We start from the raw sequence: 143,290 nt of genomic DNA, 5'->3' as shown, positions 1-143,290 counted from the left end.
GCTAGTAAAATCTAAATGCATAACCCCATTAAAAATAGTCTCTTGTTACATATTTGAAACCATCCAGCTCATCATTGCAATCATGAAACCTGAGTCAAACAAATATTACTGTATATTAGCATCTCCTAGTGTCTAGAAATAACAAGTGAATCTATAATGCTATTCTCATATGTTGTGCCTTGGGGAAAAATGATCTCCATATTCATAACTGCTTATGATCATGGCCATCAAAAGCAGCTTTCCAAATGAAGAAGAAGGTGTGACCTGTATTCAATGAAACAAACTGGTGACAGCTGTTAAGATCCTTGCAGATTTAAGGTGCACCAGTACAAGTCTTCTTGATATTGATAATTAACAAGCTTCAAGACTGTCTATTAGTAAATCTTCTTACTGTACATTGAAGTGTCAAACTAATCGCATCCGTGGCTCTTTCTATAGATCATAGGTTTCAAACACAAAGCCCGGGGGTCAGATACAGCCCACCACATCATTTTATGTGGCCCACAAAGACAAATTGTGCATCCACTTCATGTGTCAATACTAAAACTACAAATCGTTTTTTTTCCCAATTTTTATTACCATTCATCTTTTTAAAATATTTGAACAATTTTTACTCGTCTCTGATTCCAAAACTAGTAATTCATCAGTTTGTTGTGTAGCCTATACTGTATAAGGAAGATGCTGACAATCATAATGGCCCTCCGAAAAAAACAATGACTACGATACGGCCCGCAATAAAAATTTGTTTGACAGCCCTGCTGTAGATCTTTCCTACATCAGGAAGTTAATGTACAATGCTTCTAGGACATTTGGATTCAGTACTTTACCCAAACCATTTTTATTATTGTTGCTTACATGTAGTATGTACAATATTTTTGGGCTAAAAATCATTAAGAGTAAACTCCCCCTTTAAAATTAATGCGACATGCCAGATCTGCCCTCCAGGACTTGAATTTGTTACCTGGACTGCAAGTCACCCATGGAACTGCGCAGAATGCACGCCTTCTTGTCTCTTACAGGATGTGGGACATCCTGTCTAGCTGCTGCAAAGAAAGGCCGCCGGCTTCAAAGGCAGGAAAACTGCGTAGGAAGTGGAGAATTCGGCAGAACCTAGGCCGAGAATCAGCCCAATGGCCTTTTCAGCTCTCTCCTTTTCATTTACTTGAAGCAAAATAATACAATGATTTAAACATTGCCAGTAGTGCTCCAGCACTTTTTTTTTTTTTATTATTACCATCATCTTACAAACAAGGACAACTGATGAGCCTTTGCAAATCTTGACTTTGAAAATATGTGCAGTTGGCAAGGGGTGACGCACCCTGCTCCAGTGGCGTCTGAGTCATGTTCCAGCCAGTGCTCAGTGTGCCAAGAACAAGTGGGCTACGCACACACACACGCACACACACAGACACACACGATGTGGAGGAAAACTGTCAATAATAAGGATGAAATAAATGAAGTTCGGCGCAATTCCCTTAATTCCCAAGAAATAAAACACACGTACTTGTGGCTTTGAAAGTGTTCCAACGTTTTACACTTGTCGTGCAGGCTCACTCACATGTAAGGCACATGTTGCGAGAAGCAGAGGCGCATTCACATAATTATCACTTAAAAGACGAGCTGTCTTCACTGTACAGCTCACCGCGCATGTGTTTAGCATTAGCAGTCCTGTGCCCCACATTTGAATAGACATCCTATGATCATTAAAAAAGCCTGAAAGGGAGCCTCGGGCATACGAAAGTCTATTTATGATAGCAGAAAAGAGCACAAGATAATTGGCACATTGCATGTTAGGACAAAAGGTGTAGTGAAAGCAGTCAAGCAGATTCAATTTGGAACTTTTTTCCTGCCTAAACCAGCGACTGTCACAGGTGATATCATTTTTGATACTAAGGACACAAATCCCTCTGTTACAGATGGGCAATTTGGAAAAATCGTTTTCTATCATTTTTGGATTTGCTGTGAACCGATCATATTGAAAAACTTGATCTTTTTAAGCAGAAATAAAATGCAGAAAAGTTGAAGGAATACATTTTTGTCTTGTGGTTATTCAACGATACCTGGAAAAAACGACTTGTTTTCTGCTTATCATTTTGTGCACTTTATTTAAGAAAAAAGATCCAGACATTGACATGGTGTGAGGAAAAGGTAGAATTTTATATCATCCAACAATCTGGTTATGTCATAGCAATTCAATAATTGAAAGGAAAATGTCACAAAAAGGGTAATTGGCAATTCGATGCAGCTACCTTTATAATTCTAAAGTATCCGTGCCAGTATGGATATCAGCGACACTAAGTTGGTTCTGTATTTGGGTAGACACGTACTTTGAGTCTCTTTTCTGGAAGCATTTTTATTTACACCCTGTTATTAACATTTCTGCATAATGAGTGCATTCCAATACTGCACACCCCAATGATAATCCTAAAATGTGTTGCATTTAACAGTTGCCTTTGATTAGCTGGAATTGATGTTGTCATTTGTATGACATCTTTGGGCTGATTTTGTCTGTCTGAAGAGAATTTTATGACTTAATATGAAATGAAGAGTTCTGATTCAGAGAAATAATCACACGTGTTGAGAGCCACCAATGTTGCCTGTGGTGCCACAGACAAACTTGTCTGATTCTTTGTTTGCTCTATGGCTGTGAGCGATGGACTATTTGTTGGAATAACCAAATGCTCCCCTCGCCAGAAAGTCCTCATAGATCCTGCCTGTCGGGGTGTCAACATGCCCCGCAAGAATGTGCTGAGCTGCACCCTGGCCAAGTGTCTGTGTGCGCATGACTTGTGTCTATGTTTATTTGTGAGAGTGTGTAGATGTGTGTGAGGGGAGCTTAGGGTGAGTCAGCGGGAACAGCATGTTTATGTGAAGAGAAGTCGGCGATGTGAGACGAGGCTCTCAAGTTGTGGACGTTGTTTGCTGCTGAAGGCAGCCAGCTGCCGATTAACAGTCTAACCAGTGCACTTACTTGAAAAAGGACTACCTCTACATTGTAGACCAAGCATGGAAATTGGGAGCTGTGGGTGGAGAAATTCTAGTTTGTTTTTGAGCAAGGCCTCAACCCCTTAACATGCCTTGGGCAAGACTGACTGCACTGCACTTCCTCTTCTTTATTGTGTGCTTGTCCAATTTCTCGATCAACTGTGCATATGACTTCAGGGCGACAGCAGGGCATGACATTAACACCCACGCAGTGCAGATAAATTTTAGCCGCGAAAGGTCACACCTCAACTTTAGCCATTTTGGCGGGTGCAACAGATCAACCTTTATCCACCATTTGTATGGATTACTCTCTATAAATGTGGTCCATTGATTGGTTGGTGAAATTAAGAAGTAGTACCACTATTAATTATCCCAAAAATTCTGGCTCTTGAAAATACAGGGTGTCTGGAGTAGAATTAGCCACAGTGGCTGGTGAGCAAAGAAAAAAATTAATGCCAAGCCTAAATTGATGGCATCAATAGATTTTTTAAAAAATGAAATCAATTTCGCTGCAAAAAGTACACTCAAGCATTATAATGCAGTCTCTTTGCTACACTATATGTGAATTATGCTATTATCACAATGGATGTTTGATACTACTGTTTTTCAGACGAGTAATCACTCTGTGTTCTCATTGATACAGAGTACCAATAACCCTCAACCTTTCACGTATAAAATTTCATTAACTGCAATGAGAAAAAAATAGCGAACAAAGCCCTTTTGTTCTATTGCAGCTGATGACTCACCCACCGATGTGTCAATCTGCCGCAGTATAGTGCCAACTACTGCCGAGGAGTACTTGATGTATTTTTATTTTATTTTTTAAAATCACCTTACGTATCGGTGACTGGTATTGGCCGCATCCACGAGCACTAGATACCTTAAAAAAAGGCCAATATTTCCTGATATACCGAGCATCAGTACTTGCCCATTCTTAATCATTACTATAACTTATTATCTAAAACTACACCTGCTTTCTCTGTACTATTCTTGACTTCTCTCAAACTTGAGAAGAGGACTTGATCCTTACCAGTCATTTCAATGTTTATACATTGTCTGTGATGGGAGCGTTGACCTCCCCAAAGATTGCCACCATGTCGGTTAAAGATATTTGTCATTTACTTTGACCCGTTTCAGGACAAATCCACTCACAAGGCTATCATAATTCTTGAGGGTCAGCGACTCATTATGTTATCGTGGTGCCGTAGAAAGATTTTTGATTTTGGGTGCTTTAAGAAAAAGACAACAAAAAACTGTGGTGGTATTAAACACAGAATCAACATGATCATTCGATATTTTTTTCTCATTTTATAATGTACACATCTCCCTCTTGATTTTCTGGAGTGGAAGTGGAATTCCTCATCTCCATCTTTTCTGGGCAGCTGTTGCATCGCAGCAGTGGTTCATGTCTGTTGGGGAAGCCTCAACAGGCTGGATGGGTCCACACACAGAGGGAAAGAGAAGTGTCATGGCCAGCTTACAATACAATCACCCAACGGCCCACAGGGATCATTCACTGTCCAAGTTGGTAGGGGATCAGAGCCGGGATCTGTGTGTGCCTTTGCACGTGTGTGCATACATGCATGCGTGCCCTTTGTGTGTTGTGTGTGTGTGTGTGTGTGTGTGTGTTCGTGTGTGCGTGCACATGTGTGCATATGTGAGGAGTCCCAACCTGTTTTCTTATAAAAGCTTTGTTAGCGTACATATGGACTCATAAAGTGCTCAAAATGCTTTCATTCAGGCGGGTTTGTAATAGGAGGAAATACACTAACTGCTGTAAAAGATGCAACTCCACACAAAGACTGATTCACAAGCCTGGGAACATGTGTGCAACACATGCTGAAGCTTGAACACAGCAAGAGCTTAAGACTGGATAGACTGCTCAGACCAGGCTGCAAACAACTGCAAACACACACACACACACACACACACACACACACGCACACACGAAACTCCATTTCCTCTACCACAGGAAGTTAATACATATTAATATTGCTTGCTGTTCAAGGTAAAACCTTTTGTCGTGTGATATCCTGTGGAGTGCTAGTGTGTGGAAGTATCTTGGAACACCCACAGTGCTCAGAGAGCTGATTAGAGCTAATAGCCTATGAAGAGCCCAACAGCTGGAACTGACTTGCTGCCATTCAAACGCACACACGCTCACGTGCACACATGCACATATGCACACACATGCGCATTGGTTTCTACGATACTGAAATGAGCTCCCTCCACACCAGGCCTGTCATTCCCCTGGACCTCATCTCTTGGCAGGAACCGAAGAGCTGATATGAGCTTGCCTGACCTCAGACTGCTGACTGCTTTATTTCGGTGCTGGGGTTTCCCTGCTTTGCTGGCTTAGCCAGGGAATCTTATGGATGCGTACAGCCAAATTTCTGCGACGAAAGGGAGGCAACATACAGTCCTGCATAGACATAGCATCGTAAATCCTGAAAAGCATGTGCTGTGATCACAGTGATCCTTATCCGTCTATAAATAAACGTGTCGTAAAAAGAATGCAAAGATGTCAGGTAGGTGAATTTGTGAGGACATCTTCAACATTCGTCATGGTTGAATGACAGAAAACAGTATTTAAGTTTTTTGCAAGTAGACTACAGACTGCTATAGACACCTCCCCATGGTTAAATATGTTAGGCCATATAAAAGTACACTCTAAACACTGAATAACTGTTTATATAATAGCGCAACAGCTTATCTTTTACATTGCATCACATCATACCACACTGTAAAATATGACGAGGCATCAACACATAAACTATGGCAAATACCACTGCATTGCAACTTGTGTGAATTTTGTATTGTCTGGAGTATACAGTAGTGTGCGGTGGACTAGAGATAACAGCACAGCACACGTCATCATTAAAGATGTCTCCAATGACAATTTTGAGTCTACTATGACAGATGTCTGCCATAATACCAAGACAGCCATGTGAGGACACAGCATGGTGCCTCAGGCCTTCCAGACGGCTAAAAAGAAGAGTTGGAGAGGAAATATAAATAGTAGCAGGCAGGCTAATTGTTAGCTAATGTGGTAACTATACAGTATTTTGTGAGCCCAAGATTTTTTAAGCAGATCAGGGAAGGGGAAAAAAAAAAAATATTCATCACACCCCCCACCCCAGGAGAATCACCAAGAGACATCTGATAATCAGGCCTTTGGCTTTTGATGCCTTTTATCTCAGTTTTCATCCTTTACATTCCTTCTGTCTCCTCTACTTAAGTTTTCAGTCACCTTTCCTGTCTGGTCTTTCTTTACAATGCCTCATTCTGACAGGAAGCACAACCTCCTCAATGTTTGGGCCCATCCGTGAGGTGTTTATTGTGCTCGCTACAGGGTTTAAGCACCAAAGACAATGACAAGGACATCAGAGTCAGTGAAGGTTCACACGGGGAGGGATAGGAAACAAAGCAGGAACAGACTAGTCTAGATATTTGTTCAATGTGAGGATGCCGACATTCAATGTGAGCACTGCACAGAAAGGAAGAGTTGGGGGATTGGGCTTTCCTTTGACTTGTTCCTCTGATTAAGCTCTCTGCAGCTAGTGCAAATTGGATGTACTGTGGTAGCTGCCTAAATTATGCTGACATAACAGCGTTTAATAAATCTGTCTTGATATAGTGTGAAATTCCATGTTATCTCTGCTTGCCCATTGCTCTCTATTTCAGAAATTTTCAGATAAACACTGATCGTGATCCTGTAAGCACATTCATGTGTAATTTGGATTGCCCCTGTGCCCCACAAACTAACAATATTGTAAGAGACTTTCAGAAAGCTATCATTTGTATCCAAACTGCAGTGGAGAAAATTGGCACCCTCCTCGACAGTGGAGATAAACCGCAGGCAGGAGAAACCGGAGAAGGAATTTGTAATTTGTGGCATCCTAGCTAGAAAACTGCATGCTGTGTTGGAATTGGGCCAAGTAATTAAAACTAAGTAACCTGCAACTTCTCCAGATAGCCACTGATACAGACAATGTTGCGGGGGGGGACTCAGGCCAAACCAAAGTGTAGGCACTGTTTTAGCAATTCCCTAAAACAGTGCAACTGAGCTCTACATAGTTCTCTATCTTTGTTCTTTGTACCAGTTCTATGCAGTGATCTTCAATCGTGTATAATCTTTTTGGAAGCAAAATTCTAAATCCACCACAAAGACTTTTGGAGCATGCCTGGTGGTGCTGCTGGTGGGGGTGGTGAACTTACTTTGGCTAAATTTAAGGACCAAGCTGCCCTGGTTGTTAACACTCACCTTTATTTCAATAGCATGATAGTGGATGATATTCATAGCTTCACAAGGTGAATGAAGTCATCATTATAGTAACATCCACTACCAACAAAACACCAGCAAAGCTAAAAGCAGAGAAGGTGAGAGAATTAATATAAATCTTAAATTTGTGTCAAACACACAGTTTGAACTTCAATTAACCTTAATCAAGAACATATGGAAGGTTGTAAATTGATTCACACTGCACCAAAAAGTAAGAAAAAGAACTGTCTGTAATAGTTTATAAACCAAATCAAATGTTACTGGCTCAATCATTTAAAGTTAATTCCCATGGTTTGTGGTATTTTCAAATACCAAAAGCTGGGCCCCAAAGGTGGCCTATACGAAAGTGTAACCACATTCAGCCTGTGCCAAGAAATTATCTTATTAGGAAAAGAAAAGAGCTTCATTCGTGGTATGGGTAACTAAGTGCAGTAAAGAGTGGAGCGTGCAGACCACCGCCAAGTTTGAACTGTCAAACAAAAGCACCAGACATTTCAACAGCTTTCCGCAGGGCTTGCCATTAACGTTTTACATTATTGACTCATATAGTCACTAAAAATACAAATAAATTCCCCTAATATAAAGAGAAATTTTTGGGGATTTTTGTTTTTTTTTAGCTGCAGTTTGGTAGTTAGAAGGCTGCTTCCTTGTTCATGATGATGGGAGTCTACCATTGTTAATAAATGTGGTTGGTTGACAGTAGAAAAATGAAATAATTTCCTCAAAGATTTTCTTTTTCCTGTGTTTGATAATCAGTTAGCTTTGTTAATGGGGAATGACCGAATACAGTAAAAATTCTACATAATCAAGACTATCATTTGCATTATTACGTCTGTGATGTGCCTGACAGGTAAGCATAACATCGGTAAAATCAAAGCGCAAGTGCAGTCGCAGAATAAAAGGCAGTGGGGTTGTTTACGAGTCGAGTCGTGAACATAATATCGCTAGTCTTTGAGGAGCTGCATTTGTATTGCTCCTTGTCAGAGCCAAAATAGGACAAGCCATGCGTGACAAATCCTGTATATGTACAGTATATGATGGAAGACCACAAGGGTTGAGCTGCACGGGGGATGAAGGGGAAGAAAATGTCAGGCATGTCATCCAGCAGGCTCTGTGACACTAATCAGGCAAATCTCCTTGAAGTGCAGAACTTGAGATGGAACCCCAGAATGTCTGGAAGGAGTTGACAGCAGGGGAACGAGTAAGGTGAGACAAGGTACGGTATAACATCTGAAAAAGTTTGGAGAAACTATTTTAGATAAAGATACTGAATATTGTCAAACGATTAGCCTGTGTGAGTGGGACATCACATTCTGTGCCTGGGAAAAAAAAGAAGACAAAGGATGGTGAGCTGCTGTTTGTGAACGTGCGTCCACAAGGCAGAGCCCAGCTGTCCTGCCACTCTTCAAGCCCTGTCAGTTTTGGCCCAGGGGCAGAGGAATGCTTTCTTGTTTCTGCTCGAGAACCCCAATGGAGACACTAAAGCATGCCTCAAATCTGTTAGGTCATATGGTTCCTATAAGCGTGCGCTAATTAATGGCCATGAGGAAATGAGAGGCTTGAAACAAAAAAGGAAAATGCAGGAAGAGAGGATGTGACGCTCCTCTGACTATTTTGGTTTTCATGTCGATTCACAATAATAACAAAAATCCTTTGTTCCGTTAAAAATATCATTTACAATTTCACCATGATTTCATCACGGACAGGTTGCTGTATTTGCTTTCTGACTGGAAAAGCAAACGAGGGTGAGTTTCCCCTGTGTTTACTTTAACATGAGGACAAAATATTTCTGTGTACCACTTATGACAGTAATTTTCTCAATCCCAGGAACATGCGTGGGAATGATTAAAGGAAAAACGTTCACCGTGGTGGTCACAGTTAATCTGGCAATCAGTAAAAGGAAAATGCCCCAATTTTTTTCTGACTGCATGGATATTTGATTGCACCTGGGCTCATCCTGTTCACTTTAAAAATATGCTGTAGAATGTAACCTTTGCTTGTAAGGTCGATCATCTTCTTGAGGAATTAAAATACCCAACAAGGAACAATCTGAGATTCTCCCAATTCCTATATTAAATTAGCATTTTACTCTGAGAGACTATTTAATCAGCTAGTGAGCATCAGGTAGCAAAGATAAAGTCTCCTTCTGTGGCTCTCATTGCTCATGCACAATCGAGCCTTCAACATCTGTTTCGAACCTGCTGGAATCGATGTTTGCACAGCTGCCTGTTTTCTCAATCGCTCTCCAGTTCTCAGACACCCACTAGAGGGGAATAACATCACAGAAGCTTCCAGGTAGCCCAGCTTCTTCTTCTTAGTGCAAGTCGAGTAATCGAGCCCCTCCATGACCACCGCCTGACTCGTCCAGCGGATGTCCGTTCTCATGGTTGAACCGGACAAACCTTGTTGACAGAGGAAGCCGAGGGTGTTCTCACTGGGAGCTCAGTCAATGTTTTTTAAATATAAAAGCGTCTCATATTCATAGAAAAGAAATGACATGACTACTTAAATCTGCAGGAGGGAATATTAGGCGCCGATGTTAACACTAAAACGCGTGGAAATGGGATTACGGGACGTGAGTGGGAATATTTCATTTGCCTGCATAATCTAATAAAATCTAAAACAAGAGCTGAGTCAAAATTTAAGTGTAATGTTACTCTCCACCCCCAGAGAGTACAAAATAATGTACTATACCATGGGACTTTTTACATCACTCATTAGTCATTATACTAAATAAACTCCAAATTTTAATCAGAATGGCTTTATGCATCCCGAAACATATTTTTAACACTCAGTAAAATAAACACTTTTTTTTTTTAGCAGGTCAAGTTTCTATTATTATTATTATTTTTATTATTATTAAATGACAAAATGAGTGTAGATTCAGAATCAACGCAACAAAATATCCATATCGCTTGTCCCCACAGGGATCGTTGGAGCCTATCCCAACAGTCATCAGGCAGTAGACAGGGAACACCCTGAACCAGTTGCCAGGGCACACAGACACAAACAACCAACCACACTGGCACTCACACCTATGGGCAATTTGGAGTGCTCAATCGGCCTACCATACATGTTTTTGGAACGTGGGAGGAAACAGGAGTGGCCGGAGATAACCCACGCAGGCACGGGGAGAACATGCAAACTCCAGGAGGTAGAATCGGACCTGCATCCTCTGAACTGTGAGGCGGACGTGCTAACCAGTGCCCGCAATAAAATAATAATCCAGAAATGTTTAAATTTTATGCGGTTTTGAGCTTTCCTAAAATCATCATAGTGAATAGCAATAGATATTTCAATAATTCAGTGATATGTTTCTGAGCTACTTGCACTAAAACTTCCAAATTCCATTGCTGAGCTACATTGTGAGCTTACTCGTAAATGTTCAATTGTGGAAAAAAAACACAAAAACGTGAAGCACAATACCCTCTTGTCTCCACCACTTTTACACCTGCTGTTGTCGCAATCGCTTAGAGTGAGTGAACACGCCGTTGTGCCAAATGTTTGGGATCTTAGTAAATCCACCCCTATGTCTAAATTAATTCTTTAACTTTGGGGTATTTGAACAAAAGTGTACCACAGTCATCTTGTTATTAAGACACCTGAGAATCATTTCAAATTGTTGAGGGTTTTTGACATTTAGCTATTGAGCATCAAATTATTTTAACAAGAGATTTAAAGAAAATATAGTCAGAGGACTTTTTTCAATCATTTGGTCATTTACCAAGTGAACATCATCATTCATCTCACTGATTCAGTTCGTGCATAATAAGTGTCACCAACAAAGCAATAATGGCGGAAGACAGTGCTGTAATAGCATTTGTGCATCTCTAGGAAAGATTTACTGCAGCGCTTCTGCAGCCAGTGAAGGCACATTACTTACCAAAGTCTTCATTGAAATGTCACACATATCACAGCAGGAGGACATGCAGCTGGCGCGCATGTGTGTAGTATTTCTTTACAAGTACAGGACTGGCATATGCACGCTAAAGTGTTTTCAGGTCAGTGTGAAAGATGAAGGCTCGTCATCTGTACATATGTTGAACTTTTTCCAGTTGTCACGGTTACCGTAAAGGTTAAGTATGAAGGCTACACGAGCAGTATATTTGAGACTGCCAAAGTACAATGTAGGAGTGATGGAAGTGTACGGTTTGGGATTGAAAACACAGATGAAATACCGAGCATACTAGAAACTCCCAGAGGGTGATAGGGGACAATTGGACTGACAAATTTTATTTTGCTTCATCCCTTTTAAAAACCTCCAAACATCCATCATTCTACAGTTACTCAACGACTGAACAGTTGAATGTTAGTGGAGGAGCCGAGATATATGTAAGCACATTTGGATGAATTTCTCTCTATCTCCTGATAACAACTCTGGGATGTGTAAACACACTGTCTTCTAGAGCTTTTTTTTTTCCAGCATAAAAATTATTGAAGTATAACTGTGTCCAGTATACCTGTTGAAAAGTGAAAGAATCATGGTTCTTTTTTTTCGTAAGCGGTAGGTTGCAATGTTTTTTTATTCACTCATACTTCTGAGAAAACTGCTCACCTTGTTTGCATGGCTCACAAGAAACCACATGCCCTCTCTCCATATTCACACCCACACCATCACCCAGTCAGAGTTTGCAATCCCATTCAATAACAATACAGTATATTTTTGGATGGTGCCACTGGTCTCCTAGTTGGTGTAGATCCAATATATTTATAGACGGCCTCTATTTAGAATTCACTCTTACATTTGACATGGCATGTTCTTCTCTTTGGCTCTGTACGTGTCAAGACTCCCCATTAGCCAGCAACAGCAAGTTGGCAGCTGCTTCTTTGCTTTGGCTGCGAGCACAGAAGCGCATGTGTTTGGGAAGAAGGCGGCGGCAATGACAAGGAAGGGTGTGGTAATGAACGTCCAAAATTCAGGCTGGGCCCGGAGTTAAGTTTAGCCCAGCTGAGCCGGCAACTCCTGGGGAAAAGTGGAGGCCAGGCAACAAAGGTGGCAGAGTGTTGTCAACCAATCTGTCACCAGCAGCGATATGTCACACTACCATATCGCTGTCTCATTTTTCTTTGCTGTTTATAAATGGACAATGTGACGAATATGCACCCTACTAGCCCGTCTAGACACACTGGAAAAGAGGGAACTCTTTCAGATGCCACAGATCATCACGTCCACGAAACCGGTATTTGAAAGACAAATGTGAAATACATACATCAGAACTAAAAATGCATTTATGTATTGTTCAGCAGGCCACCTATTTGTAGCTTATTCATTTAATGCCAAAACACATTGAGGCCCTCTATTCTTGCATCCTGAAACATGCAGTATATCTAAGGGGAAGGTTTACCTCCTGCTTGGGATGGATAATTGAGTATCACGGGAACAACTTTTTTATGGTTGTAACTTGTCACAACTGCTTCTAAACTTGCATTATTTAAATCACAGGCTGCAGGGAAAGTTGAATATTGCGCATACTGCATTACACCATCACTGAGTGGAAACTGAAAGGGAAAGTTCAGATATTAATTCCCAATTAAGGGTTTAAAAGAAAGAAAAATGACAATTGTGATCCTTCTAGCATTTAATCTGTGTGCCTGATCCTTTATCTCTTCCCACTGGTGCATTCACTTCATCCATTTGAGACCCACTTGAATTATTACAGCCAAATACTGTATGACTCTATTCTGCTACATGCGAACAAAAGCTAACAGAGACACATTATAGAAATTATGGAAAAACAGGAAAAGGTTACTGTGCAATTTAAATGCCCCTTTCCGATGTATGTTTTTGTAGAATCCTTTGTTGCGTGCAAAAAAATTTGGATAAAGTCAAGTGTGTAATAAAATCAATTAAATTCTTGCAGCACCACAGTACATTGGCGGGTACTTGCAAGTATTTACTGTAAGTATGTTGCAAACTACTACCTGCTAGTCAAAAAAGGGGGAATGTCTTTTTTTTTTATGGTGACGACGACTGGGTTCTCTGATGAAAGACATTAGTTTTCAACATGAATAGTAACAGCAGGGGGGTTTATAAAGTGTGAGCTTCTTTCTTTCTCTGTTTTCTTTTTAAGCCCTTTCCATCACCCTCTTATCTCTCTCACTGGTCTGACAGCTTCAGCGCATGGCTTCTCTCTTTGTAGGTTGAGTTTGAAATCCAACACTGGCACCAGGAGTCACCTTCCAAGCATGGCTCCAAATGCCCACCACCATCTCAATGGCCTGCCATCACAAGATTGTCACACCTACAGACAGAACTACTGCACTGGGTCGGGCCCAACGTGTGGTCCTTACATAATGTAGCGGGTTCTTGGAGGGCAACGGACGGAGCAGCAGTGGCGGCACATGATCAAAACACATATGTGTCTGTTTGTGCTGGAGCCAGACTCTTAAGGTGGGCCCACCGTGACCTACCATAAACCTCTCACCGGTCCTCTTCTGAGGATTCTGTTTCAGTAAAGTCATGCTACGGATTCCCAATATACACACACAGTGGCACATGAGAAGTGCGTGATGAAGAGAAAAGGCATGATTGCAATGAGTGATTCTGGAAAAGGAGATGCAAAAAGACACAAATAGAGAGATGAGGTGGCTGTGAAGACAGCACGAGTTGGTTTGGCCATTCACGGTTGTTGTTGTTGCTGTCAGACAGGTGATTGATGGTCAACGGTGGGGGCTGTTTCTGCCGCAATGTTAGCTCGTGGGTTGAAAGGGTGTGCTGACTTAGTGGGTCAACATGAATGATACAGAACCTGAGTCCTGCTCAGACCACCAACAGCGGCCTGTCAAAATGGGGACCAACAATGGATCTTTGCCAGTAACCATCCACCTTATCTCCACTCATAAGAACCGCAGATTCATTTGGTTGTCTGCTACAGGATTTAACAACTGTCAAATCGCAATGTAACGTAACAAATATGGTAAATAAAGATTTGCATTGTCCACGGTCTCTTGGACATTTTCTTCTTTCAGGTAGGAATTAATGAGAGACATCCCGTATATTGCTGTACCTTTTTGTATCTTTCCATCTTTATACTCTTCCATTCATTCACAATAGTAAAAAGCTGCAGTTACGTTTTATTTGCATGCTTGCTGCCCAATTTGGTGGAAATGAGTGTGAGAACTGAATGTTTGTTGAAACTCACTGTGGTTAACAGTGCAGTGTTAAACTCTGTTTATCATCCACAGTTAACAGATGATAATGGCAATTGTGTTTCACACTATGCTGTTGTTCACAATCCAAACTTTAAACATGCATTGATTTAGCAACAGCTTTTTCATCAGTTCAGAACACTGAAAATGGCATTAATGGAACATGGTATTTTTATTTCTCATCGTTTTTTACAAGCCATGTGAGTGGGAATTGCGACAGCATATATCACCCCTTGGCCTCTAAATGACTTGACATGCTTGTTTTCAACTAAAACTGTCATCACTTTAAGGAAAATTCCATTTGATTACAACTGAGCCTTTCAGCCATAAATTAAATTGCGTGTTATTGTACATAGCGGAATAACTGCTCAGGTGGGAACTTGCCTCGCTACAGGGCACAACCTGGCAAGCAGGCCAGAAGGCAAAAAATACAGCAACTTATTCTTTTAACCTGCTGTATATATATATTTAACACTTAACAAGTATATATATGGTCCCTTAATGCATTCTTAGTCACTTTCTGCACGTGATACTAACCACACAACTTTTAAAGAGAGGCGGACAAGGGAATTGTTTGTAGGCTACAGTACTCCCCCTCCAAAGGTTTTAAACTATTGAGGCCTTTGTATTTGCGCTAGACCAAATGAATATACGCTTGCTATCAAAATATGAAAATGAGAAGGGATTAGCATTTCCATATGTTGTTTCCAGGTACTTAATGGCACACAAGATAAGTCCTGCTGTTGGAGACAATGTGAACAAAAGCATGGGAACGTGTGACTCGCAAGTGTTTTGTTGCCCAAATGTATCTTACTACATAAACTAAATATTAAAACAGCACTGAATGTCTGCATATCACCTACATAAATTAAGATGGAGCTCCTGTCAAGATTTGGGATTATAATGTTTCATTCAGAAAAGTACCTAAACAATAATCCGTATAAATGTCAATGACTTTTACCTTTAATTATACTTTTCATAGATTTGGACAATCTAATCTTGCGAACTCCTGTATAAAGTGCTAATTTGTATTGGGCAGAACAATGCTTCCTGGGGGAAGTTATGATCAACCTCCCCTATGATGTCAAGTTGGTGGTCTTTAGACAGCAAAGGTCATTTCAGACCAGAGGTGAACTCCCAAAGCTTGTTTTCCTGCCAATTGAGTAGAAGCACCTGTGGTTAAAGCCAAACTGTGGCGGGGTTTTGACTTTCTGAAACTGAATTTGACACCACTGTTCAACAGCAACACAATTCCATTAGAATGTGGTGCGCAACTGAAGGAACAGTCCACATTGTTGCAAAAATATTTAAAAAATATATGCAAGATTCTACTAATGCATCATCAATCAGTGTGCAATTGTCATCAGTATGTCAACGTTATGTCTACATTTAAGTGACCGAAAAAAATCAACTTATGCACTTTGGGGGAGCGAGCATAGGCGCACCACTACTGTTGAAATGTAATGCTTTTGAAATCTCTATTCCTCAATAACCTGACACTTAGCCAAGCCACCCAGAATCAAGCTAAGAGCATTTACAGACAGTGATGCAGCAGCATCTACAACTTCATTTACACATGATCTCTGATGCTGCAACCTGTCTGGTCCTGACGGTGCCACTATCACAACAAGGGCTGAACTCACACTACTTACTGCCTGATGTAAACTCACACACATCACATTCATTTTGGTAATAGACCTCTGTGCAGGAGCCAGCTTCCTTGAACCAGCATGGAGTTATAAAAAGAGCAGAGTGCATGCAAAAGGGCACCCCCTGTCTCTTTCTTGGAGTTTGAGCCTGTGCTGGCCGCCTTCAGCTCTCACTTGCATTCACACTTCCACTATAATTCTACCTCAAGTTAATCACATTGGCTATTGCTTTTTGCTTTTAGCAGGGCCTAGGAAGTTTTGATTGCATCTGGATTTGGAAGACAGCAAATGGGACAGTTGTGCTTCTAGGATATTATACCTGGGTGGCCAAGAGGAACTTCAGTTTCGGAGAGGAGGTTAGAATTCTTGACCTTTCTTGACAATTTAAGTCAAAGGTGTACATACACCAATCCAACGTCAACCAAATGTGACTAACGCCTACCCACCTTTGCCTCCACACCACCACAAAAACCCTTCATTGAACCAACCAAACATTGCATAAAACTACTTGGAAGTCAAGTGTAACAACCTGACCACAGACAAAAACAAACCAAGCCGAGTTCTAAATGTGTTCATTTCGGTAGCGGCACAGAGGTCAAAGCGTGACAGAGCGACTGGGTTGGGTGTTGAGGTGTTGAAACTGCCCACTGAGTCAAAATGTCAGCTGTATACAGAAAATACTGTAGCAGCGGTCTGGCCATGCCTTCAACTACTGCTCACTGTGGACAAATCAAAACCAAGCTAATGTGTGTTTCCTCTTCAGCACCTTGTGCACCATGTTGACACATTTAGTCCATTTCCATTGTAAAGCAGTGAAAGGAAGCAGTCTGAATGAAATGCCACATTCTTAAAAAAATCTCATGGGAAGATCTCACAAGGCCGACATTGTTCCTTCAGCCTGCTAAAAATGCACATGGAGACTTTGGGAGGGGATACCGTAGCTCTGTCAGACTACTGATAGATAACATCTTGGGAAAACAACGTCACCCTTTCGTACATTCAAAATCAGCGTTCTACAATCCACAGTTCCTTTTTTTACGGTGCACTAATTAGTACTGTTAGTGTGTTTTTTTTTTTTTTTACATTATCCATAGACAAGAAGGGTGCGACAACACAAAGCAGAGGTTGTTTAGCATCTTAATTCTTAGGCACCCCTCAGCACTAAATAAGAAACACAACGATCCAGTGGAAAGAAACCAGGGGTGACGGTTTGTTTAGCATCAACTCCACAAGAATTTGTCACGCCGTATTTGCGCTACAGTGTGCTTTCATGTTAAGACAGAAGTACAAAGCAGTCATGTATTTGTTAATGACTGATTGATTTTAACGACATGTATGTAACACTGATAAATATTGTACAAAATCACTCTGTTTCTTGATCTGACCTGTAACAATAACTTCAGACAATTAAAGCACAAATCCAGTGAGTCACTCTGCAGTCATCAATCTCGAGCGCTTAGGTGTCTGCAATGCACTGCAGCATTTCAGGCCATCGTGTGGAAACCTGCACTACAGGGCTAATGAGCAGAGAACCAGCACTGCATTTTCTACGGTCTGCTGGTGATGGAGCTCCCACAAAAATCTCACAAATTAAAAGCAGCCTCTGAGAGTCAAAATAGCCTCCAGCTCTCACTGCTTGATGAAGTCTTTTGGAGTTGGCAGTCTTTAATCTGACACTTGCAGTTAAAGCAAAACCCACCGGATAATGTGGCATGAGAAGATTGCACTTAAATGTTGCAGGTAGAAAGTGATTATTTTGCAGGCATGGCTCAAGTGCTGTATGGTTTGGATTTTTTTTCCCCCAGATACTAATGCAGCCAGTGATTTTGCAGTCGAGATCTTGATCACCGACAGTGAAAAAAAATTCTAAGCATTATGAAAAAGGAAAAACAGCATTCACACCGAGCATTTTGATCACTTACACTATACATATTCAATAGTGTTTGGACTATCATAGTATATTGTCATATATTATATATGATTTCCAACCTCTTTATGTTTCGGCACCCCTATAAAAGTTTTATCAATGTTGATTTCAAATTGAAGATGTTGTTTTATTTAACTTATACTATACACTGTGCTGTCAAATATAAGTTTTAATTGTGTATAATACAAAATTCAAATTTCTATCAGTAATTGCCGGCGTGGTCAGAATGTCTGCCTCACAGTGAAAAGGTTTGATTGCTGCATATGTTCCCCATAGGCTTTTTATAGGGCACTTTGGTTTCTTACCACATTCCAAGAACATGCATGTTCATTTCAAAACCCCAATTTCAATAAAAGTGTGTAAACCGTAAATTAAAACAGAATACAATGATTTGCAAATCATTTCACCCTATATTCAAGTGTTCAAACTGAGACTGAAAATTTTGTTTTATTGTTTGTTTGTTTTTTTTCTTTTTTATATATTCACTAATTTGGGAATCGAGGCCTGCAACACATTCCAAACACCCAGAACAGGGCCATGTGTGCATCACGTTTCCTTTTAACAACACTCATTAAGACGGTAACTCGGGACACCAGTTTTTTAAGCTTTGCAGGAGCAATTCTTTTCCATCTTTGCTTGATATAAAACTTCAGTTGCTTGACAGAATAAAGTGATATATGTTTCACACAATGTTAATTTTCCATGCCGTGCCACCTCATGGATCAAAGGTCACGGGCATTTGTTGTTGGTTTTCGACCTTAGCGCTGTTATGCAAAGATATCTCTAGATTCTTAGGGAACCTTTGATCATTTTAAGGAGCATAGAATATGAAATCCCTAAATTCCTTGCAATTATATGTTGAGAAACATTGTTCTCTAACTGTGATGCTATTCACTCACACAGTTTTTCGTGAGGTTGTCCCATCCTCCTTTGTGAAGAGCTGAGCCTGAGTGGGGATGCTCACATGTTTCCAATTAACCTGTTCACCTGTGGAATTTTTTAGCATTTCTCAACCTTCCAAGAGTTTGTAACTCAAGTCACTGTACCCTGTGAAGACAGTAAAGCTTTGTACTCCAAGTATGATGATATGAGAATGTTTTTCATAGCATAGTTTTGGTCTGGTATGTTTATCACATACCAGAGACAATGGAACAGTTTGGATCCATTAGAATACTTGAAATATCTAAGGTCATGTTGCCTTTTGTTGAAGAGGAAGTGAGAGGAGACACACACACAGGAAACCAAAAACAAACAGACATCTGCTGGCCCTCACATGGAATTCACAAGAGAGGCAGAAGAAGACCAAAGACATATTGTCCTGGGTCACCTCGACAGAAAAATTCCTGGAACCATATATAGAGGTGATTAGAAACAATAACTAAATATTAGTTTAGTGATTTATGAAGGAAAAACGGAGATGGCTTGTAAAGATATGGAGACGTATTTGAATTTTGAATGTCGCATTCAATTTTGAGAAAACAAATTGTGTTCACTTATTAAACACACTGTCATCTTACGGCTATCTCATATGTACAAATAAAGCTAGCCAGACCAAACTCCATAGTCAATTACCAGATAAATTCCCTGATCTTTCCTTATAGAATAGAGTGCTTACCAGTGGCCCCGCAGGGTGTGACATGTCCCTAGGCCAGTGGTTCTTAACCTTGTCGGAGGTACCGAACCCCACCAGTTTCATATGCGCATTCACCGAACCCCTCTTTAGTGAGAAATGAAATACGTTTTTTTCCAAGCCATAGATATGTTGTTTTTACTGGTGCACAAAATAAAGCGTGCATGAACATCACCTTGTTCAAAGCACAAAACCAACACAATGCATGAACTCACAACGAATTACATACATACTTGCAAATCAGTGTGACTTCTGCTGTTGCTTTTGAGAGATGACTTCTGACATGCGTCATCACAAACTTACAAGAAAAGTCATGTGTGTCTGGACCTCCATGGGGAAGGCTCTGCTGAACCCCTGAGACCGACTCACCAAACCCCTAGGGTTCTATCGAACCCAGGTTAAGAACCACTACCCTAGGCAATCCAGGTCACTAGAGTTTGCCCCCATCCAGAGGATGATGGAGCAAACACAGAAACCACATCAAAGCGACCCAGTCAGGCCGCAGCGTCCCTCTGTTCCAGTTTGTTATTCTCCTGCAAAGGTTAATTACAGTTTTCCTTCAAAGAACTGCCTGGGCCATCTGCTAGAAGTTTGAGACTTGAACTTGGGAGATTCCTGTCAGGCCAAAGTAAAACATAAACAGACCAATCAATCATTGCAGTGCTAAATTACACATCCCCCGCTGTGGTTTGTGGGGGGTAATTGCAAGTTAATGTCTCACTATGAAAATGGCACCTGACTGTGAAACAGAGACTCTACAATGCACTCTGTTGCATGATTCGTGTGATGAGGTGACGTGGGGGCATGCCACCATGCAGTCGCCACTCTCCTCAAACTATATATACTAAGGCGGAGGGAATATGCAAAGACGATGAGAATACACAAATTCAAAGGTCTGTGTGGCGCAGGAAAAACTTTCAAGGGGTACTGGTGTCTCTGGAAACTGATTTGTGCTATCAATAGTCAGCTATTTGTGTTTGTGCAACTCAATCCAAACTCTATGACTGTTTACCAATGAAGCAGTCTTGTTAACGCCCCCCTAAAGCTACTACATGTAAAAAATGAAAAATATCCACTGCACAGAGCTGGCTCAGATAGCACTTGATTCAAAACTCATTTCTGAGAAATATGGTCTAAGAATATACGATATATGTTGAATCAAAAGGGAAACCTTGGTTTATTCTTTCCCACACTGTGATCAATGAAAAAACGCAAAAAACACAAAGTACTTCCTTCCTGGTGTGGCCTGGAGTGCCACGCCCCCTGCACACAGAATGTATGAAGACGGCTGGAGACGCTCAGTCAATTGCAATGTGTACAACTGCATTGCATCACATCGGTTTTGAATTTAGATGGGTTACAAATACCAAAAATTAGCAGCATCACTCATTGTAATGCAATGCTATTTTGAGTGGCACTCCTCGACCGGTATATATGTTGGTGAGAAAGTCGCGCTGCATAATGCCTAGAGGTGTTTGGTTACCATATTTAGCAAAACGAGAGGGACAGAATTTACAGTACATTTTTGGCTACCCTTTCTAGTGCCAAGTACAACCACAACAAGAATAGAACTGAGTAGAATTCTTACAGATGAGTATAGCAAATACCTCCGCCGAGGCCAAAAATCGTAAATGAATCCTTGACTGTGGAGTAATTTTCCTGAACTCCAGATTTTAACCATAGCGAAATGTTGCTGAGTGTTTGCTTCTGCATTTATTGTTATGAATGAAATATGATGAGATGCATCACACAATCTGTCTGCCTGCGCCTCGATCAAATCCACCAAAATGACGCTGCTCTGCCTGCACCAAAATTTAGACCTACTTTAATATAATCTGTATGTATTCTACTCAAATACACCAGGGTCATGCAGTTGAATTAAGGCAAATTAAGGCGTGGCACGGTCTACCAAATTCATAAATGCTAAACTAGTATTGCCTTGGCACAAAAGTGAAAATGTGTTTGTTTTAAGACCAAACAAAACTTTGGCAGTAACTCAAAGTAAAATACTGAAGAAATGCGTCACACAGGTTGTCATGATCATTAATTTTCACACTATCATTCTCTTATATGCAGTACAAACTTTGCATCCATCCATTTTATATTCTATATTCATTATATATTCTATGACTTGCCCTGTTCAAAGTTTCAGGAAGATGCAATTTATCTTATCCAAAACCCTGAACAGATCAACATATGGACAAAATATGCAACCATGTGCACTTGCATTTGCACTGTAACTGAATGGGGACTAAAGTGTGTGAGTGCATGTGTGTGAGTGCGTGTGTGTGTGTGTGTGTGTGTGTGTGTGTGTGTGTGTGTGTGTGTATGTGTGTGTGTGTGTGTGTGTGTGTGTGTGTGTGTGTGTGTGTAAACAACAAAAACGATGTGTTGTCAGCTGATAGATGGCAGAGGGAATGAGCTGTTATCATAAACATCTCATCTCAAATCCCAAGAAGCAATGCAAACCCTCCCCATCTGTCAATTAGCTGCCCGGAGCGACTTTTTGGTTGCAACCCACACGCAATATTTCACCATCAGACAGACAGATTTGGTATTGTAACCACAAGGAGAGGAAATATCAATAGAGCTTGTGTTACTTTCCCTTTTTATCGGTCATAGACAAAGGTTATCTTTCACACCAAAACTTACTTTCATTCATTCCCCAATGGTGCTAGGGAAGCATATTAATAATAAGACTCAAACAGTCTTTGAACCTTGCGTGGATCATTTTCTTTGTGGTATTTTGGCTTAGTGGTGGATAAAAGCCGTCTGTGTAACTAACTGGATGAGGGAAAATGATCCACACAGTGCAGCCAAACGCAGTACATCAATTCCAAAATCCCACCGTGCCAAAAGCAACAAGGTCCAGTAGTCGAAAGGTAAAGGTGAAGCTCTTTATAAGCAACATATGGCCTAATTGTTGGATGTGACTTGTTCTCAGACTGAATGCAGCAGCCAGCTATGACAGTGCTGCCGTTGGTGGCTTGTTATTGTGGGTCACTCGGGGTCGGCGTGGTTGGTTTGGACAGGGGTTTTGGACTTGACAGCAGTCCAGTACCACGCAGCTGAACAGACACAGCTGCCGAGAGCAGATTGAAGCAATGATAGTCACTCCCAGCCTGCGTCAAAATGGACCACAAAAGCATTGACACTTTATGAATACAATACGTAATCACAGTCTGTCTAGAGTCTAGACAGAGCAACAAAGGATCAAGTTCTAACCTAACATTTCCACAATATCAGTTTTTTTTTTTTTACTTCTAGCACCAGATGGTTTTGTGCTGCTCAAGTAATGTCACGTATTTGAAATACTATCCATTAATTTAGCGTGCTTCACTCAAAACTGTTTATGCAATGCTCCTGAGGAAGCTTAGCCCATCTCTGACTGATATTAGCACCAGTTCAAAAGCATGGTGTGAATATGTTGCTTCCACAGTGGGTCTCAGTGGGCACGGTTGTCAGCAGCTGTGGGACGCACTGACTGACCCGCTTTCAGGAAAGAACTCTCAAGCCAAAGGAAAACATATATTTTACCGGATGACTGCATTTGCTTTCAGGGCAGCTTCTCTGGCTAAGAGTGTGAAATAACACTACAAGATGAGAGGAACCTTCATCGTTGTACTAATACGACCAATTATAACCATCCATCCGTTTTCACGTGGGTGAACTGGAATCTGTGCCAGCTGACATTTTTTGCTGTTCCCAAAGCATTTGAGATTGCAGACAAACTGATAAACTGTTTATTTTTAGTTTGTGAAATAATTCTTGTCAAACAGCAACCTTGAAATATGCATGCATATTCAAGTTCTCCTTTTCGGACAACGATGACCAAATTCACATTCCCTTGGTATATATTTTTAACATGATATATGTGTCATAATAAAGCTGTTTCCATGCAACAATATTAATAAAAGCACTCACTCGAAGGCTGCGAGTTGTTTTCCCAAGGTGAATGAGTGAATGAATAGTGGGTGTCAAGTGTAGGCTAGGACTGTTACTGTTACATACGTGAACGTGCTGCATGATCATATTTTACTTTGATATCTCTCAGCAGGTTTCTGGAGCAGTCAATGGCACAATGCTTGCGATTTACAAGCCATGTCCACCTTTGCAGGACTGCAATTTGCTGGGATTAAAACATGATCTTCAATCTTGAGCATTCTTCCCAGAAGTTAGGAGAGGGGTTCATAAAGTGAATGAAAAGGTGTATTGTACATTTCTTTCTTCTTTTTCTTTGGCATATGTGTGAGATTATATGTTCACTCTGTAGAACACGTCGTGGCAAGTGTGTGGTGTGGCACCCTAAGACACATTTCCGCCTTTTATGTGTTTGTTGTCTTTTGCGTGTCTGTGTGTGTGTGCAGGTCGAGACGGGTATCCAAACAGCATGTTTGTGTGTGTGTGTGTGTGTGTGTGTGTGTGTGTGTGTGTGTGTGTGTGTGTGTGTGTGTGTGTGTGTGTGTGTGTGTGTGTGTGTGTGTGTGTGTGTGTTTGTGTGAGTGTGAGAGTCGGTTGGGGAGGCCTGAGGCCAGACAGTGGTACAAGAAATTAAGCGCTGCTGTCAGCAAGACTTTGACAAATAAGTACAAAACACAAAGTTTTATTAATGATTTTTTAAATACATGAGCAAAACAGAATGCTTTGACACACTAAGTAATCGCAATGACTATTTCTAGTTGGTTGCATTGTTTTTTTTATATATATATTTGAGCGGACAGTGAAAAAGAAAATATGGTGGGAATTTCTTTACTTTTCATGTTCTCACTTGGCAGTCTTGGCTTTTTCAGACAGTCCAAGATGTAAAGCAGGGCTTCAGTTTCTTGCCAAACTAGTGCGTCCTCACCACACACAAACATGGGGTTCCAAACAAGAGCTTTGAGGCTCCCTCGGTGCCAAAAAACACAGATGGACAAACGGATGTCTCCTAATAAGCATCCTCCTTCCCCAACACACAGACACACACACACACACACACACACACACACACATACGCACACACACACAATAGAGAAAGAGCATGTGAGGAAGCATCATCTGGTGGAAAAGTGGTCCGTCTCAGTGAGGTGAAAGGTCGACACTTCACTGAAGACATAATGCTTCACTGAAATGGAAAATTGGGTGTGTGGAGAAGAGCAAAAACAAGCCTCACCTTGATGATTTGATGAAACGCCTTGATTCCCTAATGTTAATCTGACTAGTCATAAATAACGGGAATCGTTCAACTCGAAATGTTTCCAAACTTCCAAAAATTCTCATTGAATCTTTTCCTGGATCCCACCCTAAGGTAACCTTATCTGGGACAAGTTCCCACTGAGTCTCTCATTCACAATCATCTTGTGATTGACAGATAATTAGTTCATGTTGGAGGCTGCCTATTGCCCCAAGTCAGATGGGATGGACTCCAGCTAAGATAAGTGGTGGACAGATGGTTATTTAGTTTAAATACGGATGCATTGTTGGGCCACATCACCTGCATGAGAAGCTTCTGGGCTGGGCTCTGGATTTATTTTTTTCCTTCCCTCTATGGAGACTGTAAGTTTCCCATGCTCTTAGCTCTTGGTTCTGCACCAAGTTCCTTCCAGACCGTGATCCTTGCTAACCTTTCAAAATAAAGGAAAAAGTCTCTTTTTTTTCTTGTGTTTTACACTCAAAGAGAAGCAAGGGGAATTCCTTCAATAATATGCAGAGCAAAACAGACGCGGGTGGTCCTTGCTTGCCATTAGGATATGCCTGCAGGCGAGAAAGAAACCGCAAAGCACCACGGGAAACCTTCCCTAATGGCAGAATGCTTCGAGGTGCTGTCAGACTGGCAAGAGTCAAGTCACGAACTGGTGAACTTGTCGTGACTTTCAATGAAAATGGGAGGTAAATGCAGTGTGGTGCAAATGTTTGGCTTCACATCAAACCGACTGAAAAGTGCTATGTATGTTTTATTTTGATATTTTAAATAGGAGGTAATACTGTAAAGTTATAGCGTATTATAATTTTCAGCAAAAAACAAAACAACAAACATGAACATGAAAACAGCTTTGTTTTTGGATTGGTTCGTCTAGGCTTATAGCTGTAACGTTTGTGCTCCTACAACTTCTTCAGCAAAATTTGTGTTAATCCCATTTAGACTGTATAGCGTCAACAAAGAACAATGAAGTGATTAAAGTTGCATTATGTAAATAAAAGTACATGATATTTGAAACTTGCATATAAAGGGTCTTTGACGGGGCTCTGGAGGACAAGCAGTTGGTGAATACACTATACAGAATGTCTGATATCAGCACTATTAACCTGGGATGCTTTCTTCAATCTTCTTTTTTATTCTGTCATTTTTGCATCTCATTATGACACACTTAAACATTGTCATCTGCTGTATAAGTGGGAAAAAAAAATCCTGTCGCTGCTGTGATTATCTGAAGCGCTTATCCTCACAAGGGTAGCGGGCATGCTGGAGCCTGCGGGGTACACTCTGAACTGCTTGCCAGCCAATCGCAGTACTGCTCTTACATTAAAAGTAATTTATAGACCAAGCTGCAGTTAGGAGCGATATTTGTTTACTGTCAAAAAACACAGAGAATGAGACAAAGTGCCCTTTTCTCTCTAATGTCAATACAAACGTCTTTGAAGTGAGATGAATGGGACAAGAAACATAAACAATTCTTATCTCTCTGTCCAATACCCCCACTGTGACCTCTTCCTGCATTCAGCCGCTTGCTCCTCTACTCGACCCCGCCCACTGTCCACATTGTTCCTTCAATAAATACCAGGAATCGATACACTAACTCAAAGCACAGATTGTATCTATAGCCACAGGTTCTTTGTGTCAAAACTGTTGAAACCGTTGAACCCTGTTACTCAAAATAGCCACACCGTTCTCAGGAGAATCGAGTAGAATTTCATTTTAAAAGTACATCGTTCTGAATGGGATTCTGAAATGACGTATGCAGTCATTAGAGGTTATTATACATTTTTTTTTTGCATGCCATAAAAGACCATTTCATAATGTTTGAAATCAATAGGTGCCTGGTTGCAGAAAAATGATCTTGCAGACGTCACACACTATAAAAGCAGCAAGAACTCACGTGGTAAAATATGCTCAAAATGGGTTAAGAGGTAAAAACAACTGACTGGAAAATGCTACTTGCTTCGTGATGTACCTTTGTTTTGATGGAGATAACATCCTCATCTCTATGTGTGCCCTGTAACTGGACACTGGACTAACAGGATAAGTGGTGGTGAAAATGGACGGATGGAGGGAATATTATTACTATGACAAAATGTCATTCATCTGGCACATTGTAGCCATCTGACAAATAGGTGGTGGGTGAGTCAATTTTTTTTTTTTTGCTCCCGCACAAATCGATACACTGTGCAATGACTGACAATGCAGCCAAGCACGTCAGTAAATATAATCTGCCAAATGTTTAGTTTTGGCACATAAAAAAAAAAAAAATCAATTTTCATGTTTAACGATTGACTGTTCACAGAAGCTATGAGGAAGTGAAATATCATGTTAAGTGTTGTGGAGGAGCTGTTAGCACAAAGGTCTTAACTATGGCAATAAAGCCGATAAATGTTCATGCAATTAAGAGTAATTGTCTTCCTCCATCTAGTTACACCTATGCCAAGGCCAAACAATTAACAATGGTAAACTATATTTATTTATGTGTATGTGACAGTGCGCATGTGCACGAGTGGTTTATCGGCGTTCCACAATCCATTTTATCACTCTTAAGTCTGCACAGACCTCCGTTCATAAACGTGGAGAAAAAAACTTTCCTGGATCTTTTCCTCTTCAGCGATCAGTCCCAAGGTTTATTAGTTCCTTCCATGCTCCATACTCCAGCCCTCAACAAAGTTTGTGGTGACTATCTTTTGTGTAATCCTGCTGACACAGTAGTAGTTGAGCCAATGTGGAAACATTTTATCGATCAATATGACATATTTGCAGCTTCTGTCTGTACAACCGGTTCACAAAAAGGGAAACCATACAACAGCCAGTTACAAAATTATGACCACTTGTGCAATATCATATCCAATGCAAGAGCCGTACCAAATATTCTGCCTTTACAAAGGTAATGTTTGAACTTTTTTAAAATTATTTTGTCATCCGTTAAAAACATTCTCATAATCCTGAAGCAAGTTGTAGAGTGCATGGTCCAGTGTCCAGTGTTGGATGCATATACTGCGTGAAAAGCAAAGTGGAGAATGAGCACCTCTCTGCGAGATGTTTAGAGCGATTTCCTGGGAGTCTGACGAAAAAGGTTGTGTGTGGAAACCACAGCTGACGTCCCTGCCGACTCAAAACAACCTTCCTTCCTGCCAGCCCCAGCCTCTCTGCGGTTTGTTTACATTGAGAGTCAGTCCAGACAGCACATGCACAGCTCAAGAAAGCACTTTGACCCCCACTCAAAAAAAACGTCTTCCTCTCGCTCATGTTTCTCCTTGCAAATACTCCCAACTCATGCTTGTGCATTTCTAATAACTTGTTTTTGCATGTGTCTGCTATGGTGAGCATGACGGTCTAATATGAGGCACTAAAAATGAATCATCAGCAGACAACTTGCCCTCCTCCTCAGTGTCTTTCTCTGAAAGTCTTGTGGGACCTCAGAGTGCTCGAGAACACAATCCTGATTGCAGAACTCTTCAATCAACTCCTACATAATGGAGGCAGCCTCTTGGCCAAATGGAAAGTGTTTGTTCCACAATCTATCACGTCCACAATCCATTACGGAAAAGGTTAAAGGTTTCAGTAACAGTGCATTAACTGAGGAAACAAGCATGGTGAAAACGGGGGCCATTTGAAAGTAATGATAATACTCCTCAGTGGTGTGTTTTAATAATAAAAGACAGTGCTATTTTATTCAATGTAGATCAAACTGGATTATTAGTGTAAAAGTCAATACATATATCGATGCAATTATTCAGTGGCACAATTCCTGCAAAGAAATGGTTTTGATGTTTTATTTTTCATTTGATTGTATGGACATTGTTATTTTTGTCTTTTGCTGTTGATGTTCATAATTGATTAAAAAATAGAATCAGTTTCATGGTGAATATAATTGACGTGCAAGTAAGAACCTGCAACTCAGTGAGGATACTGTGATTTTTTTCTATGCAAGTCTTTACGACCATCGTTCTTTCTCATTAAAACTGCAATTGGGACACCCACAGACACACCCACTGAACCCACAATGCACAACATGTGTATTCCAGTCTCTTCAAGGTAATCTGGAGCAGATCTCATCTTTAATTCCCCGAATGCCTGAGGATTAACATGCTGGTGTCTTTCGGACACGTGATGGCTCCAAAACACTTCTCACACCCGTTCTGCCACTTCTTGACGTGAATCCCAAACAATAACCCTCCCTTACATTAGGGGGGCTCGGTAAAAGGTTTGGTGCCATATCTTGCACACGTGTCATGAGAAGTGAACAAACATCACGCATGATTTCCTGGCAATTGTGTGTTCATCACCATGGAGAGCTGCTGGACCATCACACACACAATCAAGCACAGCAAGCACACGGCCAAGGCTCTTATTTTCCTTCTGATTTCCTTTTTGGCAAAGCTGCTGTTTGTAGGAGCACCAACAGAGAGGCCAAACATGATTTGGAGGAAAGAGGCAACAGGCATTCAATTCTTTCTCGGTTCGTGCGTCAAACATTTACTCATTCAGCAAGCTGTGGATGCACAGCGTTCCCACCCACCTCCACCCATTCCTGAAATACACTAGCGGGCTGCTTACACACGCGCACACACGCTCATGCGTGCCCACACGCCAATTATATTTGTATGTTTTTTTTCTTCTTCTCATGAACACTACACAATCTTAATAGCAACCCCAAATTGCCACCATTAACCCTACAATGTCAAATTCTTTGCATCAAACAAACTGTACGCAGCACTTTAATGCAAAGACACAAATGCATGCTATTATTCCCGTTGCTTTTATCGGCAGCTAAAAATGACAAATGTAAATGCATACAAAAGCTGAAACGTTATATCAAGTGCATCAATAAAAATGTTTCTGCGTGACTCTTTTAATCATGTTTCATAATGTACGTTTTAAAGAAAGGAAGCCTTTTTTTTAAAATATAGCAGAGTGAAAGGCTCCATAAGCGGCCGTATGATTGACGAGTGTGGTTTTCTTGGCAAATTGTCGTCAGGTCCGAGTGCCTGGCCACATATCAAATAAAAAAAAAAAATAAAGTAAATGTTCAGTTAGCTTCCTAGTTCTGCAATTGCGTCTGTAAGCCTCTTCTGATGAGCCAAGACACATCACCAAACCAAAATGTTACAGGAAGTGCACAATAAGGTAAATGTCATCTAGTGAGAAAGCATATATGGACGAAACCGTATTATTTAGCAATTCAATCGGTCTCGGGCCAATTACGTAACTTCCCACGGAATAGTTGGAAACTTCTGGTGTAGTGTATGCACTACTGCTTCCACGAATAAAAATACTTTCATTGCCTGTTCAGGCGCTCAATTATTTCTTCACTATGTGGCCAAACATGCAGCAAAAAAGGCAGTGAGGAAAGGATGAAAACGGTGACGTTGCAGATTACTTGAACAGAGAAAAGGCCATTTGCGCACCTCCTGCTGGCCATGTATAGAAGTGATTTTCATCATAGTGGACACACACCCGCGCGCGCACGCAGTGACGCACACGCCTCAAGTTGAGTGTGAGCGGTGACGAGCCCCACAGAGGAGCTTTCCTCCAGACCTGCGTCAGACGCACGTCTCCTTTATGTTTTTGTGTCGAGCGATATGTGTGGCATTTGCTTTAGTATCAATGTAAGATTTGCACGGTTGAGGCTTGGAAGCCAAGTTTGAGCGTTTAGTAGACGGCTCGCTTGGCTACTTAACGCCACAGGTAAGAGTTCATCTTCTTAACTTTTATTTGTGCGAAAAGTAAGTAAACGCCTCCTGTAACTTCTCATCTTCTTGCAGAAGTCCCTGGAAGAAATTGACGCGGATTGAAACAATTCGACGCAGGGGCTCGGAGAGGAGGGTGGGGGAACTTTTTTCTTAAGTGCGACTTTGCGTCCTTTCTCGCCTGCAATCGTCCCCAGAAATGGTGGGGCACCTTCACTTGCAAGCGATGGATGAAAGTCTCAAAGGAAAGAACCGGGAAGGGCTGCTCGACAGCCCGGACTCGGGGCTGCCTCCCAGCCCAAGTCCGCCCTTCTGCTCCCTTTCTCCCGCTCTCATCGAGCCGCGCTCCGGCAGTTGCGCGACCCCCGTGGAGAACCAGCAGCAATCGGCCTGGAAGAAGGACGTGACTCGGGAGGGGAAACTGGTAAGATGCAGCCATCATCATCCTCCTTTGTTTATATGAGCGGTAAGCCGTCACGGCAAGCAAGGCTTCCTCTGACCTACATTTACCATCCAAATTCTAATATGTTCCATGATATGATATCCATTTTATTCCAAACTGTCCTTTTTTTCTTGGCTGCACTGTTTCCAGTAGCTAAAATGCACAATAGGGCCTTTAGAATCAGTAGTGCTGGCCAATCCAATTTAAATTACACTGTAAGCAACGAGACCAATCAGATTTCCAATTAGAGAGTGCGGGGACTTTGTTTACATCAGCATTTTCCCATCGTCCTATTGGTCAGTCTGAGCGAAACTTGCAAATTGCTGTAAATCTCTATTTTGAACTCCACCAGATTATGTATGTTAAGTTTGTGCTGTTCAATTGCACTTTTGTACAAGATTGATGGCTTCTATCATTACGTGGACAGGATTGTGTGATACTTTTATGAGTTGAACGCACTGGATTAACTCATCATCCAATGAATCATCATCCATCATATGACTGACCATCTTTGATTGTCCAGTCAGAAACAGAGCTTCCATCTGGGAGCTCTCTATCTGACACCTCCCCCTTCTCATGTTGAGGATGCCACTGGCTCAGGAATCCTTAGAAGTTAAACGCCTGCATGACTTACTGCATCTGACTTAACTGGTTTTATGGGAGATCCAAAGTGAGACCCAGTGACCCCCCCGCAGTTTCATAACATGGTGTATCACTTGCAGAAAGTGTTGCCATTGTTGCCTCGTGTCTTTTGGTGCTGCCCATTGGTTAGGTCTGTCTTCATTAGAGTTTGGCTCGCAACCTGGACTCAGTTCGCACTCAGTAATAGTGCGAATAGAATATGATTTACATATGTGCCTTGTGAATCACTGGTGACCAGCTCCAGCAGTTGAGGTAATCAACAGCAAACGGATGATCAGCAAACTTGGACACGAGGGTCATATTCCCATGGAAACTGCACCTGCGCCGTGGTGCAAATGCTGCCGTATACTGATTTTTGTACCAGCACAAGGCGTTTGCCTTTATGGCAGACTGTTCACTTGCCAATGCCAAGCTGGGCATTGGTGCGTCCTTGGAGATGCACCCAGCAGAGTGACAATTTGGTGGCAGAAAGTCCGTCTAAACGTACACCTGCTCGGACTACATCTATTAAATACTTGTGCAGTTGGTCAAACATAATTTTTGTGAATTTGAGCCAGTCACAGGAAGACAGATACTAAACTCTATGGTTGAAGTCAGCTGTAACCACTCCCACAGCGCCGCAATTCTCCCTCTGCCAGCCCCTGGTCTTTGCTTCTCCCTGAAATTACCAATATCGAGTCCAACCCGCTTCTGTTGCTGGTCATGAAAATTGAGCCCAAAATATTTTGTCTAGGGCAGCACTATGTTCTGTTTATTACTTTGCTCGTTTGTCATACAGCTATGGTATGGGTTCAAGGGTTTCTTTGGCTTTCGATTTCTTCTAGGTACTCTGGCTTCTTAATTACACTCATGTCTCGGCTGACATTGGGCAAGAGGCACTGTTCACCCCGCACTTGGTCACCAGCCAATCACAGTACACGCAAACAAAGTCAATCACACCTACGGACAATCTTGAGTCTTCTTAACTTACTAGCCTGCATACTTTTGTAGATGTGAAAGAATGAAATCCCATGCAAGCACTGGAGATTAAGCAAACTCCCCACATGAAGTTTGGATTTGAACCCCAAACCTCTGATTTAGACGTGCTAACCACTAATCCACCGTGCTGCCAAAAGTATGAATGTGATCCTTCAAAAAAGACTCATGAAATATAAACAACTCTGTGAAGTTACACAATCTTATTGAATTTCCTGCAATAGTTGGATAGATGTTGTAACATGATAATAGGGCTGGGGAAAAAAAACAGCTAACCTAGCTATGTCAACAACTAAAATTGGCAAACACAATAGCTTTTGCTTCAAAAGTATAATAATTTAAACATTTGTGCAGCCTGGAACTATGTGTGGCAACTGTCCACGTGTATGCATGGACAGTTGTTGCAGGCGCACGCAGTCAATAGCATAGCACTGCCAGTGAGGGAAAACAGAGAACGAGAGAAAAAAGATGCCTTTGGTGTTGCTTTAAACTAATAAAAGGACAAAAATAACATTTTATGTAATTACTTTAAAGCATTGCTGTGATAGCTTGTAGAAAAAATGTGTCATGCAGGGGCCACCAAGGAGGTGCAAAGGCACACGAGTAGTCTGTTCTAAAAACATTCCAACAGTGATGGGACATTGTGATTTTCTAGGAATGTTGTCAAAGTGATCATATGAAACTGTGAACACTGCCTGGGATTTATCCATCCACCCACCCATGCATCTATTCATTGGTATTGATGTTAATTGTGAGTGAGAAAGAATCAGTCACAATTTTAAAAGTAATTTGAGCAAATGTGTTATTTCAGAGGTGAGTATAAAACTGGTAGCCATTCACATTAATCAGTAGCCAAGAAGTAGCGCTCAATGTCAAAGAGGTCAGTGACCCTTGCAACTGACGCTACCCTTTGACAACTGCAGCCTCAACTTTACTGGAGCCAAGCATCTTCAATTAAATCGACGTGCCAGGTTAAACTTGTCTGATCGCAAGTTGACTAACTTAGCTTAGCATAGCTTGCTGCCTGCATTTCTTGGTGACATCGCTAGAGTGAGATGGAGTGTTACTGTAAAGTGACGTCATTGTTGCGGGAAATGTGTACGGAAACTAAATTCAAGTAAGGGATGTGCATGGAATACATGATAGGATAATCAAGTCTAAGAAGATTAGTTAGTGACAGGCAGCTCTTGATAACTTGATACCACCAATAATTTGATTGCATACTGTCTTTACAGAAGACAGATACCAAACATTGTACCCCCTGTGCAAAATGCATGAAAACATAAGTGATCAAAAATCATTTCCAAGTCACTCCCAGTATCCAAAGTCTGTCTGGAGTACATGTCTGTACAGGTCCATGTGCTTTTAGAAAGTCTAATGGAGGCTTCAGAAATGCTGTTGTGCATCCTGGGAGTGTTGTGACATTAGCCTGAGAGACGCCCACACATACAGAGACATCCACTAATCCTTTGGCGCTTCAAACTTGTTGGATTGTTTCTGCTTTGTGGTTTCATTTTTAAGATCATTCCTGATCCTTGTTTGTACACCGGCTTAAAAGTTTGGAAAGTTTTCCACTAAAAAACATTCCCTTCGACCAGGGCCTGAGTTCATTTGTCGTAGCGCAATGAGGGGATAGCCTTGTGTACTCAAGCGCTCATGTTTACCCACCTTTCCAAATCTATTTTTGAGTTGTTTTTGTATGCCACCTAAGAACAATCGCCGAGCTCTATTTTGAGGTGCGGGAGCTTGTTAGGGGCTGTTGCATAAAGCGTTTGATGACCCCTCATTTATAAATGCAACATGGGCAAAATGCTCAGACAGCCTGTCTGTCCACCACTTGACAGGGATGCAACTAGCACCAGTGTTATCGTCGTGTCCCCGCTTGTTCGCATAAATGTCTCGAGGCGGCAGGTGGGAAATGTTTAAGTTGGCTTGTCGACTCTCGGCGGCTCTGCGTTGTTCTTTGGACACTGTGCGGCTTTGTCAGCAGCGCACTGTTTTCCTGGGCATGAATGTGCTTCTTTCAGGATGGGTTGAGTCTTTGTGTGCATACTGGGGCTTCTTCAAGGAGGCCTCCTAACATCCAGTCAGGTGTTTACTTTGCAGATGATGGTGAGCGCACACATTACAGAAGTACAGTGAACCGCCATTTATCGCAAGGGATATGTTCCAGACCCATCCACCATAGGGGAAATTCTGCCATATAGACCCCGTATAAAAATAACTTTAGTAGTTTTATCCCTCCCCCATACTTTAAACAAGTCCAAAATTCACTCGTTCAAGTATTCTTCTGGGCCTGTTCTCACTCACAAACTGTCAAGAAATAGGATTCTATTACAGGACATCACTTTTAAGTGCCAAATGACATCACAAAGTTATCCAAATAGAAGGCAATATGGAGCTACCGAATCAGTGCAATCAGTGCTATGCGATAATACGCAAAAGCAATGGCAAAGAAAATGTCAGCCCATTTGATTAAGCTCAGCAAAGTAGCTTTTTACTAAGACAAGGCACACGTACTGTTGCCCCTAAATAAGTTCTTGCAACTCCCCAGCAGTAGACTGCAGTTCTACCTGGCACCGTGGTACAACTTCTATAAATAAAGCAAACAAACGTGATAGTTGCTCCTCTGTCTGAGATGATGGTTCAATCTTGAGTGTGCACATGACCGAGGAACACAGCTGCTTGTTGCAAACGTAAGGTAAGGTAAGACAAGCGTGAGGCACTGATCTGCCGTGCCCTTGGCCTCTTCTCGCCGTCCCCCGTCCTGGCATGTGTGCTTATGTGCGTCCAAGCCGCAGCATGTGACCACCTCCCACTGTAATGTGAGAGGACGGGAGCCGAGGGCCGGCCAACCGCGCGCTTCACATGGCCCTACCAGAGCCGCACGCAAACACAGCCGTCCGTCACAAGTCTGGCTGCATAATCTGTGACGTCGCAGTTTCAAAGTGAGTTCAATCGGTACATGTTCGTACTCGGTCATTTGAGCCGATATCCCATTCCCTGACAATTGCCTGCACAAAGCAAGAAGCCACGTGTCACTATGCAGTCACTATGCTATGATGCCAGTTTTTGAACGCTACTTACAATAACACATTTATTTAACCTTGCAAATAGTCAAAGGTCATCTTTGGGAAATATGCTCAATGACAGCGCATGTTGGGATTGAAAGTGACATATTTTTGCGCAAGTTAATTATGGCAAACTATGGCTCTAAAATTTGTTATGAAAAAGCTTTTGAAATATGTTAATCACTTATTGAAAGAAATTCTGTAAAAAATGAGTTCCAACTACAAAATGTATATGCCAGGATCTCTTCACAGCAGCTCGTCATTGAAAATTCAATAACAACAGCCTATTTAAAGATAAACGATTGCCTCAATTTCTCCTACATTTTCTCACATCCTCTCTCAACCATGTGGCCTCCTGTTTTCTCTCATACTCCAACCTCATTTTGAAGTCATGATCTTACAAGCTTCAAATTTGTCCAAGATCGAGCATCGTTAAATATTTCTGTAAATTAATAAGAATAATAGTTGTCCAATTAATCAATTGAGAGCAAAAGAGAAATCACTATAATCATTTTGAGTTTAAAAACACAGAAACAAAACCCAAAAAATGTCAAACCATAAGCTGGTGAACATGTTGTTCATTTCCGCACATTACCAGAGACAATAATTAACAAAATATCAAACTATTTGAGATTAAATCACATCCAGCACCATCTATTAATTTTGAATGTAACATAAAACATAAACTGACCGATCGAAAACAGATGGTAGAGTTGTAATACCAGTTTAAGGGAGCTTTTCATCTTGAGTTTTTTTATAGTCATGAAAAAGGACGGGTTACATGAGATCAAACTATGCAGGGGTGTACTGTGTGCAGGAATCTTTCATAATGTCTTGAGGAATTTCATGTCTGGTCTGGAGCTTGCGGCCATGTGGGCACAAAGCATTATAAACATACTGTAGCCACAGCTGCTGAGATGCAACTCCAAACCTCCTCCCATATGTATTTACCGCTTCACATGAGCACCATCTCCACTCCAGCTGCTCTTAGATGATATTGTGTGGAGTCGACTCAACATCTGTAACCCATACTGTCATATAGGTGTGGGCTGACTCTCTCTGGCTCAGCTGTATTGACAACTAAAAGGGAAAAGGAAGCCTTCTAGAATTAATGGGGTGAGAATACAATCAAATCAAAGGTTGGCTCTTAATAGGGAACTTAAATATGGTTGAGAATATATATGTTATTTTTTTGATATTTCAACACCAAAATTCCTCCGTTTTGTTTCCCATGGGAATTTAGTGGAAATGTTCCACCCCTTTTTCCGTCTATAATGAAAAGTTAACATGGTGAGAACAGCAGTGGTTTTAATTGAGGTTGTTCGCCCTCCTCAAGCGTGCTGAGCTCTTTTACTGGAATTCTATTTGTTAGCAGCTCTTAGATCTGCTCAAAAGTCTTTCTGGTTGTGATCTGTAATACTTCCTTTTCCCAGCTACCTTACCTGCTGCTCAACAACACAGGAACGGACCCCAGGACCCGCATGTATCCTGTCTTCTATGGGGAGAGCATCGAAGTTGACCCAAAGCCAGAGCAAGAAGTCAAGTAAGCAACGTACTAATAAAAAGATGACATGACATGTGTCGTCATCATCCTGTACTCAAGTGTAACTTCTCCTGTAGGTGCACATCAGCGGTCCGTTACGACTCGGACAAGCATTACCAAAACCGGGTTTACTGTGTCCCCGTTCCCACGGTGACTGCATATAGCGAGACGGTAGTGGCGGTGCCCAACTGCACCTGGAGGAGCTACAAATCCCAAGTGTACCTGGAGCCACGGCAGAAGCCCGTCAGCTACCAGACCACCACCATCGTGTACCCAAAACACGCCAAGAACATTTACCGCACCACGCTCATCTATAAGCCCACGGCTGCACGTCGTTGGTTCGTCTCCAGAGTGCGGCTGGAGTCCAGCGAAGATTCGAGTCCTTGTATCATTTACACGGAGGACCTGTAGGCCCGCACCCAACATGCTTTTGTTTTGTTTTTTTGCCAAGGACTTGAGTACAACATATTAAAAGAGCAAGACGCAAGATAACTGGAGGCTTAACCTTTTTTTATTTTTCTCATCTCAACCCAAAGGAAATCTTTCAACTTTGTACTGGTGTGGTTTTTGAAAACCTCATTGGCTAATAATGTCTTACTATTTAAGGAGAACGAGAGCTGACACATCCCCTTTGCTCCTGCGGAATTGACTTCTGTGAGAAGTCACGCAAGAGATTACAGAGAGAAAATATCATGATGAAGAGTTGAGGATTTAATTACATGAGCTGGTGCAGCTTTTCTAAGTTCCAGCTTCATTGCACTTGTTTCCATATATGAAAAGCATCTCGATGTGTGTGGGTGTGTTTGAACGATTGGACCAAAGTAAGTTAGCAGCCACACAAGCTGCACATGGCTTCATCACACCATTTTCTCACCATATTTATAGCTATACCTAATCGTAACTTGGCATCCTATTTATGCATTACAATTATACACTGGAGTATGAGTGCCACACTGAAAAAAGGAGGGAAAAAACAGCCCACTAGAATAAAGTAAAAAAAAATCAGAGCACCATTATGTGCAGTTAAATATATCGGAGAGAATTAACCTGACCGCAAACGCTTATTTTAATAGTTCGTAAGTGTTTTCAACAAATATTTGTTTTATCCTATGAATGCATGGGCGGTCTATTAAGAGAAACTGGTTGCTGATTGTGGAACTTTATATTGCCATATAACAGTGTGGTCTAATACTCCCTTGCATAATTATGAATCATTAAGAATAGATTCAGGAAGTGGCAAATTCGGAAAACCCTAGAAAAGGTGTTATTAATCACTTTTGCTGTAATGCTGAAGGTAAATTGAAAGTGAGAGGATCTGATATGACCAGGTGATTAGGAAAATATGTCATGTCGACAAGTTCTTTTCATTGCCTAATGCAAAAACTCAGTCAATACGCTTCATTTTTATTTTCTTAAAGGTTTTTACATGCAAAATTTGGTGCAGACTTGACTGGTCCTAAACAAATGTGGAAGCTGTTCTAACAATGCACACCTTCCATTGCATCTGCCAAACGATCAGTGAACACAGTATGGCAGGTGCAAACCTGTGCGTGCAGAATTGCTAGCGCAAAACAGCAGGTTTTTGAAATGCCAGAAACCATTGTCTGCCTAGGAAAGCCAATCTGAAGCTTGTATATAGGGTTTAAATCAGTGGTCCCCAACCTTTTTTTTGCGCCACGGACCGGTTACGTGTCAGAAGTATTTGCGCGGACCGGCCTTTATATAAATAAATAATACATCTATATAAATAAATAATACATTTATAATAAATATTTAAATGCGATGAAATAAAATGATACGACAGGCATAAAAACAAGAATAAAAGACATAAAAATAAAACTCACCATTGTGTTGAATTAGTAGGAGCTTGTTTCTCAGAAACGAGCCGGTCGCATCTAGGCGTGATCGGAGACAATGACACCCGAAGTTGGATGCTTGGTCTTCATGTGCCGAAGCAGTTTTGAAGGCTTCATTGCCTCGTTAGGTAGCCTGTCGCCACTTATGCAGAGTGGGCTTGGCGCGTCAATCACCGGTGCCGATAAATCCATATTTTAAGAAGGACTCCAGAAATGTTCTTTTAAATGCAGCTTTCCTTTTCTTAGAAGTCGTAGCCTCTTCTTCCGTCTCCTCACTGGGCGTCTTACCTGAACCGACGGATGTAATTGGGAGAGAAACGCCTTTTTTTTTTTTTTTTGAACATTTTTCAAAATAAATTCTTACTCATTTTTGCTAGCTTTGCGGGCTCCACTGGGGAAACATGTCACGAGACCGGGACGAGCGTCTTGACCTGAATTAATTGATCGTCGATAAATAAAAAAATAAAAAATCCTGTGCGGCTTGGTGGTCCGGTGCCAAGTGACCCACGGACCGCTACCGGTCCGCGGCCCGGTGGTTGGGGACCACTGGTTTAAATAACTGAAAGGTGTCATCCCACATCATCTAGGACAAAACTGCATAAACGCCTCATTGTTTTGGGGTAAGAGTTATTTCAGCACTCTGACAGCGAATGCTGGCCTCTCCCATGTTTTCAAGTGCGCTTTCCCAAATTTAAATTTGGTGTTACGTAGGATGTGCAGATAGATCCAACCCACATCACATGCAGTTAAGAGTAAATGAACATGCAATTTTAGACCTGCTGTTTGTGATCTTACTAAATCAAGCAAAGCCAAACATATAGTCAAACTTCTATTTGACTGACATCTAATTTGTTTGCAATCAATGTGGCATAAAGTGAATTAAATGTCCTAATGTTATTCTTCATTTCTATACAAATGTGTACACACTTGATGTTTAGACTGTCAGTTCTGTCGCTTGAAAAAAAAAGCCTCAAAGTGTGTATAAAAGCCGCACGAGTGGTGCATGCTAGGGTTAACCGAGGAAACAGTACGTTGTGATTAAAGAGATGGAAGTTTAGAAGTCTGAATTCAGATTCATATCAGATTGAGCTGTGGAAATGAGAGCGAAGATTTTGCAGGGAACAGCCAGGTGTCGATGGTGACTGAAATGTTATAAGAACGATGTGAAAAGCTGGTTGGATGTGAACTTGTTAGTATTTTGCTGGTTTCATGTCAGTTCAAGTGTGTGCTTCCTAACACTTGATTTTGTTATTGTAAAATAGTTTTCTGATGTATATGTGGACTTGAGGCACTTCATAATTGTCTTTTTATTTTTGTACGTCAGCTGTTGTTCCTATTTTGATTTAATTTAAAGATGTATATTGTAACTGAATTTGAAAAAATAATCTATATCTTGGACTAGAGGTCATTTGTGATTTTGGAAAAATAAACAAAGCAGGTAACACAACTTAAGGTGTTTTCTTCAGGAATGCTCTACAGTTCATGTTTTAATTGTAAATAAAAATTGAAAGCATGACTGCGTGTTATTCAACACTACATATACTGAAACCTGTTCATTTTTTTTAAATCTCTTCTGTAGCATGCCCTCAGTAGCTTCATAGGCCAACCGTCCAAGATGACTGCTCACATGAAACATGTTTTCCCAGACCAGTCCAAGAATCTGTTCTCGTTTCATTGACAAGGAAAAATACATACGCACTCATCATGCCACCTAGTGGTAGAAGACCTTTAATGCAGACCTACTGTCCACTTGACACAACGTAATGAAGACACCAAGACTATGAATGGCAATAAGCTTTTTATTTAAACATTAAGGCAGTGTCTTATTCGTTTCCGTGTGTACACTGCTATCCACAAAGCTTGCTGGTGGGCATGTAGAATTTAACCCGGTGTTTTTTTTTTCTTTTCTAATACCAACCTAGAAGCAAGCCACATAAATATTTACATCTATTAAGTTTTATATACAATCCTTGCTATTATACAGTGGGTTATAATTATATAAAAAACATTATGAACAAAATGCTTGAACAATGTTATAATTTCCCCACAGCCCTGCCCTCCCTCCAAGGACTACATCAGATATTTTGAGACGTAAAGAAACTGTGGTTGGACAAAACTGAACAAAGGCAAAATAAAAACATGTTAAACTTCAATTTAGTATCACTGGAAAATCAATGGATTAGTCTGTCATCCGTTGAAGCAACATCTAGATATGGCTTAGTCTGTTTACGGTCACATCCTTAAACTTCATCATGACCAAAATGTGGAGACTGATATATTGTTTAACATGTGGCAAAATTACATGAGCTCCATTTGTCTACACATGGGGAAAAACAAAACAAAACACCCCACTCCCACCTTAAAGATGGCCGAGATGAGCATTGTGCAGGCGTGACATGCTTCACCATCAACAGGCAGGATGGAGGAGGGAGAGGAGGTAGTCCTAGAATAGTCAACACATAGATGTCGCTGTGCTCAAATAAACTACAAGATGGAGGGAACTCCACACTAGCAGATAATGGCATCCAACCTTGGACACTTAACACATGCCACTTCTTTTGTAATCCTTCCCTCTGGATCCCACTAAATGCAGGCGCAGTCAAGTTGACCGTCACAGTTGTTACCATGGAGAAAACATCGACTGCAGGACTGATTGCTTCTATGTGTGGTTTCGAAGCTTGGCGGGTGTAATGTGTAGTCGACTGACAGATGCACTAAGACATTTCATTTGCTTCTCTGCTAATACAATTCCCTGTATGGACAGTAGAATCCCTGGCAAGGGAGGGGCCAAAAAAAATAAAATTGTGCGTCACTTGGTAACTTCGGTGCTGTGCGTGTAAAATAAATGGCACTTAACACTAAGAATATATTATAATGTACAAAAGCCGCACAGAGGAGAAGCTAAATTGTCTTCCCCTATGCAGTACAAGGTCAATGGTCAAACTGTCACAAAAGCTCAAAGATGAGATCCTGGCAGGCCAGCTGAAGACGATGCAAAGGACTGAGGTACACCTTGTCAATGTGAAGGAATAGCTCGACTTCTCCTTCACTCACGTGATTGTCGCTTGTGTTATTTGAAATCACTGGTGGTGAGAACAAAGTTAAACAGGTGAAGCACGGGACACCTTCCACCACGGGATGCTGTTTTCGGGTCCATTTGTCAGCGGATTCGCCACTGCGCCATTGTGAACAGGCCATCAACTAAGTGCTTAATATCCAAAAAACATTTCAACAAACACAGATTCGGTTAATATAAAAACAGCGAGAAAGTGTCACTTGTCTGAGTGCCATCATGCGGCTGAACGTCTCATGGGACAGCTGACATCAGCAGGCCTCGGCCGTTCCTCTGGACTTTCGCAAATGTATGACAACATCAGCAACGAACAGCATGTTTACCCTGTAAACCAATGATATGACCCTCCTGTGCTCAAATCCCTCCCTACCCGAAAAGCATCCCTCATTGCAGATCGAGGACCACACATACAGTATAATCATAGAACGTTCACCATCAAAACGGACTTTAAAACGCTGCAATTGTTTTCCAATCAAAAGGCTGGACTCAGTTTAAAGAAGAAAAATAACCAGGAACAAAGAAAAAGAATTACTTTTGTGCCATCCCTAGCAGTGTAGACACTAAAGAAATGTTAAAAGGGGGTCTTTCCAAGTTGGGCTGCTGCACTTTAAGGCAGGAGCGGCAGCCATCACATTTGGGAACCAACTGAAGTAACCAAGAATCCCATCCATCAACGAGAGAGTAAGCACTTGAGTGCGGCGAAGGTTACTGCGCCCGAGTTGCTAAGGCCAATGAAGAGATGCAACATGCTTTGAAGAGTCGTCCTTCCGAGAATCCTGGAGTGGGCATGTGGACTGCAGAGTGGAATGGTGTGGGATGATTTTGCCTAGGTGCATCTGCGCGTATGCTGGCATTGCGGGTCACTCGCTGTCAGACAGGGACTCGTACTGAGACATGAGCAGCGGCTTGGGCTCCTCCTCCCAGGTGCGGCCCTGCCCCTGACTGGGCACGTGGCCGACTGGCTGCCCGGATGAAGGGGAGGGAACTGAAACCGTCCCGCCGGGGAAACGCATTATCAATGGGTTGCATGGGAAGGGAGTTGGCGTTGAACCTGAAAAGAAGCACATGGGTGTTGATGACTTGCTGGGGGACTAGTTGGGCACTCTTCGCGCAATTTACTTATTCGCTGTTTGACGTTTGTGAATTCACCTAGCTTTATTTTTTACAACCGATCCTCCATTACTCACCCATTGGCTGTTTTGTGTTCAGCCTAAAACATTTAAAAAATATTACCATCTTATAGTGCTTTGGCACCAAGAAACTAGAGTAGAAGAGCTTCAATTAGACAGACTTTGCTCTCTCTCCTACTGCCAAGAAACTGCATTGAAAGGAATTGAAGACTTTGCCTGAGACAAAAAATGAGTGCTTTGTCACCATTACCTGTGGAGGAGGGTCGGTCTTCCCAGACTCGGTTAGTCAGTGGCGTTCTTCTGTTACAGTCTCCTTCTGAGTGGACTGAGGACACGGAGGACGGCCTTTCACCCCCTGACAGACCGGGTCCTGGAGACTTGGCCTTGCGCCCATTAGAGCGCCCACCACTCTTTGAGAGCTTCCCACCACCTACAAAGAGTAATTAAGGATCTTGAATCTGTTCCAGCATTTCAAGCCATACCAGATGTCTCTAATCCTGTGAACAAAACTAGGAAATTAAACTATGATTAGCATTTTCTGTGCTTAATACAGTTTTTGTGTTGTGTATTTGCTGAGTAAGTGCTGTTCCAAAAAAGATTGTAGACTGCAGCAATACATTTGCTATTAAACCAGTCCAAGACTATTTGTGCTATGTGCTCCTGCAACAACCTTCTGATTATGTTTGTCTTGTTCTGTAAACTTATTTGGTTGAGTCCAATTTGTTTATTTGCCTCTTGGAGTGGACCAAAATCAATTACCAGTATAAATGGACTGTACCAAGTGGAAAAACAAGCTAGTCTAATGACACGCCCTTAGACCGCTGGCCACATTAACAGGTTATGGCGTTTGGAGAAACTCGTCACCTTGTGAGAAAGTCTCCTCAGGTCGTCCATCATTTCCACTCATTGCAACCGACGTGAATGGGTTAGCAGCATTGGCTTGGGAGCGTTCCTCGGGCTGGTCATCGTATTTTCCCATTAGGGCCTTTCTTATAATGGCCTCCAGACCTATGGAGCTGCCAGGTGTCTCTGGAGCTGGGTGGCTGCGGACACTCACGGATCCTATTAAAGAGCAGGTAAGGGACAAATTTATTCTGTGTTTATATTAAAGAGCAGGTAAGGGACACATTTATTCTGTGTTTAGATTAAAAATAATCTACTGAAATTGTTAAACAGTGGATGAGAGCAGTTGCTGACTCACAATTGTAACACTGCTCAGTAACACTGGACTTGCTCAGTTCAAGAGTTTGTGATACAATTAGTTTTTGTCATTATGAATTAAAAGTTGTTCGTATTGTTCGTATTTTCTTCAAAAATCAAGCTCCCAAAGACAAAGTGATTTGTATGTATATATCAGTATATTTTAAATGTATTTAAAAACAAATCATATACATTATATAAATGTATATTATATAAATATTTAAAAATGAATTTAGTTCAATTCAATGCACTCACATCTTTTAAATCAGACCAATTTATAGATTCAAATTGGTTTTTGCTATACCCCGAATGGCATAAAAGAAAAATATCGACTAAGACATGGAGAAAGCCATAAAAACATCTTTGGTCAAAATAAAAAAAGAATATTTGTGCTCAGGCTAATAGTTTAGTTGTGTAGTGATGACAAAGAGGGGAAAAAAGTAACCTGCTGTTGTGGATGCTGGCATATTGAAGATTTCAGTTCCAGGCTGACCTGCATCTGAAAGTGTAATAAGTATGCACAATTTGAAATTGTTATCAGGGTGCAAAGGTAGCAACGCTTAGGTAATACTCACTAAAATCATTGTCATTTCCTACGACAGTCATCTTCTTGATCATCTCCTGCTTCTTTGATTTCACAATTGCGGAGGTGTTCTCAGTCAGCTTACTGAAGAAAGCTGGAGGCTGAGAGGTGTTAGGTGGTGAACGGGAGACCATTCTGTGGGAGGGAAAAGAACTCGGTCAACAGCACACACACCTGAACCAGCAGGAGAACTGTAAGCGCTAAACACACTTGAGAGGAAACCCATACATGAAGTGTCAAAAGCAATGGCAAGTCAAAATTATTTGTTTTAATGCAATATTTGTGAAGAGATCCAAAGAAACATTAGGTCTTACGCTTGCTCTCCTTGTTCATTAGGATAGGACACTCCTCCCTGGATTTCCGGCTCAGAGTTACCCCCAGCAGGAGATACCGGTTCAATACAGTCATTAGAAACACTGATTGGAGAAGACTTGGACTGAAGAGGAGACCTGCAGTGCACACACAAATAAGTGACCTTTTTCTAGACATGTCTCCCTTACTTAGCCTCATGTGTCTATGAAACATGATCCGTGTAGCCTATTAATACATTTATTAGAGGTCAGAAATAAAATCATGAGGAGTCATGCCGGCTCTCTTTGCACAACCACAAATAGTCGATCATGTTAACTGCTGGTGATCCTACTTCGTAATGACTCTTACCGGTCTCTGTTACAATCCCCCCCAAGGCCTTCGGGATAGCGGGTTACTTGGGGAGACTCCTGGGAAGTGGGCGGGGGCTGCGAGGCACTGGGAGGACGGGTCAAGTCCAGGATGGGTGAGCCATGGTAACCTTGTTGATGCTGCTGCTGACTCTGCCTGTAATCTTTCGTTATCACCTCCTGTTGCCGCAAAAAAAGTATTGACATGAAGTTGTACCACGCTAAACTCAACACAGCACAACAGTTACGATTTTTTTTTTTTGTGGACTTACACTGATGTGCTGAGCCAGGGTGACGACCCTTTGGCTACCTTTGACACAAGGAGAAGGTGGCTTCTGACCTGGGGACAGCCTCTCTTCAGATGGAGGACGGTACAGAACATGTGACTCCATCTTCTGTTGAGCTGGGAGTTAAAAACAAATACACTGAGGTAAAAAAATTCCAAACCTATGGAATGTGCTTGGTACGTCCAAAGAAAGATAAGAAAAGGTACTAAGAAAACATGCAGGATTAAAAAACAATCTTTGTCACATGCCATAAAATGTCTGATCAGGAAAGAGGCCAGGTAATTATTTATCCTTTAAACAAAAAAACCACAGTGTTAAAAAAGCAACAATCAGGCAAGTAGATGTTTTTTCCCTTTTGATAAGAACTGATATTTTGAAATGAATTTTCAATTTATGGAATCAAAATTGTACTCATGAAATATGTCCTGCATGGCTGCTGTATATTATGTCCAATCAAGAGCTTGCTTTTCCAGCAGGAAGAAATTATTTATAAAGGTTGCCATAAAATACATCTCCCTGACAGTATGATGCAGGGGATAGCAATGATTGCATGTAATCCCTCAGAGGAGAAATTCCTCCAAAGGGACAGTTGTTTTGGCTTCTGTTTGCTCGTAATGAATGGCAAGAATATGTGTAAACAACATCTTAAAATAGCCCACCTTTCTCCCTTGAGACTTTTCTACTTGCAAGTGAAAACCAATTAACAGCATCGGCAACACCTATGAGACCGATGTCCATGTTGATTTATTTTCAGCATTCTTAAAAATAATAGTAATTGCACTTTTAATATTAATAGGGCAGTAAAAGTACTGAAATGAAGCAATAACTCAACAGCCCATTTTTAGGATTAAATAACAATAGCAATTCGAAAATGGCAAACGTATTTCAAGAATATCAATTGATTGAGCATTTGGTGTGTGTATGTGGAGGTTGGGGGTAGCGCAGGAGTAAATTATGACAAGCAGCATGCAATGATTTAGTGGGCAGGAATCAGTAGTACCCCGTCTCCATCTCTTTGACAGACCTAAAGCTGCCTGAGACACACACTGTGTAGCATGTAGCGACTGTTTGGTGGTTGGCACAGCTTTTAGCATTTCCGGGCCTACAGGATTAATGAGGCAAAGAATCTCAATCGTGCCAAAATTTCAACTTAATTTTAATCGTGCCCACTACCACTTTCAAACTATTATGCTTTAAGTGAGTTGCTAAAAGGGAGGGAGGAGGGGTGCCTACAAGTGAATTGTCCGACAAGTCTCGGATATAAAAACAATAAAAATAAGAAATGAAGTGATTTTCTACTTGATGTCTGTTTAGCAATCACTATTTGAAGCTGACCCCTTAAAGGACACCTGGGATTTGTTTTTTTCTCAGTGACTGTAAAATGCCTAAACTTTAGATTGCATCAGTTCTCAGTCAGACTCCTCGTTTCATGTTAGCCAGTGAAATGGAATATGGGGTATGCAAGAGTTTTCTTGCCCAGAATGCACCCTTGGTGGTCTTTAAGTTTGTAAAGATATTGGGAAAGAATTGAAATAGTGTAACAATTAAAGAAATAAAATGTAAATGAATAGACTGATTCGATAACGCCAACCACCACAGCGTGCAAAAGGCCACAGACTGACGGGGGCGTGTCTGGGTGATAACAGGACCCCAGGATCCACAGCTTCTTACCATCAGTGGCGCTGCTGGCAACAAGCGAGCCCGTCTCTGGCATCCCCGTTTCACAAGAAATTTGACGCATAATAATCGCGTTTATGAAGTTGGCCGCAGTCATGGTGGTCTTACCGAGTGCTCTGAGTTCTTGTTCCTGAATGGACATCGGTTTGTTTTGAGTCTTTTCCCTACTAGGTGTACCACCTTCCCCACGGCCGGTAGGGTTATCCAATTGCAGGTGTGGCGGTCGTCCCGAAATCGAAGAATAAGGACCTGGGTACATTCCTCCCTGACTAGGGCTGGAAAGCTTGGGGTCTGACTTGCTAGCGGGCCCGTGGTGGTCTTGGACTTGCTTTAGTAGTCCCCTGCTTTTGCCATCACGACTCTGTTCTTTGGCGATGCTCGAGTCTAGTGTGGGTGCGTAGGCCTCAGGGGGCAAGCCAGTCCTTTGAAGATGACCATGGTAACCTTGGTATCGGGAGGGTCCCGAGGGTATGGATCTGACAAGGGGAAAAAATGCTGTGAGTGCCTGTGTGCATTTAGCTAACCCTTAAAAACGTTTTGTTTGAAACACTTATCAGTAATTTACCGTAACACGGAGGAACCGGAGTGTTCGGCAGAAAGATTCTTGCTTCCAGTGTTGTGCAAGACACTTGGCCTTTGCTGCACATTCTCTTGGGTGCGAGGGGACACTGGGGAATGCTGGTGACTGTATGGCTGGGAAGAAGGTCTCACAATGCTACTACTTGCTAAGCTGTGCTCTGTACCTGAGGCACAAACAGGTAGACATGCATTCACAAAATAGAGCATTTCTTATATAAAATACATCTTTTGTATGTAATGAAAAAAATAACAGTCACAATCTGCTCCACACCTGGTCGCCAAATGGGGGCATGCTCCACATTTGCTCCACCCTTCTCTCTGTCCCGATCTCTATCTCTGTCACGATCCCTTTCGCGATCTCTCTCTCGTTCTCTCTCCCGTTCTCGTTCACGCTCGCGCTCTCTCTCCCGCTCTCGGTCTCTCTCCCGATCCCTGTCACGATCACGTTCTCTTTCGCGCTCGCGTTCTGATGAGGAGGAGGTGCCTTGCATCTTGTTCATGTGCGATGAGCCGACTATGAAGAAAAACAGAGAAGCAATCATTATATCAACAACAATTAGTCGTCCAACCGGTAACAATTACTGGTGTGACTCATCATACCGGGTGAGATTGGGGGAGTGGTGTAAGGCCTGCCAGGGAAGGCGGTGCTTCCTCCTGGGATGTAGGTGATACGATCCATTGGGGAGCTGGCTGTCCCTGCAGAGGGAGGGACCAGGACAGGTAAGTGCGGCACCTGAGAAAGATCAATGATTCCTATAATAGAGGGGGAAAGAAGAGCAAAGCAAAAAATGTTTTAATGGTAAATTTCCATGCGATAGTTTAAAGTAGGGGCTTCAAAATCATTTTAACCTTGGGCCACGTCGGCATTACTATTGCCCTCAGAAGACAACTAAGTGAAGAAGACGTCGACAAAATGATCAATGTGTCGTCATTAATAAGAATAAAAATGTCATTTTAAAATCAAGATAAATATTCCCTTGCAACACCTAGCGTACGTTTTGTCCAAGTTAAGGGGGTGTCAGAACGACAATAAAAAAATAATACCTTGTTCTAAGATAACACACTCAAATCAATTATTTGTTTTGCTAATATTTGTAAACTGTGAAATTAACAAGTTAATGAGCATTAGATAAAACGTGTTTTGAACTCCTCATATATTTGTGCAAGGTACAGTAGAGGCTTAAACTCAAAAAAAGCAGTAACATGAAGCGAACCTTCGTAAAGGTGAACCCAGAAATACCAAACTATACTACAACACTGCCCAACAGTCTCACGCTCTCGCTCTAATGATGAAAGAATCTCTCATTAGGTCACTATATGCTTTTGTTCAAGCCCAACCTTGGTTTTAGGTATATTTTGACTCATTGATGTACAAATTGGTGGAGTGCCGTTAACCCTTTAGCCAATGAACACCAACAAAGTGGTCTTACCACGAGGGGCAGCAGAGTAAGGCAGGGAAAGGGGCTGATCTCGTGGTGTAAGGCCCCTTAGCATATCTGAGCGCTGGGCAGCCATAGCAGCTGCTGCAGGCCACTGGTGCATTTGCTGGGAAGTAATGTAGTCATTGAGCAACGTCTGACGGTTCTCGAGGGCCGCTGTGTCTGGAAAGCCCCGGATGAGGTAGGGATAGGGATGAGGGTATGCCGGGTTGGGGGCCAGATGGCGAGGCAAGTAGTAGGCTGTAAAAGGGAGAGAGAAATATGCTGAGGGTTAAGAATCATCAAATGAATGCTGGATAAGATGCGCCAAAAGTCTTTTCATGCAAAGCAGTTACTGTACCTGGGTCAATGGGGATGCCACGAGGCAGAGCTGCTGGATCAAAGGCTAAAGGAATTTGTCTGTAAACATCAGCTCCAAGGCCTTGCAACAGACGCTCATAGGTCTGTTGGTCAGGAACCCCTGGGAGAGGGGATTTGGTAGAACTCATCTCCCTTGGGGTCGGTGTGGCTTTACGCTCCTGAGGTTCTTTCTTATTGCAACCTAGAAAGAACACAACAGATGTACAATTAGGATTAACTATTGAACATGACATACCTCTTCATTTTGTAACATTTGGAGAAAATCACACTATTCCTCCTAAATTTTACAGAAATCATTTTTGAGTAATCCCTGCAGAGGTAGTGGAAAAACCTAAAAGACCTCACCATCATGTTGCCTTTGACTTGTTTCCCTTGAAAGAGGTGAGCTACGATGTGATGGTCCAGGGTAAGGGTTTCTTAAGGTGCCTTTGTCCTCGTAGCCCACTGGGCTATGGTGGGATTTACCTCCCTGCTCCGAAGTTAGTGTGAGGGGAGAAGAGCGTGCTATTGAGCTAGCGGTGCTGACCACTGCACTAGGGCGTCCCTTTGGTGCCTCTTCATAGCGTCCCCTTTCTGTCCGCATCTCCAGGTGAGGGGGCGTGTTATGGTAGGAACGTGGTGAACTGGCTATGATGGAGCGAACATCATGTCGTTTACCTGAGCCAGCAGCTTCCTGCTTCATGGGTGCTCCCTAAAGATAATTATTAACGACATTCAGGAACTTCCAATCATCTTTTTGAAGATAAAGTAATGATATTTACAAGACACTTGGAGGAAATGTGTAGCTTACCTGTGTTATAATGCCTTCCTTGGCTGACTGCCTGAGCTCCTCCCTAGGAATGAGGTGGATGGAGCGTCCAGCCTCCTTTACTGTGGGTACCATAGCCTCCCTGCCCTTCATTGGGTCGGACAGTAGACTGGCCCCACGTGGTGGAGAGTTTTCTCTTTTCATTTGCTTGGCCTCCCTTCTCAAGTAGCTATCCTGAGGGTCCAGATGACGTGGTATACCTAACACCATGAGAATATATGATTTAAAGAGAGAATATGTGGGAATGGCTGGGACAATCTTCATACTAGTTCTGTTCTTGAGAACACTCAGCAAATACTTGGTGAACAATTGGTGAATCCATAGTTATTTTACCTTGTGAGATGGAACCGCGGATGTGGTGAGCATCTTTATAGGGTGCGTGGTGTGGACTATCCCTGTCATGAGGCATGGCTCGACCGATAAGACCTGAGTTTGGACAAGTGGTGACATTTGTTAAATACGGAGGCTGATGAAACCTGAAAAATCCAAACAAGATCAAATCTAGCAGATGCTACCTTCACAGTTGGCCGCCGAGAGTGAATCCCTCATAGGCAGACCCCGTGAGATGCCTCCCTCCATGACATCATAAGGACGCTTGACTCCAAGAATTTCGCCAGGTTGGCCTGACCCTCTACCCTCGTCTTTAGAGGTTTGAGAAACTGGACCTACACATTTGAAAGAGAAAGATATTATCATTTTGTGTTACATTAACATACACTGGACAGACTTATAAATGCAAAACTCTCGTTTATGCTCCTATTTTTCATTTCAAACATTTCTCTTCACAGAGAATTGGAAATTTATATCATAAATTTGGATAAATCAGTTTTAATGAACACTTTTCATTTCCCGAGATAATCCAACAACCTCAAAGGCGTGGCATATTAAGATGTTGACTGGACAGCATTTTCACTATACAAGACAGTTGTCAGACAGCATGGATGGCGGCGTCATGGGTGTAGGTGTAGCTCATGGATGGGTACATTTTAATGACGGCATTTTGAATGTACTGCAATATCGTAACAAAATCCCAAGGCTCATTGTTGTGTTATGCATCCACAGCAATCAACTCATGTTGCAGCACAGTAATGCACATCCCTATGTTGCGAGGATCTGCACACAATTCCTGGAAGCTGAAAACATCCCAGTTCTTGCATGGCCAGCATATTTACCGGACATGTAACCCATTGAGCATATTTGGGATGCTTGGGAAACAATGTGTTCCTGCCAATATCCAGCAACTTTGGACATCCATTGATAAAATGGACCAACATTTCACAGGCCAAAATCAACAACCTCTATTTATACAGTATGCCACACATTAGAGGTGAATGGATTATCTTGGCAAAGGAGAAGTGGTCAATAATATCAACCTAGACTGATTTGTGAAAATTATTTGAATGGAATAGGCTTTTTATGTAGTTCAAGTTCAGGATTATGGAAGATGGGAGCAAAAACTTAAATGTCACATTTGCTTTTTTGTTCAGTGCACATACTATGTTCTGTATTTAGGGATATGGTTAGCACAGACATTGGGTTGGTGCAAAATACTCACGGTCATATGTGAGGATGTGACCACTTATTCCCTCATAGACCACATGACCTTTTGACAGTGCGTCATCCCGCTCCCTGTCAGCACGGCTTGCACTGTCCTCTGTGATCAGACGGGTTATAGTTCCCTTATACAGTACATCAGCCGGTGTCCCCTGTGGACACAGTGACAACTCAGACTCATACTCACCATTTCACGACAAAGCAGATGGTTGAATTGAGGAAGTGGAAACTCAAATGTCTAATAATTTGGTTAAAACAGCAAAACATAATCTTGACTTTAGTATGATTGTGGTTTTTTTTTTCAATATCAAATTTTTTTTTTTTTTCCCAACATCCTCTTTCCATTAATTGTTTTTGAAGGACCCTTATCATGTTACCAGTATCAACCTTTGGGAGATTTTAGCCATGTTTAAATGTTAACTTATTGGGACAGACTATACATGAATTAATAAACAAACACATGCGTGTGTGTGCGTGTGCGTGTGTGCGTGTGTGTGTGTGTGCGTGTCCCTAACCTTGCAACATCAAGTTTTGTTCATACCATGCACTTATACCCGAGTAAGGTTAATTTAATTTTTACAAAATGAGTGGACACGTCCAGATACGGCTGGGTGCACAGAGATTTTAGGTTATTTAGGGGTTTCAAGAAGTGTCGTCTAGCTCTTGCGGTAGTGGGTGACTGATGGGGTTCTGAGTGCTAAGCTTGTGTATCTGCTTTTTCGTCCAAAAATGAATCTATAAATGATAGCAAATAAATGGCCTGCCACAAGACAACAGCTTGTACACTGCTCATTTTTTCTTGACTAATCTGCCTTCACAGACCGAATGAGCCAATTGGATATTAGATTACAGTGGCTTGGTTAGAATTAATAGATTCGGACACAGCACACCGAGTACTTGTTGCTAGGGTAACTAGGCCTCGTCACAGCAATGGTTATGTCACAGATGCAGTCGCTGCTCCACTTGGTCTGCTTCATGACCTCTCTCCAATGCTCTGCCCCGTGCTCCATATGAGTCCATGATTAACAGTGAACTAAAACTATGGCTGTAAGTTATATGGCTTCAGATGGAGTTGAATTGGGGGGATAGCCAAACAACTGTAATAACGGGATATGAAATTAATATTACAGTATGTGAAGTCTTTTCTTCTTGTGGCTCTTCCCAGGTGACCTAGCAGTTGTACCATTTCATCAGCTCAACACTAATAAAAGCCTACAGGCTCCTCACACGCTTTCTCTGGCCTGACAGCACACCACCTCAGTTTGACTATTTTCTTTTGCTTGTTTTGGTTACAGTAAACAGATGGATTTTCACTTTATGGAGAAAACCCACACAGATACTCCACTTTCCTCCCACATTCCAAAAACATACACGTTAGGTGTATTGAGCATTACGAATTGACCCTGGGTGTGATTGATAGTGTGAATGGTTGTTTGTCTATTTGTGACAACTAATTCGGGGTGTACCCCGCCTACTGCCCAGAGACAGCTGGGATAGGGATGCCGTCGTAGTTGCAAGACAAGTTAATGATATAAATACATATAAATTCAGTATAAAAATCATGTAGTTTTAAAACATTATGATAATCATAATGGAAAAAAGCTGATATAGCAATATATAGAAAGTTATCTTTTTTGAAGGAGCAAAGTCTGACAACAAGTTCAACTCACCTGAGTAATGGAGCCGCCTCTGTAGGAGATGGAGGAATCTGGATGCATTCTGGTCCCCGGGATACCTTTTGTGATACTACCTCCCTGGACAGCTAGAATTTAATTTAATTTAAAAAGGTAAGACTGATGTTTCTGACACAAGATGCAGCGTATATGACTTTCAATGATAGTAACAACTTAACTTGTACGTACATGCTTGGAGATTTCCATATCAATTGACAACATTAGCATTCCACAGAAATCCATTATCTCGGTAGGTTTTCTTAATTTCTGAGTTATGCGCATTTTGAGTTGGGAACCCTTTGAATTTGTATGATTGACATTACTTGATTCAATTCCGGTTCCTAATGTTTGTTGATTGCGATTGTTTTTTTTTGGGGTGGGAGAAAAAAGTAATTAGAGAGCTAACCCTCATTTCCTCATTCAAACTAATTATGTCATGCATTTGTTGCCATGATTACGGTGGCAAATAATTTTAAGACATTACTGCCACCTTCTTTAGCACGCGATAAAAAAGGTGGCCACTCGCAGTAATGTGCATGTCTCTACTGTCTTTGTCTTTTTTTTTTAGGCGTTTTTTTTTGCACCGGAGAATAAGTCGTTGGACCAGCCAAAATACAGACGTAGTTGTTATTATTATTATTGTTATGATTATTATTATTGTACAACAGATTTAATCCAAAACATACCTCTACCACCGTCATGAGGTGTGCCTTGGATAGATGGGTTGTCTTGCAAGGAAGAGCTGCGAGGCGACAACTGTTCTTGCTTGACAACAGGAAATGGACCACCTATAAAATACAGAGCGGTTTAGTAAAAGCACAAAAAGAAAAGAGAAATTATTATTACCCGAAAGATGCACTTTGCTATCCATTTAGACAGAGACAGGAACTTAGAATAAAACCAAATAAATTCACGTACCAACTTTCCTCTGATCAATCCAAGACAAGCTCATCTGAGTAGAAGGCATCTTTCCATGTTCGAACCCATGAGCTGGGCTGTGCAACTGTACAGGAGTCCCCTGGAAAAGCATTCACTTGATTAATAGTATCCGCAATACTTGAGCATATGTTTGCCGTTACCTAATTTGAAGCTTTCCTACTGTTCAGAGCAACCAACTGTGTTGAAATCTACCTGTGTGATAGAGCCTCCAGGTTTGGTTGAGGAAATAAGAGGTGGTGGCTCTGGTATAATGAGGGGTCTCACTGCTGCTTGCCTGGCACTATCCTGTTGCAAACCAGGAAGTACTGGGTGGCCCACTTGCTGGAATGCTGACAGGAGAAGAAATGATGAACAAATGAGAAAAGAAATGCATTGGAAAAAAATAAGAAAATGGGCTCAAGGAGAATAAAGATGAGACTTTACAGTTGAATTGGAGCAGGTGCTGGTCGTGACTGATCTTGGTCATGTCTCGTGGGGACATGGGGAACGGGGACAAAACTGGTCGACCCAAATTAGTGGACCTTAAGTCATCCGGGCCCAGTGCGGGCCTCTTGATTTCACCATGTGATGAGAAAGCCTGCAACTTTTCTGCAAAAGCAACACATATTCTTCATCATCTTGCATTTCTTCTTTTTCTAAATTCTTTTTTAGTCGCTTTCTTGCAGGAATGTATAAGAGTTTTTCCACAGTGGTCTTTCAAAGACATGACTGATCTGATTTTCACATCCAACAAGCTCACAGTGATCAAGTGCACTACATCAGCCTCTAGGTCCGTTCTGGGTCAGTAGGGTTACAATCATTTATCAAGTGCCTCTCAGCCAGTGTCCCAGAAACAGACGAGTACACAAGTGGAAAAAATAGAGAAAGCAGATCAGCAGACAACTATGGAAAGAAAACTAGTTCAAACACTACTAAATGTGTTAAATAAACTGCCAAGCATCATGCATGAGTCTTGGCGCACCTCCGTTTTTCCTTTTTTGGACAACATTGGCCAAATTAGAACAACTCCAGCATGTCAACAAAAACAGTACAGCTGTAAATCAATTAGCCCATAAAGTGTTGCTCTGACGTGTCTGTTTACTATCAATTTGTTTGCCAAAAATCGTATAGCGCTTGGCACTATAATAAAGTCAACATTAAATATCCAGTAGGCAATAAAAGAGGCGTACCATCCTTGTCACCAGTGGAAGGGCTGCGTGGGCGGATGCGAGGGCTGCTGCTATGAGGAGCCTCCCTGTCTCTTTCTGTTTGTTGGGGATAAGGCTGCTGTTTGCTTGGCTGCCCTGAAAGCTGCTGCTGTTGTTTGACCTCCTGAGACGACTCCCCATGAGCCATGGTGATCTGCTGCTGGTACAGTGCCAAAGCATGGGGGGGCAAAACAGCCTTGGTACCCCCACCCCGCTGATTGCCTTGGATTGATGCTTCTGGGATCTAGAAGGAGATCAATGGTTCATATTATGAATTTGCACATTATACTTAAATCCTCCTTTGTGTAATTCACATAATTAGTAACTTTATGCAGTGTTCGATGATGATTGTTCTATTAAAACTTGAAAAAAATAACTTTAATCTCTCCAAACAAAGCATGAAATTGCATCAGCTCATGGTTCATGCAATGTTTTGAAAATCAAAGACAAATTCAAGTCTTTTTAAGGTACATTCTCAAGCAATTGTCAAATTGAACGTTTTTGTTTGCCTGGCATGATAGTACAACAAGCTGTCAATTTTGTAAATGCAGATGGTGAAGAAATCATAGGAATAGCTAGGTTAGGTAAGTTTTACGCAAGGTTTATGCAAACATTTCATTTGTGCATTGTTATTAAAAGTCCTATGATTTGGTCTGATAAGTACAGTATGTGAAATATTCAGTTTATATTTAGTTTCATATACAAACACTGCTTTGATGGAAGGGCTCAAGCACAAAAGCAGAGGTTGGAAAACAAGTGACTCACAATGGGTGGTATGGCAGCAGCCCGCTGTTTGAGCTGTTTAAGGTCCATAGGCTTCTGCAGAGGGGAGGATATGACCCCATCATGAGTGTAGTTTAGAAGGCTTGGACGGGGAGAAGTCATTCTGCAGATATATAAAATAATATAAAAACATTGATGGATGCATCCACTTCCAACATTTATAACTCTATATAACTATGATAAAAACTACAGCAGCACAACTTATGTATACTCAATATAAAATAGCAGAAAGACACAATGGAACAAATGAGAGAAAACACACACACACACGTTTCTTTGTTTGCTTTGGCAGAGGGCAGCATTTTTCTCAGCTCTGCCAGTGTGTTCAATTGGCTCTCATGGAAAAAAAAGAAACGAACAAATACAGCGCAAACAAGACTAATCATTCCTCCCACGCACTTTGACACCCATTTCTTGTGGCCTCATTCACAGGCACGCACATTTACAAATTACACTTAAACATGCACATTATAAGCCATAAGTGCCACTGAAACAATTTCGCTGACAGAGAGGGCCAAGTATGCAACACATAACCAGTGGCGGTTGGGGCAAGAAAAATTAAATTGATGCAGTGATCCCACATTTATCACAGGGGTTCCATTCCAAAAATGATCCGCAATAGTAGAATTGCTGATTATAAGGTGCATTCATTAATGATTGTGATTGGAGTGCGCTGTGCACCCCGGCAACACACGAGGGTGAGCTGCCACAGCACCCAACTGTTATTTTGCTGAAAACTAATGACACTGAGTTTCCGCATGATAGAATTCTGTTTTATCTGGAATTGTTCAATGCATAGAAAAATTATTGACAAATGTAAAAGATGCATATATGGCATATAAAACCTATTGTGCATTTCACCTGTTCTTTTCTGTGTTGTCTGTCTCTTCCACTTCATCAGCACTGCAAGTGGCACTGGAATCGCTGTCCCCATGGGAGCCTACTTTAGCCCCATGCTCCTTCTTTGAGCTCTTCTTGACATCCTCAGCCTCTGTTGTTAAAGGTTTTTTGTCTGCGGCATCGTTGCTTGGTGATGGTTGGGTCAGCTCCTTGTTTGTCTCCCCTGTTTCAGTCTTTATTTCCTGCTTGATGGAGACCTCTCCATCTTCTTTTAGAGGTTTCACATCTCCAGCCTGCTCCGTGCCAGTTCCAGCTATCTCTTTATCCCCAGTATTACAGCTAGCCTTGGACTTATTAGAAGTCTCTTCCTTGGCCTTGGTATCATCAGCTGAATGTGGTGATGGCAAACTCTCTGTGTCCGAGCTGTTGTTGGCACCACCTACCAGAAGGCAAAGCAAGGGACTTGTGAGAGAGTTGGTATGATACCAAATTAGAAATATGCGTCCTCAGATATAATTTGTCATATACTTGAATAAATAAATGCCAACGTTCAAATAGAGGCCTCATTTTCCTACTCGGGGAAAAAAAACAATATGCATCAAAATCAATTACCGAGTAAGTAGGTACGTTTTAATTAGCTTTTTTTAATTAGGGTGTTATCCCACAGTAGACATGGCATGAAAAAACTCTGCAGTTGTTGTCTGCCAGAGCAACACGAGGCAAAAGCTGCTAAATGTTTCAACAATGACAAAAACAAACCAGGTATCGGGAAAACAGTTTTATCCTCCTCTGACAAGAAGAGTATATGCAACTCATTGGAGAACAAAGAGGGAGAAACACTAAAATTTTCTTAAGGAGTTCAACAGAAGAATTTTAGTGAAAATGTTTCATGTGGATAAAAAAAAAACGAGTCGCGACCAGAAAATTAAGAATGATGCTGCTGTACTCGTCGTTGAGTGACCGAGGTCATAATGCAATCTAGAAAGTGCCTTGAACAAGTACTCATACCCCTTGAACCTTTTCACATTTTGCCATCTTACAACCACAAATAAATGTTATTCCTTGAGATTTTATGTGGTCAACCATCATAAAGTGGCACATAACCATAAAGTGGAACAGAGGTGATATGTAGTCTTCTATTTTTTTTTAGCAAATAAAAATGGAAAATATATGATCTTTGAAAACCGTTTCCTTCTACTTCACGATTATGTGATGCTTATACATAAAATACTATAAAATCTCAACAAAATAAATTCAAGTTTGTGACTGCTGGGAGTCATAAAACGTGGAAAGGTTGCATGGGGTATAAACACATTTTCCAGGCACTGTATAGTATATTAGGGTTATTAATAGATGAATCGATGACTAAAAATTGATTGATCGTATGAAAATACATTGTTGACGAGTCACATCTTGAAGCAATGAAAATAAAATTTAATGTGCTAGAATACTTTGCTGCAGCCAGCATAGGTGCTGTTGATTCTGTCACAACTATTTTGCTGGGAACAAGACTTTAATGTAAAACAGGGAAAGTTGAATTCAATGCCGGGCTCTCAAATGGCACAACAATATTTGTCCATCCATCTATTTTCTATACCACTTGTCCAAATGAAGGTCACAGGTGAACTGGAGCCTATCTGACTTTGGATGAGACAAAGGTGGGGGAGGGGGGTCGCCAGCCAATCACACAGAATTAAATTCAATATAGTTTATCAGCACTATATACAAATTGATATTTAAAATAATCAATATCCACTATTACCAAAGAAAATGTATCTGATTGCCCATTTCTAATTTATTCCTAATCTAGCATTCGGAACATAAGAAATGGCGGCCATTTTTTTGGAATTAAAAAAAAAAAAAAAACGACAGGTATTTGAGCGCTTCAAATATCTTTCAAATCCTCCATATAACACAAATTCACAAAAAAATCACAGCTGAAGTACCTGACCTATTCCACTGCCCACACTGCTCTTCTCACTCAAATGCTTCAGTTTGTACTTCTTGCATTGAGTTAGCTTTGGAACATTACAATAATATTGACCTGCTGACATTTTAGAGTTTTGTACGAGCAATTGGTGGTTCTTTTTAACTGAAACTTATTAGCTAATTGGAAAATGGGGTTCCCGAGAAGCAGACGAAACAGAAGTGGGTCCAAGAGAATGTTGGGAAATTTGGTGTTGGTGTTTTTTGTCCAGATATTCTATAGGCGATATCACACAAAATCATTTTTTCTCAACACAAAAAAACCCTCAATTTTTCTGTTACCCATCATCCGCTATTGAAAATTCTCTGAAAATTCTGTTTGAAGTGGCCACACTCTGTGTTTTGACAGACCATAATTTGGGGGGAATTGTTTCACGGTGCAAATGTTATCTTTCTCGATTCAGTGTACCTTCTCCATCTTCAGGTGCTTCTTCTTCATTACCACTAGCCCCTGAGCCTTCCAACTCTTCTTCCTCTGCAGTGAACTGGGCAGTGGCCTCTTCATTTTGAGGGGTTTTGCCCTTGCGGCGAGCCTTTCGTTCCTTCTCCTAAGTTAAGATCCAATACACAAAAATTAATTTAAATAACACCAAATAGGTCACAACTTTGAGAAGCTGTGAGAAAACATGTCCCTCTCTCTTTTTCTTGCTTACCGATTTCATTTTATGTTGCTGCAAAATCTCATCCAGTTTTTGCCTCTTCTTGTAGTTGAAATAAAAGTTTTTACATTGTGACACAGTTTTTGATCCCACCATCTTGGCAATGGCAGACCAGTTCCTACCATACTGAAGAAGACCTGCAACAAAAAAGACCAAATTCCACAGTGTAACAGACAGAGTGGATAAGAGGAACATTGGCAAGCTGCCATTGTATTCCGAAATGCACAAAACCATAGAAATCTTAAGGGGAGTGGTAATATAGCAGCTTATGTCAATGACATCACTAACTCTCCCTCACTGAGGTCACGCTGTGTTATATTCTGACTAACTTTGATGTGACCCAGTTCCGAGAAACCCTAGTCCTTACCTCAGTCACCACATGATTGTGCCTTTAACAAGAGTCTCCATGAACCCACCAGACCAAAGGAGGATAGAAAAAGCCGGCATGAAATTCACATGTCACATGTGCTCAAAGAAGCGGTCAGCATGTTTGTGCAATAGAGGCCAAAGACAGATAGTGTAGAATTTACTGTGGTGGTTCCTTCCCCTTCAGCGTGTGCTGTTAGCTAAAAGCAACCCATTTGCCGTGTGCGCTGTAAGCGGCTTAACCTACACCACCCACTTATTTCCTGTGCCAGTATGACAGGTCCTGGCAGGGCACGCTCTACGAGGGTTGTGGGGGTTAAGAACAAGCGTGGAACCGACACCTAGCGGTGTAACCTTATACAAGCATTCAGAGGTCACTTGCATCTTGTTAGTCAATGGAGAATGGAAGACAACAAGCACTCTTTGATATTAATCTTGATACATAACTCATTTTATGCCAGCTCTCTCAAATACAATGCATCTTTGACATAAATAGCTGTCACTGACTGATTCCAAAGAGATGGTGACTAGAAACTAATCCGACACATGCAAAGCAGTGCATCATCTTGCAAGTGTGAGATCACTAGTGTTCCTTTAATAAAAATACATTAATGACAACACTAAACAAGCTGTAGGAACATTTGAAGGGTCTTGAAAACTGCACGACAACTTGTCCAGAGAAGACATTGCAACTAAAAGCTATAGAAAAAAGCAGACTCATATCTTGTAACTAATTCCATAAGACAGGTAGACAACTAGTAAGGCTTATATTCGAGAGGGTGGTGCCTCATGTAAACCAATTGCCATTTCAAACAACCTAGAAAAAGCATTCAATAAATTCAAAGTTTTAAGAGTTCAATTATTCTAATGAATAAAAAGTAATGACAAATATCAATACCTAGTTTAATAATCCTTGTATGCAACTGTACAAAGCGCATTCCCAAGCAGTTGACTCAAAGCCTTAGAGGCAGGGGAGACACGTGGATCAAACATCCAATCAGTCAAGATATTCCGAAGCAGGTGGTTGCCTCACACCCAATCAGGACCCTGAAGCGCCTTAAGCACCACCCAGAGACGTCCAATCAATAGCTGGTGTAGCCAGAACGTGATTGTCACTGTGTCACATGCCTGTTACTTCAGCCGCCGTCTTGTGGCCCTTCCGGATCACACGATCAGACTGTCTGATCTCTGGAGGGAGAGCCTGGAATGCTCTTCAACACGGGGCCTTCCCATCCGGCGCAAAGACGAAAACAGCTCAGTCCCTCCGCTCTTACTTCCAGCTGGCTTGTTACTTGATACGGGGTCAGGTTGACATGCTCCAAAACACCACATGGTCCTGGTCTCTCCCCATCGCTCTGCTATTCCATAGAGCTTCAGTAATTGCAGCTCTGTTTTTGTGCTGCGTTTCTCTTCAATGGCGGCCGTCTAGTAAGACTTCCACAGGAAAGTGGGACTATGAGGCTGTGCTCACTCACCCTCTCTTTCTCTCTCTCCTCATCTGATCTTTCCTCTATCTCTCTCTCTTTCCCCTCCCTCTCTGTCAGCCTATCCCTCCCCCTACCTCTCTCTGCCAGCAGGCACCACCGACCAGTGCACACACAAATGCATGAGTACACACGAACTCGAGCCCTCTCGCTCGCTCTCTCTCTCTCTCCTGTTAATACTTTAACACACAGACACAAACACACACTCAGGCAGTCCAAGTGTAAACAGAGGGTGCAGCGAGGTGGGGGAGGGAAGTAGGGAGGGAGAGAGGGAGCGAGAGAGAGCGACAGAGAGAGAGAGAGACAGAGAGAGGGGGGGAGAAGCGGGGATAAAGAAGTGGAAAGTAAGCAAAGGGAGAAGATGGGAGGACAAGGAAGGCAACAGAGTTGATGTTGATACCATGAGAAAGCATTAAGGCTTTCACATTTTTCCTGACTGACCTGCTTTTCATCTTGAATGTGACCTCGCCAGTCTATAATAAAACAAGAGTAAGGAGAGAGGGCAAATGGGGGGAGTGGGGGGTCCCCTCACTTGCCAAATCTTCCACAGCTCTTGCCAACTTGGGCTGGTGCCATCTCCCAAACCAAAAAGTGGACAGGGAGAGAAAAAAATAACCGAGCAACAGTGGAAAAGAAAGATGGTATGTGCTTTTCTACCTGCAGCTCCTATATGTGGGTTCTTCCACCAAGTGGAGCGGGGGCCTTGAATTTGAACTTACATGAATTCTAGCCAAGAAGTGTGCACATACAAACACACAACTTGGCTCAAGATCCAAGAGATACAACCTTTACTAACACACAGGCCCGCACAAAGAGATTGTGCTTGTGCATCTAAAGAGCAGCCTGAGAACAGCTCTTGTCTGTTGGGCAGCAATGAAGATGGCTTCTTGTTGCAATACTATCCTGAAAGGTAGGGAAATATTCAAATGACCTGTGACATAAATGTCTTTTTTTTTTTTTTAGATCTTAAAGGAGAAGACCACATCAAGCTTCCAGACAATTAAGGCTATTTAACACATCCATGTCAAGAAACTGAAAGAGGGAGAGCAGTGAGCACCTTGATGAACTGGGGGGGTTTAATACATTGGGGATATATACTCTTGTCTATTTAGGAGAGGAGGGTGTGTGTGTATGTGTGCGTGTGTGAGTGAGTGTGTGTGGTGGTGGTGGTAGGGGAGCGTCTGTTTAAAAAATGGCAAGACTTTGTCCTTCTTCTGCTCTGGCTGCTGTCGCTGGAGTTCAGTGATTACATAAGCACTCCATAGAAGCCCTGCATCTACCCAACTGCCGGGCTAATCCTCTGGGATGGAGCACCCCACTAATCCCACTGCAGGAGAATGGAACTGAAGACATTAACCGGGATTACTACACAGTCCTGTGTTCAAGCCAAGCAGTGCCAGATATAGACAAAAAAATAACCCCTTAACAAACAAATACTCTACAAATAAACAACCACATTGCTGGGACCAATGCACGTGTAGCCAAAGAGCAGCAGGGGTCACAGTCGGCACTAGAACAACAGCACTATGATTAAAAGGAAGGCTAGATTTAATTATTCAGGTGCAAAAAGGCACACAAAGCCACAGAGCAGACCCAAATCAGCAATTTGCAGACCGCAGGTCTCCCTTATTAATAACATTCTTAGAAAATGCTCAACAACATTTTAATATATGCAACACAGATTACCCATTTTGAAAATTCACAAATAATTAAGTTTAGATTAAAATGTAATATCAGCAATCTTGTCAAAGTGATGATACAGTCCTTTGTGGAATCCCGATCTAACTGAGGAATTATAAACCACTGAGAGTGAGACGCTTAATGAGTATCATGTACTTCGCAAAACATACAATCGCAAAATACAAGTGTGAGGACACCGGGCACAGTATCAGAGACCTCTGTGAATCAGCCTGGGTAAATCTTCTGTCAAGATAATAAACAGGCAGGTTAATGACTGATAAGGGACAGACTTTACAGCCACCATGATAAGACGACAGGCTGCCTTGACCCAGAGAAAGGAAATGGCTAGCAAGAGCAGCAGCCACAGTCCACTTGATACACAGACACAGTTTCGAAGCACGTGGCAATCGCTGCCTCACTAACAGGAAGGCACAAGATCATCATTTGTCTGGTGTGCTTTCAAGCCATATGAGGCATCTCTACAATGAACAATAATGTTGCAAACAAAGTCATAGAGGAGGGAAAGGTTTGTTGTGTGTTACCTTTTTTGGCAGTTTCCATCTCTTCTTCAGTCCAGCGAGAACTCTCATTCATTTCTAGATTGGCTGTCTCAGACACACACACACATACAGACAGACACACACACACACAGAAAAAAAAAATAAGTAAGAAGAAGGGGGAGGGGGGAGTGGGCAGTTGCAAGTGACAAATTCAGTTAGGGAGTGACTGACAAGAGGAAAGCAAAGAGCAAATTAGAGAAGAAAAAAAAAAGATAATATGTGGGGGAAGGGTATTTTAGCTACTTGCTAAAAAGGCACTGTTGCCTAGGTCACTGGGGACTGTTTGTTTTAGATGGAGGAAGCAGGAAATCGAAGTGGAGAAGTCAGTTAATGATTATAGACAACAACTGGCTTTTCCCTCGCTGCACAAGTTATTAGCTGGAGTGACCCTGGCCCTGCCCAACACGTAGAGAAGTCGGCTCTTGTACGTTCTCTACATGGACCTATGAAGGACAAAGCAGCCAGCCAAGCACTGCTCTGAATATTGAGACAACGAAAGAGGGAGTCTATTCAGACTTCCTGCAACTTAAATCACTGGGGAGTTCCACGTGATAAAAAAGTGAACGAAAATCAACATGCAGAATATATTGTACTGTGTACACACAAAGGATGATCTATTAAATATGTGTAACCAATAGAAGAATTGATGTTGAGTATAGCTAATTGACAACCTGTGAGGACTCGTTAGGGGAACAGGATTGGCACTTAAATAACAGAGTGGGAAGAGGACAGAAGGGCCAACAGTGCACTCTGGTGGTATGGGACAGGAGCATTATTTGGAGCAATAGTGAGTGTCTGAAAATAGTGGGCTAAGTGGTTACATCCCAAATATCTGATCTAATAATAGTTTGGGAAGATGATAATTGCCAGAACATTGAATTTAAAAGAAAGAGCTGAATGGAATATTGGACTGCCCCTTCAGTGGAAAGTTTTAAACTAAATCTTCATTTGAACCACTATTGATCAAAAGATATGTTTCTTTCTGCATTTACAAAAACGTGTATAATCCAATTCATCTTCTCAGTGGCTCACTATATTGACATACAGTTAAATATGACATACAGTTAAATACTATATCTTATATGCACAATGAACATAATTACTGTCGATTCCAAATAAATGTTAATGATGTAATGGATAAATATGACTTTTCATTTGTTTTCATAATACAGTTGTCAGGAAACAGACTAGCATCTCTCAATGACGAGTTGATTTTTAATATTGGTCCACAGGGGGACACTTAAACTATGAGACTCTGTTTTGACGTCCAAAGAACGTGCAGATGAGCTCGCATAACCCCCACAACCTGCTTAAGTGAAGTAAACCACCAAGACTGACCGAGCTCATTGTTGGCAGGCGGTGTGGTGGTCTCCTCCACCTCACTGGTCATCGAGCGGGTGATTCGGCCCTTACGGCGCCCCTGGCTGTTGGCTGTGCGTCGACCCTTGACAGCCACTGCAGGCTCTTTGTCCTCTGCGTCTTCCCCAGAAGTTTCATCTCTGCAATTCAGAAATGGAAAATTTACAAACAACATTCAAACTCAACTACAAGTCACGTTTCCAAGTTCAGCTCATCTTGCCAATGTACAGTATGGAAAAGTATTTGCCACCTTCTTAAATCTTCACATTTTTTATAGTGCCCCTACTTTATTATATAAGATCATCAAACAAATGTAAAGATCAGACAAAGATGACTCAAGGAACTTGCTCCTCTTCTTAAATCGTTAATTTACTGCGTCTAATTTACATTTTCAGTTCCTTTCCACTGACCACACCTAAAATCTCCAGATTACCTCCAGACCTGCTCAATCACGCCGATTTGAAAAGGCTGCAACCGAATGCCATGATCAAAAGATATTCAAGAAGAGATGAGAAATACAGAAACTGACATCTATCAGTTCATAATTGGTTTCAAAGTCATTCATGAACCATTAGGACTCCAGCTAATCACATAGTGAGAGCCGTTATCCACAAACTGAGAAAGAATGGAACAGCTGTGAACCTTCCCAGGAGTAGCTAGCCTCCCAAAATTACAGACACAACTCATCCAGAAGGTCATGAAAGAATCTCGGACAACATTTCAAGAACTGCTGGTCTCCCTCGCCTCAGTTAAGGTCAGTGTTCAATGACTGCGCAAAAAATGAGAGTTCCAAGGTGAAAACCATGCTGACAACAACAAATATAGAGGTTCATCTTACTTTTGCAAAACACATCTGAATGATTTCCAAGACTTTTAGCAGACCACTCTATAAACGTATGCATCGGTATGCACGTATGTGTCTCCAAAATATCTCCGAAGAGATGTGAAAGACTCATCATCAGTTATTGGAACCACTCAGGTGTTACTTCTGATGGTTTAGGGGCCAATTGCTTTTTCACACAGGGCCTAGTTTGACTAACTTCATAACTGACAAAAAATAAATCCATTTTTAAAATGGTAACTGCACACACTGAGTTCCATTCATATTAACGTCAGGTACAGGTGTTTCTCCGAATATAGGAGAGTACGAAAGCAGAAGACTCAAAATGTCTCACTACAGGCAGAAAGGAGATAAAGCCTCATCAGCATGACACAACTGCTCAAGAATGTACATTACCTCTACAGTACAAAGTACAAGCTCAGATTAGATAATAGAGTGCCTGCCTACACAGATTGCGTGCATTCATCTATTGATTTCCAAGAACAGAAAGAGTGCTATTCCATCTACTGCTTTGGTATCTGTCGCTATTTGACAATATTGCACAAAGCTATCCACCCACACACAAACAGATATCATCTGTTTACATTGTCAACAGCGAAACCACAAAACAGAAGAAGCCTCTAAATGTGTTTCCAGAGGAAAACAGCTGTTTTAATAAGGTGAATAAATCGACTTCCAACCTGTTGCTGGTGGAAAGTCTGGCTAGAGATGCGACTTTAAAGAGCAATAGGACTTCAGGATGAACCTTCTCTCTAAAACATAAGCAAGGCATGAAAGTAAAGCGACCTGAATGAATAAAAAATTCTGGGCTACATACAAGTGCTTTTTTTTATAGCGTGATTTCAAAAGGACTTTATACATTGTGATAAAGATGATACAACTGTGGACTAAATGCTCTCTCTGTTGAATAGATACATTGGCTTACTTCATTCCATCCTCCTTGTCTTCAGCTTCTGTTTTGTCCTCCTCCTTCTCTCCTTCTTTGTCTTTCTCCTCCTTTTCTTTGTCTTCCTGATTGTTTCGGTTGACTTGCTGCTGCTGCTGTTGCTGTTGCTGCTGCTGCTGCCCGCCATGCTAGAGATTATGGGAGAGGGCATACTATGAACCCACATGGTCTACTTACGGTGAATCAACATCAGTTTTCACTTAATGAGACTCAACATCAGCGATGTCATTTAAGCCTCAATGTATAAGTTTGTATTCAGTGAAATGACAAATGGCTCAAGCCTTTCTAGCAAGTCACTCCTCATTTACAAATTTCAAAATCATTTCAATTAACACATTTTCTCTGGTTATGCCTTTTTAACACGTTTTGTGTCAAAATACTCTAACTGAGCTGCTATAGGAAAACATATAAAGATACTTCATCACCAAACCAAAAATCACCAAACAGATCAATTTGGTAACACTGTTGTATCTTGTTCATATAACATTCATCCATCTGTACCATTCATCCTCACGAGAGTCGCAGGCGCACTGGAGCCTATCCCAGCAGACTTCAGGCAGTAGGCGGGGGACAACCTGAACTGGTTGCCAACCAATCGCAAGGCACACAAAGCCGGACTACCATTCGCACTCACAATCACACCTACGGGCAATTTGGCATGCTCAATCGGCCTACCAAGCATGTGTTTGGAATGTAGGAGGAAACCGGAGTTCCTGGGGAAAACCACCACAGGCACAGGGAGAACATGCAAACTCAACACAAAAAGTCCAAACCCACAACCTCTGCGCTGTAAGGCGGACGTGCTAACCATTGCGCCACAAAGCAATCTGATTTCACAGAATTTCATGTAACTAAAAAGAATGCCAGCAAAGGCAAAACAGGATGTGAAAGTTCAGAAACCACAGAATAACTGTTCAGCTGTATGACTTTTGGTTTTGAAGAAAACACTATCACTTCCTCTCCATGCCTGTCTGGGTTTTAGGGTGAGAGTTCAGATGAGCACTGACATTCAGGCTGATAACTATTCATGCACTATTGACATCATTGCTATTTGTGATGTATTTGACATTGCTGCCGTAGGCCAAAGCAACACCTTCATTTTATGATGATGATCTCAATGCAGAATCTTTAACGTGTGAGACAGCCTGACAAAAAGAGTGAGAGGCAAATTATAAAGATTAAGAGCAGGGCGGAGGGATGACTTTGATGATGGGCCTATTTATTATTTAATATGAACTATTATTATTATTATTATTATTATGATTATTATCTGCTTCAAGTGGAGTGCAACCACTTTTCCAAATACCTTATGTGTAGCTGGCTCCCTTAATAAATTGTTTAAGTCAATGACAATAATGTCTTGCCATATCTTTGGCTATTTGCCCCATTTGTCCAGGAGACCAAATAAATCAATATCGCTGTGCCAGTGTTATACCGGTGGTCATTATGGGACACTTTGTACCATCCCCAAATTAAGCACATCGTGTTCTGCTCTGTTCTTAAATTTTATGTTTGAAAAGAAAACACTCCAATTGCAATATACAAAGTAGAGGAAAGGTTAGCATAGGTTATTCCTGTCTGACTTGTTTCACCAAGAATTTCTGGCATTTTGCCCAGTGTATGACAACTACAACCTCAGGAACGCTAATCACTTTAAAAGTAATATTGTCGTTCGTTGAGATAGCATGTGTCCTTGGAAACATAAGATGACATGATTAGAAGTTTAATAGATTGAAAGCTGACAATACCTGGCTTCTTCCTCGCCGTCTGTAGTTTCTTCGCACGATGTTCTTATAGTTCTCATTCTTTTTGGTCAGATAATAAAAGAGCACACATTCTGCCACCGTCTGAAAAATGAAAGAAATGTGATTTGCCTGGGAAACGTGATTTCCTGAGAAGATCAGATTTCTCAAGTGAACACAAAACGCATACCTTTCTTTCGAGAAAAGATGCGATGAGACCAAAGTTTTTAGGGTGTTGGATGAATCTGTGGAAGATGAAAATAAAAAATATACGCCCTGAAGAATCGATATTTTAAACATCACTTGCATAAAGCACTGAGCTCGAAAACCTCTTATTTCAATATTACAAAAGAAGAGGGATTTGTTTCAGTAATATAGTACATTGTGTATTCAATAGTTAATTGGTGTATTGTATAATTGATGCTGTCAGTAATAATCACATTTATTGTACAGCTTTATGAAGATAAATTCAACCTGCATGTTAGAACATTTTCAAGTTTGTATCAAAAAAATCTAAAAATTACTCTTCTTTGTTTTGTTCCGGGTAAGAAGACACAGAAATTATAACATTTTGTGTGACATGTTTTGAACTGGACATTCAGTCAGCGCTCCTGTGTGGCTGTGCTTCAAATGTCATCCCTCATTTGTAAAAGAAAAAAAAAAGGGGGAAGATTCACTTCCTTTCCTACAACTTCCTGACCCCTTTAACGTTCACATTTAGTATAATCTTGTTCACTGAACATTGACCTAATGCTGGATACCAATATATCATAACAATGTGTAAATGCTACTGTGGGCCTCAGGTCTTTACAGTGGTCATATCTGGAAGTTTTTGGTTTAAACCCATATGCCCTCAGGAACAATGTTCTATGTCGTAGAGCAAGACACTAAAATCAATTTTTGCCCCTGATGTGATGTTTGGCAGTTTGCATGGCAACCTCTACCATCAGTCAATGAACGTGTGAATGAGCCGCAATGCAATACTGTCAAGCATTTCACATAAACACATCCCATTTAGCACCCTTACTATACTGAAGAGTTGACCTTACTTCTCTCTGAAAGTGTCCTTCTCTTGCTCACTCCACATGTTCATGACCTGCCGGTCCTTGTACACCTTCATGGGGTCATCCATCAATCCATTCATGTTGATGAACTTGATGCGTTGCTGCTCAGCATCAAACAGCATCGGAGGAATGACTGCCAGCTGTCGCATTTGCTTTTCAGTGTTCTAATGTTCGCAGGTGCCACACAAAAGACACACACACATTAATAAACATCCATGAATGAGAAAGACTATTTTCAAAAAGGAAGGGACCTAAGACGGTGCTCATTGTTGTCATGAACCGGAAGCAACATTACAGCGGTTTTAAAGCACTAGGGGTCAGGCGGCAGGGGAGGAAGTTAAGCTTCCTCAGCAATTTTAACTACTGGTGACATTTTCCACATGAAATGTGAACTCTACACACATTTCCCTCTAACTCTTATCTCAGGGAATGAAAATGCTCCAAATGGTTCTGCACTGCAGGGACAGTTATTAAAGTTCCATCTAGATGGCAGGCAGTGCCTGAACATCTATCTTACTGGTAGAGAACAGAATAGAAAAACTTTGTACAGTACATACGTACGTAGTGAAATTGGGGTGCAAAGCTAGGTTTGTTTTTCAAGTAAGACAAAATATAGTATAGAAAAATAATATAAATACAAATCAATATTAAATTGCGCTTTGCAGTATGCAATAGCACCGGAGCAGGGGATGTTCAACGGTACTATATTTGCAGTGCAAATGGCAATAAGGTACTTGTGTAAAGTAGCAGAGGAGCAAAGATTTCTGATTGTACAAGTAGGAGCAATATGGGAATTAGTCGATATTGGTGTTATTAGATCAGTGTGATGATGCCTTGTGGGGAAAAAAACGGTCTCTATGTCAGTTCATTAAGGTCCTGATGTACAAAGTGCCTGTCAGGTGAAGACAGTGGGGCAAAATATCATGGGTCTTATCTTTGATCAAGTAAATCCTAATCTAGGGATTGTTTAAGGCATTCAAAGAATTCTGATTGATGAACTGACTAAAATCCTTATTTCAGGAGGAAATTATAGTCAACGGAGTACTTACTTTCACAATTAATTCCCAACTATGAAACCTTACTCTTCATTTCCCACCAGCCTACATTGTAGGTATTAATGATAAACAAATTACTTTTTATTTTCCCATTCGAAATGGCTTAAATGGAAGATCATGTTTCATAGTTATGATGGTATTACTACTGTAATTATTGTCTTTCATCACTGTACTGCACTTTTTTTTCATCTACGGTTGTTGCAGAGTTTAGTTTTCACTCAATTATAAATTTGAATTAGGAAACGTATTAAATGTTTTTAAAAGCTCAAATAAACAAAAGTTTTTTCCGGCTAAGGTTTAAAGTCACGTCAAGAAAATTATCACCTTTCACTGATAACGTGACAGGAGCTAGTCACTCTGCCGTAATCACTGTACAAAATACCCAGTCAATGCAAGTCTTAAGACAGCTGGTAAGAGTGACAAATAGTCTTCATGGTGGCATGTCTGTAATTTTGTTGTGAAACCTATAATTAACTTCATAAGTCCACCTTACTTTTTATTATCGATGTTGCTCGAGCTCCACATTCTCCTCTCGAAACACGTTTACAAGACTTCACTGAGCTGTCTATGACGACAAAACTAGATGCACATATTTGTTGAACTCGGGTATCCTAATTCGTGCTATGTTATGTGAATATGTGTGACAATAAAATTCCTTGAATCATTGAGGAGACTGACTGAGCACCATACAATATGGGATGAAGAATAATCCCCTCACACTTTTAGCAAGACTCTGTTGGCAATGTTCTGTGCGGCCAAATCGTTATTATAATATTTCATTCTTTATTCATATTTTTCTGTCTTTTAAGGCAATTCAACTGTGTGGGATTATGGTGTCCTAGCACCCACTATTGACGGAACGTGAATGATTCCTTGATTTTTACAAAGTGAAAAAAATGTAAGACAAGGGACACAGAATCTTTGACAGAAAAGATTACCTCATGTTCTGATATTCCGTCAATGATCTCGGAGACCTCATGCTCACTGCGAGCTGCAGAAGAGCTCAATCCGCCGCCTCGCTGCCCAACGCGGCTACAAAAAAAAAATGGTAGAATAAACCATATTTCATTATTTGAGTTCTTACAGTAGCTATTCCACATGACATCAAGTGAATTAGTCAGTTGGAGTCACTGGGATTGAAACCGTGTAGCTCACCTCTGAATTCGTTCCTGCATCTCTCTCTGTTTCCGAATCTCGGGGAACTGTTTCTCGTAGTATTCCCGTACCTTGCTCTCCTTGGCTCGGCGCCGAGGATTGTTTTCAATGCGCTCCACCTTTTTCTCCCAGGCTTCCATCAGTTGGTCATAACGCTGGCAGAATTTCTGCTCCTTTTTTCACACAAAAAGGCAGGCATTGTAATTTACTGTGCTGATTCTAATGTAACTTGGACTTTGCTGTGTATATTTTGTGATGCACACCAGACACATATTGGCGAACCAGACACAAGCAGGGAGCAAGGAAGATATTCGTGTGAAAGGAACCATAACCCTTTGGATCGAAAGTCCTAACCGATCAGCCACTGACGCTCAAATGATAAATCAGGGTAAAAAATATTGAATTTTCTACACTTACCCATTGCTTACGAGCATGATTTCTTCTCTTGAAGTATAAGATGAGTTTTTTTCTCATTGCTTGGTTTCTAAGAAGGTTGAAAGAAAATAAAGTGGTATGAGGAAAATAGTGGTAAAGCAAAAAATGATGCCTTTTTTTTTTTTTTTTTTACACATTTGTCACTTGATTTCCCACGACATTTATATATTCTAGATTACCATATACATCATAAAAAGCATCCACAAACAACTGATGCTTTAGAATGGGCAGGACAGCATGGGAGACAAACAAATACACTTGTCGTGCGGCTCCTCAAACAAAGGTCAGGGCCAGTAATCTCCTTAGGCAGGCGCTCAGTTTGTCTCTTTCCTTGCTGCAAGACAGCATTTTATTCTTGACACTTAATCTGTCAATTGTAAGGTCACACTCCCCGCTGATTGATGTAATCTTATTCTACATTAGTCAATTTAACCGAGCAACGGTATTACAGGCTAGGAAAGAAGACTACAAAGTGGGTTACTATATACCACAGAGAATGGACACAGAGTAGAGCTGAGGTAAAGATTTTTTTTTTTTTATCAAATATGTACTTTTCAAGATGTTAACCTTTCATGAAATGAAATCCAGACATACTGACAACCTTTTTTGACACATTCATAATAAAAGCAGGAGCAAAGTTTTAAGCGTGTGTGCATATAACTCATGATTTGCATGACAAGAGATCAAGTATGCAACATTTACAAAAAAAAAAAAATGATTAGGATATTATTATAACTTATATTTATTATCATTTTGGCATAGAAAGTTGTGCAGGCTGACTTACATTTTGATGTTCTCATGGTACTGCTTGGTATCAGAAGGCTGATTGTACAGTGGCTGAAAGAAAAACAACAGCTTCACAATATGCTCAGTTCATGCATCAGCATGGAAGCAGCAGATTACACCAAGATCGATCTGTTGCGTCATCACATAGATCATCATAGATGCGTGACTTAATAATTTGCTAACTCTTCTTTAAATAGCAAGAAGGGACACTGCTCTAATTAATGGAAGTAACCTAGTTAATATGCTATTTCTTCCCAGAGAGAAAAATTCACCAACTGTGCAAGACAGGTGAAGATGGATGATGTTTTGACAGTGCAATATGTAGGAATAATGGATTCTGGTAGCAATAAAGTACAATACTTAAATAGGATATTCTATTTTTGAAATATGCGTAGAAAAGATCAGATTTCCATTGCTTAATGAATCGACTGTAGCGCACTTGGAGAGCTCCTTCACAACCATTCAACCGCTTGCGCCCTGATTGGTAGGAATGATGCAATTCAAATACATTTTCCCATGTCACTTGTTAAAAAATTAAAAAATAAATATATAAGAATAATATGGAAACAATATGACAGATATAACTCACCAGTTCTACCCTAGGTCCAAGTCCCTCCAATATTCTGTGTGCCTCTTCTGCCTTTTTCTGGTAAGAGAACACAAACAGAAGTACTAGATTAACCGGCAGCCTGCACCTCAATCATCACCATGACAACACAGCGAGCACGCTCACTTGAACACCGACTCCACTGGAGTCGGCTGGGTGGCTGGATGCAACGATGGCGCGATGGACGAAGTACATTGACTATTAGAGCTTTTAGCGCAAGCTGGGCCATAGTTCCTCCTTACCCTATCACTACTCTTGACAAAGAAGAAAAAAGTCTTACTTTCCCTGAGATTAGGGAGCAAGGGGCAGAAGAGATCGTGGGAGTCGAAAGAGTCAAGCAAAAGCAGCAGGCGGAGTGAGGGGGTCTGTTTTAAAAGGGCTTTGTTGTTGTCATGGAGACCTCTGATAAATGATAGAAATAAAAAGATATATCCGAAACCAGATGTGCATGCACATTAGCTCCTCATGGACACCACGAAAGGTTAATTGGCAATGCCGGGAAAAAGGCGAAAAGGTTAACGCTCACTTCTCCTGCTCTGTTGTGTGGAAAAACAACTGGTTCTGCAGTATTAATTGCATACATCACACTAAGGCATCAAATTATCTGACTGGCATACTAGGTACCTGAGTATTGAAAACAGAATCTTAATTACTCCAATTGTTTATGATACTACATATTGTATACAACTGTGGTTACAAGTTTCATACATGGTCATGTATTTATTTAAAAATTAATTTCGTGGCTTCAATTTATTTATTTGACCTGTTTAATTTCCTAGGTCCAATCTTTAACATGACCTTTGACAAAAATTGGGTGCACATGTTTTAATTGATTCAGAATTATCTGTAATTATCAAAGTAAAAATAATAGGGATCCTTGTGACTAGTTTTTGAAAAAAAAAACATTAAATATAAAAGCTGTATACTGTTTTCATCCTTGAAAAAATACTGTTAAAAGCCCCAAATTCATCTGAAATTCATGGCCACGTTGACTGCAACACTGATTTGCATCCCTTTTTATAAATGCACTGACTGGCCGCAATTTCATAACTGCCTGCAAATGGGAAAAGGCCTTTTAAGAAATGTCACCTTAAAACAATGTTAGTTTTGATTGACGCTAAAATAAAAAAATGCTCAACATAAATTGTGATAGCACACAACGAAATAATTTAAAAAATGCTCAAAATAAATTGTGATGACACAACAAAATAAACAGAAATGTACTTGTAAAACAAAACTTATTTTCAGACATTCCCAATGTACTACCACCTACTGCAATTGAGCCATTTTCACGAATCCATGTATGAATCGTCATTACTATGTTTTCATATACTGTAGCAATCTAAAGTCATTTTCACTACCCCTAGCAATTTTTTTCAATGGAGGTATACTGTTCTTATTCATCTGTCATAATTTGAAAAAACTCATCAAAAGGTTTATGTGTGACCATCTCTTGCGGCGTGGTTCCAATTTGAAGCAACATGGTCATTCGAGGTGCTTTTGTAATGCAGGAGAATATTTATGCAAGATTTTAAAGGTCACTTAAAATATAATTAAAATGTTGTAAAGTCACTTTCAGTACCGGGGGCATAACAGTGGCCAACATCATGTTGAAGCAAATATGATTCTGTTCTTGTCAAGCAGAATCCCAGCGTATGGGGTTCCAAAAGTTACACATTATAGTTTTAACTTCTTGGGTAAAGATGTTTTAAATTATTATTCAACATCATAGGTGACTATATCTTTTAAACCATAACCTAACAAAACATTATCCCAGGCTCTGTATAGAACAAGATTTAGAGAAAATTAACCTTTTTCTGTGCATGTCAAATATATAGATTAGAGGTAAGGTGCAGCCACTAGGTGGACTTGTGAGCACATAGAATCACATGAAACTGCTGCATATGATTATTTCATATTCTTGCTGCCAACTGAGTTAAATGGAGAGACTGACTTAATAGCATGTAACAAGACATTGGATTTTCTATGCACACTCACATGCTTGTGCTTGAATACAAACAAATGCATATACACATACTCTCTCACTTTTGGGGTTAAATAATGGGGGTGTTGTATTCCACTGACCCTGTTCTCATCGTAGATGATCTGTACCAAGCTGCGGTGCTTGGCCTCACTGGGTGGAGGGGAAATAGGCCGCTCAGGCTCATGAGGTTTGGCAGCCTCCTCCTCCAGCTGTTGCTGTAACAAAACAGAAAAAAAGTATAACACTTAACATGGAAAACTCGACAAAAACATAAAACCTGTAATCTTTCAGATGATTCAAAATTCCCTAGTATCTGTTACATCAACATCACTAACTGACCTAATAACGCCTGACAATGATGTCTCCAGGGTACTTTTCATCAATACCATCATTTCTTGAAAGTAACACATTAAAATATTATCTACTCCCCCACCTCAAACAGATGATTTTCTTTTGTAACCATGTATTATCCGCTCCCCCAATTAGCTGGTATCCTTATATAGAGTCATAGTTGTCAGCGTGTTTCATGTGTGAGGACGACCAAGAAAACTAAAAGGCTAAAGATGCCAGTGAATTGCGATAAGGCTTTTAGGACTATGTTATATATTAATAAAAGATATTATGAAATAATATGACTTAAAATTCACTTATCCACACCTCTTAAGACTTGAATAATAACCTATTAAAATGGAAAGTTAACCACGATTGAGTGTAAAATCAAACCACACATGATCACAAAGGTGGGCACAATGAGCGAAAAAAGATATAAAATAGGATCTAATGCACTAATACAGGGGTGTCAAACTCATTTTTTTCACGGGCCGCATTGTAGTCATAGCTTCTTTCGGAGGGCCATTATGACTGTCAACCCAAATAAATGTATGAGCACCTCATATTGTATACAGTAAAAGCTACAAAACAAACTGACAAATAACTTGTTTTCAAATCAGAAGCGTAAAAACTGTTCATATGTTTAAAAAAAAAAGATATTAAAAGTGAAGACAATTTGCAATTCTAGTAATGACACACGAATTTGATGCACAATTTGCGGGCCGCATAAAATGATGTGGCGGGCCGTATCAGGCCCCCGGGCCTTGAGTTTGACACCTGTGCACTAATATGTTGGCATGCCTAAGCCGACCATACTGTTTCTCTACTAAACATGGCAGGCAGCCAAAAGTAAGAAATAATGGAAGGGATGTGAGTGCTTTAGCAGTCCCAAAACCGCTACCATAATCCAGCTTCTCCCCTGGGGAAAATGTTATTTATAGCTCTCTATGTATTTTTAACCTACTCCTCTCCTAAATAAAAAGTGAAGTCGAAAGCCGAAAGGAATGCAGCTGCCTGGAGGACTGTGTGGCACCATCTGCATGAACTAGCAACAGAACTTGACAACAGAAATAACACCTGTACAGTACTACCATGCCAAATATAAGTTCACACCGCAGCTCAATTAAGATTTTTTTTTGACATCATGCTTTGTGCATACGCAAGTGTGTCACGTCATGGACACATTTCATTCGCATAACAAAGAATCCAAATTGAGCATCACACCCTGCTGCGTGAGTGTAGTCAAATTCCCAAGTTTGTCAAACTGTGGTGATTTGAAGACAGGGATCATACATGCTTCATATGTTCATAAATCATTTTAGAGTTGTTAAGATCAATTTTCAGCACTGTGCCGTGCTGTATGTATATTTTCGTGCATTCCATTTTACAACAGAACAATTCATCACATCACATGCGAGCATGCAAACAAGGAAGAGAAGTGAGTGAGACTGATGAGTCAGCGCAAAGGTGTTGTGCCCCTAAGCAAATTAAGGGTTCATTAAACTCATCATGACTCAGAACAGCAATAATTATGCAGTTATAAATAATTTATAGACTTTTCTTTTGTAACCAGTCTTGAATTATGCTTTTAGCACCATGCAGGTAGAAGAGCGCTATTAAAGCAAAAGTCTATTTCCATAAATGTGCAAACCTGTTTTTTGCGAAGCTTGCAGATCTGCTGTTCCACCATAGTGATCTCCCTGTCGACACGGTCCATGTTCTGGATCAGTTCTTCCTTGGAAAAACGGGCTGGCACCAGATCCAAATCAGGGTCCATGTGTACAGGGCTCACGGGGGAGATTGGCTCAAGCTTCCCCATGGCATTTCCACGATCCTATAAAAAGGAATAAGGTTACTTGTGAATAGGTATGAAAGTAGTGTTTTCGTACATGGGGGCTACAGTCCAGGATGATGGTACTACTTACCGTCAAATGAGCATTATTTTCTCCTTTGCTATTTCCCTGCAGGGCAATCGCTATAAAATATTTTATCATCGATTATTATATCAATCTGTCAATTGATTATCATAATTGAAGGTGTACGTATTGCAAAACCATTTGTACGAATGATTTTTGTTTAGCAAGACTTTATTATGATTGGTATTGTCAATGAAGTGATAGAAAATAATATTTCCCATGATGGATGTTTCATCAACCTTTTTAAACTGATTGAGGTTCAGTCACTGTTTTCCAGAGTTAAAGCACACATTTGCTTATTTTGGTTAAACACAAACGATAATCACTTTGCTTTCGTGAATAACAATAGAAATCAAATAATAATTATTTGTACAAATAGCATTTGTACAATTTGAGGTTACACCATAGCTCTAAACAATTACTTGTCAATTAAATTCATAATTGATTACTTGCCAATTCATTTTGACATCTCCATACACTTGCATGACAAATTATGTCTTATGATGCATGAAAAAAATTCACAGAACCTTTAGTCTTCATGTGCATTGCCCTTCCCCCCCCCCCTTTTTTTTTTTTTGCTCTACACTTGTGTTGCTGCACTTCCCCCTCTTGTCCACCATCCTTTGGTGCACTTCAAGAAGTGATCGTATTTGACAGGTCTTACATAATGACTTTAACACCGTGCAGTGTTCCGAGAGCAATTACTGGCAACTCTAAATAATACAGAAAACACTTTGACCATACTTGCTGGTACGTGTGATTCAAGTTCAGGGTCTCTGGGCAACTGAAACTGGTGTCAGAAAGACAACAAAATTAGCAGTTGTAAAGTGCAGTGGCACAAAACGTAGATCACTACCAAAATAGTCTTCTGAATAATATGTGAAGAAGCTACTTCAAGACCAAATTTGGCTGAGTAACTGTTACTAAACACAGGATGTTTTTGTAAAAAAAAAACACAAATAAAATCAAAACAAAAAAAAAAAAATAGTTGACCGTTCCTGGGGCAACATAGCAATGTATTTTAACTGCCTGTGTCGTAAAGATCGTTGATTGATCAAATTTGATTTAACTGATTTCAACGGTCGATAGCACCACCATGGCTGCACAAAGAGAATGAACAAAAATATTATTTTATTGAGTTAATCAAAGCGCATACTGCAATTTGGCCTTGATATTAATAACGCTGCACTGAGGGACCCCGTTTTTTTTTTTCCTTAACGTTTGTTTACGACGCTCTCTTACACCTGCAAAGAGTGACTCCACTACGAAAAACATTGCCAGCTGGCAATTAAAAACAAGCCTTTTGGAATTGTTGAAAGGAACAAGAAAAGAAAATGTGACGAGCTTACTAAAAAGAGGGAAAAGAGCAGCTAGGGATCCCGCCTCCTCCTACTTTCAATAATTACATTTATCGTGATGGTGACTTCTACATTTTGGTGAGTTACATGTTTTTTGCGGAACAAAAAAGGTTGCGAGCCATTCAAATCTACATTACAATACTATTTTGGTGTTGGCATGCACAGTATTTGGGTTATATTCCTTGTAATGAATGTATTTCATACAGAATAAGTCTCAAACTAAGTGGAACCGGAGGGGTCACCATCCGAACCACATGCATTTTGAATGTGCTTTATATCATTTTCACGGATTTCAATGACAATATCCGGAAAAACAAAATTGACAATATCCGGAAAAACAAAATGTTACAAAGTGTCAAAATTCTTATTGTAATTTGCAGCTGCTACTGACCTTAGCAAAATCCTCAGGTCCTCCGACAGGCAACTGAGGACGATGGGATGAGGGTCTTATCAGAGAATCTGGTCCCATCTCCAAACGAGGCCGTTTGATCTCTCCGAACTCCATCTCTGAATGGCTGCTCGGCTCCGGTAAGTAGATGTGCTCATAGCGGATATGCTGCTCTTGTCCTCTGCAACAACAAAATTGTGTAAAATAAAAATGAAAATCTCTGTAAGCATAAAGTAAACCCAGCTATTCCAGCGAAACAGTGAAAGTCCCAACGTAATTGATGGACCAGCTTAAATCATTTGCTTTTTTGTTTCCCAAGTCCATCTCCATGGTGACACCCAATGACCTCGTGGACAGCCAGCAAACAATCTGAGGTGTTCTGGCCAGTGTGAATCCACCATCCAGTGCTGGTTCTTGGTTGTACACTGAGTTGGTGGTGTTGCTGTTGTTGTTGTTGTTGTTTTAAATCCACTTCCATGGGAACACTACGAGTACCTCACAACCATTTCTGGGCTTTCTAAATAAATTTGACTTGATCTTTTTTTACTTGACTAGTCAAGTAAAATGTATTCCGTAAACTTAGAATCTCTAAGGAAAGTATAGACTGGCAAATTGACAGGACATAAAAACAACAATAAAAAACTGCCATAGACCAACCAAATGTGTCTTGGAATGCATGTAAATTTCAGTGTTAGTGGTTACTCCAAAAGAAAGCAACACATTCAGGCGCTAAGTACATCTGTCAAGGATATATACTGTACTTCAATTCTTCAAGAAAAGATTATTGCAAATCTGCCCCGCAGTCAGATGCCAAAATGTCAGCAACTTTGCTGCCAGTGTCAAAATGGAAGTGGCTTTTGAAGAGCAGAGGGGGAATACACAACCATAATTGATGCTTTGGGCCCACAATGGCCTAGTGTGTGGTTTGTGTACATACCAAAAAAACTATCTAGTCGGGTCATAGTGGGGTGGTGTAAAACTACAAAATGCTCCTCGTAATGTATAAATTATGGAATTTGTGTGCACAAATTGAGAAAGAACAATTAAGGATGTTGTTTAGCAGAGCCTATCTTATCTAACCACTGCTAAAAAAAAATCATGCGAAAATTCAGTCACATGGCCAGATGGATAAACTCCCCAAAGCACACCCCCTCCCCTCACTCCCATTCTTTTTCATCTTCATAGATGGCTGGCACTTACATAATCACATCACGCTCAAGCACAACCACCCCCCCTCACCCCATCTCTCTGTCCCTATTTTCTTTCCTCCTCTCGTGAGCGTGCAGAATAATCTGATCCCCGGGGAGGATTTGTCTGGAGGATGAGAGAACGAGATGCGAGTAGGGGTGGGGGGAGGAGAGCGGACAAAACAACACAAACACCAACACCTAACAACCAGCTCCATTAGATTTTCATTGCCTTGGCTCTGATTATGACAAGAACAGAGATTACGTGTGTTGATAGCAGCCTGATACTGTGAAAGCACGGCAATGTTTGTGCGCCTGCCAAGCTATCTACTCCAAAGGGGTACACATGAACAAGTGCGAACTAAAAGGCTGCACTGAGGATGGATGAATGAAATAGAGCACAGAGAGCAGCAATAACCAAATAAATAAATAAATAAACAAGCAAACAGATCCAGATCATAAAATCTTTAGGTTTATATTAAGATTATGTATGTGCCAACAGAGGCTTGTTTCCGAGAGGAGCATATTTCATCTTGATTCTCACGTTTGCACTGAATCCGTTGCGGAATACCTGACAATTTTTACATAAGCCTTTTTGACAATGAAGTGTTGGACACATTGAAAGACAAAATGGTGACATTTACAGCAGTGAGTAAATCCTTGTTCTGTAATAACAGATAATGGAAATTTGTTGTTTGTTTTTACTGACGGCAGACATCAAAATAAATCAACATCACTATTAAACCGTGAAGAAAAATAGGTTTTACATTTAAATTTTAAGTTATTTAAAATGTTCAGCAAATAACTTCATCCTGTAACTAAGTGGAAAATTTTCTTTGCAACCATGATACGACCTCATTCGTGCTCTGCAAAGAAGCCCAATTAAGTTGGTTTTCATTTGTAACGCTCAGACGCTGGGAAGACAGAGTAACAAAGTCAGATAACAGCAATCAGTGGTTAACAGATGATTACATGGTTGTGAATATGTACAGTGATTTGGAGCATGAATGCAACAACATAATTTTACTTTGCTTTAAGTTTATTCCAAGACAAACTGCCCAACGGCAACAAAGATCCAGTACACTGAGTACGGCCATCGAATAAAGTTCCAGGACTGATGTCATCATAGATATATTTCAAATCCAAACTAACTAACTACATGCTTTCAAAGTACCGGGAATCCCCCTTAAATTGAATGTACTTTCCCAGTCCGATTTGCTCTGTCTTTATACTCTCCTGGAAGTATTGTTCTGATGTTCACATCTTCAAAATGGGTCACACTGGGGCCCCTTGAGTTTGAGAAAGAAAAAAATGACCTGGCGCCAGGTCGGGTAAGTAGGAAGGTTGCCCCAGCACGGTAATGCTCCTCAGCCAAGAACTCTCTGCTGCTTTGGGCTTTATGTGCAGGTGCGTTGTCATGGAGAAGAAGCCACAAGTCGTTCGGCCACATCTCTTGCTTTTTCTCGCGTGCTGCACAAAGCAAAAGCTGCAGGAATTTGCAGATGTGCTATCTGATTGTATGGCCTGCATTGAAGGGGAAAACTGGACATGATTCACATTTACTGGCTAAAGAAGCGAACTGCCCTCTGTGAATGCCCGGCAGCACAAATAACCTTCTGCTAACATTGGGGACCCAACCACAATGGCAAAATCAAGATTAGACACTTCGAATCATGCAGAGCCCCAAAATGAAACAACTCTATAAAACTACCGGTCTATAACCTGCCTCGGGACAAAATGAAAAGTTCTATCAGGCATCATAGCAGCCAAGATGAGTCAGCGTATGCATCAACAGGGTTAGTCCTCAACTTACGAACGTTCGACTTACAAACATTTGTAGATACAAACAAATGCTGACAGATGTCCGTAAACGTTATAAAACACCAGATGGTAGGGTACAAGTTCATTCAGTTCCGTGTGCGTCAATGCAGCTCAGTCAGTCAGCGTAATTGCCGTCAGATCATGCACCCTCAATCTTTCCTGAAGTCAGCTGCCAGAACGATTGTTTCCGTGGGCCAACTTCCAAATAAAAGCTAAGTAAGGCCTTGACATCCATGTATTGTTCCTATTTGTTGCACTTTTATTTGGAAATTGCCTAGCGTATGAACACCAGCTGTCGTGGCGGCTGGCTTGACTAGGCTTGTTCCAGCGCTAATGACTACAGTCATTGGCCGTCTGTAGTCATTCGCCGTAATAGACGGTGGCCAAACGCGCCGGAGCAGAGCTGCAAGTGAGACGATTATCTCTGTCACTCCGACAGCTCGTCAAAACATGTCCTTGCCGTCTGTGATGCAAAAAAAAAGAAAAGTCTGGCCTCTGGACCCACTGCCCTAGTAGAGAAGTGTGCTAATATGGAGGAAGGGCTGTTTACTACGATGGAAAAGTATTTCGAGTCACTCGACAAGAAGGCTTTTTTTCGTTAGAGGGAGATAATCGCTGATGGGGGGGGTGTCAAGATTCGTACCAGATCGACACAAGTATGAGGCGTGTAATGATCATGATATCTGCAGTTTCTTACCCGGTACGTTGTTAAAGTGCAAATATCTAACTTACATGGCAAGTTTTTAGTGGACTTTGACAATGTAACGATGAAGAAGTACGGGGAGACTTTAGGCAGGCAGGTATATTGTGTTTGAGTGGAGATTTGGATTGCTCAAAGGTAAGTACTGCCCAGTGTGGTTTTTATCGATCTTGTCAATTATTATAAATGCATATATGTACAAGACTGTGCACAATAGTCTTACGGTAGTTGTCATCCGAAGTCAGTTTTACACTGAGACTTCTCCGTTGGATGCAAATGAACTTCACGTGTTGTCATTGTTACCTTTAAGACTGTGTGTTATGCCAGGGCAGTTGACAACCACTTGCACAAGTAAGAGGCAACACATTCTTATTAAAAGTTATTCATTTATCACTCCAAGCTGTTTTACTATGCAAAACTGGCTTCAATCGATTAAACAACAAACATCCGTTAGCTAAATGGTATCAAACAGTAAAAGGCTGGCATGCTAATCAAAATCAGCACCAATGTTGCAGTATATTAAAAACCTTCAAACACTATGCAGGGACCAAGCCAGAGCATTGTATGCTTATCTTCTTGTATCATAACTAATAACAAAGGCACTGGAACAACAGGATCGTTGGTTTGAAGTATGTTTGTCTTTTTGCTCTAAATTATGTTTATCTTTTGTGCACACTTACTCAACTGTAAGAATTAATAATTGGGCGTTCATTTTTTATAACCAACTCACAACTCTATCTAAATTACCACCGATTCGTGCAGAGCACAAATAGGGAATGTAATCATGCGATACATTATTAGAAAGAGACACGGTAATATTTGAGCAGGATGACCTTACCTCTCATTTCCAGGTTGGAACTCGGAAAGTAAGGAGGGCCGACGGCGATGAGGCTGAGCCAAGTGTGAGCTGTAGTCTCTGGCATGATGAGAGTGGTAGTCTACCATTCCAACTTCCTAGAGAAGGAAAAGCGGCAAATGTCTAATTAAAATCTAGACATTAGATTTATTCACGAAGCAAATGATGCAGACAACACATTTTTTCAAAAATATGAAGACAAGGCTTTAGGATTAACTTACCCCAATATGAAAGTACAAATGGAGAAATACTAAGGGTTCATTGAACCCCATCTGATATCTAAGAAGAAATCTTGATAATTACGGCGTGTGGCTGGGAAGTATCCTCCCGACAATGACAGCATGAACTTCAAACAACTAATGAGGAGACTGAGCTGTGTGCACAACGTTGAGAAGGGGAATGTTTCTAAAGCAAACCACAGTAAGAGCCGTTGGGGTCGTGCCTTCTTCCCCAACGGGCCCGAGTTATAATTATTACAAATTGTCAATCAGTGTCATAAGCAAAAAATTCATAAGTCCTTTCATTTAATTTAGCTTGGAGAGTTAAATAGGAAGGAGGAGGTGGCATCAAATGTAATGCGTGCCAGGTCTCTTACTGTGTGTGCCCGCTGGAGCTGCAACGGTAGGGTGGCAGGGTTTGGCAGGTGCCGTGTGTCCATCGTCCTCCGGCCCGGTGGCACAGACTGGGGATGAGAAGACATCGTGGCACAGCCTCTTCCTCTAGAGACAGGAAGTAGGTGTGGTAGCCAAGTCGATGGCTTTTATGTGCATTATGGGTTGTTTCTTTAAGCCAGCACACTGTAGAGGAAGAAATTAAATACATTTCAAATACAGTAACAAAAAAAAACGCATCAGTCAGAACAAATGGAAATAGTTCAAGCACGAGCTGTCGACTGATTATAACCAAGAATGCGTTCTGAAATAATTAGAGGGGAGGGCCCTCTGCCTCTCCAAATGTGCCCATTGTACTGCATTTGAGTTAGATACCTTCTGCTGCATTGATTGGGTGGCTGATGCTTCCTCACATAACACATGCAGATGCGTGTATGCGGTGTACTGCTATGACAACAAGCGTTTCGTTATTTAGAAGAATGCAGTGGACTTTCGTTGTTTCACAAAACGAGAAATCAGAGGAGAATGCTAATTGTGAAGGAGAACTAGTACAGGTGCCAAATCAGACCACACAGATGATAAGAATAAGCATCAAGTCAACTTCCGCTAACAATCAATCAATATTTCTATAATAGTGAATCAATAAAGTAAGGCTACATTCTGAGCAGCTTGTAGAAGTCAGACGTCCCCTTTAAGTGATATATTTGAGAGAAATTTAGTCCATGGTGAATAAAATTGTGTGTCTATGTTTTTGAACAGTATATGATTGTATGTACTAAAAGTATTGTTATATTTGAATTAAAATGCATAGTCAATGAATGTTTGCATTTTGAGCAATGTTTAGTTGTTTGCATAAAAATATTGCATTTGAGTGAAACTTTTGCCATGCTGAAAATACGGAAGAGGATTAGGGCCAGAGAAGAAAAAAAAAAAGGGGGGGTGACAGGATTCTGACTTGTTTTTCTCCGAATTCTGACTATTAAGTGAAAACTCCCACCGTACAAAATAAGTGTTTTTAAACTAAAACACATTTTCAACAATATGGGTTCATCCAGTAATGGTGCTCAATATTAACAAGTGTAGGAACTTGCACTTATGTGCTCCCTGAAAAACAAAATATGTGCCTCCCTAGAATGGATATTCCAAATTCCTGGAATTACCCAGCTGTTGCTGAAATACAAGGTAATACCGTATTTTCCGCACTATAAGGCGCACCGGATTATAAGGTGCATCTTCAATGACTGGCCCATTTTAAAACTTTGTCCATATATAAGGCGCACCGGATTATAAGGCGCACCTTCAATGAAGGGCCCATTTTAAAACTTTGTCCATATATAAGTTCATATATTTGAACACGCCTGATATAATGGCTAAATATTGTTCCATATCGAAGGCGCACCGGATTATAAGGCGGAATTTTGAGAAAATTGGAGGTTTTTAGGTGCGCCTTATAGTGCGGAAAATACGGGAATAGAGCTTGCCCAAACATTAAAGGATCCCGCTTGATAAGAACCAAGCAGCATTTGATGTGTGTCAATTCCACAGATATTCCCTGGGGAAGTACAAAAACAAGTACGGCAGTCACAAGAGCTGCAGAGGACAACAAACCTGACTCAAGAAATGGGACCAGCACAATAAAAGAGCTTTGACATAAACTCTAAGGCGAATGGGGCCTTCCAGACGAGAGGCTAAACACATGCACTGGCGCTGCTACAAACGCCCACAGGCAAGCCGCTGGCTCAGAGCCAACAATGAGGATGAACTCAGTCACCTCACTCCCTTACGCTAGCACGCTTTACTTAGCCACTCTTCGGAGCTCTCCACAGAGTGGAATGGGTTTTGGCCTTCAGTGGCCAATACCGCATCACAACCACCCCCACCTTCACAATGAATTGTCAAATGGCTGAGGAAATACTAGTGGGGAGTACAGCAGGAACAGGAGCTAAAGCTTTCTTTTTACCATTTTCAAATAAGAACGTTGAGGTTTTGGCCTGTTTCTCACAATTCAATAACGTTTCCTTCGGGTCTGTGTAAATGCAAGGAAGGCAAAGTTTAAACAAAACTACATTCAAATCATGAAAGGTGGAATGAGGAGGGACTGGTTAACAATAAAGGTTTAAACAGTATTACTACTTAAATATTATATTATATATCTTATTGTTGTATGTGTTTTTGCACAACAAAGGAGATCTACTTGTATGTAGTCCCTTCTGTGACTTACTATGCTTCTGTATTTATTGCAACCTGCTAATGACAAAATAGAACTTGAATGTGATCACCATTTGTAGAATGAAAGTCAGTGCAGTCGATCCTCAAAATTAGCAGTGACGAAGATCAAAATAAAAGTAAAATCAAAAACGCGGTTTTCAATTATTCACAAGTTTGGGAGTATTATATTCATATTCTCTAAGTAATAGTTTATGGTTTTGTTTATCATTTATTTGGGACTCACAAAAATGATCAGATCGATAATTATCCGACCAACGTTGATTTAAAAAAATGATCTTGGAGCATAAAAATGGACCCATTTTTCTGAGAGAACATATGCAATTTGAGGACAACAAAGAGCATGAACGCTGAGGGGAAATATGTGAGACAAGATATTCTATAAGCCTGTTCTTCAGGAAAACATCGTCTGTATCTGTAATCAAGGATTGCTCCACTATCCCGTATGTTGTATTAAACCACCTTTATGTGGTATAAAACTCCAACTATGGTCTTATTTAGAATCAATGATCTTACCACAGTCATGTTTCCAATGTGAACATCGCCAATGACTGGCGGGCCTGTGACCAAATTTGCTTGTTCCAGCTGTACAATACACTGTATGCTGGACTGCAGAGCAGCTATTGCATTTCCCGACACTTCTTTTTCTGCCAACAGCGTGAAATTACATAAGTGTCAACCCTCCCCCTCTCTATCAGCCTCAAACGACAACTCCTTGGAGCCATGGAGGCACTAGATGAAAAACTACAATGATGACAGTTTAACACACGTTTTACCTCTTTACTTTTATCCAAACTAATCAAGGGCCACAAATTCAAAAGCAGCGGCAGAGACCTCAGGGTACAGTTGTTTTTGTTCACCTGAATTAAAATCAGGTCGGCACAGGCATCCAATAGATGTGTGACTACTAAAATAATACAAAAGTGGAAAAGGGGGAAGAAAAATCTGTCAAACCCCGCTGCTGCTTATCGTGTAGCCACATGAATAAATAAATCACATAATGCAGACGATAAAAATTTTGGATAGGCCAAAGCATTAAAAAAAAAAAACAACTATCAATTGTCAATGATAAATTAATCATGCGATCACTACAGGAGCCAAAATCCAAGTGTATGAAAGTTTTTAATAAAACATTTGGATCATTTTCTATATTTAACAACATGAGGGCGAACACGATGAGTCAATTAGTCACAAGACAATAAACAAGCATTTTAAAAGGAAGCACGTTGTGACTGATGCCTGATTTCATTTCTGACACAAGGGCAAGTCATATTTGAAAGCTAACATTAGCACGCAGGCTACCACGTTTTATGTAACGTGATAGTCCTGTTGCACACTAACATGTAGTAGTGTCTATGGATTATGGAGGCATTAGTCTGTGATGCTCAATCATCTGAAAGGGAAGCATGTCTGATTTCATTTCTGACAACGTACACTGATGATGGTTATATAAGAGCACCTGCTTACTGGTATTGTATGTATGTTATTGTGATATTCTGTGATTTACGTGATCCAATTTGTCAACTAATTGTAACTACAGTTAATTTAGTAGGCAAGCAAAATAATCGTTTGTGACAACCCCAAACTACAGAATGTAATAAATATATAACTTCACCACTATAATCAATCAATACAATTCAGATGTCATATCTACTCCATAGGTCTATTTGTGAAATGGTGATGCACAAAATAGCAGGCCTACTTTGCCACCGCTGAGACCCTTATGACATGGTGTGAAAACACGCTGACGCTTGAGGTCTCAAATCATGAGAGCTTCTCATGCGTATGGGCAGTGTTATGAAAGCCCACCTGCAATTCAAGCTTCTCATGTCAAGTAGCAGGAAATAAAATGTGAGGGCTGCACTTGTCTTCAGGGCTGACCTAGTTCCTCTTCATGCTACTTAATTATTCAGGAGTTTTGAAATGTTCTTGTGTGTGGAATCATGCAATCCTAGTGGCTCTGTCTGCTTCTCCTGACGGCAGCCTCACGATTATTCTATTTAAGCATAAGAGGCTTCTAGTGTGTGCAATGTGTTTGAAGGGCTGGATTTACACTGCAGGTCCAAGTGCCCAATTCAAATGTACTAGATTCTGAATTATTTTTTTATTAATTTCTTTTTATATGTACATTCGTTGTAGAATGGAACCTCAATTTCATGGACTAATTGGAGGGAGCGGGCATCCGTGACAGCAGAGTGTCCATTAAATTAAAGTACTTTTATTGAGACCTAAAAGTAGGTCTTACAAAATTAATGTTTTGTACTTTTTGTGGCCTAAAAATGCCCACTAAGTACAGATTTATTGTAAACAAATATAAAAAAAAAAAGCTTCAAACTGTTTGGCAAGTTTTAAAGATTAGCCAAAATCAAGGCATGATGTCTGTGCGTTTTCTTTTTTTCACCTCTGTTGAAGCTGGATTTCATTGATAAGGGATTGACCCAAAAAAATAAAAAAACAACTGCATACTGTATCGAAAATAGCATGTTCAGGAGACATGTACACATACTACATGACGAGAAGTCGCTCCAATAAACACCAGCCATCGATATGAATAGCTTGATACAGTACGACGTTCTTCTTTTGAGCTGCGTGTTGAAACTTTGCATTTCATTACCTTTGAAGGGACAGTTGGCCCAGCTAACATTGCCGCCGTGTGGGCACGTCTGTGTGTCTGCTCTCCCCTCCTGGTGCCAAAGGCAGCACAACCCGGAATTATATGTATCATTCTGTATGCTGATTGAGCTAGTAAATAACAATGGCCAATTCTGGAACAAACAGAACTGTTAAATTCGGCGTCAGTTGATTGCAAGTGCGCTTAAGTCGAGGTTCCACTTTATTTAGATTTTGACAAACATCTGCACCATATAAAGAAAGACCTGTATGCCTTGAATCTTGAAACTTCTAATTCTACATTTTTGACTCGCATTAGTCACTCACTACAACTTACTGACACAAAACCATACAAAATATTGTGGTGATCCTTCTAAAAATTTTACAGGTTGGCTAATATCGGTTCCAAGACAAGCCAAAAAAAAGACCAAAAAAAATTCTCTGATCCTCATTCCAAGAAAAGTATAAATAGCATTCATCACAATAACAGTCCTTCTCGACTGTGGTGCCAGTTGAAAACATTGCCCTTGTCGTCACAAATTCCCTTCCTCCTGCTTCTTAGTACAACCGCCATCAGCGCAACAAGTTTCCACACCATGAAAGACATTTTTCAATGCAATGGCGGCTCATGGTCGCTTAGTAAAGGGAATAGAAATAATGTTCAACCGTACTGTAACAGATGTACTGTAACAAATAGCAAAATTCTTACCGTGAGTCTCTTTTCATAAGTCACGCCTATATAGTTCTGCCATGAGAGCCCTCAGGAATACGCAATATAAATTTTGGTCCATTTCAAAGAGCCCTAGATGACGCATATTTGAATAGTGCCACTTATAAGCAGAGAAAAAACATCTGATGTGTCATTCGAAACATTTCACCTGTTCACCCACATCTTGATTTGATATGCAAGGTTAGTTAAGTCACGGAATCCTCCTAAAACAAACTTACCATGTAAAGCCAGGACTAACCCGGTTCAGCACAAGCACCGTAACTAGCAATTGCAAGGTACTTCACTCTCGTGCCTTTAACTGTTTGTTACATGTCACTAATGTTTGCAAGGTCATCACCCCGTCGGTGTATGTCCCGGACTGCCCTTAAACACAAGCCTTGCAGAGTATGACAAACAAACCGTACTGTAACGTGAATTCCCAGCAGAAAAGTCTGGCTAATCAAATGAGATAAATATATCTCAACTGCAGCCTGGACACAAATGAGAATAATGTCCTATAACATGCTGTCATCTGTGTTGCGCAACAGAGTCAAGTGAATCACTTACCACAGAGCCATTTCTAATCCCTGCTAATGCGCTGTCTGCCTCTCCTAAAAAGGGGTGACTGGTTTTAACTGCAACTGAAATTCACAGGCAAGAACGTCACAATTGAAAGCTTTGTGTGAAAGATAAACACAACAGCACTGTAATCTGGGACTCATGCAACAGTTTAATCGTAGGGAAATCTTCTAAATCCCTTTGCTTCGACTATTTTTAGTTTACTGTTTACAATGAGAATATAAGACTTGCCTATTGAATTGTATTGTATACGTTTCAACTATTCCACCACCACATGGTACCCGCAATCACCAGGTAGCCTGTGGGACTATTTTAAAATTAGCCAGTCAAAGACCAGGTCTTTCAGCCAGTGGAAAAAGAGTGACTCAAGAATGATCAATTAATCACTTGAAAACTTCAGCTTCTTTGGTAGAATAGACTGACAAGACAATAGAGAGAAAATAACTATTCAAAGATTAGTCATTCTCTTTGAACTGCTTTGGAGCAAAATAGATGTTAGAAATGTGTGAACTAGTCCAGTGGAATGGTAATGACATCATAAGGCGGCTCGAGTGACCCTCACCATACTACCTTCGACGCAAATCCTCCCTCTCAGTCCAATAACACTTGATCCATGTCAGAAAACGGCTCTGATGACAGCCACCACGATACCTTCGAGACTAAACCTCTTCAATCCAGTGGCAAAATAACCTTTCCTGAAAGAATGTCAAATAATGTCCACTAACACCTTTGATGGTATTCCGCTCCCCCCCTCTAACAGCAACTGCACGATAAATATGCCAGAGGGTAGCTCCATGTCGGAAATCATCTCAAAACAGGAAACCTTCCAAGAAACACGATGGGCTTGAGCAGTGCCTCGCTCATACAATCAGAGGTCATAGAATGGAGTGGAGAAGACTCAGCTGGAAAACCACCAAGCATCCCCAGAGGGTCGCCAATGACGAGAAGCCGCAAACTTGCTTCAAGTGCTGCGTCTAACAAAGCAGTTAACATTCCCTGAACAAGGAAGAAGGATTTGAGCAGTGCTGCGTTATTGGTCGTGAAGAAGAAGATAAAGATGGATGCCATCCATCCAGTATACAACGTTACCGCTGTTGTGAAGAGTTAGAGAAGTTGATTCTCTTGTTGAAGATTCACTGTGCTTAAAGCAAGTGAATAGAATGACTTTATTGTCATTGTACAATGAAATTAAGATATTCCACCAGTGGGAGGCTGTTGCCACCGGGATCAATTCGGGGTTCAGTGTCTCGCTCAAGGACACTTTGACATGGTCACCAGGGATTGAACCTATTACCTGCAAGTTGGGAGACAAACACCACCACTGAGCTAGAAAGGTTAATTAAAACGAGAATAAAATCAACTGGCCTATACTACTTTTTTATGTATTTTAAAACTACACTAATAAAATATGCAAAAAGAAATGACTGAAAAAAGAAGGCTGATAGGAGACCATTCTAAGTTAATTTTCAATTAATATAGTCACTTTGCTGCGCCATCATGGAAATGTGAGAACAGATGTTTTCAAAATGAACGTCATAGTGACTGTTCTTCTATTGGGTAATCCAGGAAAACAAGGAAAGTGCTAAACCTTTGCCAGATCATGGCCAATGCAAGTAAAGAGGGATAATGTCCAGTTCAATGGACCGTTGACTGTGAGTAATCGATAGAATCTTACCACACAGATGTTAATAGAACTCTCTTAAACCAAACCAGGACCAATCCACTCGGAGCTCGGCGAGAAATGCCAGACAGCTGCTCTTTCTCAATCGCTAAGAAGGAAGATTTGCTTGGGAGGAGGCTAGGCTCATGGGAGGCTGTGTCATGGTCACAGCCTCATATTTCCTTCTTTAGTTTCTGCATTTCTACTTGGCGAAAATGAAAATGTGCACTGGGGCATTCGAATATTGGGCTATCTCTCTTATGATTCACACACACACACACACACACACACACACACACACACACACACACACACACTCATGTTTGCACACACATACTGTACATGCATGTATAAGATGTGTGTCACTTTCAGTGACAAAGCAGTACTCTGTGGGGCAAAATAAGCAATTAATTAATAAGCCGTTAATATTTTTTACATCAATCTCTTTTTCATGTCTGACATCAGTCGTTAGCGTGTTCAGGTGTTTGCTAATGTAGACGTCATCTCATAGTTTATTTGTCCATCCATCCATTTTCCATATCACGGGGGAGTGCTGGAGCCTACCCCAGCAGTCATCGGGCAGTAGGCGGGGGACACCCTGAACCGGTTGCCAACCAATCGCAGGGCACACAGATGAACAACCATTCGCACTCGTACTTTTTGGGCAATTTGGAGCGCTCAATCGGCCAACCAAGCAGGTTTTTGGGATGTAGGAGGAAACTGGAGTGCCCAGACAAAACCCACGCAGCACGGAGAGAACATGCAAACTCCACACAGGGAGGGCCGGAAATGGAATCGAACCCACACCCTCCGAACTGTGAGGTAGACATTCTAACCAGTACTCCACCGTGCCGCCCAGTTTATTTCTAGAATATATATTAATTGGAATACAAAATTTCTGTTCATAGCTCCTGCCGCTGTTCCATAACATGGTTCTAATAAGACCTCTATAAAAGGTCTACTGTATAACAAAGTTTAATTAAAAATTGGTCATCAGTATCGGTTGAATTTTTTTTTATCATGCATCACTACTTCTGACAAGTTTTGTCCTCATGACAAGATGATGCGGAAGCCTTGCTAATTGTAAAGCTAACCTAATCCTGACATAACTACTCATCAAATTTGGCACGTAAATTGAGTCCTTGGGTAATTGAGCACCTTTTTCACTGAAGTCTGGCTGGAAACGTGTTGTCATTTTTTAATAAAAGTATTGGTTCAGGTCCTTGGGAATAACCTGCAAAACATATTATGCCTCAAAAAGAAAAAGTTGTTCCTCGAATGAAGTCACGTATTACCAAATAAGTCATTGCAAGCCTTGTCTGGTTACAGCAATATCGTTATGCATCATCGATAATCAGCTCGCCCTGATGCTGGGTTGACTTTTACACGGAAGCCATTTTGACACTGCATTAAATTGGCGTATCAGAGGCATAACAGTGGAACTGTGAATTGTTTGTCTGCCCTTTTCAGACAGAACAAGAAACTGGTGTGTGTGCATTGGCGCCACTGAAGTCTCACAAGATTTGGTGACGTCTCACCAACAGTTAACATTTGAGACATACAGGTATTTTTCCAGAGACATCACCTATAATTCGAGTACGGGGTTTACGGTCCATGTATTTCACAGACACATAAAAAGATGGAGGACTATGACTATGTTAATACATAATTGTACTATGATGCTCGAAAAGGCAGAACACTTTTGATGTTGAAATGACATGTTTGCCAATTTTATTTCAGCGTTAATACTGTGTTATAGTAGTGTATTACGACAGCTTTAAAATCATTGTCATCTTTGTTGGTGTGAGTTCACATCTAGGTTGTGCACGAATGTGGTGACTCGAATTGAGATGAAGGGAGAGCGCAAGAGAGAGAGTGAGAGGCGGGGGTGTTCAAGATGAACGCTAAATCAGACTTTTCAGATTCGAGTCAAATGGGTCATAGCTTATTTTACTCTGTACTGTCACAGAGGTATCTTTCTGTGACAATACTCACCTACAGTATGTGTCTCCATCATTGAGGTTTCACATGAATTATTATAAATATGTACAATACAGTACATATTGTACACCGACATTCCATTGTATATATACTGTCAATACTGTCAGATGAATAGTAAATATTTTGCAAATCAGATCTTCAGCGTAAATGCAGTCATGAAACGTTCTATATTGTGTCTAATCACATGAGTATTAATTCCTACCTTAGCTCAAGCATCACTGATTTCATCATCATCCATCCATTTTCCGAATTTATCCTAACGAGGGTTGTGGGCATGCTGTAGCCTACATCAATTCTCAGTCAATCTCTTTTACCCTCCCCTGATTTTTCCAAATAGTTTCAAAGACAATCCAAATAATAATAGCCATTCATTTGGTGTTCAACAGTTTGCCACACCTGAGGGAAATAATGATTCTGAAAAGATAAATATGAGCTTGGCCTTTAATATGTTGTGTTTAGGATTATATGAGGACAATTCATTGGACGCTTCCAATAAAAACACATCTTTAATATGCAGATCGTATGATAGCAGTGGCTAATCACATTGTGTTAACCTTAAATATCTGACAGCATCATGTTCAAAACATATGTTGCAGGCCTGGCATCGACTGAACAACAATATTTACGTCAGACAAGATGAAAACGAAACAAATTCCGAGTACGTCCAAATGGTACGTAAATACTATTGCTACGACACTATGACATCCAATCTCAAACAAACAGTATGTTAGTTTATTTGTAACTGAAATCAGTAAAAGGATGTTGTCACAAATATACCTAACACATACTGTGCGTTGTGCGAAGCACTGTTTACACGCGCAAACCGGGCGCTTTGTGTGCATACAGTAGTTATAAGCAGGCTAGCAAAGTTAGACTGACAACACATCTAAACAGACATCAAATCAAGTAGACAGTTTAAAAATGACTGTCATTGAACTATGCTGTGGGACGCCGTGATTTCAAATCGGACATATGCTTCTAGAATGTATTTGGTGTCATAAAATTGACGTAAGCGAGCCACTCCGCAGCTATGACAGCTAGCTTGGTCCGCTAGCACCTTTAGCCTCTAGCAAGCTTAGCCTAGCCATGTAGCACGTGTTTGTGAATTATAAAATAATCAACTTGATCTGACAATGGCCGGCGAACCAAGTAAATGCTGCGATGACGTTAGAAAGCAGATCGACGCGACGCCTCCTCGCCCTTGATCGTTTGTTAAAACGAGTAGCTGCGATGTTTACGTAGCGTGGAAAAGGTCAATACTGCTAGTATGTGGGTTTCTCCTCCAAAGAATGGCTGGACCCTGAGACAGACCACCCTCAAAACCACGGACGGAGAGCAATGGAAGCTAACCAACCTTAGCGGCGGAGCAAACGGGGACCATTCAAAGGCGTTGTTGTACAGTCAGCGAACGTGGTCCGCTGTGGCTATTAGAGCGCTTCTCGCTTCGATGGCGTACGTCCCCCGTGAATTACTCCACACCAAAGAGTTTTCCTTGTCATTTGTTCCGCTGAAGGTTGAGCTATGTTGTGCCCGGTCCTGCACAATGCGCTGATCTGCTGCTCCCTGCGGCCGACACCACAGCGGGACTGAACCGCCTCCCTCTCCCCCTTTCTCCCCCCTCTCGCTCTCTCAATAAAGCCGCATGCTCACTCGCTCTCTCTCTCTCTCTCTCCCTTCCTTCTGAGCACATCCGATAAACCTGATAGCGATTGATGATGTCCTTATGTCACGACTCGTCATCAGAGGTCCGCTTATATGTATGGTCCCATTTGTTCAGGAGATTCAGACAGTCACATATTGACGCTTCGACTAACACAAAGAAGCTAACAATGATCAAGTCATGAGTCTTAAACTTATCTTCAGCCTTCAAACAATGGCTCATTTTGTTTCTAGTGTGCTGTCACCCCGACTCATTTGCAGTGTACAGTGCAATTGTCGCACTTGCAGTGAAAAATCATCAGTATGCAAATTCACTTAAAGTAGGACCAGACCACTTTTCCACCTTCATAAATGTTTTCAACTGTTCAGATGAAACAATCACTTATTTGATTGGTACCGCTGTCATTGCCTGACGGGGTCTGTATCGCTTTTACTGGCACAAAAAAACCCTGTCACACACAAAATAATTGATTTAATCTGGCGGACATTAGGACCATGCTTCATACCCATTAGGCATGTTTTTGTTGCGTAATATTGTCTTTATTGTTTCTTTATTTACTTGTGCCTTTATTCGCTTGTTGGCAAGCTGTGATTAATAATAAAAAAAAAGGTGTGCGTCCTGCCACACTGACATGCTTTATAGTCTATGTCACTTCCATCTTTTATTTTCAAAGACGAAAGTCGATGGACTCGCCTACGCGCAATTACTGCTGGCGTAAGCTCCACAATATTGAAGCGGTTCCTTTACGCCGTAAAGAAACTTTTATTCTCAACATGATATTGTTTGGACACAATCCTTCACACAGCCACTGGAAACCGAAATGTAATTTAGTTCAACTGCAGGCGAGAGAGAGAGCTCAGGATTTCACAACACTGGCATTTGTGGGAAAAGTGGTCGATTTGGCACAACTATAATCAGTGAAAATTGAACGTTCCCGACGGTGCCTTTAATTTCCCTTTAAAAAATAGTTATTAATTACAAATATATCTCTGCATTTGATGTAAGCCAGTGATGTAAGATCTTCTATTGCTTTTCTATTTGATGGCAGAAGACTGTTTTGGGTTGGTGTGCCATTATATTTTTCATCTGTAAAGTGGGTGCTTTGTTCAATAAAGTTTTTTTAACCTTTTATTTATTCGGCTAAGGCAACTGATTTATTGCACACACTGTTCATGACCTCAAAATGTTATAAAACAGTCCAAGTTTGTATGATCGCAGGTGTTTTCTATTCGAGCCCCTGAATAGAGTGTAAACAATCAAACGTAAAACCAGAAAGTCTGGCCTTAACCGAGCATGCCAACAAATTTATACTGGCACTGACACTTCAAACCTTCTATGATAGTTGACAAACTCCCAAAGAATTATTCTTTTTTCTCAAATCACACAGCCAAACGCTCCAATATGTTTTTAAAATTAATTGATTCCAAGAGAACACATACATATTATGACAAATGTTCATTTGAAAATACGCACATACACATATTTGTAGAGAAAAAATGTGTTTTTCTGGGATGATCAATCAAATAGTTTTACATCATTTACTCTGACAATCAGTGACCCAATCTGTGATCCCACCCCCCCTCGCTCTCCTGTGTATTTACTCTCACAACAGAGCAAACGTGAGGTTCCAAAAGGGGCTGAAAACGAGCTCTTATAGGCCAGGGGGCATACATCTGTGCTGCTTGATGCCCACTGAGAAGTACAAGCTGTGACTACAGTGACTTAACATTGAAGGATGTATTTTGGAGATCAGAGCACCACACGCTGTGTTCGTAGTTGATGAGCGTGCTCAAACCGATCTCCGACTAAATGGTGTGAAACCTCTCTGTCACACCAAAACAAAAACACCACACAGACTGCAGGTATGACCTACCCCCAGCCGCCCCGAAAAAAAAACTATTAAATTAGTGGGGCTGAATGAAGACTGCATTTGCTGTTTTGTGTTTGTGTCAATGACGTCGGCCAGCTGTCTATGCAATGTAACTAAGACACACTTCCGACAGGCCATCTATCTTGACCTAAATTTCGGTGGAGCAGACTTGACTGATGTCAGGGATTGTTTTTCATCCCTGTATTTTTCTTTCTGCTCTGCGGTTTGAGAGATCCTCTCTAACCACTCTCTCTTCATCCAGCCGTCGCAAAGCAGCAAAAACAGCAGCTCAATCCCGGTCAGTCAGAATAATCTATCTCACATTGCTGCAATGGCCAATTTGTCAAGTTGCTGATAAGACACAAATGTTTCTCACTTCATGATTCACTGCAATCTTGTGTTGAATTTTTTTTTTTTACGGCAACATCTAAGCTGTCAACAGAGATTTCAAAAGCAGCCGGTTGATATGTGCATTGCACACACTCATTATAGCACTGACATCAGGAAAAAAAATCATGCTGAACAGGGAGATGGCTAGAGGGAACAGCCTTATCAAAACAGGAATCTTAAAAGTGTGTCACAGATTAATGGAATCTATTTGAGTGATTGGCTTTGGTTACAAATGATTACCAGATTCCATAGCATCTTTGCCATGTCCACACACTACATACATGTGGCTGATGATGAGCACCAATTTGTACATTAAACTCTGCTGCAGTGGTGCAAATGTAGTGAATTGAATTTTCAGCCAAATCTAACCTAACACTCAACAAATTCTACATTCATAATTGATCCCATATATGAGCTGGGTGTTTATACGAAAGTCACAGAGGCTAACTGGCACATTATGTAATTTATAATACCGGTTTAATTACATGCCAAGTTCTTTCTCTGACCCTGCTGGATATTTTAGCTGCTATATAATTCACTCTACCGACACTGGCATTTATTACTGTCAAAAGCAGAATTGAGTCGAGCGATCCAGGAAGGTTAGTTTACATATCAGATGCAGTGGGAGTGATGCAAGTAATATCCTTCGAGTCAAGGTTTCCTGTGCGAAGTCAGGGCCACTATGTATTTGCAAGCACTGGATTTTATCTAACCGGCACCTTAGCGTAACAATGACAGCTCTGAGAGCAGTGAATGCAGCATCTCACTGAAACGTCGAACAACTGCCTGCATTGTTGGAATTCCGCCTTCACTTCCTGAGTCTGTCTGCACCTGGCTAACAGCCAGCGTGTGCTTTTCCGCCATTTTCCCCTTCCTTTTATTAGGATCATACGTGGACTATATTTTGCAGCAGAGATGCTAAAAAATTATACAGAGGAGAATTATGTTTTTAATCATGTACTAATACAGTATTTATTTATCAGTGATAACTGTCGGAGTCTTTTTTTAATGTGTATGTAATGTGATGTCGTAAATAATTTCAATGAAATTTCACTGAATATTTTGCATAATCTCTGATCACATAAGTGCAAGAATTTAGAGGGACATGGATTCGGGCTAATGTATGTAATTGTATGTCAAAAATATTTAGAACTGCCCTTTTTCCTCATTGTTCCATTTGTTTATATCACATTTGACAGAACCATTGCTCTGTTGAACTCACAAAAGCACAGTAGTTTGAACAGTTTCAGGCACAGATGATGACATTATAAAACTTATTTTGGACATGTAAATATTTGTAGTACATTTATAAAAAAAAATAAAGAAATCACTCTTATTATTTTTGTCAAACTGTCAATATGATCAGGCAGTATGCATGAATAAAATTATCTGAATATAATTCAGCCATCATTTTTAAACCAAATAGGTTTTTGTAAGAAACCACCACGCCTAAGGAAAAACAACCAATCAAACACAGAGCCTCGTGCTGTTACACTGTTATCTTTTACATAGGACTTGAGGCGCTTTGATAAAACTATGGTGGATTATCCACCTCCAGTTAGCAACAAAATTCAAAAAAGAAAGTACTAGACAGGGTAAACATACAGGAGGAGCTGCCTTTCAGTTAGGAGAGCCAGAGGCAACTAAGGAGATTTCAAAGTGACGTTTAATTAGCAGCCTTACTGATCAACAGCATAGCTTTTTTTTTTTTTTTAAGCTAAATTGACTGTACTTTCCCAAAAATCCAACTTTTATTCTGTGGCCCCAATATAGCACAAATATTTTGGCTCAGCTATAGCCTTTCTCAACACTCACATGAATATTCCATGAAAAGTATGACCATTAGAAAATATAGATGTAAAATACGTTCAAGTAATACATAGCACAGTGATTCAGTAACACGTAAAATTCTCAATGTTTTCCCGCCACCATGTTTTTCTCAAATCATTCCCAGATTTTCTGTTAGTGACTCCCTTAGGCATGACTGACACATTCACAACATCCAAGTGAGCCCCTGTGATGAAACTGGCGCATCAAAGCCTCACTCATGCGCAGTCGACCATCTGTTGGCTTGCATGGTCCATGGACCTTGTTTGGACGTGTTTCAACGAGATTGTCATGACATTCGTGTTCGTCACTGGGTGAACACGCACTCAAAAAGAACACATTGCTGTCTTTTTTTGCAATGGAGAAAACATGCCTGGAGAGAGTATGATTCAATGCTTTTTGGCTCTGTGCCCTGAAAAAATAAGATGCAGGCACATGATAAGGCATATGTCAACACTACTCGTGGAAGAGAGGCGTCTCGCAATAATACAAATGTTTACAATCCTGGGTGTTATTTGACGGTATGTTTTTCTCTCACGCCAGAGACCAGAGACACTGACAGGAGTGACATTTGATCTGATCCACAATTGTTCACATAATCTTCCTTTCAAAGAGAGAAGAATTCCTTTCTCTTTCCACCAAGGACAAAAATGGTTTGGCTCCAATTGCAGACCCACTGCCTGGGCCAAGAGGTGACTTGCCTTTGCTCACCCAGCATAAATACGAGCAAGAAATGCTGTGCTTGGTGAACCTGCAGTGCTGCAAATAAACCTGATGCCGAGGCAGCACCAGGGGCTCTATTTTCATAGACAGACCAAAGTGCTCTTGGCGTAAAAACCAGCGCATTTTCATTTTCGTGCCGGGGCTCACCAACTCGCACAGTTCAAGGCAGCTTCCGAGTGCTCACTTTACATCATTTGCAAATGGAGATCTCTTGCTGTTCCTTGTAAATAAATATACTGTGAGCGCACTGATCTCCTGGGCCGACTTCAGCAAGTCTGTTATGTTTGTACCATGTAGACCACACCCCTCACCTGCACTGAATTCATTGGGAATGAGAGAAGCCGCTTCAATTGGCTGTGTCCGGTCCCACAACGGCGCAAACGCCCATTTCTAACTGTCTACAAAAATGCCAAAACTCATCCCGCACACTTAGACTGCTCAACATATATGTATTCTAATGATAGTGAGTCACCCCTTCAGAGATCATCAGTTTAGGCGAGGTTTTTTGTCCACATCTCAGAACCTCCCAGGTATGAGACAGGCTAAACACTGGGAATTCTGGGAATGGGGAAGGACGTGATAACACCATGCATGGGAGTAAACAGAAGAATAGTGACATTTTGAGGGGGTTGCAAGAGGTGGGGTTCATAAGAGTGCAAACCCCCCATAAATAAAGCTAATGAAATGGCATTTGAGTTTGGAGAGAGGTGGGATGGCCGGTTGAGTCTCACCCACTCTGATTTATCCTCAGTGTCCCTGGGAGCACAGCGGGTACATCCATTACCTCACTTCATCAATAACATCCTATGGACAGGGCCAAAGGCCCGCTTTCTACACCGACACCCACCCAAGGGACCGGCTCAGAAGACTCTCTCGGAAGGGGGGAGGGGAAGTCGGTGTAATGTAGTCCCACACAGAAAGTGCAGAGCAAAAATGTCTCGGCTGGGGGATGGGTTACTTTACATGAGCTGTGCAGCTCCATACCTAGACCAGAACAGTCTCATAACACGCATACATATGTTACAAGCCATGGAAATTGATGCATATGTTTGTCCTCAATTGCATCCTCCCTGTGCATGATTAAGCCTACAGTACATTCTTCAAGTGAGACGTCAAGCCAGTTTTGCAACGCAGAGAACACGATACATGTGACACAGATAATGCACGCTTGAAGTCTCTTGCACTCGAAATGAGGTGAAACGTCACTAGAGCTTTATGGTGTGTGGTTAACAGAGCAGAGATAAGAATAGAGTGCAACAGCGGATACTGTAATTCAAGTAATCTGTGTCACACACCTCCCTCTCTGTATGTGTGTGTGCATTAAAATGTGATCTTTCATCTTTCTTGTAGGGAGATCACACGGTAGTGTCCGTGTTTGTGTCAGGGCTGATTAAGCCTTTCCCGGTGGACGGGATTTTCAGCTGCGTACCTAAAAGCAGGAAGCTCACGGCTCAATTGCTCCGAAAAGCCCCACAATTGGGTTCTTGTCAATAACACATTTTTTTCCATGTGTTACTCAGCTATCAACAAATTATACGTTAGATTTTGATCATGTTGAGGGTATCACTGAGTGAGTCAGAATGAGAATGGTGATTTGTTTGTGATGATGTGCTCAACTCGAGTGTCTAAAACAAGTGAATCAGTATGCAAGATTTCTTTAAAAAAATATGTGCAGGAGATAGAACATAGAACAGCACTTGGAGTATCTCCCCAAAGGGTGAACTGCGAACAAATGTGAAGTACTGTATTGTTGTTTGTCTGATGACACTTTAACGAGCAGCCGTTTACGCAACAATATGTGTTCTGACATGAATGAGGCTATTGATGGTTAGGAATGATCTGAAATCCCAATACCAAAGAAAAACTCTGTTTGCCACAGAAATATTTAATACAAATATTAAATGATTTTGGAAGAGGTGCTACTTACTCTGAAAACCAGCTATGTGGTTTCAGGGCATCTGATATTTAGTTTAGGTCCTTATCAGTTTAAACCTTCTGTAGAGAGATAACGTGTTAAAGCTCAGTGTGGACCAAAATGTGGCTCAGTGTGGTTTTAGTCCAATATTGGACTTATACACTTCAACAAAACTATTCACCAGCTGTTTGTGAAGCACACATATTTGATGGTCACATCTCCAGCTGCCGGGAAGCTTCTCTCAACAGAATTCTCATTTTTAAACAATCAAGACAATCTGCTGTCCCTGACTCAACAGACACTCAACTCTTCCTGCGCTCTCATTCCTAATGAAAACAAATCGTGTCAGGCAAAATCTCTCCTCTTTGGTGATTGGCCCATGAGTCATTTCATTAGGGAGGTGGTTGTGGGGGGGGGAAATAAGATGTACTATACGCACTGACAAATCATCTAAAGCTGTTTCGGTGAAATTGCCTTGTGAAACATTTGCAGTCTTTGTCATCAGTCAGTCGACATACCTTGCATATTTTCAATTTGTGTTTCTTAAATAATGGAACATCTCCACTTGTAAGAACAAGGAGAGTGAATGTCAAATTGCTGAACACAACAGTTCTAGGTTTCTCTGAAGTTCTCACAAAGGCCTTAGGCACGGGTGGGGGAATTACTCAATCTGTAGTGGCATACCATACAACAACAATACTGCAAAATACCACGTTATTAATTTGTGAACTCCATTTTCTCCAATCTTAGTTACATCATTGAAGACATCCGGTATACTGACTATCACCCCTTGCAGAAGCTCTTACACACTGCACTTCATCTCCTCACCTCCACCCCCTCACACCCACACACATACACACATTTGTTAACAATACAAACTTCAGGGAGGTCTGCACTCTACTCTGTGGTATTATATTTAACATGAATAAACTATGGCAGGAATCACGCAAACACAATATGGCCGTGACTCCCTAGTAGGTCCCTTTGGTGTAACAAAGACATTTGCCAGAGGCAACACAAAATTAGCATTCATTTTCTGTACCACTTATACTGTTAAGGGGTTGTGGGGTGCTGGAGCGTATCACAGCTACATTGGACAAAAGTCAGTCAACAACCTAGACCAGGGGTGTCAAACTCATTTTTTTCGTGGGCCGCATTGTAAGTCATAGCTTCTTTCGGAGGGCCATTATGACTGTCAACCCAAATAAATGTATGAGCGCCTCATATTATGTACAGTAAAAGCTACAAAACAAACTGACAAATAACTCGTTTTCAAATCAGACGAGTAAAAACTGGTCAAATATAAAAAAAAAAGGATATTATTAAACGTGAAGACAATTTGCAATTCTAGTAATGACACACAAATTTGATGCACAATTTGTCTTCGCGGGCCACATAAAATGATGTGGTGGGCCGTATCTGGCCCCCGGGCCTTGAGTTTGACACCTGTGACCTAGATTGTTTATTACCAGCCAATCACTGGGAGAAACAACCAAACCTTGGCTTGCATTCACGCCAACAGCCAACGGGAACTGGACCCAGGCGAGCGAAGCACTTACACCAAGTGGCTTCTTGTCTAAATTATATTATCTGTGTAAAAGAAATAAGAGACAAGAAAACCACATAGTGCAATGTGTGATAGTATGTATCTATGCATGTGCGTATAGGACTACCTATTATAGAAGCAATTATAGAGCTATACTCAGAAAAGTAAAGTTCATCACACTGAGAGAGATATTTCCCATGTCGTTTCCTTTTCATTGTCGTCTAAAGCACGCTCAAAGGAATGTGCTGCCTTTTACGAGAGAGATATCTCATTCGGTTGCTTCTGCCTGTCTTTGCTGGCACCGAGGTCAAAAGGCATCCGCAGCCCTGGCCGGGAAGAAGGGAAAGTCCATCAAAAAAAGCACTGAAACAGCGTCTGTGTCCTTGAAAGTGTTGATGCAGGGATACTGACTCACTCCTATTAGAATAAAAGCAACCCTGCAAGTATCACTGGAGCTTTTAAGCATTCACATTTGCGGTGTTTGTATTTCTGCTTGATCTGGCCTTCTCTCCTCGAGCACAAAGGCGTGTGCAGAAAATAATCTTTGCGACAGCTCATTGCTCTGTTAGGTGATTGTGTTAAAACAGATTTATGTGCTGGACAGCCTACACCTAAGGCGAGTGCAATTTTTAGAGTAACACGCAAGACAGCCCGGTTCTTTGGCAGCACACTTCAGAAAAATTCTATTGTGACTGGACTCCATTGTGAGGCAGTAAAAGAAGTTCCGTGGTAGAAGACTAACAGGAGAAGAATTTCACTTGAGACTGCCAAAGCATGTGAGTCACATCCGATCTGAGAGATTCTGGTCAGATGTGAGAGAGTGGGAGTTGTGTGGGCCGTGCAAATATGATCTAGAGGCTGCCTGCAAGCGTTTGCTTGTCAAAGCTAAAAAATGAATCTGTCCACCTTGGAGGATCCTCAAGGCTTTTATCATGTCATGAATTAGTACTATGGCTCTTTGTGTGCTTTTCCCAGTACGGACACGATGCAACATCTGAGCGTGGTCTACAACAGTTATTACGCAATAAAACGCGTAGTACACTGGATACAAGTAAAAATAACATGACAATGATAACTCACTGTGTAGCTTTATAAGAACAAGATAGTACTGTAGTGGTAACAAAAGTGTCTTTTATGCTGACTTTGAGTCAAAGTAGTGATGATGACATTGTGACATTCATGTGTACATTCAAGTTCTTGGCACAAGAAAGCAGGCTCAGCGTCATATTTGCTGCTTATCATCTCATTGTTTTACTTTCATGGACCAGAAGTGTTTTACTTATACTGTAAATATTTATGGTAGAAATTGCATTAGTCCTGCGTTAGTTTTGTCCATGTCAAGCTACATTTTCCAGGACGAAAATGTTCAGTTTTGCTAGTTGATATAACATAAATTATGTTAGCAAGTGGACTGCTTCTTTTATCAATCAGATTCCAATTTTATCCTCACAGGGCCAGCAAACCAGCAAGCCAGCGACGTTTCCATTTTTTCAATCTCTGGTTGGTGTCTCAGAGCAAACCTGTCACATACAACTTCACAAAACACAGTGATAGCAATCTGCACACATTAACATATTTAATAATCAGCTTTTCCGATGTGTGTGATGTAATTGATTATATTTGTAATCTTTTTTTTCATGTTATTTTTAGAGTTGGATTAATTCCAGTGAATCGCCACTGAAGACCATAAACATGGCCTACCATTGAAACAATTTCAGCCCATTCTCAAAAATGTTGATATGTTTTTACGACAGTGTGCATGCTTAATTTTTTCTCTTTAGTGTACAATACGCTCGCCATCTCTGTTTGGGTCTGCCTCATACCGGGAATGGTTTGTGCCCAGCCAAGTGGCACTAATGTGTCTATTCTACTATGTTTCCTTACAGGGGTCGAGGGGGGGGCTGGGTGATTAACACACAGGATGTGACCTTTAATCCACTAGCTGCTCCTCGCCGCATTCATCTCACCTCACCAGAGTTCGGCTCTGATAACAGATTATTAATTAATGATGCGCCTTTGATGTGATGTTAGACTGCACCAGGAATTACGCAAGCACAGGTACATAAGAACAGCTAAATTTTACTTTTTGGCTATTATCATATTTAGTATCTGCTAATATAAAGACAGCTATTCAATAATTAAGAATTGAACTGATTTTATTTTATTGTGAATGTGTCCTTGGTGTTAAGAAGCAAAAAATAGAAAAACGTACGCACAACATAATAGCCCACTCTCTAATCAAATGTTTCCATGTGTTCATGAGTCTCCATTGTTGATGTTGGCACAAGAACTATCTCTCACCAGCTGTAAATTAGAGCATGAGAAGAAAAGATGCAAAGGCTGGTAACAAAAGAAAAGTAAGCTTGAGCACTGTAATCATGACAAAATTAGTGTTACACTATTGTGTTGCATTTAAGGTAGCATAACTAAGCGGAAAAGATAATAATTATTTGTTGTCTTGGATTCTATGCAGACATTATTAAAATGATCCAAAATATTGATGGCCCATTATATTCATCTTGACGGAACAGACGATGGCGGGTTCTAGCAGTCAACAGTACTGGATTTCTCCTGAATTAGAAGACACATACTCTCAGAAAAAACTAAAATAAATATTGGATTTCCATACATCAGCTGGAAACAATCATGACTCAAAAATGCTCTGCATGCCAGATGTGTATTGGGGGGATATATTTCATTCTTCTGCTGGGGGAGCACATTAGTCGAGATCAGATTCTATGGGACAGATTAAATGCAATGTTATAGAGAAAACTGTCACACCGATATATCGTGCTGTACATAAGTCACTGGGTGTATTACTTCAAACAATGACAGGAAATAATGTTTTTTCTTTTAGTTTCATTAATACATTTGATGGCACTTAATGATGATTACGACATGACAAAGGTAACGCAAGAACATGAAAGATACTAATGGAAAGATATAAATAGTCAAACACTGTGCATAACAGAGACGAATAATAAAGCAAGACAGTCCCTATTGTTTATTTTCTTTGTCTATGTGATGTGAATGACAGAATATGAAAAGGGAAATAGTTAGACTATGACAAACGTTACACCAGTAAAGTTGAATGAGTTCTTCCTCCATCCCCTTGAGCACCCCACCTCTTCCTCCAATGTAAGGCAAGAGGACTCATTGCCTCATGACTGTGTGTGCATGTGCGTGTGTAAGTGTGTATATGTGTGTGAGATTTATGTGTCTTTTCCAGACTCAGTTGGAGCTGGGAACATAGAGCCTACCCCCACCCTCCCCCCACTTACCCAACAAAGCTCTCTGAAAATGTGTGTGAGAGGTTTTGGGGGATGTTCCCCCGAGAGGCAAATAGAATTAAGGAGCCAACTGGAGTCACTGAAACTATGCTCGTCCTACTCGACTTAGAGGAGAAGCACACAACTGAGCCTCTCGGGGCTCCTTCTAGCAAGTGCCTCTGTTCCTGCTTATACTGCTGCATGCCCTTGTAGTTGTAACCACAGTGATACGATTCATTTGCAGTGGTGTTTTTATATGAGTGGCCACTTTTATGAGGCACAGTTCAATGGCGTCAATCATAACTACCCAATCCACTATTTAAAAAAAAAGAAACATTGGCAAATGCTAGTCAAGCCCATTAACGCAGATTGCACCATTTACAGGTTAACATTTTGTATCTCATTATTACGCATCAAAATGTGTTCTCCTCCATCAGTGTATTTGCTTCACTGCTTCTACATCCAGTGGAGTTGTTTCGATCACACACCGTATGTCAAATGCTAAACTCACATTTGTATAGCAATAATGAGTTTTAAAAGCGGCTTTTGGATAAAAGAAGCAATTCCTATTCATGCATTTAGAATTGCGCAAATTGTAGCTATCCGTTTTTGTGGCTTGTTGCTTCAACAATGTAAATACTCACAATAATGTAACAAAAAAAAGCTGTTGCTATGTAAAGACATTTGAAAGTTTGGGATAAACAATGGATGAAGCAACCACACACAAAACACACCCATCATTAGTTCTTCAGGCACTTATGTCACACATTTATTCTGGTCAGACTGCAGGCTGGAATCCATGAGGACATCTCATGTTGCGCATCAACACTTCCATGTGGGCAGCGTGAGCTTTAAGTAGGTTAGAGGAAGGCATGCGCACTCCACTTGGTTCTTGGAGACCTCCAGGCGGTAAATGATTGTGTCAGAGAGGCCGCTGCTCATTATCGACGTGCTCACTGGCTGCAAGTCGTAGCAGCGGAGCAACTCCTGCGGCCCAGCAGCTGCCACGCAACGGACGTGGGTGATGGAGAATGTTATGGATCAACTGTAGCAGCATAGCGTGCACAGTAACGCAGTGCGGAGCACAATGCATCGCTTTGTATTGATCCCATCACAGCAAACTGTGGCATTTACATGCTGTTTTATGTAGCTGCAATGATGAATGCTGTAAAGCTTGTGGCAGCAAAACTGAGCAAGACTGAAAGCCAGATGCTCAGCTTTAGTTCTTTGGACTGAATAATATTGAAGACTGAAACTTGGTATTCGAGTAATTTCAGACATTTTATTTGGCCTCGAGTACCTGATTATTTACGTGCACACCCAGGAAGAGGTCAAGCGAACCGCAGCAACAGTAGCTTGCAGATCTGCAGGTCTGCTGAAAAGTTTATTTTTTCATAAAATAGTTTTTAAACTGCATTTTTTTTTTTACCACCTTCTGGGTCACAACAGTTAAGATTAAGTTTTTAAAAATCAGCCCTAAGATTTTCTTCACTATTATGGTGCATGTGCCTCCACTGGTCTAAACACAGTTTCATTTGTGGAATATGAGTTAGGCAGCAAATTTGAACCATTTTTACGTATCTCAGAGGACGGCCATTTTGCCACTGTCGACTGAAAATGACATCGCAGTTGCCCGTGAACCTGTGTGTATTACTCCTTAGAAAGCTGCAGCGGACCAGACATGATAATCAAGTCTGGCTAGACTCGTAAAAAATAACTGCTTAATGATGCAGCAGTAAAATATACACATTACTAACCTGAAGCACTTTCACTGTGACTGCATGCCTTTCATGTAATATGAAGCAGGGAGACTATGGGATCGTTTGTCAGCCTGATTTGACGATGATGTTGAACCTGAATTGAGAGTGAGGTCCCACATGTACCACACATTTCAAAAGGTGTCCTGCGTGCACTTAGACAAAGTCCGTCGTGCACATCAAGATAGAGTTTGCAGCCTCGCATACCTTGTGATATTTACACTTGAGGAGCACACGCTCACATGGGGGAAGGGTGGCGTATGTAAGCAAAGGCATATGATCAGCATGCTGCATGCACCTGAGTAGTCTGACTTTGAATTCTGCTATCTCAGTTAGGCAAGCTCCTCAACCAAGACACATGTTTTCAATCTAGGTCGGCCCAATCCAGGCGTTGCCCAGAATTCCGTGAGAAGTATCAGGCACACAGAGATAGAACAAAGCGATAAACTTCAATGATGTATCCAACAGGGATTGCCGACTTATTAGAAATAGACTGCTACTTCCTTGGTACTGAAAGGGTTAGCAATTTGATACACATCATTGAAATATCAAATTTTGTCACCATGCAACAGGCTCATTGGTTCATTTCATTATTTACAGCAGATTGTCATGAAGATGTTTACTTGTTTACCTTTTGGCTTTGACATCAGACAGTGTGGTCTGGCCTAAACGTCTCGGCTGATCACGTCATGGGAAGCTAAACTTGGCCTGGGAGGAACATGATATAAATCATCCCCACTGTTTAAGGAACAGGCAGACTTACTTGAATGTTTCATTTTCTGGCACTCTGGCATCTAACACATGAAATGTTCTTTCTTTTAAGTTTACACGGACATTATATTGAGAAGTCATTGCACACATTTGTGCATGCCACACAATGAATGAACCTTTTTTATGTGACATGCCAAGCTAGCAGTGGGTGCATTCCATTAACTGTCCACGGGCATTTAATGGAAACTTTAATGAGAACACTTTTCCAATCTAATGAGTAGAGATCAATTCGACTACAATTTAACGTTCATTTTTAATGACACTGTCAGAGATGTGTCTAACAAAATATTATTGTGGTTATTATTTTTTTGTACAGGTGTACATTTGAACATTTTTGCCTTCAATCACTGACATATACTGTATTTATTGTTTAGTGACATTTCACACACAGCTCACTGTAGTCTAATGGGCTCAAGTTTCCAGCAGACTGGAGTGAACATGTTGAGAGGAAGAGGGGGGAAAGACGATGGAGAGCCGTCGGTGGGGGCGGATCAGGACAAGATCAATGGGTGTGACGAGGAGTGCAGGAGGCAGCAGGGGCCTCCAAGTAGGCCAATAAATAACATCCTAGTGAAACAGCCCCCGCCCCGCCTCTCGATCCCCCCTAGCCCAGCCAACAGGGCCCCTTTAGATTATCGGCCACCTTGTCGGGGGGATGGAAGACCATGGTGCACAATACACAGCTCATACGGGATCGTCACTCACCTCCTGCTTCCATTTGTTGCACATTCATCTTTCAACATGTGTGTGAGTTTGTTCAGGGGGTGGGGACTTGGTGGAAATGGGGGTGGTAGCGACTTGGAAGAGGGGTGAGGAGGATATGAGTGTAAATGGTGGATCCTCTACTTTTTTTGTTCCCTCACTCCATTTCTGCGAAACACTACCTTATATTCTCTCATGTCAGTTAATGGGGGCTTAAATATTAGCCACAACGACTTGTAAACCAAGGCTAGAAGAGGAAAACACATTCTTGCATACAGTCAAACTGACCATGATTTTTATGTCACAAATTTATCTATTAATTTTTTTTTAAATTCATTAAATTGACTGTCCTATATGGATGGCAAACTCTGGTCTTTTTTCCCTCCATACAACTCTGTAAGAAAATATGCTGCATATAAACCTTTGATGATATAGATTCCACCAAAACATATTTTTTTCACATTCAGTATGGGCCCAATAATCCTTTAAAGTTAGGTAGTATAAATAAAACTGCATTCAACTACATTATTGTCAGAGCTGCTTCCCAAGATAATGCCAGCTTACGACTTGAAGTATAAAATGACTGCTTCTAAAATAAACATATGACTAAAATGTCACTCAGTAGAGCACAGACTGAAATAAAAAAGAAAATGTGTGGAAATGTCGGTTGATTTGTCCATCTGTTCGCTAGACAGCAGGCTAACTGTGGTAAACAAGAAGTTTTGCAAATTTTGTATGTACAATGTGACTAGCATTCCAATGCCGGAACGAACAATTTAAATCAATTAAAACTGTGAGTTTCAGCATTTCTTTTTTTGTTTACATGCTTGGAACACAACCATTGCAGTCAGAATGAGGCTTGTCATTGACTTGCATCCTGGGAGCATTCCACGCACATCACAGCAGTTGAGCTAGACTCGAATGTGTAGGTGGATGTAACGGTCTGATGATGAAAACATTTATTTGAACATTGAAATGTCAGCTGTCACTCACAATACAATACCATGTACACTTCAAGGCATACAAATAGGCTGTTGTGATGTCTGCCAAAAGTCAGAACCTGTAGGTAGTTGTGGCCACAGCAGGTTGTTAGCAGAGATGATACGGGGGTGACTTTAGTGTCTGCCAAAATTCTTAAGTGAAGGCAGCGGCTACAAATGACTAACAGATGCTCTTGGCTGAGAATTACCTGTATGCCAGAACAATCAGCCTGGACTTTGCAGGCATAAGTTGTGACCTCCATGAAACTATGCTAGGAGAGTTTTCCATGCAAAGATTTTCGGATGTCAGCAGTAATGAAAAGACTAATTATGGAAAATTTAATACATATATGTACGTATGTGCATATATTTCTTAGGTAGGTAGGTATGTTGGATGGATGAATGGATGAATGGATGGATGGATGGATGGATGGATGGATGGAGAGATGGAGAGATGGAGAGATGGATAGATGGATAGATGGGGGTGGTAGCGACTATCTATCCATGATGGATAGATGGATAGATAGATAAGATAGATAAGATAGATAAGATAGATAGATAGATAGATAGATAGATAGATAGATAGATAGATAGATAGATAGATAGATAGATAGATAGATAGATAGATAGATAGATAGATAGATAGATAGATAGATAGATAGATAGATAGATAGATAGATAGATAGATAGATAGATAGATAGATAGATAGATAGATAGATAGATAGATAGATAGATAGATAGATAGATAGATAGATAGATAGATAGATAGATACTAGTCCTGCGCATGAATGAGTTTAACACCGGATGCCCTTCCTAACACAAGTCTTGGCAGTTAGGACCGGCCTACAGTTTGCACTGGGTATTACTCAATAGTGATACATTGGAGTTCTGCTTAGAAGAAAATGGAAAAGGTTCATGGCACCTTTCTGCCAGATTCTGCATTCAAAGGTAGCAAATGCACCACTTTGAAAGTGTGCCAGCCATGTCTACCTGTCACGTTGACACGTTTTAAGTGCCTCAAAGGTTTTACAAGATGGCTTCATAAGACTCTCTTGATTTCCATTGGGGTGCTGAAACTTCTTCAAAACTCCAATAAAGCACCACACAGCTGTGCAAAGTTCAACACCTTCATACCTTCATGTCAAGAGTTTTCTCTGTATTTACACTGCAGATTTGTAGAACCCAGCCGCCAATGCTGCTGAAATATCATACACTTCAAAAATTTCCTAGTATTTGTTGAACAAATACATTTATTTATTGGTGTGTTGAATGGAAAATTCGATACCCTGCACAATGGCTGCCGGGTTTCATCATTCGATTTTATCCATGATATTAAGTATGTGCATTCATCTACCCAGACAGCATGATTTATTACACAATGTATGAAGAAAGGGTGAAAAATAGATCCCATTTCACTTTCAATGACCAGTCATCCACTTTCAGTGCTGCATGGAAATGTACTTGAAACTATCTCAATTGTGAAAAATACAGTCAGCGTCTCCTTCCATTCAAATGCATCCCTGTGGTGCGCTCATTCTCATTCAAGCAGCCTTTAAGAACCAGCTGCTGCTTAGTATCCAGCAGTGGGCTCACACATTATTTCTGAAAGCATGTGCAAAGTCCATTTCCATGATGGAAAGCACAGATGAAGTTTAGAGGTGTATATTTATCCATCCTAGATGGCTCTATGCAGTGTGTATTTGTAGAAGGATAAAACACAAAGGAAAAAATGTGTCATATAACACAGTGCAGATGCTTGAAGCATTCCCGCCTTTTTAAATACGATACCCTGTAGATTTTTTTTTTTATCCTTGTCTACAATTATTTCTGAGCAATTACATGCATTGCTGCCTGTAAAAATCTTTTTTTTTTTTTTTTTACCACCACCACTGATGTGGACATTTAAGGTAATGTTTTGTGTGTTTGTCAAATGGCATTAAAAATAATCACCTCAATCAGCTTTGTTTTGAGCATAGGGAAATATATAAAGAGGACAATCTGTCTTCAGTGCATCCAAGCAAACCCATGTTGACAGACAATTATTTTAATTGCAACGTTGGCTCTCTGAATGTTGAATAAAATGAGCGCAATTAGGAGAGAATATATCTGTCACCCCCTTTCTACCTGTACTGTTCAAGTTCGCAGGGTAGTTAGCACTTATTCCAGCTGACCTTTGCGAGGCGCCGGGGGTGGGGTTACACCGTGGATGGCATAACCTGTCAATGACAGCATTGCCAAATGAAGGAGATGCCAGACAAGGGCCAGTTACACCAAGTGAGGTGGAGCTTAACCATGTTTGCAGGTGGCTCAGACCCAGACGTGTTTGTCATCGGTTCTTCAATCAGAAGAACTCATCGAATGCATTATGATTATCACCTGTAATATATTTTTTCGTGCAAGTTTCGAGCCGTATTTGTGTTAGAGCATTTTTGTTTTTTACATTTAAAACTCAGCATCTTTTATTAAATGTTTTACCTCTTTACTTTGTATTAGATAAAGATTGATTTTGATGATGTAAGTGGCAGAGTTGTGTGCTATTACAGTTAATTCTGTTTTTGTACAGTATTATTGGGTTCTCTAATTACATCAGGATGATGGTGAAAGTAGTATATATGAGTTTTAAGACGAAGACACATTATGATGTGTCTTGATTCAAAGAAAAGCATTCATATGAAAAGCTCATGTTTTTTAATGTAGTAATAATAAGTGTTTAGAACTGCAGAGTTTGATGCATAGGTGGAGAGAAAGTCGAGCATGCACTAGCAGATACTCACTGCAATCCTCTTTATGGTTCACAGCCAGTCGCTTAGGAGCAAGCACTGCATAAGAGGCTTGCCTGGACGATCAAAGCAGCCATCATGGTATGCTGATGCATTTGGCCTGGAGACGAAAGAGAGGAGACAAGCCCGTGGAGATGGAGAATGATTCACATGGAGGACAAAGAAGAGTGGGTGCATGGGAACAGTAGAGATTTACACTGCTGTATGACATTCTCAGTGAGGAAGTGGAACGTGGCAGCTTTCTTTTTACATGATGAACATCTAGTACCTGTCACACAAACGCACGCATACGCACACACACAGACTGGCTGAATTCTGTGAAATCAGCCAGCAGGGCTGTGACTCACCATTTGTGTAATACAACAACCTGCTCGTACAAGCCTCAAGGAGCATGGCAACGTGCACAAATGTGCGTCTGAAACAGGTATGTGGGGACGACGTTGAAGGCAAAGCAAGGCATGGCAAGGGAGTCATATTTTATATTTATATTATATATTAATTGTTTTCAAATAGTTAAATGGCTACCGTGCTGCTCCCTGCAAAGATACCATCAGGACAAAAAGTATCTTATCTAAAAAACAACAACACTGGAACACGAGTAACAATTTAACAGTATATGTTGCCAGCTTTGGGAGCCACACCGTCAACAACACAAGCTCATTAAACACAGACCCTTCCAACCCTGTGATTTGCACCAAAGGGGGTCAGGTGGTTGCCAAGGCAACCTTTCAGCTTAAACGGCCTGTGTCTTTCTCTTGAATATCATAGGCAGCTGTGTGATCGGGGATCGGTGGACCATTAAAGTCATTATGATCAGGATCAAGGTGCAGTCATTCCTTCCCACCTGGCTGACACCTCCTCCATCCTCCCTTTCGCATCAAATCCCCTGATTCCCCCGTCCCTGCATCTATTGTTTTCAAGCCCAACCTGTTTCTAAGGCAACATGTAGACAATCTCCTTGTGTTCGTGTCAACACGCATAATGAAAACATCATCCCTGTTTCCAGAGGCTGTCAATCATTTTGGCTAAGTAGCGATAGGTAAACTGCAGTGGCGAAACCACAGCCGTCATCTGATTCTCATTATGACAATCTTCACACCACCTTTAAATATCCTCTTCAGGTTAAACGGCTCACAAAGGACAAAGAAGACAATGTCGATGTCTTTGCATACTTCTTTCAATGGAAATTTTACTTCCTGTAGTAGACGGTGTAATCCATGTTTACACTGTCAAGTGTGAAGTTTAATATCGGGTTTATGGCAGGAAAACGATGGCACATTTATATAAGTCTTTCCTGTGGGCCTTCCCCATGCACACACACACACGCACGCACGCACGCACGCACGCACGCACGCACGCACACACACACACACACACACAGCCACGACGAGTGGGAGGTGTGATGCCAGCTAGCGACATGTTTGTCTGAGTAGTCCACTCTCCGTAATCACACTACGGCAGCTCAAATCCATTGAGGTCTGACAGCTGTTTTGTTCGATAGCTTTAATAAATTAACTCTTTTCAAATCGGACTTCTATCTAAAGCATTAACCACACTTTATGGGTGGGTATGCGTGTTTCATGTCTTTCGTTCACATCTTGTCACTGTGACACCTGGGTGGATTTTTCACTGCCTGTCCAAAAAAGCACCCGAATTCAACTAAGCAAATAACTGTTGTATAATTAAAGTGGCAATTATTGTCTTTAAAATGTCAACTTGAGTTAGTTATTCAACCCTTTTTTATTATTAAGCACAAAGGCATATGCTGTGATGGTGGAAAACATGCTCATCTGTTACTGAAGGGTTACAAATTGCATTAAAAAAAAACTATGCAGATGGCTGAAACTGCGAAAATTGGCTTTAAAGCTTTCCAAGGCAATACAACTCGAATAGTCATGAGTCATTGTGTTTTCCAGGAAGTGGTGTGATTGGAAAACAACCAAAATGAAAGTAACATTTTCCCACACATGATGTGAAAAGAGCTCAAGGAATTGTCACTGAACAGCTGCATGGATTTAAGGGAAAACAAAAAGGAATCATGCAGCGAACCGGCGGGGGGGGGGGGGAGAGTTTTGATTATAAATGATCCATAAAGATGGCACAAATAATGAATGAATGAATGAATGAATGAATGAATGAATGAATGAATGAATAAAATTAAATAAATAAATAAATAAATAAATAAATAAGGGTTCAGGTTGTTTATTGGCACTCCCAAGAGAAGCTTACTATCAAACATGTATTCAAAACCTCCACAAAACTTTTCCTTTAAGTTTGCTAGCTTAATGCTATCATCATGGGAAACACGACTAACAGACTAACAAATAGCATCCATGGGGCATTAACGACTCTAGCTTTGTTAACATAAATAGTGCAGTAACACATGTAGACAGACAGTATAACAATACTCACCGTCACACTTTCTTTATCGTCTTCAAAGAACTACAATTGCGGAAATCGCGACTGCCATGTAGTTTATCCGTATGTCTATCTTATACTGCCTCCAGCTGGCCAAAATAGCACACGTCAGAAGGAGTTGCACAATGTCCATTAAGTTACTGCAAAACATGTGGTAAACTATTCTTTACATTCTTTCTATTGAATTATAACATACTGTCAGAGTCCTTTATTTCTTCTTAATACCTACAAATTATGGAACTAGTATGCCTGAACATTTGACAACCGGTGAAATCTATCACAATATTGTAAAGTTGTCCCACAATAATGCTCATCCTCGGATTGGTTAATTAGATCAGCCAAGTTGAATGCGATGCATATTATTTATAATAGTTTAGGCTTGTGTCATGTTATTAATTAATTGAAGGCTCAGGTACCAAATGCATGGCCCACCACTTAAAAATACAACAGTGGCATTTGTATGGCAGTCTGCGTGTTAGTCACTCCTGCTCTTGCTGAACATGCTGAAAATTTACTCATCAAACTCTTTGGGTTTTCTTTAAATTGTGAGGTTAACAAGGGGAATAACACATTTGCGAAAGCATAAGATTATTAAACCAAAGCTTAATATAGACAAGGCGCATCTGATTCAGCAGATATGCTGCAAATGATTCCAGCCCAAAGACACCAGCTATGACCGTCTGTTGAGAAGTAGGCATCTTCTTCCAGCTCACCTCCCACGTCTCGGTTTTCGTTTAGTGGGGAGTGTGGCTCGGATATTGAGTGCTAGAGCACTGAAGTGGGGGGTTGAGCGTTGAGGAGCAGATGGGAAATTTCAATGAGGTGGAAAATCCACATCATAGCTTTGCAGAGCATTGATAAAGCTGGTACAACAGCACCCTCGTGTGGATAGTCCAGAAAGCAATCTACGCGAATTTTGCACACATTCCCAGTATGTGACAGAATAGTATTAGTGTATTCCTCATCTATCTCCGGATAACTGTTGGTCACTTTTCCACAGCACTTTAGTGCATTTAGTGCACATTTGCTGCTTCATATTTCTTGCTCTGCTGCTCACTTTGAATTGCGTGACGATTCTCTGCATCCTCTGCACAACTGTCATTTTTATAGCACGACGGGTCACTAGATTTTTGCCTGATGACTCACTGCATCATTTTCACAGCTGTCATTGTTCAGTAACACAACACTATCTGTAACCCGTGTGGCCCAAACCAACCATACTCCAACCGGAGAAAAATATATTTTTTGTTGTGTCTTTAGTTTATTATTTTCCTGAATATACTTGGCTAATAGAGATGAGTCTGATTCTGATCTCATGGCTACAGCTGCCGTAAAAACTCACAAGACTTCCTGGCACTTAGAATGGGTTTAATGGAAAACCAATTAAAAAAAAGATGTCTGTGTAAAAAACAAAGCACTTTATTACAATTAGGTTGAAAAAAAATGAAAACACAACTACTTTACAAGTACAAATGTTTTTTTTTTCACTGATATTTACATTTTCTGACATCAATAAAAAAAAAGGATTTATGATGAAACCCAAAGTACTAACATACATGTTTACAGTGTATTTTGTTGGAATAAAAAAACAACCAAATAACTGAAGGAACGTGCACTACTCTCCTTTCAGTATCTAAACACGACAAATGAATTTGTTGACATGCAAGGGACTATTTAGTAATACACGTTTGACAGCTCCATATCAAAACGCCTCAGATGTCCAACAGGTTCTCTTGGTCAGGCTGAAGGCCAGACAACGACTGTGTTGTGTTAGAGACATGAGGGTTCATTTTTAGTAGGGGTACTTTTCTTTTCGTATTTAAACATTTAGAAATACAACAAATGAACAAAGTCAGAAACCCACCACAATGGACTTCTTGACAAAATATGATTTCAACATTGGAGAATATAATGCTGACCGACAGGATTCTGTATGTACAGTTGTTATTGGTGGTGGGCTGCAAAAGAACGTGAGTGCAAACAGGGTGCACTGCGGAGAAAAACTTCGATTGAATTCACTCCCCCCCTAACTGCTCCCCCCGCTGGGCTTGGCAGGCGGTTTGGCCCTTATGCCACCCTGGCGAGCTTGACCTTTGGTAGGCTGCTGGGATTGAATGGGCTGCGAAGCAGAAGAGTCTTGCTGGGCAGGGCTGTGGGGGGGCGGCGTCTGAATCTGCGGTGAGGCGGCCGCGGTGACCACCTGCTGCTGGATCAGTTTCTGCTGAACGACCTGAGCTGTAGTGGTGCCGGCCGGGATCATCTGCACCTGGGCTGGCGCTGATGTGGTCAGCGTCACGGTTTGAGGCTGCGTTTGGATCTGATGTGGATGAAGGGATACACAACCAAATATTACAAGGACACATGCCTTGTATGATTTTAAACTCAACTATACTAACTCAAGTGACTGAATGACTCTCTCCCCCCCTCATCCCTATTTTTGCTTGCTCGCTCCCTCCCTCGCTCACAATGCTGAATGAAGATCCTACCTGCTGTGAAGAAGACACAATTTGCTGAATGTTAGCCACGGTGGGCTGCTGCTGCACTATTTGTGGGAGCTTTGCGACCTGTTCAAAATAATAACAGTCAAACAAGGAAAACCACGAAAGTTGATCACACTTGTTAGTGAAGTACAGCACCTGGATTTGCTGAGGTCCCGTAGATTTCTGCGTCTGAGCGATGGATGTGGTGAAGAACTGGGGCTTGATCCCGGGTTGAAGTTGTGTGGTGGTAGTGTAGGTCACCTTCTGTTGCTGCTGGTTGGGCTGGGCAGCCTGTACCGTAACCTGCTGTGTGCCAATCTAAAGAGGAATGGCATAACAAAACGTTTATGATGGATATGAAATGGCTACACCCCTGCTCAAATGCTGGGTTTTGGTGACATAAAATACATTATTTAAACTCATTTGGGAGGGGATTTTTTTTTTTTCCCCCCAAAAGAGTGGTCATACAAGTGTGCGCTCCTATCTCGGAATGAAGCTCATGCGTCTGGGATATGGGGTGGGCTGACAATTTACCTCACTAAGGGGAAAAAAACATACTTGAAGCTTTCCAAACTAAGTTAATGCAGACCCTGGTTACCTTCTGTTGCACTGTTGCCTGTCCTTGTTGTGGCTGTCCGGCCTTCTGCTGGGCCGCCTGAACGGCTGCCTGTTGCTGCTTCTTCATCTGAAGCAGCTGTTGCACCTGCATCTGCGGGAAGGACGGCGTCAGCACAGGACCACCTGATCAAGAAGAGAAAGTTATATTTAGAAGCATGACAGGCTAAGGCTCCTTGAGGCTTCGAAAGCATTTTGGTAACATACCCGTTTTCTGGGCCTGGCCAATAGCCACGCTGATGCCAGCTACAGTGACCGGCAGAGTGGTGACACCAGCAGATGATACCACGGCTGGCACGGAGACCACGGGAGGCTTGGTGAGGGTCATCTGGGCCGTCTGGCCAGTCTGGGCCTGAATCTGACCCTGGGTGGGTACTCGGGTCTGCAATTGGAAAACAGAAAGCATGTTGAAGAATGATTAATGAATGTGCACATTGTCCATAAATTCATTAGAAAATAAACGATATAAAACATCTATCGTACGACACATTTTTCATATATAACAAATTCCTCATTATATCACACAAACGACTGAGAATGAGGCACATTTACCAGTCTGGCCACCTGTAGATTGGTCACTGTGGTGCCTGTCAAAACAGAACCAGATCTTGGTGCCGTGACCGTTGCGAGCTGAGGATTGGCTTGAGCTGCTTGTGTGGGCTGCACTTGGGCCTGCTGGGCTCCTGCAGCATGCTGGCCCTGAGCTGCGGCCGCCGCCACTGCTGCTGCAACCTGTTGCTGCTGCTGTTGCTGCAGCTGCAACTTATGTTTGTGCATCTTTAATAATTCCTGTCAACACAAATCCTTGGCATTCAATTACAACTCCCCAACTTGAAATGTATACATGTCACAGCAATCTAAAGAAAACGCAGCTCTAGTTTTTGGTAAAAACAAACAAAAAATGTGGGTACTGTTTACCTGGGGTTTGCTTACAGCTTTGATCTGGGGCGAGGCAGCCTGCTGCTGTTGCTGAAGCTGCTGTTGACGAATCATCTGCAGGTGAGCCGGGGTGAAGGCCTTTGCTTGTGCAAGCTGCATCCCTGTAGCTTGGCAGAGTACAGCACATTCAAATCAGTGAAAGAGTATGGAATACTGGAAGGGGTTCACTCATGTTGCCTGTTATGTAGTGGGCACTTATTAAGGGGGTCTGCAACACTGGCTGAGCTTTTGTAAAACAACAACTCTGAGTTTGCAGGCATGTCAGTGCAAGCAGTACAAGTCAGCAAGGACACAGTAACAAACTGCTTACTTAATGGGCCAGCGCTACTGGTAGGGTAAAATGAAAAAACGGACACTGAATCCAGTTTATTACCTTGTGTTACTTGAGTGACAAGTGGGCGCGTCTGTGCTTGGACTGGGCTCAGAGTGGTTGAAACGACAGTCGATGCGGTTACCGGGGTAACTGCTCGAATGCCCTGCCCTGTAGCTATGGCAACCACTTCAGCAGGGGCGGCAGCCGCTGTAACTGCTCTCTGCTGGCCGTGGACTACCTGCGCTCCAGCGGCAGGACCGGCGGGCTAGTAGAACAACAGACACAGCTTCCATAAGGACATCTTTTTCTACAGTGTGACATTTGTGTCATCGTCATGACTCACAGAAAGGGTGCCTGGTATGACTGGAGAGGCCAGGCGTTTGTTGGCTTGGAAGGGACTCGGAGGCACTCCAGCAACCGTGTTCACAATCACATTCCCCCCAACAGCGGCTGCAAGACCAAACCAAAAGAACATATTCAACTATGGAAAAAGGCAAATGTCCTTTATGTGAACTGCATGTCCATTACACACCAGCCTGGATGGTGGTTCCGGCTGCGGCGTTTTTGATGGCTCCAGCCTGAAAGATATGACAGGCATGTATCGACAGCTGCACATTTTGGACCCCACTAAAGGGGCCAATTGTAAAGGAGGATTTATAGACTGGTTCTCACCAGAACAGCTGCATTAGGAACTGCAACAGCTCCAGCTGCAGTGGCAGCCTGAGAGACCTGAGTCTGAACCTGGGCAGCTGCAGAGGTCTGGCTCGGTGTAGTCTGGCCTTGGGGAGCTCCAGCCTGTTGTTGCGCTAGCTGCTGAGCCTTCTGCTGCTCCGCCAGGGCCTTCAAGTCCACATACAGTACATATTGTGTTGTAAGTATTCACTATGAGTACTCATCAATACCGAGTACTGATACCTGAGGGACTTATATACTGTAAATTTCATTTAACACAGGGACAAAAAATGTGACCTTTCTTTTTGACGCAGATGACTGATGTGCCAAACTGCCATAGTGCATAGGGACAACTACTGCTGAGGAGGATTTACTCAATGTCAGATTTTATTTGCCTTGGGGTTTTGTACTCGCTCATCCCTGGATCAATACATTTTCTGAACCACCTATCTTTACGCAAACTCAGAAACAAACAGAAAGGCCAGATACTAATATACCAGCATATTTACAGGTTTAGAGACGCAACTATGTCATGAGAGCAGGCTTTGGATCATATAGCCTCTGCTGCTTTGCAATACAAAGCAACAGAACGGGCGACTGAAGTCATAATCATGCGACACAGCCAGTAGCTGACGTGATAATCTCACCACAATGAAATTTGTTGGCAACACTTTCAATAATTCTTTGTATGGAATTTAGCAATACGGTAACAGTCATGGAAATTTTCTCCAACTCCTCAGTAATCCTGACGATTACCTTTTTCTCTTTGGCGATCCTTTCGGCACGTTGAGATGCCACTTGAATGGGGGGGAGGGGCTTGTCGTAGCTTATCCCACTGCATAAAAGGAATGGTTCTTAGGTTTTGCTCTGTAGTTTTTGATTCATACAGCATGCTACAAGAAAATCACAACAGAAAGGCTACCTTTCTGCCAAAACAGAGGCATGTTTGGGATTCTTCTGGAATGGATTCATGCCAAGCCTGTAAGAGGAGTGGATTTAAACACATTCAGAGAATGATATGTGAAATGAAACGTGTTCCTCTCGAAGTATTGATAGTATTATTTCATTGCTCAAGTTAATTTTGCCTGATGCGGTACTCACAAGGGTTTGATAGGTGGGCTCCTTTTGCTCGCTATAATTTTCATGAGCTCAAAGCGGCTGTTATAGAGCTGAATTTGAGTGGCGTTGTCATCTTGCGTGTAGATCTGGCAGGTCCTTAGAGGACGGCTATTCTTAGACTGAGTGAAAAGACAAGCACGGAAGAAGAAAAGTTTAGTGATCCTAATAGTTGAGAAGAAAAAAAAAAAAAGAGAATATAGCACCTTGTAGATGCTCTTTGTTTTCTTCTTAGGGTTAGCCTCAAACATCAACTGAAAATATTACAGATATTGGTTAAAATATGACAAATGGTTGTTTCAATATTCAGTTAAACAGTGGTGCACTGAGATGTTGAACTACCTTGCCCTCTTCTCTGGGAATGATGACGTTCTCGTAGCGGCTACGACACTGCTTAGGAGAGCGGTAGATGCGGCTGCAGGAGTTCACCACATCACTCACCAGATCCCAGTTGGGTGTGTGTGCAGGAGACACGATAGTCAGGTTGAGGGGCAACTCGAGCAGTTGTTTCACAGCCTGTAATAAAAAATTAGTCTTTGAGTCAAAAAAAGCATAAAACGTATGTGTTTCACCGAGATGCAGTCAAGGGACGCTTGTAAGATACATCTCCCCAAGAAAGACACTAGTGGGCTGGGTTAATAAGTACCTGAAGTAGAGCCCAGTCTTCACTGATGAGCCACTCTGGGTTATCCTGACCAGCCTCCATGGTGGGTTTAACCAGTGAAGGCAGAGGCTTGGCAAAGGGTGCCTGCTGCTTGAGAGAAAAGTTCTTTTTCTGGTCTTTCCCTTCTCTGCGAACCTTCAGCATGCTGGCCTTTTCGAAAAGGGAGCGTGGTGGAATTACAGTTTCCCCATGGCCCTTCTTCTTCTTCCTAGCTGCTGCTGAAAGAAAACAATATTTTCACTCGGAAAATTAGTGGGAAAAGAAGGCACCAAAATGGGGAACTTAGAATAAAGACAGTGAGAGTAACATGATTAGAGCGTCTTGTACCTGAGGGGTCCAGTTTCAGTCTCTTGTGCTCCTTGCGGACGTAGATTGGAGGTAACTTGGCCTCAGGAATGGGTGTGGTGTCATACATCAGACACATTACAGAGTCTATGTAAATATCATTGTCATCCTGTGGTGGTGTCGGTGGAGTCCAAACCTATGTTGTGATTACAACGAAAAAACACATTTTTATACAACTGACAAAGAGAAACTTAGGGTAGGCAATATGCCCAAACACACACACACAAAAGACATCTCTTACCGGCATGATTTCTGTATGTCCATCCTCAGCAGTAAAGACATACTCCTAATGAAAATAAAGGTTTGACAATACTGTTAAACATAGCAGATAACCGGTTGTGAAAAGCAAGATTTAAAGACCAGTCACCATGTTGTAAGCGTCTTCTCTTGTGTAGGTGAAAAGCTCTTCGGCTCCCTCCATCAGCTCTCGGTCCTCCTCCTCCTCTTTCAGTTTCTGCAGTTGCTGCAGCTCCCAGCCCCTCTTAGAACACTCCAACCGCTCCTGAGCAGAATGTCACGAATGAGTTACTCAGAACATTACGACTGTATTGCCCATCTGGAGAGTTGAAGAGTCAAAAGCAGTCATGTTTGCATTCATTTGAATGCTGGTCCAATTTTTTCACGATTTGAGACGCCAGCTCAGATACAACGCTTAGACCATAATTCATATGTATACCACATGAGCCTCAGATTGTGTTACCTTGAGAGCAGTTTCATCGTCACTGATATGAAGGTACTCCAGGTAGTTCAGAGCATATCTTTCAATTGGAGTGAGCTGTTTGAAATAACGCAGAAACAGAAATTCATGATCCAACCAATATTAAAACTGCTTCTCTCTATTTGGTCAGTGACAAAATACAATCAAGGAAGGTACCTACCTGTTCCATAACTGCATTCAACTGATCCATCTCAACAGGCTCTTCTTTAGTCTGGCTCTCTGACTCGTCAGCCAGTTCCGAATGCATGCCTGTTATCTCTGCATCCTCTACTTTCACACCGTCTGCTTCTGGTGAATCCTCCAAGTTAATACTATGGAGAGCTTGGATGTAGGGTCTAGCTACTTTTGGAGAGATGGTCTCGGAGGCTGATGGCTCCTGGTGAAGGACAACAAACTCCTCCACCTTTTCCCCTGAGCCTGCCTCCACCTCAAACAAATCCTGGATTGTCCGCTAGAATTAGGCCAGAAAAGAGTCATTTACCATAAGTAATCTAATAGGTATGGATTTTTAAATGAACAGGCACAAACAGCTCTTCTGAGAGTGAGGGACAAAATAAGGATGAACTGATCTTACTTGTGTGAGGAAAGCCAGAGTATAATCAGTGCCCTGTGCAGCCACCTCTCTGATTAGGTCCTTGGTTCCATTCTTTAATAGTTTCTCCTCAATCGAGTTCCCACTCTCCAATCTGAGCAAACAAACATGGGAATATCGTGACAAACTCCCAAATTGTTGAGGTAGTGAACATAAACAAATATGTATAAAACAAGAACTGGTGAGTTTGCACAAAATATATTACCGGTAAATGTGGATATCTTTAGCGCGCCCAAGTTTGTCACACCATTCCTGGGTGCGGGCATCCATGCTAGGATTTAGGTCTGTGTCATAGAAAATGATGGCATCTGCATCAAGCATAGTTCCGACTGAAGCGCAGCAGTGGTTTGTGAGGATGCTGCAGAAAATTGGCCTGTTCCTGTTAAAGGTCCTTATGGTCTCCTGCAAGGAGAACAGCATGTGAGTGTGTGCGGGGGGAATCTTTCAAACAACAACACAGCAGCAGCACCAACAACGGTCAGGGGTTATAGCTATATTGATGTGTGCAACAGTTTTGGCCCTGTCAGGAACAGAATCCAGCAGGGAGGGAAACATGCACAATAATATATCCCCTTGAGCCAGAACTCTGCACTGTCACTGGGAGGTTCTGGTGTTAGACGGGGAGGCAACAACCTCTAACATTTCATTACAGTCTATGACAGTATGTGATTTGCTTGTCACGAGGTCTCAAATTCTGTCTCACTGACATTAAAAAAAAAAACATGCTACATGAGATGCCCAACACAACAACCTTTATTTTTTTTTACCTGTCGTTCATCTGGAGTGTAGCTTTCATCCACACGCACATAAGTGAGCTGCCTATAATCGAGGAATGCCTCCAGGATATCAAGCATCTTCATCATCTGAGTGAAGATGAGGACACGGCGATTGTCTGACCTAAGCTTCTGCAGCAGAATGGCCAGGGCTTCTAGTTTGCCTTTGGATGGAAAACATATACAGTTAATATCCTTCTTAGGTTTGCCTTTCACCCTCTGCACGACATGCACTTTGGGGGGAAAAAATGCACAGCATCAGATGAAGAAAACTGAACATCAGTGTGGGAAGAGAAACTAACTAACCTGAATCCATCTGCATTAGCTGATGATCCGGAGAACAGAAGTGATGCCTGGGCACCAAGTGGTGTATGTCACAAGCATGGGAGGCAAAGGATTCCTGCAGGTGACTGTGGAATAACCTTTGTTTTATGGTGTAAGGGGTGGGAGGATTGGCTGCATATAACTGAGGTGGTGGCGCAACAGCTGTAGGCACCACGCATAGCAGCCTACATGGTGAAAAGAGGAGAGTTTTTTTTTAGCCTTGGATCATTATGACACTAAATGCATGATTGAACATTTGAATCTACGTAGAATTTCAATTATGATCACATGTAACTGTTTATTTATACTACAAGTCATAGATAAATTAATGCCCTCCCAAAACCTTTTCTAACCTTGGAATATACAATTCAGTTCTCTTAAGCACTCAAGCTTCAACAATGTGGTAAAACAGTAAGCACCCTTTGCCAAGGCTGTTGGTAGCTTGCATTCGATTCTCAAGAGACAGTAGAGCAGACTGCAGTGCAGAGGTGGTTGCCACAAAGGTGTTCTGGGCCCTGACGCAACTTTCCCGGCCCACCCACATCCATCCTCCTGCAGTCAGCGCAGAGTGGCCAGGCTCTGAGCTCACAGTGCACGCCTGCAACAAGTCTGACCCATATAGAACTCGGCGGCTGCAGCGTCGCTCATTTGCTTCAAAGAGAAGGCTCAACCGCTGCTTAGCCTGCCGGGTCTTTTCTTCTGAAGACTCCTAAAGGAAAATGACAAGGCCACACATTTTTTACATTCAGTACAATACATTACAACTGGCCCGTAGTTTTTCAAGCTGTCTCTGAATTAATGTACATACCTGTGAAGGAGGAGTCGCGAGCCTGTTAGAGGTTGCTGTGGCATTTGTTGTCACACCTATTCCAAATATACTGTATGAGCTGAAGGACACATCCTTGCAAGTCGCATTCTATTGCTAATCGTTGGGATCAAATCGGCTTCGAAAGACAAAATGTATGATATGGAATGGTAATGGATGAGTCACCTTGCTGGACTGTTGGTAGAGCTGGATGAGGTGCACTGGGTGAAGCTGAAGCATTGGAGTTAGGGACAGCTTGTGCCATTGTTTGCATAACCATAGAACCCTGGGGCCTGATGATTTGCTGCCCAGGAGCTGACACAATTTGTAGAATGTTTCCTAAAAATCAAGCAATTACAATGGGTGCTGATTTAAAGACATTACAAAAAAGGTTTGTTATGACTGTCGAGGGAAGCGGTGCCAATATGTTAAGGCTGATCTGATGCTGGTGCAATCAGTTAAATGATCTTTTTAGGACAATGGCTGAGCGGTACTAGGAACAACAGTTTGTGATGATTGAGCTCAAGTTGCTACATACACTGTTAATACAATACATGAATGCATCATAGCACACAATTATTTTTTTAGCTCAAGTTGCTACACTGTTAATACATGAATGCATCATAGCACATAATTTTTTTAAACAAAAACACGACGACAGCACAAATCACAAGTTTAATGATGATACCTGGCCATATGCCATATTAACAACTTATGTACCTTGGAGCTGCAAGGGCTGTCCAGTGGTGAGCTGGCGAAGTTGACTGGGGGACAACGTGAATTTGTTGCCCTGAAATTGCAGCGTGACAGGAGTCTCTGGCTGGGAGATACGATTCTGACTTCCAGCTATGTTGGCCAGCTGAGCAATTTTCACTGCATCCCCTCCTTTTTTTGAGAAGGAATATTATAAAAATATACAAAATATAGCAATATAAACTTCAGCCTGAATCCCTACCATGGGTAAAAACTATTGAACAAAAACAAAAAGCAATACAAATTGTTGGATTGGTTGTGTGTGTGGAGGTTACAGTGCATATTTAGCTAAATCCGATAAAACGAGTTGATTTCTTACCTTGAGTTGCTGTAGTAGCCGCAGTGGTGACTGGGGACTTTCCCCTTGCCTGGGCTGAGTTGGATGAGGAAACAGAGTTGGTTGTAGCAGAAGAGCTTGTTTGAGGATTTTGTCCTACTGCACTTGTTATGGCAACTAGCCGCCCTTCTGGCTTTGTCCCATATTGCACTGGCTGGAACAATCTAATTAGGTAAGACATTACAACATCACAATGTAAAAAAATCTTGTAATACTCAGTTGATTAAAAAAAAAAAAAAAGTTCTCTTTCAAACCTCATTGGTTTTATTGGACATGGCTTGGGATGTGGCGGTGGTTCGGGACCACTGTAGATCTCCTCTATAAGCTGTTGTGTGACCTTTAGTTTGGGCATTACTTCTTCAATCTGATACCGAGTCAGCTGATTCTCATTGCTGATCAAATCAAACAGGGACAGGGCTGTATCCTAAAATGATAAAGTCAAGGACAAGAGATGATGATGATATTGTAGCATATCAATGTCATAAAATACTGCAATGTAAAAATAAAGAATGGTAAAAAGAACTGCGACGCTACTACTATCATACTGCAGCAATTTTGGTACTGAGGATTAACAGTATCTGAAAAGTGATATGAGCAGTATGTCAAAAGAATATAGGTGAGATACAGATGAATAAATCCATAAGTTGAACAGGTCTTTAATTTGCCTAACTATTGTAGAAAAAAGAAAGTATGAGAATCTGAGTACAGATAAAAAGTGTATACTTTGTTGGAGTCATCCTGCATTGCTTCCAGTATGAGTGATGGGCAATTATATTGCAGAGGAGTGCAGAAGAAGGAGCTGCTTGTCTCTCGAGGTACAACCAAATCCGGGTGGTTGCACACACGCTGCAACTGCATCAAGACTTGAAGCACGCTGACAAAATGGCCAGTCTTCAGAGCCTCCTGGGATCTAAAACCAAAGCCATCAGTGAACACGTTAATTTATATGCCTACGTCTATAATCCAATTGAAAGGCGATAGAGGGAATTTATGGTGTACAATGTAAGTAATCAAAATCAAAAGTGCCTCAGTCCTACAATTAACAACCGCTGCAATTTGACTTTGTTAAAAACACAACACAAATTGGTCCTCTGTGATGTTCCAAGTTGATAGGTTTTTTTCAATGTGTGCTATTACAGAGCTGAAAAGGTCACAAAATGTGAATCGTGCGTGTTATTTCCTTGAGGTTGAACAAGAAAAAGATCTCACTCAGGTTGAGTAAGGATATCCTCATACAGGCTCTTCTGTCTGCCGGAGAGGCGACACTTCAGGATGTGCTCATACTTTTTAGGCAACTGCTTTTCCACTTCCCGTTTGGAGCGCCTCAGAATGAAAGGCTGAATCATCTAAAGGTAAGATTAAGTGGGTAATGCACAACAAATCCAGCACAGTATGTACATGAGTTAAACTCCAGAGCTATTGTTAGTCTTCGTATACCAACCCTGTGCAGACGAATGACAAGTTTGTGACAGTAGTCCTGATTCTGGTCAGTGCCTGCCTTAACAGGGAAGTCCGAGTAGGGCCTTGTTATTCCTGGCATGAGGAAGTGGATCATAGTCCATAGCTCCTTTAGAGTATTCTGTAGTGGGGTATTGATGAGGAGGATCCGCTGCACACTGTACAATTCACGAGAGAAGAAGGCAAAATAACTAATTAAATAAAAAGAGTACTTATGACACTGTACCTTATCACATCAGTTAACAGATTCAAGTGATTGTGAAAGAATGTCACAAGCTCAAAATGGCATCATCAGAAAAATAATGCTACTCACCTTTGAAGGGCAAATATGGTTTCCCAATGTTTTTCAGTCATATTTTTGATGAGTTGCACCTCATCCAGAACCAGGTGTCTCCACTTTTGCCTCAGAAAATGGCTGCGGTCCTTCATCAACAGCTTGTACGATGTGACACATACATGGAAGCTGTTTTCTTCACGCCACCACTGGAGATCAGATCAGCCCAGATGAGACGTTTCTTGATAAAGTGATAATATAATTTTCATCACCACAAAAATACCTACCGTTCTCTGTGATTTACGCTCTCTCTCCGTTCCCAAATACAAGAGGATTTTAAGGCCAGGACACCAACGCTTAAACTCCACTTCCCAGTTGAGCAATTTGCAAGTCCTAACCACAATGAGGTGGGGACCCCAAATACCTGTTGGAGAAAAAGAACAGCATTTATTACAATACAAATGATAGATTTCCAGAAACCATGCAAATAACAGCAATAGAAGCATACCCTCTTGGCCAGCTAAGTGAGCCATGTAAGCAACGGTTTGAACAGTTTTGCCAAGGCCTGTTTCATCAGCGAGGATACCATTTAGGTGCTTCTTGTATAGGTTTACCAGCCAGTCAACACCAATTTGCTGATATTCTCGCAGTGCGCCGTGTAGTAGAAATGGTGCCGGAGTCAGAGTCTAGTAAAATAAAACAATGACAACATCAACCAAAAATATGTGAAATGATCCGTTCAACCTGTCTTTGGGTCTTACCGAGGAAGTGGACTTGAGGGGACCCTTCGGCAGAAGAAGCTCGGTTGCAGCAGCCACCTCAGATATGTCCCTTGCAGGTTTCCCCTCAGAATTGCAAGAAGAGGTCTTGTCGGGACTACGAAACTGGTCCACAATAAGCAGAGAGTCTATGAGAACTGCCTCAGGTGGACTCCTTGCAGGACACGTTATTGCTGAAAATTACAGAGCAATAATTTAGGAAGGAAGGAAGGACAAATAAATACATCTGCAAAATATGGCGGCATCTTCTGTTAAGGAAAGAATAATTCACAATTGTCAATGAAATACCTTGGAACTGCAGACAGAATAGAAACAGAGAGAAGACTACAATGCCTGGATAAAAAATAAAAAAAATCTCATCTATCCAAGACATTCTCCCATAAGCTTTGACTTTCCACTCATGCCAGATTCTATGTTATTTCAATGACCACTGTGTTCCCCCCCTTTTTTTTTCAGTCCAAATGTGTAAAAAAACAAAAACAGAACAAAAGAAACACATAAAACATTTTTTCAGAGCACACTGGCACCTTCAGTCTCTTCATCATCGTGATTACTTGACGGACTTGGCTGAGGCCACTCAAAGCTGTCAGCATAGGCACCGGCATATTGCTTCCTCAAAGTATCCAGGGGCAACTCAGCTAAAAAATTACAAAAAAGTATTCAAGTAAGAAATACTGTGAAGTATAGAATCTTGATATACAACGGCACCCTGACTCACAAGTTTAATTGCCATGACCATGCTCTTAACTCAAATCAACTCTATTGATGTGAATGGATGCCAAAGATGCCTCCTAAAATAAATCGTTATACAAATTGTTGTTTCTATTGTAGTACGATAGTGTACTGAGGTGAATTTAAGTGGAGCGGCTGAGAGTAGCTCTCCTACATAAAGGGATCTTTTTGGGACGAGAGTTACAACGGAAAAAAAACATCACATTTAAAGTATTCTCAACATAAAACTGAGTAGGCTTCAAATAATTTTCATGGTACACAAATACTGACTCATATTGTGGGTGCTTTGTATGGTGCGCTAACATTAACACCAACATATATTGTACATTGTACACATTGGCTAAATTTACACTGCTTCTGGCCATGTCTTACATTCCCAAATGTATGGTTTAAAGTTCAGTGAAGTAAAACCAAAAAATGCTAATATCTTATACAATAAATGTCTAACAGAGGGGGGTCTGGACAGAGAGCCATAGAGAGTAATTACCATCTTTGGCAAGCTCAACCAATTCTGTTTTGTAATTGGCTTCTCCCTCCGTAACTTCTTGTTCCTCTATTGTGCTCTCTTCATCTAGAACACACACAAAAAAGATATTCAGAAATTTTACATTAGAAATTTGCCCTTCACACCACATTATTTTAATTAAAAAAAGATACAACTCGATTGTTTAAAACATACCCGCTTCAACACTCAAAGGTGAATTAGATTTCCTTTTTCTATACACAATGTGACACTCCTAAAAACGAAAACATAAACAAGATGTAAAATGTGATTTTTATACGATCATATTTGTGTTAAAACAGAGAACATACCTCTTTATCAGGTGTCCTTTTTCTATACACACTGTGACGCTCCTAAAAACGAAAACATAAACAAGATGTAAAATGTGATTTTTATACGATCATATTTGTGTTAAAACAGAGAACATACCTCTTTATCAGGTGTCTCTCCAACAGAGTGACCTGGTACAAGAACAATTTCAGTTTGTATGATGTTTATTATGCTTTCTTGAGTATAGAAAAATAAAAAAATGAACTAAATAAGCCATACCTTTGACTGATGCTTTCTGTAAACTAAGCGCTCTAATCCTCTTTTCATTTATTTCAAAGTGAAGTTTAATTTCCACAACCTGACAAAAAGTGACGCATTAAAATTTTGGTAGGGATGTAATTGTGAGTGATGACTGATCATTAAATTTCAGGAAGCATACCTGCTCAATGTTGGACCAAAAGAATTCCACTTCTCTGGCAATTGTGCCGGCAATGTGGCGAAGATGAAGTTCCCTTTCTTTATTTGACCTCTCTTCACTTTTCCTCTGCTCTTGATGGTAACGTGCACATGTGCGTGCCATCTGAAAAAGAATCAAAATATATTTGGACTTTCTATTTCAAATTCTGAACTCTAGAGACTCTTTAACATTTCCCTCATACCTTCTTTGCAGCAGCCTCTTTCCATCTTCGCTCCTGGACAAAGTCAGCGGCCATCCACTGCATCTCCTCCAAGAGGTAGTCCCAATGGGACTTTGGACGAGAGGCCTCCACAACTTTGGGAAGCCTACTAGCTGACCACTGGCCATCCTTTCTTAGTTCAGAGATGCGTTGGTGCACTTGATTCTCCTAAGGATGAGGAGAGAAAAAATAAGTCAAATTCTTATTGTCATGATAATTTAATACTTGAAAGTAATTACTTAAAAAGTTCATTCAACCACAGTCGTAAAAAAAAAAAAAAATCTTTCTTCAATGACAATACAACACATCTCTATTTATGCAGCACTTTCACAACAGCTGTTGTTGTAACAAAGCACTTTACGTAAGGTACAACAAAATAACAATACAACAGAATACATCACATGACTAGAAATGTCTTTAATCTGTTGCAGGCTTTAATGTACTTTTTAATGAAGACTTACAGCTTGACCAAATGCTATTCAAATTAACTAAATGGCTTTGCTTCCACTCCTTTCCCCTCAGTGCTCATTCCGGTGTACTTATGGATATGTTATCATGAAACCTACCAGTTTAGCTTGCTCAACTTGTTTATCTTGAGAAGCCTCCTGCGATGACTGCATGGTCGCGCTTTGACCAAAGCCGCTCGTTTTGATGCCGGAAAAACCATTGGTTCCTGCCAGTTTGGACTGGGTGCTTGGGTTTGTATTGGTAGCAGGAGGGCGCAGAGGACTTGTTGGTTGAGTGGTGGGAACACAATTAGAAGTAGGAAGAGAAGTAGACGACATGGAGGAGAGCGATATTGAGTTGGTCATATTCCTTTGAATGGGTTGAGCTGACTCTGCACCAGGACGACCAAGAGTCACCGTCTATGGGGAAGGAAACAAATCTTAAGATTGCATCATGATTCAAAAGCAAACGCAAGTGCAAAGTGCATATGCATGTCTTCAGGCAGACTGACCGCTTGCCCTGAGGGTAGCATTGTCTGGTTTTGCTGCTGCTGGGGAGGCAACTGGATATGCAGACCTGACTGCATCTGCTGTTGGAGCTGGGCCTGGAGTTGTGTGTGGGGATTTACTGATGCCATGATTGGGCCACCTGTCTGCACTTTCACCTGCGCTTGAAGCTGACCACCAGGTTGGACTGTGCTCTCCACAATCTGAGCCTGCTGGGACAGCGTCACTGGGGGACCAGTCATAGGGAGGGCTCCTTGTGGCAATCTGCCTGGCAGCTGAGGGGGTGGCGTATGTAGGCTAGCTGCATTCTGCACTGGAGGTCCTTTGGATGGGTCATATTGTTGCTGATTCGGCTTCTGTCCTGCAATCTGGACCACTTGCGGTGCAGGCGGCATCCCGCCTAGACACATTAAAACCAAATTATAGAACAAACAAGGTTGTGATGTAAAAAGAAACAAAGATGTTTGTATTTCCTTATAGTGACCTGAAAATGTCTGCTCTTGCTAGAATATCGATTTTAACTGAATACAGGTGTTTGGCTTAGCTTTCCCTGAATAATAGAAGCCAATGGTGAATTAAATAATAATTTCATGTTTTTAATTGGAGCTCCTGAGAACAGCGCCAAATGAAATAGATGAACTTGATTGAACAGAAGTATACTACTTCCTGATGATAAACTAATACGGCAAAATGATTACAGAAGAAATGAAATTAATGTAGTCATCTACATGTCTCTCAAACAAAACATTACATAGATTAATGCAAAATCAAAATATTGCATTTCATGTTGAATATGGTACTTAAAATGTCAAAAACTATAGATGCAGAGAGATTTTGAAAGAGTAAAGATGTTTAAAAGGTAAAGGAAAATGGGGGAAATTACACACCAACAAAAAGACAGCGAAAGCAAAAGGGAAACAAAAAATACAAAGCAGATGCACAAAAACGGCATGTTTCACATGCATGAAAGCGATGTCATTCTAGCAGTACTCAAGGCATCTGAATGCCTCATATAGCAGCAAAGCACAGAGATGAGCGAAAAGACAAACACTGGGTTTTGCAGACAGCGGGCCTGAGCGGAGCTGTGCAATCTAAAGCAGCGCCTGCCTTACCTCCCTGCACGTCTCACCACCAACACCCGGCCCTGACACACCCACACCATCACAATCGCAAAAACCTGTCCGCTGAACACAAGTCCTCCATATGATTCCCCTCCTACTTAGACTGAGGGAAAGAAGCCGAGTCAGAACAAAATGCCATGAAGTAACATGAAGGGAAATCAACTCAATGTGACCATGAGACACATGAAAAGGTTTCGGAATGATGACTTTGAGACCTTGTTGATGCATGTATAACTGGAGAGTGAAAGACTTGGCAATGGGAAACCAAATGACAGGGTGACATCAAATGGAGTCATTCAGAGGGCAAACCCACAAGAAAGTGTGCTCATTCCCACCGGGTTCCCACTTTCTTAGATCCAACTGCAGTTTAACCCACCCACCCAAAAAAAAAAAAAAAAAGCCATCATCACATGACAGTCAGTCAAAAAACAAAATTAAAAAAAAAAAAAGAAAAGAAAGAAATGGATAACAAAGGATGGCCCAGAACACGACAAAAGGAAAATGAAAAGACAAGGCATCTTCCCAGTGTGTGATGACTATTCTTCACAGTTGGAAAATCTTCTTCCCATTTCATCCTGACAGAGTTGAGAGTTCAGAGTGTAGTAGAACTAAGCCTGCATTTCCTGAGGAAGGACTGCTGAGAAATCCAGCATCTGAAGGATCAGCTGAACGATGCTGCCCGAAGTTTATTTGTCAAAGGTGACTGTTTTGGCTCAGATACTTAAGTCTTCTTCATGTGTAGAAAGGGACTCATCCAGCGGCATGAGAAGAAGGGAGGGCCTCGTTGTAGCACCCCTACCTTGCGCAGTTGGCATAAGCTGTTGGAGTGGCACGCCAGGCGATCCTAAAGGAGCTACACCAGGATGCTGGAAAATCAGCCCATGGCGACCAACGTCAATCCGGGATCTTTTAGCCTGATCTGGGATTTAAAACACACAATACCCTCATAACGGGGGAAAACAAGTACTCTGCACAGGGCAATGACCTTCGGAAGACCTCACAGGCCAACTCGCCTTCCTCGAAGAAAATACTTCAACATAGAGCGCTAGTAGAGGATGCCAAATATCTAAAAGCAGAAGCAATTAAAGGGAGAAAAGAAAAAGAACAAAAACCAAAGCAAACGGGGGAAAATAGCAACAGACAGGAGTTTTGGATCCTCGCCCTACCTGCTTGCACCATCGCCTGTTGCCTCTTGAAGGCATCCATCTCAGCGGGGTTGGCAAGCGTGCTCGCTGGTCCTTGGAGACCCTGTCCCACGGGAAATTCAAGGGAGATGTCCTTGTTGGCTATCCATAATCCGTCGCAGACGATGTTTCACATAAGGATTGCATTTATTACCTGAAATTGCTGCTGGGCAGAGAACGCTGCAGATACATTGGGAGGAAGCTGTGTTGCTATGGCAACAGGCGTCACTGCTTGGCCATCTTTTCCTGTGCCAACCTTTACCTGAGAGAAGCAAAACGTTTTAAAGGCGCGCTATTCAAGAAAAGAAGGAAATGGTTTGCATTCAAATCTGGCTAACGCATTACCTCATCGTTGATAACCTTAGATTGTTCCTCCTCTTCCTCCTCCTCTTCTAGATCCAAGTCGTTCTGTCTTAAGTAAGTATACAAGGGAACACAAGGCTTCTTTTTGAAAGCCAAGTAGTCCATCATGTTTCCTTGAAGATGCTGAAGAAAGAAGAGTTCTATGAGGTATTCCTTGAACACCTCCTTTAAACTGTCCATCTTCTTGGCATGGTGCTCCAAGCACTGTTTGCGTAGCTGGGCAATCTCTGGAGTAGAAGGAGGAATCTCCTCTAACCTCTTTGGAACCTGTTTTTTAACAGTGCCTACTGCAGTGTTGGTCGCCGCAAGTGGATTGTTGGTATTTGCTTGGGAGGGGCTGGTGAGTGAAGGGCTGGAGGATGGGATGGTGGAAGGGATCGTAAAAGATGCCGTGGGTGAGGATCCTACCGCGGCAACTACTCCCTGTGAAGTCTTATCAAATATCACAGGGCGTGCGAGCTTTCCTTGTATGATGCTGCTGATCTGTGGAGGTAGGTTAGAAGTGGTAATGTGTCCAGGGCTGCCCAAAGTGGAGAGAGCAGTACTGGTAGCCACGGGACTTTGAGGTCCAAGATGGTGAATGGTGCCTCCGGTCTGTGAGTGAGGCTGAGAAAGACGGCGTTCCCTAACTGAACCTGGTGCTCCAGGAGAAGACAGTTGAATTGAACCAGGTGTCCCCTGTGTGATCTGGGCCAGCGCTGTGCCATCTTGGTATACAAAATGACCCGTTCCCGATGGACTGCCTAAACTGATTTGACGCACTACCATACCTGCCTCAACAAACCGTGTCGGGCTCTGCCCGCACACACTTAGGGCAGCTGAAGGGGCTCCAGGCCTTGTGACGCCTTGCAGTGAGACTGGGCTATGCTGGGTGGGACTTTGCGGCTGCATGGGTTGGGGTAAAGGCGACGTGACTTGGATGTAGGATGACGGCGCATGCTCAAACCTCCATTGTGGTGTCGTATGCTGGAAGCCGGGGGACGCCGGGTTTTGCAGGGGAAGGGGAGTTAGGGTGATCTGCTGGTTGCCAGTCACCATTTGTCCCACATTTTGTAAAGTGATGTTCATGTTCTGACCAGTCACTGGGCTGCGACTCATGATTATCTGATAATTGGGAGATTGGGGAGCTGATGGGCTGGCAGCAGAAGAAAACGTGGTCACGGGTGACTGAGGGTGAGCAACAGTAGTTTGTTGCTGTGAAGCTGCCATGGTTGCTTGCTGCTGCTGATCCTCAGCTTCTGAGGCACTAACAGACTTGGGTCTTTGGAGTTGTCGTTGAATATTCTGCGACCCACTTCCATGGTGCATTGCGTGACACTCTTGCACTACCTCTCTCAATCTGTCGAGAAAGGTAGGGAAAAAAATCTGAAAACTCAAAAATGTACATTTGAAGGCTTTTATATGTTGTTCCAATGTAAATGTCAGATTATATTCATGACAATTTAGCTTTTAAAATGGAATTATGTGCATCTTGAAAGCGTTGTTGTAACCAAGAATACTGTGCTGCACGTCTTCAACAGCATCCAACGTACTGTATTACATCCAATACCGACAGTTCATTTGAGTCTCATTAAAAGTAGATGTTGCGTGAAAGGTGAAACGTGTGGCTTCGATAAATCCAATTAAACTGTAGGCCCCACAATTTAATAACTGCAATAAACTTGCATAGGAAATATATGAAATAACGTTATATGTATGCATATATTTTTAATTTTACTTGCAAAAAGCCAATAATGCATTTAAATTTCCATGATAAGTCTCCATAGGCTGGACACAATATTGATTCGGAATACTAACAATATCAGAGTTAAGTGTCCTACGGTAGATCTTCTGTCAAAATAACGAAATCGCTCAGGGGCGTAACGTTAGCGCTAGCCACCCGGCGAACACTTCATGTACTTCTATTATTAAACCTGCATGTTTTCCAACTCTGATAGTTAAGATTCAACGATAGTACACATACACTGCACATAATATATGGCCAGACCTTGTACAATGCTATTTCTGCCCACACAAATACGCTCGCTACGGTGAGCGTGCTAGCAAAAGCTAAGAGTAGTAGCTTGTTATTGCTAGAAGGCCAACATTTACGAAGAATATATTAAACCGTATATGCTACATTACTTACATGTTACGGGTCTTCTTTCGTCGTTTAATATTACCTACGTCATTTTATAACAAGATTGATGTAGTAACAAGCATTATACGGCGTATATGAATGTAACAATATTGCTAACGGATATTCAATGTTGGAAGCTAATTTCATTGAGCAACATGGCGACCACAGCGACCTATGGCTTAACCCGGTTGTAGTTCCGTTGTACAGGAAGTTGAGAGCGAGAATAATTTGCTGTTGTTTATATTTTATAAACATTTTGTGTACGTATTTTAAGGTTTTTATTTTTAATAAATAGCGAATAATTTTTGTGTTTGCCATCGCATCACGCATGGGATTCGGGCGTATTTGATTATTCAAAACACCGGAGAGATAAATGATGGGAGCTTGAGCCCATGACATTGTATATTATGTTAATTAAACGTGACGTGAGTGATTCAAAATTGTGTTTGGCGTTTCCCCTCAGTAAATCATTACAAATTTAGAGTGATTAAAAGCTGTAACAGCTTGCTTTTAAGAAGCTAACACACCATTTAAAAACAGTAGAAATATAAAACAACTCAAATGCGTATTTATTCTTCACACGTTTTGCACAAGAACCATACACCACTACATTAACTTATCAGCAAAGTGTTTTTCTACACAATACGTACATCTATAAAGTCAAAGTCTAATGAAAATGTACACATACAAAAATATGTGCCATGCACCAAATCTAAACATAACATTCCCACTTGCATAACAATAAAAGTAACAATGTGTCATTCTCATTTTCAATTAAAATTGTTCTAAATGTTATCAGACAATCCCACTTGAACAAGGCACCGTTACAATAGTTGGTCATTCAGCATTTTTCCACTCCTGTCTGTCAGTTAACTTTAGAGTAAACACCCCAAATCATAACTTTAGTTTCAAGTATGACCTACAATCAGACAAATCTATGTGCAAAACACACATAAACAAAAGATACGTAACAAGTACTGAGCGTAGCATCGGTCTCATCAAACAAATATTGTTACAAAGTCTCACTTCAAGATCAGATTCAAGAAAGTCCAGTCTTGTGTGCACATGTCAAGATTTTAGATGCTGGACTGTGTGCTTGGAGCAGGCACTCCAGTGGTCATTCGCTTGAGAAAAATAAAAGTGCTCGTGGATGTCAATGGGAGAATCCATCCTCTACATTGCAATGAGGTGAATGAGGAATGACAACACAGGTTCTGTGAAGGCAGTACTACAACACTGGCACTGCTATGTTTGCAGAGCAGAGAGGCGTCGTTCGATACACTGCTTGCCTGGGAAAACAGATAACTCCATTGTAATAACAATAAGGCCCAGCATCAATGGCTTACTGAAAAAGTAACATTGCAATGAAGAGAACGTATGATCTTGTTTGTACATACATCGTTCAATACTGTCACTGTCCTTTCCCTCCGTGACGAATCGGGACAAACCCTCCAGAAGCAGAAGAGCTTTATGGTATCGCTGGACTACTTCTATATCACAATGGAACATCTCATCTAAAGCTGCAGATTGTACCTGGAAGCAATTTTAAACACAACAAGGCTGAAACAGTGATGCAAAATGAGCGGTACATGCTGCACATCATGTGGGAGTGAGAGGGGATCTCACCATCTGCACAGTGTGGCAATAGATGAGCTTCTCTGCTGTGAGTCCATTGAAGCGATCCATTAGCTTCTGCTTGTCCGTCAAAAATGTTTGCAGCCGATCGCTCATGGAGCGACAGCATGCAATACAGCTCTTGTACAACTCATTCAACTTCTTGATCACTAAATTCAGGAAAAACACAATATCACAACTTATTATTATGAGCAGGCTCAATGACATATTCTCACATCACTTTATGGTGAACACATAAAGGAAGCTATTAACACAGATATAATGATTGTCACAACACCAAAGGTAATTTCACCTTGTTTGACTGTGGATGAAGGAAGCAGTCGACCTTGCTGAATATTTTCTTTGGCATTATGCAGAGCCGCGGACAGAGACTCTACTGCTTTCATATACAACAGTAACTGTTCTGCACAGCTACAAGGAGAACATGACACCAGAAAGCATGCTCAGTTAAATGCCAGGAGAAGAGTGTATTACGAAAATGGTCAAATAAATGTGCTGACCTCCAGTCTCGACTTAAGAGGCTGATTTGGTCTGTCAACAGACTGTGTTCTAGAAAGGAAACCTCGGGGCTGCTAATGGCATCCAGAACCGGGTCCTTCGAAGAAGCCAATTCCATGATACAGTGCACAAAAGCCAATATGAACTGGAGGTCACCCAGGGCATCTGTATGGACCTGCTGTGGAATAATCAAATGCATAAAGGTTTGTGACTAGAGAGAGTTCAGTTGCATGGTCAGTTACCTCGGTGACATAACAACTCGCAGCCAAACAACTTGCTGACCAAATATTCAGCAAAGGTATGTGTACCTCCATCAATGTATCTTCGGGGAGCTCAGGAGGATGAAAGGCCAAACTGCAGTGCGGAGTAACATCCATAGATTCAGTCTCATTGCTTTTACAGCTTCTTTGATAACGAAGGGGACTGTTGAGCAACAAGGCTGTGGTAATGCAGTTGGGTGAGCCTGCATTATAAAGTAGACAGCTCAAGCGATAAATAGTTTGTAATTGGAATAAAGTTTTTGCTAACAGATCACTTTACAATACTTGGACAAATGCATTACAATCAGGAGCCAGTATTTTATGTTTAATGGTAACTGAGTTCCAAATATGATATGTAAACAGTGGTAAATTGAGGTAATGTTTCCTATTGAAATAAATGAAAATGGAATAAATCCATTCCAGCTCCAAAACTAAATTATACTTACCTTTTTATATAGTGTGTGGTTAAAAAAAGATATAATGCCGTATAGAAATAAAACACACTATAATAAAGAAATAAAAACAAAAAGGGGAGAAGGCCTGTAAGCTCCTCCACTCAAAAAGAATCTCATAATACCATGGGAAAATTCTGATTAATTAATTTATTTTTAAATTTTTATAATGTTGTTTTCTGATTCATTAGTTAATTTTGGCATATCAACATGCCAAGACCATTCCTATACTGAAAATAGTACCACAATTTAGGTACTAATTTCTAGGAATATTTTGTAGGTAACCCAAACTGTTGCCTACATTATTAGCTCACGATATGTGACACTGGTGCCTTTTCAATAATTTCTATTCTGGGCATCTTTGTTTTGATTGTTGTAGGCCAACCAACTATAGGGAAAATTATACAAATATCCATGGCAAAAAATCCAAATTACATTCACTCATCAATTACCTGTCAGCATCCTTGGGAACATAGTGTCAGGAGGAGTGTTTCCAATAG

At 41.3% G+C, this 143,290-nt stretch overlaps 4 protein-coding genes, 2 long non-coding RNA genes and 1 other non-coding gene across 14 annotated transcripts in view; 2 read left to right on the top strand and 5 right to left on the bottom strand.

Annotated features, from left to right (window-relative positions):
• The first annotated feature begins 30,290 nt into the window (after positions 1-30,290).
• On the top strand, positions 30,291-40,473 carry rflna (refilin A). Its single transcript, XM_088376872.1, has 4 exons — positions 30,291-30,495; positions 30,573-30,921; positions 37,061-37,170; positions 37,248-40,473. Exons 2-4 carry the CDS (start codon positions 30,697-30,699, stop codon positions 37,579-37,581), a joined length of 669 nt encoding a protein of 222 aa, XP_088232998.1. The 5' UTR covers positions 30,291-30,495; positions 30,573-30,696; the 3' UTR covers positions 37,582-40,473.
• A 332-nt stretch (positions 40,474-40,805) lies between these two features.
• ncor2 (nuclear receptor corepressor 2) lies at positions 40,806-97,086 on the bottom strand. 2 transcript variants are annotated; one of them, XM_088375831.1, is made up of 46 exons: positions 96,813-97,086; positions 85,658-85,859; positions 85,045-85,160; positions 80,502-80,679; positions 78,488-78,670; positions 76,608-76,721; positions 74,505-74,561; positions 73,914-73,966; positions 73,112-73,178; positions 72,695-72,867; positions 72,478-72,571; positions 70,470-70,648; positions 69,611-69,665; positions 69,427-69,525; positions 67,658-67,806; positions 65,871-66,031; positions 64,515-64,577; positions 60,437-60,579; positions 60,193-60,331; positions 57,819-58,236; positions 56,940-57,060; positions 56,157-56,418; positions 55,411-55,575; positions 55,180-55,316; positions 54,967-55,066; positions 54,735-54,836; positions 54,046-54,137; positions 52,377-52,527; positions 51,337-51,486; positions 51,155-51,247; positions 50,804-51,021; positions 50,359-50,704; positions 49,994-50,194; positions 49,645-49,893; positions 48,815-48,910; positions 48,486-48,728; positions 48,201-48,378; positions 47,744-48,111; positions 45,944-46,074; positions 45,673-45,851; positions 45,327-45,461; positions 45,005-45,147; positions 44,875-44,928; positions 44,094-44,291; positions 43,480-43,659; positions 40,806-43,150 (listed from the first exon to the last, which is right to left on the bottom strand). In XM_088375831.1, exons 2-46 carry the CDS (start codon positions 85,760-85,762, stop codon positions 42,960-42,962), a joined length of 7,029 nt encoding a protein of 2,342 aa, XP_088231957.1. In that variant the 5' UTR covers positions 85,763-85,859; positions 96,813-97,086; the 3' UTR covers positions 40,806-42,959. The 2 variants fall into 2 exon arrangements, with proteins under 2 accessions (XP_088231957.1, XP_088231955.1); XM_088375829.1 differs by having other exon boundaries at positions 48,815-48,967; positions 96,813-97,085.
• Positions 97,087-105,886: 8,800 nt separating this feature from the next.
• Positions 105,887-107,886, top strand: LOC148398162 (uncharacterized). Of its 2 annotated transcripts, XR_015858796.1 has the most exons (3): positions 105,887-106,165; positions 106,842-106,889; positions 107,276-107,886. It is a non-coding gene; the product is annotated as an uncharacterized LOC148398162 (long non-coding RNA). The 2 variants fall into 2 exon arrangements; XR_015858795.1 differs by lacking the exon at positions 105,887-106,165 and having other exon boundaries at positions 106,593-106,889.
• On the bottom strand, positions 107,225-118,124 carry LOC148398161 (uncharacterized). 3 transcript variants are annotated; one of them, XR_015858798.1, is made up of 4 exons: positions 118,062-118,124; positions 115,644-115,749; positions 111,047-111,123; positions 107,225-108,125 (listed from the first exon to the last, which is right to left on the bottom strand). It is a non-coding gene; the product is annotated as an uncharacterized LOC148398161 (long non-coding RNA). The 3 variants fall into 3 exon arrangements; XR_015858799.1 differs by lacking the exon at positions 107,225-108,125 and adding an exon at positions 109,260-109,659; XR_015858797.1 differs by lacking the exon at positions 107,225-108,125 and having other exon boundaries at positions 109,260-111,123.
• A 1,290-nt stretch (positions 118,125-119,414) lies between these two features.
• On the bottom strand, positions 119,415-140,138 carry ep400 (E1A binding protein p400). 4 transcript variants are annotated; one of them, XM_088376561.1, is made up of 53 exons: positions 139,955-140,138; positions 137,809-139,165; positions 137,618-137,725; positions 137,446-137,527; positions 135,164-135,558; positions 134,772-135,071; positions 134,188-134,373; positions 133,968-134,108; positions 133,808-133,886; positions 133,688-133,719; positions 133,570-133,611; positions 133,436-133,493; positions 133,244-133,327; positions 132,552-132,662; positions 132,007-132,197; positions 131,754-131,931; positions 131,533-131,669; positions 131,285-131,454; positions 130,955-131,129; positions 130,723-130,859; positions 130,237-130,423; positions 129,768-129,937; positions 129,496-129,677; positions 129,144-129,308; positions 128,610-128,762; positions 128,427-128,482; positions 128,038-128,327; positions 127,601-127,803; positions 127,289-127,458; positions 126,727-126,923; positions 126,504-126,615; positions 126,090-126,380; positions 125,912-125,986; positions 125,579-125,713; positions 125,453-125,497; positions 125,194-125,347; positions 124,849-125,084; positions 124,545-124,718; positions 124,409-124,456; positions 124,188-124,324; positions 124,009-124,065; positions 123,843-123,921; positions 123,087-123,254; positions 122,947-122,992; positions 122,758-122,864; positions 122,475-122,679; positions 122,081-122,208; positions 121,715-121,951; positions 121,370-121,544; positions 121,146-121,288; positions 120,704-120,865; positions 120,554-120,631; positions 119,415-120,384 (listed from the first exon to the last, which is right to left on the bottom strand). In XM_088376561.1, exons 2-53 carry the CDS (start codon positions 139,132-139,134, stop codon positions 120,094-120,096), a joined length of 8,988 nt encoding a protein of 2,995 aa, XP_088232687.1. In that variant the 5' UTR covers positions 139,135-139,165; positions 139,955-140,138; the 3' UTR covers positions 119,415-120,093. The 4 variants fall into 4 exon arrangements, with proteins under 4 accessions (XP_088232687.1, XP_088232688.1, XP_088232689.1 ...); XM_088376562.1 differs by having other exon boundaries at positions 124,849-125,081; XM_088376563.1 differs by lacking the exon at positions 133,570-133,611.
• Positions 127,020-127,147, bottom strand: LOC148398160 (small nucleolar RNA SNORA49). Its single transcript, XR_015858839.1, has one exon. It is a non-coding gene; the product is annotated as a small nucleolar RNA SNORA49 (small nucleolar RNA).
• A 336-nt stretch (positions 140,139-140,474) lies between the features above and the next one.
• The window catches only part of ulk1a (unc-51 like autophagy activating kinase 1a), an 11,607-nt gene continuing 8,791 nt past the window's right edge, over positions 140,475-143,290 (bottom strand). The window contains 7 exon segments of the mRNA XM_088376944.1: positions 140,475-141,234; positions 141,343-141,478; positions 141,572-141,729; positions 141,873-141,991; positions 142,081-142,256; positions 142,387-142,541; positions 143,243-143,290. The exon segment at positions 143,243-143,290 is cut by the window's right edge and continues 78 nt beyond it. Of these exon segments, the coding sequence (XP_088233070.1) occupies positions 141,191-141,234; positions 141,343-141,478; positions 141,572-141,729; positions 141,873-141,991; positions 142,081-142,256; positions 142,387-142,541; positions 143,243-143,290 (836 nt within the window). The 3' untranslated portion in view covers positions 140,475-141,190.

This window comes from Syngnathus floridae, chromosome 5 (assembly GCF_059516105.1).
Source record: "Syngnathus floridae isolate MCC-2025c chromosome 5, RoL_Sflo_1.0, whole genome shotgun sequence".
Lineage (NCBI taxonomy): Eukaryota > Metazoa > Chordata > Actinopteri > Syngnathiformes > Syngnathidae > Syngnathus > Syngnathus floridae.
Note: the sequence above shows the minus strand (reverse complement) of the source record. Positions and strands in the feature narration are given on the sequence as shown.

Bases quoted from the DNA above. Each gene is read 5' to 3' on its own strand.
- rflna (XM_088376872.1), top strand. From the start codon at position 30,697: ATGGTGGGGCACCTTCACTTGCAAGCGATGGATGAAAGTCTCAAAGGA. The intron at 30,922-37,060 runs GTAAGATGCAGC...TCCTTTTCCCAG, and splicing joins TGACTCGGGAGGGGAAACTG to CTACCTTACCTGCTGCTCAA. The intron at 37,171-37,247 runs GTAAGCAACGTA...CTTCTCCTGTAG, and splicing joins AAGCCAGAGCAAGAAGTCAA to GTGCACATCAGCGGTCCGTT.
- ncor2 (XM_088375829.1), bottom strand. From the start codon at position 85,762: ATGTCTTCTCATCCCCAGTCTGTGCCACCGGGCCGGAGGACGATGGAC. The intron at 45,148-45,326 runs GTAAGACCTAAT...TCCCTCCCACAG, and splicing joins AATGAACAAGGAGAGCAAGC to AATGGTCTCCCGTTCACCAC. The intron at 43,151-43,479 runs GTAATGGTGACA...GCTTCTTTTCAG, and splicing joins AGACCGACCCTCCTCCACAG to GTTCAACGCCAACTCCCTTC.
- ep400 (XM_088376561.1), bottom strand. From the start codon at position 139,134: ATGCACCATGGAAGTGGGTCGCAGAATATTCAACGACAACTCCAAAGA. The intron at 131,932-132,006 runs GTAAGACCCAAA...TTATTTTACTAG, and splicing joins CCCTCAAGTCCACTTCCTCG to ACTCTGACTCCGGCACCATT. The intron at 121,952-122,080 runs GTAAACAGTACC...TTGTGTTGACAG, and splicing joins AAGCTGTAAGCAAACCCCAG to GAATTATTAAAGATGCACAA.